The following is a 115,205-nucleotide window of genomic DNA, read 5'->3' on the forward strand; positions in this document are numbered from 1 at the left end:
TGATAAACCAATTAGGGCAATATTGTGCATGATCAAAAGGTCTGTCGGCACAGAGGCATACAAGGAGCAATAAAAAATCGTCAGTACACAGTGTGACAGGAGCCATTTGGTGCAAATTAGGAACAAATTAAAATGACAATGCGCAGTATTAGACATAAGTAGTAAGAACCAGCATAATTGTGTGAATAAATTATGCAAATTAGATTTTTGAGCAGCCAATAAAAATGATTTGCCTGCAGTTAATATTAGGCCACGATTACGATGCGCAGCATCATACGTTGACAGACATGTTAACAATTTACTTTTCAAGACAGTTGCTGATATTTTTGAAATGTGTACATCAATTATAACATATGTTCACACCTTTAAATTTGAAAGTCAGAATCAAACTGCAAAAAATTAATTATATGTACTATTAAGAACACGTTTTAGTAGGGTTTTTATAATGGAAGTGGCTAGCGTACGGGCCCGTGCGGCTAGCCAAAATTTTTAGCCGTACGTGAGTCACGCTGTATTGGCTAGCCGTACGGCACTTTTCAAAATTTTATGGAAGTCGAAAATGCATATGTTATTTTATGACTTTAAGCGAGGATTTTAACCAAGAAACAGCATTAATTGTCTTTGGATGTTAACTTTTTAGAGATTAATCGCCTTGATCGCTATATATATCGATCTTTGTCATCGCAAGATGTCGAGAAAAAATAGCCTTTGCTTGCATTTACACCAATTGAAATAGTTTACAAATTTTTTGATAATAATCCTATTTTGTTTCATTAAGTTTAATTTTCGACACCTTTTATATGGAAAAAGACCAACAACAACAAACACTGAAAATGATTGTTGTTGGGCTCTTGATAATTCGCGACAATTACCGACGGTACTTGTATCAAGGAAAGTTTGCATTTTCCGTGAAAGGCATTCTAAAATTCTATTGTCAGTCCCTGGATAGGTTTTAATTAAGGCTAATTAATTGATTGACTGTGCTTTTATGTTCGATATTTATCTACTGTTTTGAAAAATTATATAATTATTTTTGCATTTTCACCGTTTTTTTCCATTCAATGTTCTTTTTATTTATTTATTCCACTCCGATCATTTTTTTATTCGATTCATGTGCTTAAAATTAACAAAAAAGATTTAATAATTCATACATATTAAACAACAAATGATAAGCATGAAAATCAACCAATTTTATAACGTTCGACTTCCATATAATTTTGAAAATTGCCGTACGGCTAGACAATACCAGTGCGTCCTGGCTAGTCGTTCGTGACTCACGTACGGCTAGAACTTTTGGCTAGCCGTACGTTTCTTTTTAATTTATTTTTTATTATTATTATTTTTTTTTTTTTTGATATTGTTACGTATTTTGAACCATAAAAAATCTACTCTACACCTCCTGTGAAAATTAAATTGTCAGATCAATACTTTATTATATTAATATTTCCTTACGATTCAACTAGATTTATCATGAATCTAAAAGATGTGGGGAAATTGACATCACGCGCACCTGTTTTTATACGGCCAATACACAAACATGGCCGCGCTTACCGATTTGTAGAAATCGGTGATTTTAGCGATTTAAATTTTGTTATCATTCGTTTAATATTATTATTTGGCGGCAGAAAATTTGCAGACTTATTATTTATAGTATTCTTTTTTTCTGAAATCAAGTTTTTATTTCAACCTTGTCTTTCCCTTTAAGTATGTTGCAGTAACACCCCACAAGACTGAGAGTATTTTTGTATGAGTCTTTGAGTGTCATTTGAGTCCAATCCACAATTGGTATGTATAATTGTACAAGTCATACTATTTTTTTTTTTACTATTTTATAAGTTTACTATATTCATTTAATAGGCCACTGGATTGAATTATTTAATATTGAATAATAATGCAGAAAACTGTACTTGGTATAATCGTTCATTAATTTAGAATGAATTAATTGATGTAATGGTTTAATGACTGTTATATTGGCTATTTGGTGTGAGATGTATGTTATAATCATGCTATGACTTAGATTGTATATATTGTGTTGTGTTTATGATCTCAGTATGTACATGTATTTAGTATTGCTATATTTGTTTGTTTCAGGGCTTAATATCTTCTTGATACTGATTATGTATTGATTGGTGCTTAAACAAGTGCTCTCGATGTGAAGTTGTGTTGTGACTTTAACCTTTTGGGTTAAATCTACTTGAAGCTTTATATTAATGTATAGTAATATACTGAGATCATACACTGAATGGACATTTCAATTAAAAGTATTGAACGAACTCAGCCTAGTTTGATAATTTATCCCTTTAACATTTTTAAGGGCATTTTTTAACAAAGGAAAACACGTGCTTTTTTTTTGGAGAAAAATTTTGCCTCCATTTAAAAAAAAACCCATGAGTGTATAAATTCCCTGAAAGACGTCTTTAAAAAGAGAAAAAGACCTGATGCCAAATTTTAAATAAATCTAAAAACTTTTTAAATAAAAAATTTTTTTGAAAAATTAAATTATAAAATAAGGTTTAATGTTATATTAGAAGGAATCATTGTCAAAGGAAAGGAAGCAACCTTTTTTGCTGACAATGCATTAATTTTATCTGTCGGGTAAAAATTTTTGTTTATTAAACTCCTTGATTTCATTACAAATCGTACATATGTATCAGGTTTAAAACTTAATATGAATAAACCTACAATATTAAGAGTGATGCCTTACATAGACGCGAATATATTATTTAGTGAAGACCAGCAATTTAAATTAAATGGATATTTAAATCTGATGAGCAATTCCATTTGACATCTAAATCTGCTTAAACATTAGGAATGAACGTTTTAATTGACGTTAACAAAATATAGACATCAATTAACAACCTAAAATGTTTCACAATTTATTTAAAACATTTGAAACATAGAACAATTACATAATAAGAAATCACATAAAAAAATTGTTTTTAACTACCAAAGATTTTATATCCCTTTAAAGTTGGTAGTACAAGTTTGGTGATACATTAAAGAAAATTACAAAAGATATGTATAACTCAATTTTGAAAACAAAAGTTTGAATGCAATACCTCAAAGGGTTAAAAGAGAGTGGTGATACCAAAAATAAAATAAACCGTAATTCTAAGTTGAAACAGGGAAATGATATTGTCAAAATCTTTGTCATAGTTATCGTCCTCTTGCCTAGACATGGAAATAATTGTGACTAACGCAAGAACCATAACTAACAATACAAAGGCTAAAAATACCCGAGCCTGCAACATTTTTAAGTCTTTTGTTTTCGGCGTTCTTTAGGGATTCTATTTTTTTTCATTCCATTTTTAAGGTAGCTCGCTACTTTCCGACCGAAATATGACAACATCTCAGATCTCGATGATTTTTGGTATACAGACATGTAGATATGTAGGCTTTACTTCTGCAGTATTATTTTATAAATAAACAGCGTTACTATGACGTAAAAGCGCCCTCTATCGGTGGCGGCGAAATTGCGTCTTTTTTATCAATAAACCGGTCTGTTCTTATCAATTTTCATCCGATTTCATTCATTTTAATTTTATAATGTTCAGTAAATGTATGTCTTTGTAATGATGTCTTTCTTTAACATTTACTTAATAGTCTGCGATTTAACGTCATTTTTCTCTACGTTCTGACGTCCATATTGGATGCAAATATCGCGCGATATCGCTATAAAGATTGTGTAATAAAAAAAATTCAACACGGTGAATTTTGCTATAATTTTCCGAGCGTGTAGTGAGATAGTGAAGGAAAATATATATGCAATAAAAATATAGGATCAACGCGTAAGATATTTTGCTATTATTGTTTTAAACTAGAATAAAGGGTGAGTGAAACGTAATGATTTGGTGACGTTAATAGATGTTCAAAGAATAATACCAAAATAACAATTGTCTTACGTCAAACATTACGATAGTAAGTATAAACAACACAAGGACTTGATGAAATGTATATTTTTTAAATTGTTGATTATTTTCTCATTGAAAGCATGCCATAGATGAGCACATTTACAATGTTTAATCAGACAATCCCTTTTTAAATACTTTCCTAATTTGCAGGACACAGTCTAAAACATCTTTTAATTCTAATTTTATAATGTGATGTTGTTAAAGTGTTACATTATTATATGAATCAACTAGTTTCAGCGCAAAGAAATAAGATTCACATATTGCTGTATGAATGAAGTAAGAATATTAGGTCGCTTCGCTTATACCCGTAGAATATTTATTTTTATTTACGTTACATTCAGCCTTTAAACACTTTCATAAAATCACATAAAGGCAGACAAGCCTCGGTGTCAAAACACATCGTAAAATATACAATTAAAATAGATATGCATCAAATGTCCCGATATAAGTGATAAATAAAATTCAGAAATAATATTCAAAGTTAAAGGGACTCCACTGAGGCTTTTTGACATGATGGAACTGAAGACATTTTTTCCAGATAAATGAACCATTTGATGTAGATTTAGACCAATAATCTTTGTGCAAAATTTCAGAGCATTCACGCACTTTGTTTTTCCAGAATAATTATTCAAAAAGAAAAGCGTTTAAACGCTTTTCACCCAAATCGGGCTAACAAAAGCATAAAAATATGATTTTCAATTTATTTCAAAGTATATTTCTTAACTATCTTCGCATATATTTCTGTTTAAAGTGCCCCAGCTCATTTATGTAAGAAATTCAAATGTTATGTGTTTGGCTTTTCAACCTCAGTGGAGTCCCTTTAAGAATATTGAAAAAAAAATGTACAAGAAACAAAAACCTTTATTTTATTTTTATTTTTGCTTACCATTTTTAAGCCTGTGCAATACATAGATTATATAATTATAATCTAATTAAAATGTCATGATATTTAGAAAATGAGCACTTATGTGACAAACTATAAAAGTTTTTGGAAGCAAAATCATAATGAATAAAAAATATATAAGCATATTCGCAACTGCAGACTCAAATGTGAAACACCCAATATAACCATTACTCAACTCGGATTCATTACCGCTTTTTCATTACAGTATAACATAGCGGCCCTCAAAATATTATTTTTTTCTAAAGAGTTCCACTACATTTTACCTCTATAGAGCAACCACTCAAGGCAACAAAAGGCATTTCTCTGTAAAGGTTATACTGTATATTTTAATTAAATACAAAATATAATTATTAAATAACTTGTGCAACTTTTGTTACCACTGAATACGAATATTAAGTTGACGTTATCTTGTTCATTTTTTAATACAATGCAGTTTGCTTTAAAACAAAATTAAAAAAATAAAAAAACAAGAAAAAAAACAACAACCTCAAAACACACACCAAAAACACGTGTTTATGATGTTAACAATAAAGTTGACTTCTCCCTTATTGAGGGAGATCATAATCAGGGTTTTAACTTTGAATATTTTTCTGTTGCCACGTTGTAATCGGTGAAGTGGTCTTACGCTGAATTCGGAAGGCATGGATTCGAGACACGATTGCGTATTGTACTAATAGATTATCCTTTAGAATTGTTTACTGTGTATGAAATGTTTCAAGGTCCACCTCGGACTCCTGTCATTCATTTTCAAAGAGAAATTGATACTGTGAGAAACACTAGTTTCGTTAAATTCCCTCCGCTATAATTGAAATACTGTTGAAAGCGGCGTTAAACCTAATATTAAGAAAATAAGAAGATATAAAACATAAAATGCATAGTTCATTATTTTCATAGGCTCTACATAGCACTGCATTATGTGCAGACAAAAAAACGAGCTTCTCCCACATCCATAATCACACAAATTGAGAATCCTATATAATCCCCTTCAATACAAGGGAATCTGTATTTAATATGCAAAATTCTCCGCTTCTGAACATACAAAATAAATCAACAGATCTTTCACCTCTAATCGAGAAATGATCGCGGCTTCAGGTCGCCTCAAAGATGCGCTAGTAAACGCATACCGCGAGTCAGCTATTTTAAAAAAATAAGAATATCTGTAATTATGTGAAATACGTGAGAAATTAAAGCCATAGCATGAGAGCGTGATTCCTGCTTTAAATCTGAGTCTCACGCTTAGTGCAGGGTATTTAGCTGCGAGAGAAAATAGAATAACTCATGGCTGTTAATAAATAAATTTTTATACGTGTAGAAAATTTTGAATTAAATGTCTGCTAGATTTTATAATATAATAAAGACGTACAAATCGTTGCTACTTCCAGTTGATCATATATTTTTGAAACGTAAATTTGATTCATTTCCTACCAGAGACATAGATGTTATCTATGTCTCTGTTCCTACTAACTGATATATACAATTCAAAATTGTTACATATGATAACATGGAAGTTAATGTTGTACCGAGATACACATAACATGATGACATTGCGACTGCACCAGCCTTTTCATTATTTTCCTGTCATTCTTTGCAAAATTTACGTTTTTATAATTTCCACTTAGGTGGCCTTTAATCATATCTTTCAATATTCTGAATTGTCTTTCAGTCCTCGAGGTATTTATAACCATTCGTTGCAGTTTTTCAGAGATTGATACCAACTTTTACAGACAGTGATTTGTTGTACATGTATATAATTAAAGATATTCATCGAAATACAGGCATCTGGCAGGACTTTTAAAAAAACATTTTTACGGAACATGTCTATATACTATTGTTGTTGATGGTTTTCACACATTTTTATTCCTGTCAGTATGATATTTATCAAAAAGGTAGTGAAAATTTCCTTGAGAAAAATATTTGACGTCACCAAAATCATTACGTTTTACTCACCCTTTATTTTATATTCAAATAGTAATAGCAAAATATCTTACGCGTTGACCCTATATTTTTATTGCATAAATATTTTCTTTTATGACTTCACTACATGTAAAAAAAATTATAGCAAAATTCACCGTGTTGATTTTTTATTATTTCACAATAATTATTGCGATATCGCGCGATATTGGCATCAAATATGGACATCAGAACGTGAGGGAAAATAAAGTAGAATCGCAGAGTATTAAGCAAATGTTCAAGAAAGATATCGTTACAAAGACATACATTTACTGAACATTATAAAATTAAAATGAAGGAAATCGGACGAAAATTGATAAGAACAGACCGGTTTATTGATAAAAAGACGCAATTTCGCCGCCACCGATAGAGGGCGCTTTGACGTCATAGTAACGCTGTTTATTTATAAAATAATACTGCAGAAGTAAAGCTTACATACATACTAGTTTTTGACCGGATATCACCCATATTCGAATTTGACCTAGAAATCACCAAAACAACCTACCTGATCAATTTCCAAGATATTTGGATCAAAACTGCAGCCACAAGTGCGTTAACAAGCTTTTTCTATTTTAAGCTCCTGTGACCTAGTCTTTGACCGGTCATAATCCATATTCGAACTTGACCTAGATATAATCAAAACAACCTTTCTGATCAATTTCCAGAATATTTTAATCAAAGCTGCAGCATCTAGAGCGTTAACAAGCTTTTTCTATTTTTAGCTTCTGTGACCTAGTTTTTGACCGGAAATGGCCCATATTCATACCTGGCCTGTATTTCATACAGATAAATATTCTGACAAAATTTGATTATGATCCAGTAAAAACTGTGACTGCTAGAGTGTTAGCATCCCAATTGTTGACGACGTACTACGCACGACGACGCACGCCGGACATAGTCCCATCACTATACCTAACCTTGACCACTTGCATTTATTTAAAAACATGGTTGAATAACATTCTATGAAAGGTCACATTAAATCATAAATTTAATTAAGATTTAATAAAACCAAAACTGTCATTGGAAACAGAAAAATGCTCGCAACCCTAGCAAAACTTTTTGGGTGTTCTGAACTTCTAACTATCATAACAATATATAACAAAAACCTTACGTTTTTTGTCCAACATGCTTTTGTAAAGAAATATGTTGGGTCCATGCCATAATGCCGATTTTTATCAATACTCATGATGGAATTGATAAAGCTGGATTTTCCTGCTCCATGTGGACCTAGAATCAACAAATTGATATGCTTTTCTTCGTCTTCTTCCATTACTTCTTTTTTCAAAGTCTGTGAGGTTAAATTCAAAACAGTTACAATTTTTACTTTTGATTTGTGAATCATTAATTAGTGTTCATCAATAGAAGCAATATGTTTTGAGTTTTATTTGACTATTCTTTATTTTAAATTATTTTTACTTAAATACTCTGAAGGGTGTCTTGTATTTCAATGACGTGAGATTTATTTCACATTACATGTTTCTCAACAAGACTTATTAAATTACAAGACATGAAATAGGGAACTATCGACAAATTATAACAGAGTCGAAATACGTTTCTATATATTTGTTTTTCAAACATATGTTCCACTTAAAATAACTAATTCAAACTTGGTTAAGTATTATACTTTTTAAGTTCATGGAAATACTGTCAATATATTCAAACATTGTCATAGTTTACCGATTGTTTTGTTTTCATATGTGTTGACATATCTTTTTAACAATGTCCCTCGTTGTTACGCCTTCATCGATGCATAACATATAATTATACATTTCGCAGAAGCCCACATTTTTACGCTTCATTCTAATTATCTAAGCTTTTGGTATTGAAGTTTCCCACTAGAAGAGTTAAATGGCATTTTCTTTGTAAGTCAACATAAACTAATTGTCATCGGAGCGGACAAGAACGGACGGACGACGTATTTATCATTGACATTTATTTTGCTAACTTATTGTCAAAGTTATAATTAGATTGGATTCCTTTTTGAAGTTTTATTAAAATGTGTAGCTTACCGATTTCGTTTATAGATTTTGCGTGACACGCTAGCATGAATAAAAATATGTATACGATTTCAGATTCAATAAAATATTTTTAAATTTCTGTTTGTTTCGAAATTATCTCTGTATATTTCAAAAGTGAACGTATTAACTCACTTGATTGTGTTCTCTTGTGCATTTGTTAGATAAAAAACCTATTGCTTACACAGATTTAAATGAAAAACCAATATATGCATACAATTGTGTTCCCCAGTAATAGATATGTCAGTAATGCATGTTATTTACAAAAGACAACTGAATAAAAAGTTCAAATGTATGGCTTAAACTAGATATTTTCTAAAATAGTTTCATCCACTATAGTCTGCCCAACCACATTTGAATATTCTTTTTTTATTAAATATGATAATTGTAAAATCATCTAAATTAATATCATGTTAATCCTGATGTCAAAATCTCTAAACATGTTTTTCAGTATTTTTTTAAGATAAAGACAGTGATATGGTCAAAATGTTAAAATTTATTTAATTTTACCCATGAAATATGGTGCTATATCAGTCAAATATATTTCATATTTGTAAAAAATAAATATGGAAAATAAATATGAAAGTGGGCGTCAAAAAAAAAACACAACAATAAAGATCAACAAGGTAAAGGCAACGTTCACAGAACGTAGCCCCCAACACACCCAAGTAGGGATACCCAGACAGAAGACACCTAAAAAACCCTGGAGTAGACATAAGGGATAAGGGCTTTAAGGGTGAAACGGGAGGAGGTAAAGAAATGGGGGATGAGAAAATATCAACCGTATACGACAATCCAACAAGGCAGACATCACAGAACATGTAAAATTCAAATCAAGTAACAATAAAAACATGAAAAACACGTGAAGGAACACAGAGGGGTACCGCCTTGGAACGGTCAGAGGTGGTTAAACCACTGGGGAGTTTAAACCGGTTTTAGGCGCGCCAAACCTCACTCTAAGCCCCAATATGTTCCTGAATGTCACGAAAGTGTAAATAAAATTAATTCCCTCCAAGTGAAATTCTAACAATGGTCATTGTTACATTAGACGAAATAAATAAAACACATTAAAGATTGTGTAAATATGTAGAAAAAGGTACAGCCTAATGACCATTACCAAAGTACTCGCTACCTTAAAGGAAGGCAGAGAAATAAGAAAAACACCTACAAGGGCCCGACGAAGCAAGACAGAAGACCAACATTAAGACAATTCAGTCCCAAAGGGCTTTAAGAACTTTTAAAACTCATTTTATTTAAGGTAGAACACCTCCAATGGGCACTATAAGGAACTGTAGAATTGACAACATAGGTCAGTTATTGCCTTAAATGTCACCTGTATGCAAAATTAAAACAAAATTTATCGTGTGGTTTATGAGTTATGGACATTTTTCTGAACTACAACTTGGCCATTAGAAGGGCTTTTTTCAGAAATGAGGAAACTCTAAATAATCTATGATATCATCAATATGAAAAAATGTTTTCCTATCGCTAATAATAATGACATTTAGGTAACAAATTAAACAAGCAAAATGATTGTTTTTAAAGAAAATGTTTTTAATATGTATAAATAAGTAACCCTGCCCATCCACTTTTAACACTTATTTGACCATTTCCCTATGTAAAAAGCTTTATTTAAAACATCACTAACATTTTCCACAATGAGGGGCTGTTTTCAAAGTTTGCCTAAATTTTCTTAAATGTACATTGGTTGGTCTTGCAAAATATAAAATACTTTTACCGTGTAGTTTTTATTTTATTAAACTTTGAAAATATCTGGTATCATATTTGCTATTAAATTTGGTATTATTTAGTAAATAAAATACCTACAATAATTATATAATTAAAATGAAACACTTTTTTCTTCCATTAGGGATCTGATAGATTAATAAAAAATGTAAAAAAAAAGTTGCTCCTTTTGGGGTTTGAACCCACGCTCCTCAGTTTCAATACACTTTACAGTAATTCTAGCCTATTTGAATACTCTTCAAAGTGGAGATAGTGCATTAGGGGTATACTACCTTAAAGGGACTTTTTTAGCCATTTTATTTTAAAAATCTGATAAATAAAAAACAACTTTTTTTGAATTTTGTTGTTTTGAAAAACTATCTAGAATGATAGAGAATGGTCTAACTAATAAAAAAATCCGAACACCAATATCTTTAACTCAGTCATTTACGCTGTACAGACGTTTTAAGAGTGCAAAACAAGACGAATCTATAAATAATGAATATATTACTGCGCGCGGTACAACTGCAGTTGCGTAGCAAGCAAGGGGATTCGTAACTATTTTTAAATTAAATAAAAATGTTATTCTTTCGTTTTTCGTGAAGTATGGTATATATTTTCACTCAAAATAATAAAATGCCACGATCCGACTCGAGAAAATATGTGGCATTTTATTTATTTCTTACAAAATATATTCCATATTTCACTCAAACGAAGAAATATCCTCTTAATATTTTGTCCCGCTGACTAAAGTTGTAACCCGACGTGACGTCCATTTTCAAATGGCGGCGCCCATATTGGCGTCATTTAGGGTTTGTCTCACGATTAACGTTAAGTGTTCGAGGTAATTATAAACCTTTAATTATTCTTATTTAATTACTGATCAATATCTAAATGTTATCATTAATTTAAAATGAAAAATGAGAACAAAGTTTGTGTAAAAAGGCAATTTTACTATCAAACCATTGTTAAAAATGATCGCAAATTAAAACCATTTGAAGTAAACAATCAGTTATATTGATATGTGAAAATATACCAAAAATATATAACTAAAAATTTCAGTTTCGCTTCACAAATATCGTAAATAATAATTGTTACATGATAAAAAAAATATTGTGGACATATAAAAATAAGACATTTGTAATTGATATTTTTTTTAAATCGGTACGGAATTATGAAATTTATTGTCTTTATTGTCTTGTTACATGCATTTCTAATTTTTGATCGGAAAAAAATGCCTCATTAAGTTGTTTTCTTTGAAGTGGTTGTTGATTCTTTACAATAACAGTTACATTGCAATTTCTGACATCAAAAGCGAATCAAACCAAGCCATTATTTTGATTAGAGCAAATTTAAACATATCTGTCGGAACACATGTGTGGATAATTTATGCAAGTTGATACCTCTTCCATTTTGAACGAGCCAGACATACAAATGTCAATATAAATATTATTGGCAATCAAAAACAAAAATCTGGGACTACTGTGTCTTTTTTATAAATCTTGCTTACAAATTGAGACATGTGTACGGAAAATGTTTAACCGGTTACTGAATAGTTAAGTGAATGACCGAGTTGTTCAAAACTTTTGTCAAATATTCAACATTGACATTATTGTCAAATTAACAAAAAATTGTAAAATTTCTATGTTCAATTTTGTTGTTAAGGCGTCCTTTTGTTCAAACAAATTTGTTAAATAATTTTGTTAAAAAGTCAGTTGTTCAGTTCAGTTTATTTTTGTTAATAACATCTGATCTCAGATCTAGTTTTTACAAAGATTAAACAACAGAAATAAATCATTCCTGGACGTTAATTAATTATTGTTAGTGGTTACAATAAAATTGAAAATGGCTGGTTTGTTTGTTATTCTACTAACTAGCAATGTAGAAAAGAATATAAAGAAAATACAGCTTACTTAAATAGTTTTACGCCTCGGGAATGCTGGGAATAATATCGACATTTATCAGATGGTTTTTCATTTTCTTTGTGATTTTTTGAGTGACAGATTCACAAACTAAACACTCATGCTCTTAGTGTCAGAGAGAAAGTGTTCATTGCAGTGAGGTACTATGCTACCGGTTCCTGTATGTAAACTGTTGGGGATACACTAGGAAGAGACATATCTACAGTGTCCTGAATGATTGGTTGGTAACAATGTATTTGCATAGTGGTTTAAGGTATGACAACATGTATTTGATTAGGCAAAAAAAAACGTTGTTTCTTTTTTAAGATTATGCTAATGCTTCAGAAAACTTGCACATTTTTACGCCTATGTATGATACATAGCATATTCTTGCAGAGCAAATCAAAATGCTGTATTTCATAGTTGTCAGAAACTATAGTTATGTTGTACAGTAAATTCAGTAAAAAAACTTACTTTCAATCATTGTGCTTTAATCTCATTAGAAATTCATTAAAAAAGATTTTAAATACTTTAAGTAAATTCATAAGTGTCAATTCTAAATGGTCAGGATCAGACCATAACAGTTTTAACTTCAAATCACAAGGACACACACATTATTTTAATTGAGGACCATATGACGCTTGGAATTGTACTAACGTGTCACATTGAAGGTATCATGAAAACCGCAATATGAACATGTTTGCATGAACATGGGTATTTAACCATATTCCTTTTTAAATGTTGTATTCCATTTAAGCCGGTGCTAAGGGAAGTGTACGTTAAATTGGACTCTCCAGTTCAGGCAATGAACAACCTCAACGAAACCGAGCCTGCAACATTTTAAATTTTGCCTTGATGGGCCTTAGGGATTTTGTTTCCTTTTTTGGAGGTTCTTACTCCTTGGAGATAGTGGGTATGGAGTTCAATAAGAAACGTATTGGATATGGAGTTCAATAACAAACGTATTGTTATTACTTTCTTGAATTATTCTATCAATCTGTTATATTTACATTTCACCTGTCCTGTAAAAATAATCGATTTCAGTTATGCTTGTATGAAATATGTGATGGCACATTACAAAAATGCAGACACACCCTGTAAGTAAGTTCGCTTCGAAACCAGAGTTGCATTAGAAATGATCAATGTTGTTATATCTTTTTAGTCGTTCGGGATCATTGATGTCAGCACTTAAAATTGTTGGGAATTGACTTTCGCTCAAGCCGGTGATTGAGGACTTGAGGGATCTTGTACTTATTCATTATTCCTCATGTGCAGTCTCAGTCAAACCGAGTCTGCAATTTTTATGTAAGTTTGTTGTAATTAATGTTTCCGAAGGATCACTTTGTTTCCAGATTTTCATACTGAATGTTCGTGTATTCAAGCAGACTTTTATTTTTACTAAAATTATGCTGATAAAAAGTACAGGATTTTTATGCCTCAAATGCGTTTTATTGTTATTTATTGTTATTTATTGTTTAAATGCTAATAAACTCAAGATGAACTCATCGAAAACAGAATTCATAACATTTGGAAGTTCTCAACAACTCGAAAAGTGTCACCTAAAATCCATTTGTATTAACGGAGATAAGATCAACTGCAATGTTAAACTATCTTAGAATAAAACGCATTAGAAAATACCTCACCAAAGAAGCAGCTGAAATACTAGTTATAGCACTCGTAATGTCACACTTGGATTATTGCAATGTCATTCTTTATGGTGTATCCGATTTTGAATTGAAAACAATGTAACGTATTTAAAACATGTGCGCAAAGTTAGTTCTGCAACGAAAGAAATTTGACAGTTCAAGGCAAGCATTGTTCGACATTCACTGGCTGCCCATCAAATCTAGAATCGAATATAAAATTTTGACTTTTGTAAACTATTGTTCAATCGGTCATGCTCCAAAGTACCTGTCTGAACTCCTAACTAAACCAGTACCAAATACCCGACTACGTTCAGCTAAAACCTCTGAGAACTGCTACGTTATTCCATTCAATAAAAGAAAAACATTTAGTGACAGAGGTTTCGGAACTATTGGTCCAAAATTGTGGAATCCGCTGCCATTAGAGTTGAAACAATCTAAGAATATTGATGTATTTAAGAGAAATCTTAAAACACATTTTTTCAGAAAGTTTAAATCACACTATTTTAAAATCTGAAATGAGATAAACATGAGTAACGTATAACTGATGACTGACAGTGTGATGAATGTGCAATGTAAATGAATGTTTTATTCTTTTTAATCTATTTGTAATCAAGTAACATGTATGTTAATAATCTTATCTCATGCTACATGTATATCAATCAGTTTTATCATTTTATGGTCTCTGCCATTTTTTAGAAATATGTTAATTGGAATTGTATGTAAAGGCTTTTATTTCATTTGATGTTGATCCACATATTTTTATGCATTCACAGTTTTATTCTCGTTGTTTATATGTACTGCACAACGCCGTTGAATATTGTTTAATAGCAACAGGCGTTTAATTAATTAAAAAGTTTCAAGTTTCAAGTTTGATTTTCTGTACATGATGTAACCCTTTTACCTTGTTGTTTAATAGTGAACGAAACGTTTGGTAATTTAACGCTTTGTTAGCTAAAGAAAGTTTTATCATTGCTTTGAACAACCAAAATTTTAAAATTTCGATAGCTCACGAACATGTTAAAATTAAAAATCGTGTATTGATAGTCTCTGATATAATAAAAATTACCTCTATGTCCCAGGTTGAAGATTGCCGCCATGGTTGTGGATATATCCAACTCCACAAATAATTTAAAAGTCGGGACATATTCAATATCGCCTTTTCGTAGATATAGTTGTTTGGCACTGAAAAAAGTGTACAACATATATTTGACATTAAGGATAATACAATACTCTACAGATTATGTATGTTTATTATATCTTTGAAATTGTATTATTTAGGTTTTATATCTAGTGTCACACGGTGGGAATAGATGTGCAGTCTGACCGGGGCACGAACCAGGGATACTGAACTGCGGCTCTACCAACTGAGCGTTCCGGCAGCTAACAAACTAATGTTTTGAACGTTTGTTTTCGTTTCTTTATTTAAACTGTATTCAATCACAAACGCATGCATTTATATTGCATGTTGTGTTTTACACTTGAAATTTGCAGTTCAATTATTAGATATATCAATTTTTTCTGAAATTTAAATTGAATTTATTTCTAATCCCTTAAAAATGTAACTAAATTCGACAGAATTTATTTTCAAAAGAAAATATTGGGGGAAAACAGTTGGAAAAAATCAAGTTTGTGTAAATATTAAGCGGATTTTTCCAGTTAAAATAAATGACAAAAAAGTAAAAGATTAAAATATATATCAAGCATATGTTGATGTTTTTCTCTACAATGTTGGAAAAAAGAAAACCAATCGGAAAATATGTAATGAAGGAAATAAACGAAATGGAATTTCACTTTTTCGGTCGGTCGACAATTTTGTTAAAATTAATAATTTTGAGACGCGTAAATATAGCGTAAATTTGAGTCAAGTATTGTTAATTTACTCTTCATCTATCATGTGAAATAATTTCTTAATGTTAAGGACACTTTTAAATGCTAGTGAAGTTTGCCACCATCCTGGTGGTGCAAAGATTTTCCGGTGGTTGTAACTAACGTCTCGTAGATGATTTTGATCCATATCGCCATTTACTTTTCACGATTCATTTGATCTCAGTTTTTCAATTAGATCAAAAGATCAGCCGGAAAAGCAAACAATAAAAATACTAAGTCTTGATATTCTTCTTATTCAACAACATAAAAACAAAATACAATGATAGAATTACTGTAATTTACAGGCATAAGGAATATTACTGTTTGTTAAAATTATACGTCCGTGTGTAAGGTCGATTGCAATTTTAACTCCACTTCCTGGGAAAAGGAAGAACTGGCGCCGAAAGAAAAAGAGTTATGGTCGTAACCCGAGTAGCGATCAAATAAATACAGAATCAGTAGGTTAAGACTATGACCTCGTAAACACAAGGCCACTGACTTTAGCGCTATTCAATTTTCAAACTTAAATGTTTTTGAATCAATTATCACGACGAATGATAAGCAAATTAACAGCACTGGTATTATTTAATAAGTTAATTGATTTGCGGTGCCAAAGAACACATATTATCTGCTGTTAAAGGGTAGATCTCTAAGACTGAAGTGTAAATAAAAGTATTAAATGAATAAAATATGGGATGTAATAAATGTGATACAAAGGGCATTGATACAATTATTGCAACATTGCCCATTTTCTCACGTTTCGTTGTCTATTGTGAATCAAAATCGACCTTAGCAAAAACATTATTTAACATTTTCAGTTGTAAAAAGGCTATATGTTTTTCAATTAAATGTACCAAAAACGTTAACGTGCACCATGTGCGTTCAAAACAAACCAGCAACACATTAATCATATTTTAGGTCAACATAATGAAACGTGTTTTTAATCTGTAATAAATGAAGTTGGATATCTCCTATACAGCCTTAAATAAATTGTGATAACTACATTTCATGAAATTGCATGTAAATACACAGGGTTTGCATCTTGGTTACCTAGGTGTTGTAACATTAAGTAAAAAATGTGTCATTTCAATAGATACGACCACCTCAGACCACGAATTTCTTTGATTCGGAGTTTTTTCAAATGATTTTCAAACACAGTGTTTGTCAAAACTAGGTTTTGTCGCTTCTTTTTTCGAGAGAAAATTTAATTTCATTACTACATATTACTTTTCTAAAATTTCTATATAAGAATGCAGGTAAGTATGTAAAGAAGCATGTTATGTCAGGAATGTCACGAGCAACCGAAATTGTGATCTCATGTTAAAACTAAGATACGAATATTTGCATGTCTTTGTATTACAAAAAATTTACGATTTTTTAATTTTGATTATATCTTAACTTCAATTTTCTTGACCAAACACATCAAAACTCATCAGCGTACTCAATAACAAATCAAATTAAATGATTGTACATATTACACAATAATTCAAAATGGTTAACATTTGGAAGCAGTAATATAAAGGAAGACAGAATCATTAAACCTATGTTTTGTGGATTTGCATTCTACCTGCAAAGTAGCTTGTTTGTTATGAACAGCACTCTCTCGCGGAAGAATCTGGCGAAACATCCTAAACTTAGATAAAAAAAGAGTTTGGGGAAAAATTATGTTTACTCGCTTTTGGAGACAGTAAAACATGCCACGTTTTTATTATTTAACAATTTGAACAGACGTGAATGCCTGTTGTAATGAAGGAGAGTAAACGTTTAGTACTTATATTTCCTTACGACAAGAATTTAGAGTTTTAACACACTTTTTTTAAATGATCTATGATATCATTTAAGCTTTAGAATTTTAGCAGACAATGGCCTGCATTTCATTAAATTCATCGTCAGATTAAAATGTATCGTTATTGTAAACGGATAATAGACCAAGGTATTGATTTTGATACTTTAAAGATAACATACACACTGGTTTATTATTCATTAACAATATATATACAAGTGTGTATGTGCATGGTCTGCTAAGTATTCATAGAGAACCAAGAATGATTTAAAAACTATTTCTAAAAGTTGAATAGTACCAACTACAGCTTCTTTTTAAAAAAAACATCATTTTAAGATTTTTCTACGTTATTTATGTTTTGAATATTTCTTAATCTTTATAAGTTACATCTCTGTGTTATTATGGACAGCAGATACGTTGAAATGTAAGACAAATAATGTTTGGCCAATTTTTGCAAAAAATCATCGAAAAAAGGCCACTGCAAAGACAGTACAATTTACGCCCAAACTTGTTTGAATAATAAGACAAAATCTTTTAATAAGTGTAGAGACCCAATTAGAACCTTGAAGAGATTTTTACTCTAAACGCATGATTCATAAAACTTTTATAGACGTCTACTAGACAATGCTATATGTTAAACATAGAGGGCAGAGTTTCTATTCACAAAAATATGGGGTCCTTTACCTTAATCAAGTTAAAGCTAGTGACTCAAAGGGCAGGGCCAATTTTTACCTTTATCAAAAAAGGTCAGGCCTGCCGTCTGCACATTGTTTCATTATGGTTAACATTTCAACCAAGAAATTTAGTTTTATTTCCTTCCATCGGTTCAGAAACTACAGATTGGACACTAAAGAAATCCCCGGGGCGGTGCCAATTTTGATCTCAGGAATCCCACACAAGTGTTATGCACTGGTAATATTCCGACGTATTTCTATCGGTTTTAAAGATACAGAGCGGACTCGAACTTTTGAAATTGATATAATTAAAAAAAGACTAAGTGCTATCTGCCGATTGTCTCTTACGGGTTAACAAGTCGGCCATTTTTTTCCGGGAGTATACCAATGTTACAAACAAAAGATTAACCATAAACATGTATGACATATGGAGCTAATATGAAGTTCTGTTCATATGTATGACTTCAATAAATGCAAATAAAACGTAATAGCAACTGAAATCATAATTAAATAACGTGACCTTATTCGAAATCCCCAAAGTAAACGGATTTATGCTAGATGATATTTTATCTAAGTAGGAACATAAACTGACAATCAATTACAAAATTATGATCAATTCAAACAAAACGCAAAACTTTTACCACAACGGTCAATGTTATTTAAAGGTATATACAGTCAAAATATCAACAAAAATATCAAAATGATATTATAAACTCGAATCACGCTAAAATGACATTTTTTGTAAAATCCCAGCATGAATTTCTTCATTAAATTCTATATATTTTGGGTTTAAAATGTAAATATATCTACATTTCATGAACGAAGTTTAGAAGCCAGCAGAATCACAAACAAGTAAAACAAGTTTTGTGACTTGAACAAACCCTGGAACTTCCAATAACAGATATTGTGGATATTGTATTATTGTAATAAGTCTAAGTCATTCATTTGACATGCTCTTTAACGTTTCTAAAGTTCAATGTGACAACTAATGTGAAATCTTAACGCTCTAAGGCATAAGTGACATTTTTGGCTGCAAATATGTGAGATAAAATGATTTTTATAAACCTCTAATATTTTGTTATAATTCTTATAAATACAATACAAATCAAAAAAATTGTCATCACTGCATAGAATAAATAAAATTATATCTTACTTACTTTAAAACTTGAATGATATTTCGAAAATATTTTAACACAACAACTATAACTGTGTACCTCACTAAACGCTAAAACAATGTGGCGTTGTAATCACGTGAAAGATATTTAATTTTGATATCTGTCTTTACAACAATATAATTTAATCATTTGTCGCAAAAGATCTGAGACTATTGCGTGACAGACATTGCTTATACTTTGTAGACTTAAAATGTTTTTGTAAAAAAACGATTTAATTAAACAAGAGAGCAAAGATGGCCCTAGATCGCTCACCTGACCCATCGACCTCGGCAGTTTCTTAGGCACCTTGACCAAGTTTGATGGCAATTTGGTCAAAAATGTATCCTCTAGAATGTTAACAAGGTTTTTACATATTTGGGCTATATGACCTAGTTTTTGACCTCAGGTGACTCATATTCGAACTTGACCTATCAATCATCAAAACAAACTCTTGCATTTCCAGGATATTTGGATAACAACAGTAGCCACTAGAGTGTAAACATCATGTTTCTATTTTGAGATGACCCATGTTCAACTCATTCGAGCAATTACCTAAACAAGCATCCTGGCAACGTTTGATGATAATTGAGGGAAAAATGTAACCACAAGAGTGTTAACGAACAAATGTTGACAGACGACGGACGACAGACAACGAACGACGGATATTCAACGATCCAAAAAGCTCATTCGTGATAGAGTGTAACAAAAATGTAGAAAGATAAGTGAAGGATACAATTTTATATTATCATAAAGTATCCATGAGTGATTGACAAAGATATGACCAGACACAGCAATTAATGTACTTTTGATATTAAAGTTTAACCGTCACCTATTACACTTTCGACATGGCATTTGCGTTTGATAAGTATGGTAATGAGCATGAAGATCAACAAAGAAAGACACTCATAGGACGCAACCTTCACAATCCATGCTCACAAGCAGGATACGAATTAAAAATGGGGAGAGGGCAAAAGGGCAGTAAAAGGAGGAAAAGGATATGTAATAAGTAAAATTATATGAACTAAAAGTGCGGGCCGATATAGGAATTTTTGAGGTGACGGGTTGTACGGAAAACTTGGGGACAGTTCACAAAATAGGATAAATGTGGGTTGGTAAATAAATTCTTACCGTTAATGATAAAACAACATAATACAAGAGACATGGCAATGACATTGTAGATGAAAACATTTTACGAACCTTTTCTGCAGTTAAAATAGAAATACAAGGAAGATGCAATGTAACTATGTGCTATGTGCGATGTAAATCATTAACAAGATTTGTTTTTTTAAAACATGTAAGCCCGTATCGGCAGCAAATTAGTAATGTAGCAAGGTTATTGTTTAACTTATTGACTTTTGACCTAGTGACCGAAAATCAATAGGGGTTATATACTGACCAAGACCAATGAAAATGTGATGTTTGAAGTTAAAGGGTCCATGAGTTGTTGAGATATTGATCAGGAACAATTTTATCTATTCGGTCAATCTGAGTTTGACCTCTGACTCCCTGACCCTAAAGATCCCTTGGCCATCTTCGGACCAAAATCAATACATGTGTAAAGTCGTAAAAATGGTAAATGGTGGTTGTAGAATGAAGAAGCCAGATAATGGTCCTTTGTCATGTCCGCAAGAGTGTTATGATATCATGCTGCATTGTTTGGATCTAATTCCTAAAAAAGACATACATTCTTCAGTATTGTTTTGCTAAACAATTATGCCAATCAAGATACAAATACAACAGCTGGAAAAAAGATAATGTTCTGTACAAGGATGAAACCGAGACAGACAAAGAAAGTAAAAATGCGTGCGTGTACATGTTAAATACTAAAACTACATAAATTTATCCCCTGTTACTTTCAGCTAGAAAAGACAAATTATATTTATGATCTAGTCAGACTTTTTTATTATAAAAAGTAAATGTGATTTTATGTGTCTGCATTAATGGTTGACAAGGCAAGATGATATACACGTTAATCGGTGAATTTACACAACTATTTCATTGTATGTGACAGGTCTATTTGTAACGGATAAACCTATTGAAACTAAGAAACTTAGTTATGAGGTTTTTCTTTTGTACGTGTACAGGTCTGGTCTTGCCAGACAAACCCAGTTCTTATAAAACACGATACCTTCGTGCAGACAAAGAAAACGTTGAATGTAATAAGAAAAATACAGACAAATAAATAAATATTAATGAATTATGTGAATAATTTTTGCCAAATATTCCTTTTAATGAAAAATAAACAGAGGACGAGTATTGAAAAGTTTTAGCTAGATGTGCGGATAAAAACATCAATAGGTGAAAAATCAACAGAGGTTCTCTTTTTTGATTAATTTGAAGATAATATCTAAACATTTTTGAAATTCATACAAATTGTTCTTAAACATGATTGTGAATTATATAACTATGAGATTAAATATTTTCATAGACGATATAAACAAAAGGTTTACGATTATGCTGCTATTTTTTTTACTTAATATGGCAGATAATTGTATTTATAAAGAGGATATTTAATAAGTGTAGGTATACTATTAACTTTATTGGTTTAGGTTTAATACTTACTTTATTGAACGAGTTGAATAAACGTATAATGCTGTTTATTTCAACTCGTTTGGAATCTACACGAATATAATAATTTATTTAAACATACTCAAAATAAGAACGATAACATCTAAAAAGGGTCATTTTTTTATTCACACTATAGTGTAACGCTATCATTAGCGCGCTTTTACGCTATGTTTGTATATAACGCCAATGACGTCACGTCAATGTGTTATTCACCTAGTGTTATTTCGTGTTTATTCAGTTGCGCCGTGACTTATTTGATTAATATAGATGAAATATGTTCGATTAAATATGTTCTATGTTTATGTTTATGTATATCATGCACATATTTTTTAGCGAAAAGGTGATTACATGTGTTATTTAACACAATTTGTGACTTGAATTTTAAAATTGTATATAGTAAGCTGGAATACGATATCAAATCATATTCAATGAGACACTAGTCAATAATTGTTTAATTACATGAATAGGCTATAAGAATGAAAAGAACCTCATACATGTACAACTTTTGCCTGTTTCGTAGAAGCGCGGGAAAAAAGTCGCATGTGGAAGGCGTGCAACAACTACCGGAGCGCTGCGCATACGAAAAAAGTAATTAAAAGTAATACTCATCATTGCGGAGTAACTTTAAAAATGATTACATGTATATTTTAATCAAAGAACAATACGCAACAATAATATTTCAAGCACGTGTAATTAACAGTCTATGATATTTGGGCATCGAATATTAGTCTCAATCAATTTTTAAACTGAGAAAATCCAATTTAGCCAGTGAATATGATACTGCACCCAGTTAATATGATTCGACAAAAAGTTCTCTTGACAACTGTTTGGACCAATGCGATTGCAGCTATATTAAGATCATATAATAAACTTTTTGATGGTTAAGTTCTTTCTAATCAAATATAGTATAATAGTTTTATGATCAAATAAATTTAGGAGGACTGTCACACAAAGTATGATATTCTTTTAAAGTTTGTTTATCACGAATATGTCATGTTGTATAAGATTCGCTTAATTTATTTCAGAATTTTTAGAGCAATAGCTCAACAGTAGAGTCTTGCTATGGCCTCGAAAATATTGGTGCTATGAATTATATTTGGTATTTTCATATATCTGAAAGAATAAAGGCAGTTATTGTGTTGCCTGCTACTCAAATAAATATATTTGTATGTGACGTTGTCTGATTCCTTTTAAATGCTTCACCTATAGTCGTTTATAGGGCAAACGCCTATGTCTATTGGAGATCATTTGCTGCCTTTTTAAGAAATGTCCCAGAAATATCGTATTTTTATGATCACCACAGTATCAAAGATTGTTTGTTTTACATTCCACTTACACATTAGAGGTCATATAACGGCCCTCAAACTATACTGCTGTTTGAGAAGGTAGCCCAACAAAGGTGTACATTGTGCCAGGCACGAGTGGGCACCTGAATAAAACCACTTGTGTTCCGTAAATAAACACATTTGCAAATGAAATCTGCTATGATTTGGAATATATTGTGTAATGTTAAATTGAATTTGCAGTTCATATTTCTTTCTTTTTCACTGGTGGAACTGCTTATGGACAGTGATGCATATAATGTTGTTACTAATACCAAATAGTTTAAAATAACACAATTAATTTCCGGTACAAATTTTCTTCATTGTTAATAAAATGCGGATCCTAATATTTCAGTAGATAACAATACTATTCACACCAAAATCTATGATAAGAGAGATGATTTTGGTAAAGTCAATTATCCTTATTTAGATGAAGATGTATCTTATGTAACATTAGACAGGGTATATGTATCTCAATTAAATCCGCTAGAGCATGTAGCCAAGTATATGATTCTAATGACGGAATATTTTCATTACTAGCAAACTTCTGAGACAGGGTTCGCTGTCATAAATTAAGGAAATATTTTTACTACATATTATAACCGTAATTTCGATTTAATTTCAATATTTTTAAAAGCTGTTTGAAAACTCTTCTACGACTAAGGATTAGCAAGCATTTATTCTATGGAGATGTGGTTTATTAACTTTGTAACATATTGGGTCATGGTAACTTTTCTGCTGTCTTTATTACAAGTATTAAACGTTTAATTAAAAACTATTTAAAGACATACAACATCCTAAGTCTTCAACACTTTTACCATGTTTACAGTTGACACTTTGCTTTTCTCTTTTGATTGCATATGACGACTCCATGGTGGACAGTTCTTAAATCCCCTTGGGACAGAATTGTTTTAATTTCCGTCTTCTGTCTTGCTTCGTCCTGAGTTGTTAGAATTTCGCTTGGCGAGGAGTTATTTTCACTGTTTTGTTTAAAAGGCACATATTGAGACTCAGAGTGATGTTTGCACCATTAACCGGTTTTAAGTCCTAAGCAGTGCGTATGCAGCTAACCGTTCAAAGGCGGCGTCCCTCTGTGTTCCTCGGATGTATGTCTTGTTTATGTTACTAACAAATGTGGTGACAAGTGAGAAACCTTTATCTAACAATATTATCCGTCAATCGCAACAATGGAAAATGGGTTGTCTTATAATAGAAACGATTACCATTTGGAAATGAAAAAATGATTCCATTGCTATATTTACCTCATGTATAAAGAATTTCGAAATAAAAACCTTTCTTTTCTTTTACAAGGATTTTTATATATAAAAATATAAAAAAATTATATTAATATCAATAAAAAAGAACACTTATGTATACTTTAAACAAATGTGAATTCTGTCATTTTAAATGAGACTAAAGATGAAGAAAGATTGATTTATATATTTATATCTTTATTTTTACTTTCTTACAAAAAAACACATCAGTATTGAATAGATAAATATAGAATCCCTAAAGAAAGCCCAACACAGCAAAATTGAAAATGTTGCAGGCTCGGTTTGATTGAGCCTGTTCATGGACGGTACTGGAAAGTGCAAGTTACCGTCCACGCCCCCTAGCACCGGCTTAAGCAGAATTCAACATTTAAACGTGAAATAGTAAAATTTTGAATTTAGAAACATCCGCAGATGTGTTCATACGGCGGTTATCATGGAACCTTCAAACCATTTGAATACATTGATTTACGTTTTACAAAACACAACACGTTAATAGTTCGATCCTTTGTCCTGATATTGATTTATTACATTAATATGAAATCCCATTATCAAAAAGTAAACACTTTTTTCATTGAGATAAAGAATTAAACTTTTAACGTAGCATATCAGTTTGTGACGTGCCAAACATAATCTGAATAATGAAACTGTTATTCGTATTTTTTAAGCTGTTTAATGAATCAAAAATGGGGAAAAAAGAGTGTGTTACTTTAAAGTGTATTGTTCTTGGGATTTTAAAATTTGTTTGCCTTTACAAAGGTGAGTACGAAATCTATTTCAAGGGCTATTGTTAATATTTAAATGCTAAGCTCAAGTCGATATTTACTGCTTCTTAAAGACAAATTTATAGATAAATCCTGTCAAAAAACGCGAAAGTCGATCATCATATAGGCGCTTAATAATATAACATAAAAGTTACCTAGTTGTCTTGAACAGGCTAAAAACAGCAGATCAATAACAACTACAGCTACAGTATATAACAAAGTATTTAATTTATATTAAAGACAAAGAGTATCTTCATTTGTTAATGTGTCGTCAAATGTGAATTGTAAATCTCAAGTCAATATTATAATAATCTTACATGAGCTAGGTATTCCTGTCTGTAAACAACAGTCGGTGTTTGATCCATTTTCTTGCATTAAACAAATAAATGATATTACGAAAGGAAATCACGTAACTAATATTTTGATTTAGTATTTTTGTTCTCATAGTAGGATATAAATTTACAATTTCATTCATAACGGCAAATTGACGCCTGGTGAGAACGCAATTCATTCATAAAAGGCGCGTGGGTGGGAATGACGTCATTTAAAACACACGATTGTCTTACATGGGGGGTGTTAGTCAGGTTTTTCTAGCACTAATGTTAACAGTAGATAATCCCCTCTGATATGCAAGAAAAAATATGATCTATGCGAAACGAAATCTGCAAGAAAGAGTTTCAATATAATCAAAAATATTAAAAAACAATTCCATGTAAAAAAACAGTTAAACAAGTTTCATTCATAAAGGACAGAAACAGTGTATTATTATTAATTCATTCATACATGTAGATATACTTTCATTTATTATCACTCATTTAAAAAAATTATTTCACATACAGAGGCGTCTAGACGTAGGACATAAGGAGGCATTATATAGTTTACTTAAACCGTATGTCTTTGTTAAGTTTGGTTTGTAGTCGAAGGAAAGGAATGTCTATATATTACAAGTTTCACAAACTACCACAAAATAAAGTGGATAACGGAATGTCGACACGAGATTGGCCTGTCCTATCCTTAGGAGAGAAACGGGAATAAGGATTTCTACACCGTTTAACAATCCCGGTGGTAAATTATTTTATAATTTACTTACCCGAATATATAAGCTAATATAAGAAACTGTCCTTTAATGCGTTATCATCTGCGGTTATTTCAAAGTTCATAAAGTCATATTTAAAAGTCGAATTCTGCTTAAGCGGTGCTATGGGGCGTGGACGGCAGTTTACACTTTACAGTACCGTTCATGGATGGATAGGCGCAATCAAACAAACCATGCAACATTATCAGTTTTGCCGTTTTAGGCTTTCTTTATGTATTCCTATTTTCTTTATTCGGTTTATTTGTTATTCAAAGATGTTGTCCTGAAAGAGGAGCGGAATTTACATATAAATTTATTTAATAAGTTTGATCATTTGATAATCTTTTTTTTAGGTCTAAATTTGTCAAAGGGGCATTTAGTGTTTAAAGGGATAAGCGTTGTCGTAGAAATCATAAGTTTGTGTTGTCTGTCTGGTGAAAACCGAAGCAAAGAGATAAATGGAGCTGCAGACTTTAATGGAACTTTTAGCTGTAAGAATACACCTGTTTCCTTTATTTCAAGTTTATGAAATAGGGTATATAACAAATTAAAAACATTAGGAGAAGTGAGTTAATGAGTGAAACAAAAGAAGAGAAATAAAGAAATATTACTGTTCAACAGCTTTTGCTGATCACTGAAATCACTCCAATTTTAAAACAAATGCACTCCTTTATCGTAAAGACAGACATGTTTTGTCACTAATTTATCAAGTCGAACGGTGCATGTGTGACTGAATGTAGTAGCCCCGTCTGATTAGGCCGACGAGACATCGGTAAAATTCTAAGTGATGACTTGGTTAACGTTTCTTCATACAATCAAATAGTTACCGCTTTTTTATAACAGTGTCGTTTTTTATAATTCGATAGAGAAAATATAGACAAACCCACACATTTGGTTGTTTTTAACTAAAATATACAAAATTACAAAAAGATGAATATTTGTCAATCAATGCGAATGGGTACACAAAGTAAATTATTTTTTATTAGTGAACATGTCAACAATTACGAACCTAGGTCTCTGTCTGTTGGTCGCTTCCATTAGGGCCTTAAATTGTTTAAATTTCACTCGATAAACACTCGCATATAAATAATGTTTATTGATAATTAAGATACGCTAATTGAAGCTCTTAATTATATGTCAGTTTTAATGTTCAACTTATATTTCAGTTGTTTTTAACGCTATAGCAACAATGAATTCGCACTACAATGATTTGAAAGACATTAAGGATATGTGTACCATCTGCTTTGTTGTTGAAGCTGTCTTGGTACGTTTTTTTCTCCTGTTTGCATGTTTGCAGATTTATGATACATTTAAGATATGATTTAATACATTTGATATGATATGATATGATATGATGATCATATGATATGATGATTTACAAATGATATGAAACATTTATGATGATATGATACATTTATGCCCTCTTTTTATGATGTCCCTTTTTCAACTATCTAGCACTGGGAAACGTGAAGCGCGCTGTCCTCGGATATGTCTTGCTTTTTATCTTGTTGGTAGAACTATCAGCATAGCATGCCATTGATAAAAAAATAATTAACGTTCATATAATAATATATTGCTCGTACATATTTGTTAAAATAATCAAAGTAAATGACAGGCAGAACATACAGTATTGTACAAAATAAATTATAATTCAGTTTGAAACTGTAAAAGATTTTGTAGATAAACATGTACCATTACAGATCTTCATGATGTTTTGCTGCTGCTCCGAAGAAGAAAAAAGACACAAATCAACCGCATTAAAAGAAACGGCATGAACATATCATGACAACCGTCAAAAATTGTTATCAACTTTATTTCTCATAAACTTAACATATTTGTTATCTTGTTACATCTTTTGAAACAGAAAACTCGTTTTCTTTGTTTTCTTTATGAATAAACATTTTTGCTACTTTTTTCTATTGGAAATGTTTATAGTGAATGAGTATTTTGTATGGAAGTAAAACACTCATCCCTACTTTCTTCAGTTGATTAACATCTAAAACGTCTAAATCTATTATCAAAGCATTATCAAATAAATGACATATCTGAAAAAGTGGATTTCTGAGGCATAATATGCCTTTAAATTGCTTTTTGGCATTTACTGCCTTTCTTTTGGATGTATGAAACATAAGTGAAGATATTTTTACCTTCTCTTTTTGAAATTAAGATTAACATGCTTAATTAACATACAATATGAAAGACTTATATTAAATTGTAGCATATATTTTTTAATTACTTGTATTCAAATAGGATTCAAATAAGGCTACAAATCACTTGAAAATATGTGAAATCGACCAGACCAGACTTACATGTCTACGTCCCCGCGAGGGATTTGACATTTATAGAAGATATGTATAAATGAAAAAAGCCATTTAATGCTTTGCCGAATGCGAAAGCTAGTTGATTATAAAGTGTATAGAAACATAGAAAGTGAAAATGCTTATTGAAATTTCTCTAATGTAAATAAAGGGTGAAGAAATATAACTGTAGTTCGATAATTTTGTGTTGTTGTTGTTTTTGTTATTCTTGTTGTTGATGATATTGTTGTTGTTGTTGTTAATGTTTTTGTTGTTTTTAATTATATTAGTAGGACCCCGTTCGAATGAACAAGACACCTTAACAAGTATCCTTAATTTATGTGCACTAAGACACTTTTATGTCAACAACAATAATAAAAAAACACATCAACAGATGCAAAACTGTCACAGACATTAAATATATTTTCGTTTGCGCAAACCTCTCAGCAAAAATTAAGTTTTACTTGTGACATAAAAAGAAAAAAAGTTTAATCATACTAAGCTCAAGTTATCAAATACATACATGATAAACAATCTGATGAAGTGCAACGCGGCAAATACATTGAATTAGCTCGAATTCGCTATACATTTTTTATCTGTTCCATCAATATTGACAAATAGGGGTGTCGACAATTGTTATATAAAAGCATACTAGGTTTCGCCTTAATCTTTATCAACCTTAACAATTACACCTTTTTTATCGCTCCAGCGAAATAGCGTAGTAATTGAGTGCTGCTTTCGTGTGTGTTTAGACCCTGGTTCAATTCCTGGAAATGGCACTTTTTCTTTTCTTATATGTTTTTCTTTTTTTTCTACGAACTGGATTTTAGTTCCTCGTGAGTTTATTTCACACAATACTATTTGAGAACATCTAGCATTACACACATTCGCCTTTAACAGGTTAAGTTAGAGGAAACACAGTCGTGATTAGAGTGATAAATGAGGAATGGAAGAAATTTAAATATATAAATATACAAATGAGCCGAAATTGTTAAAAAATGTAGCAAGTTGAATTAAGAGTTTTAAATCATTTTAAATTGACAGAACTACATGTATTCAATTTGATCAATGACTGTGAAAATCAAATGAGCCGCGTCACGACACAACCAACATAGTGCGTTTGCGACCAGCTTGGATCAAGACAAGCCTGCGTATCCGCGCAGTCTGATCAGGATCCATGCTGTTCTCTATCAGCTTCTCCACTTGTTATAGGATTTGTAAGCGAACAGTACGGATCCTGATCAGACTGCGCGGATGCGCAGGCTTGTCTGGATTCATGCTGGTCGCAAACCAATTATGTTGGTTGTGTCGTGACGCGGCTCAAATACAATCAGTTTTACTAAACCGATTTAACTGTAAATTGTACAAAATATAATGACAGATTTATAAAAGAAAATATGAAAATGTTTTATGACTGTAAAAACAATTGAGACACTGACAAAATATTGCACAGTTGCGGATTTAAACTCGAAAAACTATTTTCCTAACCTAAATTCTTCATAATCCGAACATTCTAACTACTACGCCACTTTTATTCCTCTATACTGCAATTAAATGCAAAATGTAATAACTGAATAACTTGCACGACCCATTATATCATAAAGGTACGATCGATTAATGTAAACTTTATCGTGTTCGAAGTATGTAACATCTATCAATTGATTGAGATATTGGTAAAAATATTGACTGTCAATATCAAACGCTTTGTAAACAATGGTACTGCATAGCTAGGTCAGATAAAATGCCTTTTTTGCAAGAAAAGCGTGCGTAACTGTAATACATTTGCACTTGACATAGCATTTAATAATTAAAAGCGGAAATGGTATATGAACTTTCATATGTTTTATATGTATCATTTTTATAAAGTGATGTGTACATTTAAATTGTAAAATTTTCGACTTTAATAGAACTGACTTGTTTTGATTTCATATAGTAACTCATTAAAAACATTCGCATAAATAGTGAATTTTACTACAGCAACGACAATTTGCATGCAGTTAACTGTAAGTTCCTATCTTTTTTATTATTATAAACAACGCATATCACGGGATTCTTTACTCAATTTAAACGCCCGTTTGAAAAACGGGACGTATTATGGGAATGCCAATTTTGTCCGGAAGATATCTCCTATACGCAGTGAGGATTTTAATGGTCATTCATAGAAAGCCTTAGCACTATAAAGCGGTGTCGCTCATATGAACAAGGTCAAAGATAAAGCAACAATGGAAAATGCTTGTCCAGGGCAAAATTACTACATGCATACATTGTAGGTAGATATCAATATAACTTGATATTATTGTTCACAATTTTGAGGCGGGATGTCGCGTGCGAAATTCAGCCACATACGATCAAGGTCAAGGTCAAACATAAACTTCAAAGTTTTGAAAAAATAAAACAATATGAAGATTTGTTACAAAAACATTAAGTTATCATTTATTGGTGGATTTCAACATAAACGATCATGGTTATGCCATATGTAATTCGTAGGTCAATATATGCAACGTCAAAGTTACCTAAGATGATGATTATGTTTGGAGCATATCTTCTACATGCATGGATGAATTCTTTTTTTATGGAAGTTTTATTTAGTTTAGTTTTTTTCTATTTACCACTCATTTATTTCGGGATTGTATCACAAATGGGCATTTGTGTCTCTTTGGCTGTAACTAATTAGGTTCAATTTATGCAAGGTTAAGGTCACTAAATATAATTTAAATCCAAATGTTGTCTGGAGCATATCTCCTATATGCGTCGAAGATTTTTTGTAATACTTTATAGAAATGTGTATCACTATGAGATGTGTTCCTCCACACATGATCAAGGTCTATAGGTCAAAGGACAAGGTACACTTGAAATAAATTGGAAAGAACGGGTCTAGAGCAAACCTACATTCATAGGGGAATTTGCATATAAATTTGCACAACTGATAACAATGTTAAGGCGGAGTGTCGCGCACAAGTCATGTTCCTGTGACCAGTGTCAAGGTCACACATAGAGATCAAAATTCAGTGGTCAGTGAATATACTAGTACCTCTTTATCGAAACGAAATAAGGAGTTACCATAACATGTGATAATGAAGTGTTATCATACCAGTATGACATTGTAGTAATCTTATAGAAGTCTTTGATCTTTGGACAGTTTAATTTAAATAAATGATCGCGCATCATGCGAGCTATGCGCTGATACCTAGCACCAGCTCTGACTATAAATAACACATAGGTTTGTGAGTGATAGTTAAATATAATCCCGAGGAAATTATTTTTACCCGATGCGTTAGCTTCTGATGATTGGAAACTATTTCCTAGCTTTTTTATTTTGATTTGTCCAACTTCCTATCTAACTGATCCGATACTAATGCCAGTCTTTGGGTATATTTTAACCCCTATCTAAAGTTTAAAGTTTGGTATGCTTATCAATACAATATGTGTGGTTTTGATCCCAAAACAATGATAAGTGTGCTTTTTCTTTAGCATCGAATCTTTATTTCTATTTACCTTCCCTGATTTTTAAACTTGTACATTTGTATAAGAACTACCTTTCTACATACCTCTCTCGAGTCATTTAATTGTACTTCATTTTAACTTCAACCATTTATAGATATATTTTCATATCCGTAAGAAGATGATTCTTCTTTAAATGTGGATTAAGTTTTACATTATTTTAGAGTTTTATACGTCTTATTCTGCTAACAGCTCGATTATTCCTGGCTCTTTTGCCAAATTCAAAGTGCGACATACCGATAGTGTTTGCTTAGATCTTTTATCACATAGACGACAAGTATGTTCCTTTGATAATTCGGGGCGATGTCATAAGTTTCCATAGACTGTAAATAACTAACTATACAATCCTGTTATGATCATAAAAGGTGAACTTTTTTAAAAAAATTATGGAAACCAATAAAGCAATGCTGAGTTTGGGTTTAGTATTTAAGGACAGTTTTTGGTGACAAAGTTTCGGCGTTTTAAGTATTTAGATAGTTCTGCTGAGGTTACATGGAATACTTTTATTACGAAAAATGCTCATAAGTAAAACTATTACTTTTTTGTCCGAAGAAAAACCCTTACATCTTTGCGCAAAAATGTTGTAATTGATATAAACGTCCACACTCTATATCATTGAATGTAAGTGAATTGATAATTTTCATACAGTAGTTGATGATTAAGCTAGACATGAACAAAAATAAAGATAAGTTAATACGGCAGTATTCTTGTAAGACACGTAGTGAATAACAAATAAAGATGTAATTTGACAAAAAAAGAATGTTCGTGCTTGATAATTTCAAAATGATATAAGTGTAATATTATTATAATACTGTTGGCATGAGAGTCGACAAACACATTTCGTAAAAATGTTTTTATTTCCTTTTATAACCGAGCAAGACAATAACACGATAACATGAGCAATGCATATTTATATATGTAATATGGTAATAAGTATATATAAGACTGGGAAAATCATTCTCCTGCTAGGGAAATCTCTGAAAGCAATTCCATCGATTGCAATGTAAGTACAATTTCTGGGCAAAAATATACAAAATAAGGTTTTTGTCGTGTTTTAAACATCAAATATGTCAACATGACCCGTTTTGTAAACCAATTAGTTTAGGAAATATAATATATTCACATTAGAATAACAAGCACTTCTTGTTGATTCTTGTTTTCTTATTTTACATTTCATATATTTTGTATATCACTAAAATTGTCATGCACATGTATTGTTTTGAAACTGGCAAATCACAAAAAAGCTCTCAAATCAATTTTTAAATGAATGCAAGCAATGGACCTTTCCGGTGTTTACAGTTTTATGTAAATTAGCTAACTTGTTATCCAATCGCTACACTGACATAATACATAGTCACTGGTTGACCTGGTTTGCACAAAAAATAACGTGGTTATGTTTGTGATACTGTTTGTGAGCAGTTGACCTAGCAATGAATGGAAAAGGTGTGGCTAAATGTTCCGCTACGAAAAAAACGGAAAGGTCCATATAATCAATCCCTAAATATACTCAATTACAACACACAATGAAATTTAAATGTATTTGACTATGTACATGTACGTCAATGTAACCTGTGGCTGGCAAAAATCCCAGGTCATTAACAATTTTTGTAGAGGCCCACAAGGTAATGCTGCATGCAAAATATTAAAGTTCTCGGCATTGAAATTTCATACAATTAGATTTAAACGAATTTATAAATATAAAAGTATTTGAAAACTAGTGAACCCCTGGGCAGGCTAAATATTGACCCAAGGGGCATGATTAAAAATTATAGCTATTATAGTTCGTTAACACTCTAGTGGTCATTTTATTGTTTCAATTGTCATTAGACTATGTTAGGAGATTTGTCCAAGTTATTGTTCGGACGAGTTCATCTGTCATCTTGGATGAAAAACTACATCTAAGGAATTGAAAATTGAAAAGTCTTGTTATCACTCTAGTTGCTATTGTTTTAGTCCAAAAAACCTGAACATTGTGTCAGAAATGTTGTTTTGATTTTTTCTAGCACTAGCTTGAAAATGTGTTATCTGGGGTCATCTGTTCCAATTCAAATACCCTGGAAATTAGGCAAAACATTTGTTTAGATTCTCGCTCACGTTTCAGTATGGATCACCTAGAGTCAAACTAGGTCACATCGCCAAAATATGGAAAAAAACGTGTTCATACTCTAAAGGCTACTGTTTGATTCAAAATACCCTAGTAATTGGTTGGAAAAGTTGTTTTGATTATTTAACAACATATGTGTAGTAATTAGATAACACTACTGGTATGTATTTAGTTAACAGCTGTCAAAAGGCTGACAAAATTAGCCTTTTCGAAATTCAACTAGGAATATGGATACCTCCAATTGAGAAGACACTTTTAAACCATACAACCAAATTACCTAGAAAACACCTAGAATCTCGTCCTGACCGGCTTTTGTTTGGGGGGATCAAAGCAAAAAATTAAAGCAATACATATTGTAACTTTAAGTTTAGGGCGTTTGAATGCTGCATTCATGGAATTAAAAGACTTTGTATGCGTGTTAACATTAGTGTTGGATTTCTCATTTTTGATTCAAAACAAAAACATTTAACAGTCTTTGATCGAGATATTTTTTTTCTCCTTTTAAAGTTTAAATCGTATATCGAGTCATATTTGAAACATTATAATTTTATTTATTTTTCTATAGATAACCTTCAACTTTTTCTTGACCTATCTTTTATGCATTGTTTTCATTATAATTGCAATTTTTGTTATTTACATCATCACCAACATGCAAATGAAAGACAAAATCTTAGCATTTCTTCCGTACAATATAATTTAAAAGATTCTTATCTATTATACAAAAATAAAATAAAATAAAAATGAAATTGTATATCTTTTCTGTTTACAAATCTGGCTAAACATAAAAGAAATTCGGTGTAAGTTTTTTGTTTTTGTTTTTTTATTGTTTGGTTTACATTGACACGCACGCATTTTTAGTATCTTTCTCTGTTTTGGTTTTTATTTTTGATCTGTCACTGGTCTTTGTTTCTGTTTCAGAAAGATGCGGTTTTGTAGCATACTTGTTTAGTGAAACTATAATGTTTAAGAATGTGGGTCTTTTTGTAGGAATTTTGTCCCAGCAATGCAACATGATGTCATATAATTCTCGTGGACAAAGAATATGTCCATCATCTGGCATTTTCATCCTATACCCTTCTATAACTTTACTTTCTGTTTCGTCATTGCTCATACCTGAAAAAATGATACCGCATACCTGTGTCAAAAATATGTATGTTTTTGTTATAATATCAAATTGTGAATTTAGAGTTATCTGCAAAGTTTGTTTTTGCTAAATATTAGAATCCTTTAAAAGTAACATCCACTTTACCCGGATAATGCTGCAAATAATGCTTTATTATTTTATTGTCTCTGTTTTTGGCGATTTTTGTAATTTAGTACTCTGAGGTTAAAAGGAAACATTGCTTATCTTGTTGAATTGTTTCACTTAAATTTTTTTAGACAAATGACTAAAGTTGCAATATGATCTTAACAGCAAAGTTGGGATTGATGAACAAGACGATCAGTGTGAGAAATCATGTTGTTAAGTTTTCCTTTTAGCAACACTGAGAATATGTTGCAATATTTACTGATTACAGAAGTTAATTCCTGAAGCACAATCAACTAAAGCCATTAATCAACAAAAGAAAAACATATACAAACAACGGATAAACCAAGAGCGGGAAACAAAATTATTATTACTTGGAGCAATACTGACTTAGCTTCTTGCATATACCACTGTCCTCAATGAACATCTTGCTACAATTTCAAATTTTGTATAGGATATCGACCGAGTACGAGGTCTTTCTGATGTGTTTCATGAAATTCGTGACGAGGTCTTTCCTAAACAGAAAGATCGATGTACGAGGCCGATATCCAACTTACACACCGTCAAACTATTGGCTTGAGCAATGGCTGATCCGAAACATTTCATGTAATGCATATAAAGATAATTTTTTAACACAGCGCATAAACAGGTAAGCTTTTATCAATGTTCTGCTTTTATATAGTATATATTTTGCATTTAACTTTGTTTTTCAAAATAATAATAAAAAGGCTAAATGTGTAATTTGTCAATAAATAAGTAAATGGGTCTGTAATTGAATTTATGTAAAAGAATGAATAATTATGTTGAAAGTATTTCGTATCAGACATTTCAAATTCTAGGACATTTGCTCCCCCCGAACAGTTGCCCTCTCGGACGTTGCCCCCTGTTTTTTGCTTGTAACTTGTCAGAGGTCATCTCGTGTATATATTTTATGTACTTTATTTATGGATGCTTATTTTTAAAATTTCACAAATTTGCGCGAGATTTTTTGTTAATTGAACCAAAATGGAATTTCGACAATAGGCAATGAATTTTAATTTTTGTAACAAACAATTCAACAATTAAATTTTTTTAACATTTTTAATGGCAAATGTCCAACCCTTCCAAAGATATGAGTAGGGCAAATGTCCGTCATTGCAAAAAGGGAGAAAACTTCCGAGGGGGGAGGCAACTGTCTGAGGGGAAAATGTCCGGATACCAAGCAGACCACGAAAGACTTACATAATTATGTATATTGTTGCATGTGTAGTAATGTGTAAGATACATGATCCGAAATTATAGTTTATATAGCAGATTATAAAGTGTTCTAGAATTAAAATGATAAAAATAAATTTTTAAACTAAATCACTTATAACTTTATATTAACATTTCTTTTTCAATATTTCTTTTAATAATATTATAATTTTAAATAATGGGAGATGCGTTCATTGTAGACCAATCCACTTTGAGTACTTGTATCTGCATGTCACTATAAGCAAGGTTTGGATTATATCTTTAACGTTCTTTGAACTCGAAGGTTTTCAGGGGAAATCAGTTTTGATTTTTCGCGGGTTGAATAGAAAGGTAGGATAAAGCCTAACTAAAAGAGGGGGTGGGGACGGGTTAACGGGGATTTAACAATCTAATTGATCCTGATGGTGGTTATGTAACCAGGGACTTTGCTATGAACTGTAGGTAGCTGCGGTTTCCTAGGCAAAGAGTATATCAAATGGACGTTATTTGAATCACAAATGAAACGGACATATTTTTGTTATATTTTTTCGATATGGGGGTTTGGTACTATGAATTTTTTTATGGATAAGATGATTTAGAATCGTGATATGTATGCGGTGATAACTGTTAAAGTTTCATAGAAATGAACTTAAAGCACCCATTTTTGTTATATTGTGAAATTAATGACAGAAGAAGCGCTTAGATTACTATTACTTTGAAAAATGACGCGATTAGAAAAAACTTTGATATGCTATCCATTTATTTCATTCAAAGATTTAATATAGAGATGTTGGAATAATTATAAACATTATCTTGTTTAAAAGAATGTATCCAGATTTTGTCAGACAGGAATATTATGACAATCATTTATTTACATTTTATTTTTAATTTTTGATTGCATTTCATGTTTTCTTTGTCTACGCATAGGCAGGTCTATTTTTTCACGTGTTTTTCATGACCGGGTCTGTCTGACTAGAACAGACCTGTGCACGTGCAAAAGATAGACCTCATAACGGAATTTCTTTTGTTAAAACAGGTCTATCCTAAAAATATAGACCTGTCACAAACAATAGAGGAGGTGTGTAACTTTAGAAAACCTTTATTCGTTTCATTTTCAATTATGCTTTAAAAGATCGACTTACAAAACAATCATTGCAAACCTGGGTAAGGTAGCTTTCCAAAAGTAATCATCTCATAAAGTAACACACCAAAGGCCCACACATCTGATTGAGTTGTGAATTTACGTTCATTAAACACTTCCGGTGCAGTCCACTTAATTGCAAGCCTTTCTTTGTCTGTTATATACGATACATTTCATGTTTTAATTAATAGATATCATTATAGCAATAATAAAAACGTTTGCAACAATACATATTACCATTCACACAATAGAAAATAGATAATATAACCAGAGAAAAATTAATAAAATGATCACCGTCTGACCTTATTAAAATAAAAATATTTAACCTACCAAGTGAAACATAACAATCGTTCTGAAGCCTTTTTGCCATTCCAAATCCGGCAATTTTGAGCTTATTTACTTGCCCGACAAGTATATGTCCTGTCCTAAGATCTCTATGGACAATTTGTTCATTGCACAAATAATCCATACCTTTTGAAATCTAGGGAAGTGAAAACGAAACATTATGTTCCAAAAATTGTTTCCTTGTAAACATAAATAAATATGTAAAAGAAAGCTAAGCTTTGCCAAAAAAAGGCAATGCTGACACATAAATGCACATATAAGATATTTTTTCTTAAGTATATTTGTTGTAACTTGTTGTAACAAGGTAACTTGTATAGAGCGATTGTGTATTGTTGGAGCGATTGTGGTACATTGCTTTAAGTTTTTTATTTGTTAACTTTATTATTATAATTATTGTTGTGTTTAATTGAATACAATAATTATTATGATGATAATAATAGTCTTAATAATGAACAAGTTTAATAGTAATAATGAGAGAACTTCATACGATAACAATAAACGGTGATCGACCTGAATTGCCATATCAAGAAGTTGATCGTGTTTTATGGTCTTTCCCATATCTTTTCTGAGATAATCACTGAGGGTACCTATTGTTATCATGTCAAAAACCATCAAGAATGGTTTCTCTTTTGTGATCACGGCTAGCAAATTTATAATTTTATCGTGTTTTAATCGCTTCAATATATCTATCTCTGTTAAGAAGTGTTTAATCTCCAACTGACTGGATTGTTTTATTGTCACTCCTCGGTTTCTCCATTCACCTGCAAATAAAATACATGTACAAATGTGCTTTACATATTCCTTACCAAATCATTCCTAAGCACAGGTCAATTTCTATTTAGATATAGTATAAGTGTAAATTATTCCCGATGTTTTGTAAATCATTTAGATTGCGAAATTATACTTATCGTATGCACTGGCCATGAGAGAGGGACCAGATATTAAATTTTAAAAAAAGCTTTGACTAATGCCTACCTGATAAGGAAGGTAATTCCAATACAAACAAGGCTTACGCAACTTGAAATTTGACATGACATAAGTGCAACGTTGTTCTGTTTGTGTCACTATTATAGTCAGTAATAAAATATGATAATAGAATATCAAAGTATGTACATTTTCTTTTTCACCTATTATGATACTCATTTTCTACAAATTACAACAACTAATGATGCTAAGAAATACATAAATCCATATATGTAAATAAGCCAAAACAAAAACTTTCATCGACTTTATGTTTCAAAATATCCTTTACATGATTCGCGGCAAATGGTATTCCATGATACAATAAAGGGAGACAAATCGAATACACGCATTTGTCGAAGGGAGGCTACGCATTAGTTTTCCTTACATACTCGTAAGTTCTCTTCTAGCTGTATTTAATCTGTAAGTCTCTGATCAGTTTAATTATTTTTGCAGTCCATTTTGCCCGACTAATTATTTTGATATCTTTCCTACTAGAACTTAAACTACGTCTGTAAATAGATTTTTGAATTTTCACAATGTTACGGTCATGTATTTATAGGTTTTGAATTCATGTAACAAGGCTTGCGCAGCAATGAAATACACATGTACATGCATAACCCACTGCGTACTACAAAATTATAAGTAAATGCCTGTAGAAGATAGAAATGTAAAAAATAAATTATCGAAGTTTATTTTGTTTTGTCTTTTATACTGCCTTCCCATCGGTTGAGGAGTAAACTTTCTTCCCGTTCTGCGAATGACATACTGCGAATCACCAAAGGGGAAACCAATATATGACTTTATTTAATTTTACCCATAAAATATGGTGCTATATCACTCAAATGTATTTCATACTTTTTAAAAATAGATTTGAAATATAAATATTAAAGTGGGCGGAGTCAAAACTCATATTTATGTTAAAGACTTCTTTCGCCATTTTGTTTAAAAAATCTGATAAATACAAAAAACGTTTTGTTGAATTTTGTTTTGAAAACTTTGTAGAATGATAGAAAATGGTCTAACTAAGAAAATAAATCCGAACACCAATATCTTTAATTCAGTCATAAACGCTGTACAGACGTTTAAACAGTTGTTTACGTGACGTCACAATGTAGCGCTAACTATCGCATGCAAAACAAGACAATACTGCGCGCTGTACAGTTGCAGTTGCTTAGCAAGCAAAGTGGTTCGTAAACTTTTTACTTTGATAATGAAATTAAATAAAAAATGTATTTTTTCCAATTTCTTGAAATATGGTATAAATTTTCACTCAACATGATAAAATGCCATATATTTTCACTCGCAATCCCGGCTCCTTAAAATATGTGGCATTTTATCATGTTTCGTGAAAATATTTTCCATATTTCACTCAAACGTAAAAATATCATCTTATTACATTATAGAAATTGGAAGGATTTTTTTTTCTTTTTTTGGGTTCCTAATTTATTTTTAGCTGTAAATTGAAAGGATTTATTGATATAAATCGGGTCCCTTGACAAAGAAAAATTATAAACACAAATAGCAAGTTATCATGATTAATATAGTCTGGTATTATATAAAAGTGTCCGCGGTAAAAAATTCTAAAGATTTATATTTCTTGCCGTTTATGAATCTGCTTTATGTATTTGTTCTATCATAGCAAATATCTCTAAGCTTGTACTTACAAAGCAAAGATCTCTAAGGTACGTTTCCTTGCATTAATTGCTAACTGACATTTATATTTATTACTAACGCGATAACGTAAATAAAAAGAATGTGTATGTAATTTCAAGTAAGACTCATTCTTTGAAAATATTGACGCAATTACAATAAGTATAAGATGGATTGAAAGAAGACAGAAATAAAAGCATATAAAAGCATATAAGTTTCAGATATCTTAATATATATTGAAGAAAGGCTTTGAAACGTACCCGTGCTTATGTTTGGACCCACATTTTGACGGATTGTCACCAATTTTGCTTGTGATTCTAGATCTCTGAAAGGCACGTCAGGAATCGTTTTGGCAACTTGTTCTCCTAGTCTGCAGCACAAGCCATTAATCAAATGATCTAAAATTAGATTGGTTATTTTAAAGTTCGTGTGTATGAAAAGTAACTACCATGTACTGCACGTATACTTTTTAAGAAATACGTTCGTTTTAGGTGATATATTAAAAGTCCATAATTATTAAGTATAATAAGTTTTGCTGTAATTTAAAAAAAACGAATGACAAATGTTAAATTAAACGTTATGGTCTCCGTGCAGGGTTGATTCCTATAAAATAGGAATTCAGTTAAAAGTAACTTAAACAATACATTCTGCTTATCACCATTTCAATAAAGTATATCAAAACATAACTACTACAGAATCAGCAAAATCTTAAAATGGATAGAGGAAGGCATGCGGAAGGCATTTGCCTCTTCTCGTGAACATAAGTGTATGCGTAAAAATCAAAATGATTATTCAGTTATATAATATCCACAAATCCTGACCAAATATATATATTACAACGTATATATACGCTATATGATCGCCCATACTCAAAGAAACGACCAAGGCAAAGACCCTTACCTTGATAGTATTGAATCAGAGCAGTCATATCGGCAAACAGACGATCTTCTTCTGAAAGACGAAATCTCCCGTCGTTTGACCAATATATTCTGTAATGTTGGATTTTAACTGTATTTTCTCCCATCTCTGACTCTCTAACGGATAAAGCCAGTGACATTTTATCTAAAATAGAATAAATTTATCGGGATAAACTTGTGCTTTTGCAAAACTAAGGCCTGGAAAGTCCATGACTACTTCACTTATAAATAATCTTTAATTAACTTTGGTGTCGAAGGTGTTCAGTCTTAAAATCGTGCATTTTTATCATGTCAATTTTATAAAATAAAATGTTTTATTTTGTAAATTATGAATAAGAATGCGACAGCTGTGAATTTCTATGTCGCTATTGCTCCCTTTCGAAGAAATAAAAAAGCTTTAAAGGATAATTTATATAACAACCTGGATGTAATGTTATTATTTTTTAACTTATTATTTACCGGATGCGGTTCTTATGATAAAAGCTCCTAGTCCAAAATGAGGTGCCGACAGCTGACTTACTGTTTCTCTTTTGTTCAAGTCATGCCACCAACTAGTAAATTAAAAAAGACATAACATTTAGAAATATTTTTTTCTTTTTTATGTCCGGCAATTTATCTGTGATGTTTTAGTTAGAGTGCCCCCATAAAAGTCGCTCGGTTTCATTATGATATAATTAATGCTTCTAATATAATTTAGCTGTTAATTCAAAATTTCTTCTTGAAAATCAAACACAATAAATTGATATTGAGATTTTACTGTTTGTAATTTATATTTTGATAATTATTAGATTTTGTGGTCGTCTTAAAGATTTATATTGATTCTACGACGTCATTATTTTAATCCAAACACAACATTAAGAGAAGTTTTCTTATCATTAAAGAATTAAATTCCGTTTTGAAAGGCTGTTTGCGACCACGTTATAACCATCGTATATGGACAGAAATTGTGCAGTTCTGATAGCAGGTTTAATTAAGTGTTGATATGAGACAGATTTGATGCCGACCTATTTTCAAAATCAAATTGATGCAAACAGTTAATGGTACGCCTCTGAACCTAGATGTTAACTTTCCCTTTAATCAAATACTTCCTACTTTATCTCTATAAAATGATTATCACATTTCAACAAATTGCCGGTTTATATTCTAATTCTACAGTACACTCTAAAATCTTAAAGAAGACATCATTCAATGGTTTAAGTACTGATAAATAGAGATATACCTTTTGCAAGATTTAATTTAGTAGATGGTCCTAAATATACAAAAGGATCGACTCAGACATTTTGTTTTGCAGATGATTTACAATGTGAATAGTATTTTATTCCTCAAAAAGTTCTTCAAAAGGATGACCTCTATCACAGAATACAATTAAAATTCAAAATGACTTTGTGAATCAGACGTATTGTAACCATCAGAAAATATTTTATGATTAGGTTTTTGTGTTTACAAAGGGCAGTAAGATTTTTAGGCATAATTATCTTTTTACTATCTTAAGTGAAACAAAAAGCATTTACGAATAACTTAATGCAGATTATTTAAAACACAGAATTGTTATCTCATCTCTTTTTCAAATATATTAAAATAAAAAAAATTAATAATGATTCTTATCTCTTTTAAAATCAATGTCACTTACTCTTTTAAGTAATATTTTTTGAAATCGGTAACAACATAATTTCTCGGTATGAACCCTTTCTCTCCTGATCTCTGGTGTGTTGCTTTCATCCATATATTGCTGTCTCTTAAATGAGAATGAGATATGCAGATTAATGCGGACCAAGGTACGTATAAATGAGAAACATTTCTTGATATGATGTATTACTTAGCCTATATGACTTTATATTCATCTTTTATGTTTTATGTTGAATGTTACGCTCCTATAGCACAAAATTTATTTGTTGAACATTCGACCGATGCACAATAAAGTAGATATATAGATTTTAACAGAATTTTTTGTTTGAAGAATAAAATTAACAAGCACACAATCGAATTATCAATAAAAGTAAATGCTTGTATATATTTCTTTCAGTTTATAAAATTAAAAATGCAAATACTTAAGATTCCGCCTAAAAGTAATGAAAACGTCTTCGGCTTTGAAAGATATTTCATTATCTAATCTTGCATTGAAGTCATACAAGGCTGTCACAAGAATAGTCATGTTCATATCAGCTGAAATAATTAATATACAGTTCTGGTCAGACTTTTTCAATTAGATTGAAGAGATATGCATAGATGATAATCGATATTGTAAACAATTAACGTCATTTTGTCAACAAAATGTGACACAAAGTAAGAATGTTTTATCGTATCGTATCCTTAAAGTGTCAGTTTTGTGAATGCCCAGTTTGTTTTTGCTTTTTTATCAAGCTACAGTTTTAGTAAATGATGTAGCATAGGCAATTATTTAACTATGAAATAATTATCAACAACAAAAAAACTGTCAATTATAGTAGATTTAAATTTTTCCCACGAATTATTTCTTTCAGAACAAACTTTGGGAAAACCCCAATTTGGGGCTTTATTTTCAGCCCCGGATTCATTTTAATATAAAAACAAAAAAAATCAAAAATTTTAGCTTTTAAAATCCGGGGGTTAAAAGGGGAACTAGTAAAATATGTTCTTTTTAATTTTAAAACAGGAATAAAATTTAAAAAAAATTTTAAATTTTATTTAGTTTATTGCACAATAAGGAAAACAAACCCCAAAAGAACTCCAAAAAAAAATTAAAAATTTTTAAAGGCTGGGTTTGATTACCCTTTCAAGGCTCTCAATACAACTAATAAACGATGTAAATTTGTGACATATTTTTTAACATTTTGTTGTCTGCTTCAAAATTTGAATGTCCTTGCTACTAGTCGACAACGCCTTCTTTGAAGACAAACCTTCTTACAGACATAAATTTACTATGAATAGTGAAAGATGCTTTTCTGTCAGATAGCACGAGTTTGGAAAAAATAAATAGTATGCAGCAAATCTCTTTGTCTTCTCCGGTCCTAGATCAGAAATATAAAACATTTGTTATAGAATTTTCCTTAAACATTTCTGACATTCCTCACTTTTTTATCCCATGAATATTATTATTATTATCTAAGGACACACCAATACTGATTGTTGTTGCTGTGCTGCTGCTGCTGCTGCTGCTGCTGCTGCTGCTGCTGCTGCTGCTGCTGCTGCTGCTGCTGCTGCTGCTGCTGCTGCTGCTGCTTTAACAGTCCCTTGTGGTAAAAGAATTGGCACCACATTTATCCCCTGCGTGACAGGCGACTAAATATGTTCGAATAAATGTAGTCTTTGCTTCTCTTAGCTATGACAGGGGACTGCAATGTCGCTCAAATATATTTAACGGAAGTTAAAAATGTTTTGTGATAACGATTTTCAGTTTCATATAGAAGCTCATTTAGTATGAGGAGAAATCAATTCTTATGTATTTTCCGTATGTAAAGTTAACTGGTTTATAATATGATCATAATGCCTCAAAAACCCATATTTTAAATTATTTTGAAATGTCAAATAATACTTTCCTAATGGATCAAGAACATGTTAGCTGTTTGACAACTGAAGAAAGAAGCATTGAATGTACAGTAATGCGTCATGAATGTAGCAAAATTTAACCAAAGTTTTGACCGCAAAACAAAACACTTATTCATTATAGATAGACTAAATACCAACATGGCAGAAAAGCAAATGAGAGTTTCTCTATGTGACTAATAATTATTTTTCTTGAAGTATGTAACACTTACAAAAATTAAATTTTTTTGTGAAATAAAAAGAAGAATATGTAAAACAAAGTAAAACTGCTTTTATTTGCAAAGATTTGTTCGGAGTTTATGCATTGATGTACAATCCACTTACGTATTTATGTACACATTATTATAAACTTTATGAATATGCAAAAGAAATAAATTGAAATTTTGAAATTTAGTTAAATTGAACATTAATAGCCATATAATACTAGAGAGTATGAAAACTAAACATAATCTACTACCGATAGTACCAGTAAAGTTTGGGATTATTTTATTTGAATATGAGTTTCCAGGTTGATGATCGTTTTTGGTAGCCTCATCATTTTGGACAATACCATTGTCATTTTTAACTCTTATGTTAATGTAATGTAAATAATTATTGTGTTAGTCTATGCTGCTTAAAAACCAGATAAGTAGATATTTCAATGATTTATAACTAACACAGTCATTTAGAGTGGGTGCTTGTGTAAGTTTATGCTGCTTAAAAACTGGAGAAGTAAATAGTTCAATAATTTGAAAATCAGTCAATTGTCACAAGAGATACACATCGTTCTTTATCGTTTTCTCTTGTTCTGTTTGGTGTGTAACTATCCCACGTCTAAGTGTGATGATTTCGTTTCAAAAATTACGATATTTTTTCAATTGCAAATCTAGATAATTGCACCTGTGAAAAAGCCTGCACATTCGGGTTTCTTTTTTTTGTTAATGGGCTTTTAAATATAATAAGACCCGAAAATAATTCCTTTATGTAAAATGCTGTTTCCCCATCAATAACTCTACACGTGGTATTGTTTATATATGATATAGTTACAGAGTTACTAGATATGTGTATTGTTTTTCTGACAGGAAGTTTTACTGCTTTACAAGATATCTGAAATTTTATGTCTCAAATAAAATACTTCTGTGAAGTTTTTCGGATACTTATCAATTTAATATCCATTCGGGTTTATTATAACCCTTTTGTCTCATTCTTACCTTTTTCATCAGAAACATTCTCCTCCTGGCCCATTTTAAGTAAATATTTTAAAAAATCAGATGTGTCTGCAATTTAAAGTAAATATTATTTTCAATATATTGATACAATGTACTATTTTCTCAGATAAACGTTAAGATAAACATGAGCAAACATCTAACAATTGTAACACAGCTTACTCAAATATAATGATTAATGACATGTTATCACACTAAAAAGCCCAACATGACAAAATTGAAAATGTTGCAGACTCGGCTTGATTAAGCCTATTTAAGAATGGTGCTGTCAAGTGCAAACAACCGTCTACGCCATCTAGCACCGGCTAAAGTTGTATTCAACATTTAACATGAATTGGTAAGATTTGGAATTTAGAAACATCCGCAGATGTTTACATATGGCGGTAATCATATAACCTTCAATGTGACACGTAATAACCATTCCATGAAAAGCGGCATATGGTCCCCAAGTAAATAAATGCGTTTGCCCTAAACGGGAAAACGACGGGGGCAACTATATCAAATTGAATTTTAAAAGGGGATCAGAACTTAAGAATCCTGCATATCACAGATAATACGTCGAAAGACACACTTAAAAATCACGCAACATATCCTAAGGGTGTATCAACAGTTTTCAAGTGAGGAAAACTGGAACCACCTAACAAGAAAAAATCCAAATGGAAAGAACTTAAATACCCACAGCACAACAATAATGACGTGCTGAACTGTAGATAAGGATCGGAAATAATATATCCCTGATTGAATGAACGAGGCGACTTTTGACAGAATCCACCCGGCACAAACAACGCTGATGATGTGATAAAATAAAAAATAAGAACCATAAGTAAGCTCAACACGATTCAATCAAAAGGTGAATGCATGATATTGTAACGAATGAATAAAAAGATTAATTGAACCCAGTACACAAATAACCACCGTCATGGAGAGCGGGTGATTATGTAAGTTTATGCTGCTTAAAAACTAAAGAAGAAGATCTTTCATTAATTTTAAAATCAACCATTCGTCACAAGATATAGACACCATTCTTTATCGTTTTTTCATGTTCTGTTTGGTGTGCCAATTTCCCGCGTCTAAGTATGATGATTTCGTATAAAAGTTATGATATTTATTCAATTGCAAATCTAGATGATTGCACTTGTAAATTGATAGTCTGCGCTTTCGGCTTTCTTTCTTTGTAAAATAGGACTCGAAAATAATTCCTTTACGTAAACTGGTGTTCTCTATCAAAATACTCTACACGTGGTATTATTTACATATCATATCCTTACAATTATACAAGATATGTGTATTGTTTTTCAGGCAGGAAGTTTCACTGCTTTACAAACTATCTGAAATTTTATGTCTCAAATAAATTACTACTGTGAAGTTAATCGAGATGAATATTGATTTCATATTCATTCGCGTTCGTTCTTACCCTTTTGTCTCATTCTTACCTTCTTCATCAGATGCATTCTCCTCCTGGACCAATTTAAGGAAATATTTAGAAAAACCAGATGCGTCTGTAATTTAAAGTAAATATTATTTTGCAATATATTGCTAACACAGCTTAATCAAAATAATGATAATGGCATGATATCACTAAAGAGCCTTTCAAACAATTGAAAATATAAGTAAATTCTTTAATAATATCCAATTAACAAATATTCAATCAAATATTGTTTAAAGATATAATTCATCAATGTGAATAAAATAACGACCGGAACAAGCGAGAAGTATGCAATAAAAGACATAATATACACATTATCTTGTAGGGGCCCGGGCAAGTTACAACATTTGGTTTACACTATACCAAAACTTAAAAGAAATTGATCAAATCGGATACAAATGATTGAATCAAAAAGTGAGTCAAGTAAAAAATGGATAAATAAAAGATTGATTCTGAACCCAATACATATATATAAAGAAACTCAGTTATGGAAACGGTTGCTTATGTCAGTTTAGCTGCTTAAAATCTTGAGAAGTAGATATTTCAATAATTTGAAAATCAACCACTTGTCAAAAGAGGTACACATCGTTCTTTATCGTTTTCTCATGCTCTGTTTGGTGTGTAAATTTCCCACGTCTAGGTGTAATAATTTCCTATAAAAAGTAACGATATTTTTTCAATTGCAAATCTAGATGATTGCGTTTGTGAAGTGAGAGTCTGCCCTCTCGGGTTTCTTTCTTTGTTGATGGGCGTTTAAGTAAAAAAAGACCCGAAAATAATTCCTTTATGTAAACTGCTGTTCCCCCATCAAAATATTCTACACGTGATATTATTTACATTTCATATCCTTACAATGTTACCAGATATGTGTATTGTTTTTCAGGCTGGAAGTTTCACTGCTTTACAAATTATCTGAAATTTTATGTCACAAATAAAATACTACTGTGAAGTTTATCGGGACGAACATTGATTTCATATCCATTCACATTTGTTCTAACCCTTTTGTCTCATTCTTACCTTCTTCATCAGAAACATTCTCCTCCTGGCCCATGTTAAGACAATATTTAGAATAACCAGATGCGTCTGTAATTTAAAGTAAATATTATTTTGCAATATATTGCTACACTGTTCTATTTTCTCAGGTAAACGTAAAGATAAACATTAGCAAAAAATAGAACAATTGTAACACCGCTTAACCAAAAATAATGATAAATGACATGATATCACTAATTAGCATTTCAAACAATTGAAAATATAAGTAAATTCCTTAATAATATCCATTTAACAAATATTCAATCAAATATTATTTCAAGACATAATTCACAGATTTTAATAAAATATCGACCGGATAGTGAAGAAAGCGGGTGCTTGTGTTCGTTTATGCTGCTTAAGAACTTGAGAAGAAGATATTTCAATATTTTGAAAATCAACCATTCGTCACAAGAGATACACATCATTCTTTATCGTTTTTCTTATGTTCTGTTCGGTAAGAAACTGTCCAATGACAGATTGTAATGATTTCCTATAAAAAAAGTTAAGATATTTCTCCTATTGCAAATCTAGATGAATGCACTTGTGATGTGACAGTCTGTCCGTTCGGGTTTCTTCGGATAACAAGATAATTATTTTTAATATGACATGACAAATTGTGTGCATATGACGTCATGAACTTTTATAACTACATCAACCAATGGTTAAGGAGTTATTCTTCTTTTAGGTAGTTTACCCCTTATACATCACCTCCGCTATAAAGAATAATCAAATAGTCTAGAATTACTGCATTGAAACTGAGGGGCGCGGGTTCAAACCACAGAACGGGCAACTTCTATTTTTTTATATTTTCTTTAAACATTATCCATGTATCTCTCAGATCCCTTATGGAAAGAAAAAAGTGCTTGACTTTGATTTTATAATTATTGTAGGTATTTATTGGCTAAAGTATGCCAAATTTAATAGCAAATATGGTAACTTATATTTTCAAAGTTTAATAAAATAAAAGCCTCATGGTAAAAGTATTATCATATTTTACAAGATCAACCAATATACTATTAGGAAAATTTAGGCAAACTTTGAAAACAGCCCCGAATTGTGGTAAATTTTAGGGATACTTTGAATAAGGCCTAGGGAAATAGGGAAAATACGGGAATAGTCAAAATAGTGTTAAAAGTGGGTTGGGTAGGGCAACTTTTTATACATATGAACAACATATTGTGTAGAAACAACAGTTTTGCTCGTGTGATTTGTTACCTGAATGCTTGCTATTACAATGATGAATAGGAAAACTTCTTTCAAAATGACGATATCATAAATTATTCAGAGTTGCTTCAATTCTAACTAGAACTCCGCGAGTCGGATGTGTCGCCTTGTGAACAATATAGTTTAGGAGAAATGGCCAGGACAAAAATGAAATACGAAAACTAACAAAGGGCAATAACTCAAAAAATAATAAGTGCAGAGCAGCAGTTTCTATGCACTGCACTTCTTATCAATAAGATCTATCATTCTATGAAGTTTCAAGTCCATATAGAATTGGCCTGGACAAAAATAAAGTATGAAAATATATAAAGGGTAAAAACTCAAAAAAAAAGAAATGCAGAGTACCGGTTCTTGTACACTGCAATTATTTTGAATGAGATCTATTATCCTATGAAGTTTCATGTGTATAGCTTTCATACTTGAGGAAAAATGACCTGGACAAAAATAAAGTATGAAAATTAACAAAGGGCATTAACTCAAAAAATAAGAAATGCAGAGTACTGGTTCTTGGGCACTGCACTTCTTCTTAATGAGATCTATCATCCTTTGAAGTTTCAAGTCCATAGCTTTTATACTTTTGGAGAAATGGCCTGGACAAAACTAAAGTATGAAAATTAACAAAGGGCAATAACTCAAAAAATAAGAAATGCAGAGTACTTGTTCTTGTGCACTGCACTTTTTCTTAATGAGATCTATCATCCTATGAAGTTTCAAGTCCATAGCTTTTATACATTAGTAGAAATGGCCCGGACAAAAATAAAGTATGGAAATTAACAAAGGAAAATAACTCAAAAATTAGGAAGTGCAGAGTACCGATTCTTGTGCACTGCACTTCTTCTTAATGAGATCTATCATTGTATGAAAATTGAAGTCCATAGCTTTTATAGTTGAAGAGAAATGGCCCGGACAAAATTAAAGTATGAAAATTTACAAAGGGCAATAACTCAAAAATTAAGAAGTGCAGAGTACCGGTCCTTTTGCACTGCACTTTGTGTTATTGAAAGAAGCATGCATACCAAGTTTGAAGTCAATCCAATTTAAAGTGACTGAGTAATGCTCCGGACAAGCTTTAGGGGACGTCGACAACGACGCCGAGGCCGCCGCCGCCGACAAAAGTAATCCCTATATGTCACCTTTTCAAGGCGACACAAAAAGTGCTCTTCTAATAGCAAATTTTTATTTCCAAGATAAATGTCCATAACTCATAAAATACAGTAAAGTGTGTCTAAATGTTCCATACAGGTGTCGTTTATTCCATATAACTGTCCTATGTTGTCGATTTTACCGTTCCTTTAAATGCTCATTAGGGGTGTCTTACGTCAATGGAGATAGTAAATAGCATTATATTGTTAATGACCATTGACGTTGACACATTATTTTACAGTCAAGTCTTTTCCCAGACATTTCTGTTCAATATTAAAACAAAAGGTAACATATTAAACGTACCTTTGCTATCCTGTGCGACACCTTCACTATTACAGTCGGAATCCTCCTCATCATAATCCTCAGAGTGTTGCTCCTTATCCGGTTGTACTTTTTCTTGACCAATACTCTTGCAAAGATCTTCAATTTTGTCAATTTTTAATTCTCCGTTGTCTCTCACAATCACTTTGTACATGGACTCGTCTGCGAATATAACATTCTCTTCCATATGAACACTCTCGACATTATTCAAAATATACAAGTGTTGCAACTTTCCACCAGCTTCTATAAACCAACGGTTCTGTATGTTTTTCAAGTTGAATGTTTCGATGGATTTCTTTGCAAATTGTTCATCCATCACGTATGCTTAGGCAAATGTAGGTTATTCAAGATTGTAAAAGCCCCAGGCCTGCTAAATAAAAGCAGAATTGATACATGTACTTGTTTTGAAGTTTTATCTTACAATTTTGTTTATTATGTAAACACCTTCTAGAAATACAATTTCGATAGTTGAAACATTGACTGAAGAATATTGTATATAAAAAGTAATCTTTTAAGTACGTGTTTGTATGTGTCAAAATAAGTGTTCATGTATACATCCTAGTTAAACTACTAATTTTCAGTAAAGAGTTAAATGAATAAAACATATTAAATAAACGATAGTCAAAAAATGTACGACGTTTTTAAAAAAGTTTTAATATGCTCATTATCCATTTCATTTATAATCTACACGGAACTAGATAGCTGTAATTTTTATATTTCTTCACGGACTGTGACATTAGTCTGAACCAACCAATGTAAATAAACTCTAAAGTATTTTTTTATATTTATTATAAATCTGGAAAGTTATTTGATTTATATATTATATATATATATATATATATATATATTATATATATATATATATATATATTATATATATATATATATATATCAATCAAATAACTTTGAAAATAAAGATTTTGTGTTGCTATTTTGTAAGCCAAACAGACACTGCTATTGCAAAATGGCCTTTTTATCTTTACTGTTGATTTAAAAAATAATGAAATACAGGAGGGTTTACTATGTCATTTATAGAAGGGAAGTGCATATAATGTTTGTTTAGTAAAATATCTTCCTAAACATCAATAAATGATAATGTATGATATGCAGTTATGATGATCTGTGATGTGAGCCCATGGAAAAGTCTAAATGTTAGCTAGGCCGACACAGAAACTGTCATAAACAATAAATAATTATGTCACATTTTCAAGCTCCTTATCTTTGCCGAAATATCCATGTACTTTCATTGATCGGGAGAGGAGGTCACACAATAGAGTTATATAAGCACAATGTAAATCTTTATTTAGATTTTTTTGGGTTGGCCCCGACCAAGGGTATCATTGTAAAAACTGAAAAAAAAACTTGTATTGAAAATCCAAAAGCGCTTGAACTTAGATATTTGACAAGAAACATCTTCTAGTGGATGTATATCAAGGTTGTTCATACAAATGCCCTTGGGTAAAAATTGACCGCGCCCCAGGGGTCATTGATTTTCATGATATATTTTTTGTAAAATCAAAAAAAAAAATCTTCTTGTATAAATCCAACAGTGCTAAAGCTTATGTGTTTAGCACGAAACATCTTCTGGTGGATGTCTACCAAGTTTGCTCAAATAAAAGTCTTGAAGTCAAAATTTGCCCCATCCCGGGGTTCATTAATTTTCCTTATATGTTTATTGTAAAATGCAATAAAATCTTCTTGTAAAAAACTGAAAGCTCTAGCGCTTAGACGTTAAGCGTGAAATATCTTCTAGCGGCTGTCTACCAAGTATGTTTAAATTAAATCCCTGGGGTCAAAATTAGCCAAGCCCCAGGGGTCAGTGATCTTCTTTATATATATAGTAAAAAAGAAATAAAAATCATTAAAAACAATAGATCTGTTTTAGTGGGGGTTTACCAAGTTTGTACAAATAAAAATCCTGGCATCAAAATGAGCTTAAGGCCAATCATTTAACATCGACTATATACATATATGCATTACAGTGCATTTATTCTGGCTTAATTATCTCCCTTTGATAAGATAAAGTAAAGTTTTCTATTCATACCAAGAAATTCAATAAGCTTTATTATTATTATTATTATTATTATTATTATTATTATTATTATTATTATTATTATTATTATTGAGTTTATTGTTAATTTAGATATGAAGAAAATATTTATGTAATAAAAATAAATTTATTTATCTTCCCTATCACAATCATCTTTAAAAATTACTGCAGTATATATATATAATAAGAAAGTCTTATTGTAAGTAATGATGCACTTCAATTACATAGGATATTACACACAGTATAAACGAGCATATGGCTGCTGTTGTAAATACTACAATTTATTATGGTGAATGCAGGAATACATATATTGACTATATTAATTGCTGATAAGCCAAAACTATCTGAAAGTTGTAATTATCCTTTTATAATTTAGATTGTGTTTCTTCAGTAATTTCAATTTCAACTACAGTTATGTCCAATATAAAAACCCTGCAACACAATTTTTTTATGGTTCTATAAAAAAGCTGATGCTCATATGACCTCTACAGTGGACCTCTACATTTTTTTCCAATTAATAGTACTCAGGTCAAAATTTGCCCTGCCCGTGGAACATAGATTTTACATTTATGTATATAGTAAAAGCCCTTAATCTACAGAAGGTGAAGCTTAGTTTCCATAGCATCAAGTGACTTCATAGCAGCCTTGGACTAAATAATACTGAAAAAATTCCATAGCAACCAGTGACTTCCATAGCAAACATTATCTAGTCTACCATTAAATTCCATGACAGGCACTGACTTCCAAAGAAACCATTCATTTTGAACAGCAACCAGTGACTTATTTTGTAATTATTACCCCTCACTTTTTTCGTAATGCTAATTTCCCATAGGCCTCTGGGAGTTATTTTTACTGTTAATGCAAGTGTACCACGTGACTAAGAATTTTGTAATGTTACATAGGTAACAGTATTTTTTAACAGTATAAAATCTGGTCACGTGGTCTTTTTTCTGAATAAAATGATATAAAATGGCCGCCTTTTTTTTCTCGATTCATTCTTATTTTCAACGTTAAACCCCGATAGGACATCAATTTCGTCTCTGGAGTAACTATGACACTCATAAAATTTAGTGAAACGTTACAGATATGGTGGACAGACATAGGATATCATCGTTATTTTGTCAAAACCATGCTTAGAATATTCTGGAAACAGAAGGATCAGATTTCACAGAGCAAAACCGTGTAAATGGGTTAGTGTTTTGTTTTCTAAATAAAACCTAGCTTATTGTATGTGTATGATTTGTAGATATCATCACTTGCTTAAAGAATAAAAGAAAAAGAAAAATTCTCAAGTAGGCCTTAAGTACACTTAAATCTTAAAAGGTAAGGACAGTTTAGTTATTGTTACTCTTGGTTTATTTTTGTTATAGTTAGATTTAGGTGACAATTTCAGATCATCACAGTATATTTGTTCGGGGTAATAAAATAAATAACACATGGGTTTGTGAGTAACAGTAAAAATATCATCCCTCGTAAAAATACTGTTACCCATGTGTTATTTATATACTGCTGTAACATGTAAACTATTTTAGATACAAATATGAACTTTGTGATTAAGATTAAGAATCTGTATTTGCATTTGTTTATAGTTTACAATATTTTTGTTCCATGTCATTGGGAGTATTAATATTCAGCTGAGCGATATTTAGGCCATCATGGCCCTCTTGTTTTGTGTAGCATTCTTTTAGACTTCAGTCCCGAATGCCCTAAACGATTGGTTTCTAATTAAAGAAGGTTAAATGTATCTACGTCGCATTGCACTATTTTAAGATAAAAGTGTTAAATCTATATCACACAGAATCGAGGAAAATGTGAAAATGTCGTTTTTATATTGATTGACACGTAATCGAGTTTCAATAAACCTAAAGTGTCATATAATTATAAGGAATTAAATTAAAAAGGAAATTAAACAAATTATATTGTGAAATGTTAATAACTTCGAGCAAATGTAAACACATGCAAATATGAGGACTAACTCTTTATATTAAAAGGCTGTAAAATATTATATTGTGTACACAAAAAATGCATCCGGTTATAAAAGATTCTATCTAATTAAGTAATATTTTGGTTTGGAGTGATATATATGGAGTTATTATATACTTATATATGAAATATTGAGAAATATTGATGGAATGAAATACGTTGTTTATTTTCCATATTTTCACTGTAAAAAATGTTATGTTTCACTGCAGTGAAACATATTTTCCGTAAGTTCACTGATATCTTCTTTCTTCAACATTCTTCTGAATTCAGCCAATATACAAACGTAAAGTGAAAATCTTTCAAATTGTAATGTCAAAAAAGAAAATTCAATTTTTTCCATAAATACAGGATTTATTTTCATCTTGTGGTGTAAAATTTATCATATTTCACTCGTGGCTACCGCCACTCATTAAATATTTATTTTCATACATTTCGATGAAAATACATCCTGTGTTTGTAGAAAAAACCTAAAATATCCTCTATACATTACCTGCCATGTTGGCGTGGATGATATTTTATCTTGGCAGGTAATATATCCACATATATCACTCCAAAACAAAAATAATAATTTTATTACCCTTCCCCTGCCGTAAAATATGGATGAATAATTATAATTTATATCTAACCACTTCATACAAATCAAAAGAGGATACTTGTTTTGTTTTAGGTGACTATGCTTTATAACTTACTTCGAGAAGTGAGACAATTTCAATACTAAGAGCGCTTAGCACGAGTTAAAATGTACTTGATATATGCAAATTTACACAAAAATATATAATAATAAGAGCAATTTTTGACTGTTTTTTTTTTTAAAAAGATGACGTCAGCAGACATTTTCACTCTTATTATTCTTAAGTTTTTGTCTTAAGATAATCGTAAGTCCACTCTTAAGTCATTTTTACAATGCCACTCAAAAGTTAAAATTATATCATTAGATAAATTATTCATTAAGTGTTACGATAAAAACGTCTGAAGCAACGTTTATTTGATATTTATGCGCATGCTCTATATTTGTTTCCTGTTTTGAAGAGCTTGATATATAAATTAAACATTAAATCATATTATTCTTAACAATTTGGAATTACAATACGCCAATTGACAGTCTCTATATGAAGTAATAGCCAGGGAAATAGTAAAATCGATATCTATTATGCTAGAACAATGCAAAGTTAGCCGTTTTTAAACCGCTAGTGTGGGGCTATTTAATGTCTGATTTTATAATTTATCACACCAATGAAACGCTTGTGTTTTAAACTTTGTCTCAGTATATATTTTAATGCATTGTTTGACACTAAAGGTATTTAGATTTACGGTTATTCCTACAACAATTAAGGCCATTTTACATATTATTAAGTTTTATACAGTGATATAAGCAACTCGCAATTCTACTGATAAGGATAGCCTTTTGTCTGCTAGTTCGGAAACTGTCAAACGATGGATTAGAAGAAACAAATGGTTGAAACTATTAGATTTTAGTGAAATCGAACACATGGCATGGTACAAAACTATAGATTTCAAAAATTCTAGGACAGAGTTAACAGTCCAATACTCTCCATCATAACGTCATCACATCATGAATTAAATTTGTGTTATTATCAACATAACGTTTCCATAAACATGAATTTATCCTTCCATTTATTTGTTGTTCTTTTGAGATACCAAAACGTGTTTTTTAGCATGAATGCGCTCGTGTCCTGATAAATATTTCATGAACAGGAAGGCTAGAAACTTGGGGTCGGTCTCATTTGGAAGCTTATTACAAACGTGAAATACCCGGTAGTAATAAATGTTTTTTATTGTCAGGACAATTGTTTTTAATGCCAGGGAAATGAACCCCTTGCTTGTAGGCTCGAATCTGGACTTTCCTACCATCCCTTAACTTATAATATATATTTTTTGTTCTGGTGTTTGACACATTGAAGATGAACACAGGGTTTTTCATCAATATGATCAAATTTAGTTTTCCTTCTCATATCCAATACTTGTGCCTGTGTCAGAAATGAGACCGCGCCAAAAGAATCAAAATTTGGGAAAGTAGCCTGGCTTCGATTACAAACTCAGGTAACGAATGTCAACAAAAATACCCACAATTATGTTTACAGAAATAAATAAAAAATGAGATATCATTTTCTGTACACATTCAAGAGTCATCATATTTCCAAGACATATATAAACATATCATACAATTTTTAAAGTTATTATGACAGCATTTCCTTACACCAGCGCACAAGGCGTTTCCTTATTTCATGAACAATTTGAAAGAGTATTAAAAAGTAAAATATTGTGAACTTTACATAGAAAATGTTTCACACATTGTAAGAGGCACTAACAACCAATGTAAATGAAAACGGATATAATTTTTGTATCTCAAATCATTTTACTTTTCATAAATCTCCGTACAATTTTCTTAAGTTTTATTTTCTTGAAATATGTTGAGTCATCTTGAGGCATGTAGCATTAATCCGCGAGTCTCGATTCACGAAATAATATTTTTATAAATAATTAGTGTACGATATTACTGCACAATGTGCAAATTACCTTCTTTGTTCACTTCACAAAAAATTACTTTTAAATGCATGTCTCGAATCATTATGAAAGTTAACATCGATCTTAAAGTATACTTCTTTAACAATATCATTATTTTAATGATGTTACGTGAAGATAATTATGAAATTATGTCTTATGATTTCTTTCTCACAATATTCTATTTTATGGCGGTCATTCAACACGTATATACATGTAGTTTCAGTTCTACGTTTTACTGAAATTAGCCAATTTAGAATCGGTCAATTTTCATTCAGTATTTACCTGATTTTAATCCGTTTCCCACTTCTTTCAACAACTTAAGATCCCATATACCCAGAGTCACCTGTGACCAAAACTTGCATTTTCAATCAACGACTTTAACAGCAATTATGAAACAAGACAAAAATATTTCGGTTTATTTGTTTTTTCTTAACTTTATATAAAGCAGGACGATATTCCAACAACTTCAAGCGTCTAACTCACAAACCCATTCATCAGATCAATTGCTTCTTGATGTTATCCTCTTATTTTGAGTGTCCGTTATGTTAAACAATGGTATTCACGTGATGTGATATCTTCCCTATTCTTTTATATGAAAGTGTTTATTCTGATTTATATATATCAGCCACGACATGTTACTATTGAAAACGAGAAATACTTGGAAAATATCTTGACTAAGAATACAAACAATAAATGTTATTAGTGTTTAATTCTTTAAAGTAAGTAAGCCCTGAAAGTGTTTCCTGTTGCGAGAACAATAAATGAAGTGTTTGTCCGTAATGAATCAAGACGTAAATTCATACGCAATTATAAGGAAAGAGTGCAAAATGAAAAAAGTTCTTTTGTATTTTTTTTCCGGAATAAGATCAATATGATATATATGCAAGAAAAAGAATCAAACACCGACTGTCGTAACAGCCCGGAATATCTAGCTCTCGGGAAGTTGTTAAGCAAAAACTTGGTAGAGCCTTGTTACCGCGTTAACAGCTTTCATCGAGCTGGATATTCCGGTTTGTACCGGTTGATTCGAGTTAAATCCTTATAATCAAAGAAAACAACGCCAAATATTGCCAAAATAAAATACACACTTCAAATCTTAACATTAAGCAACATGTTGAAAACAGTAGCTTAGTGGGCGTTGGATAAGGGTAGCAAGTTCGATTCTTTAGTTTTTTAACATATTTTATATATTTTCTCTCTTTTTGGTTATCATTTTAAAATATCATAATGATAAAGATAACAACAACATTAAATATATATATTAGGATTAACATTAAAAGTTTTAATCAAATCGTCCATCGCAATAGTATATAAATCGTTATATAGCCAAATTTATTGTACAAGTTTTTTTTAACAGTAAAATTCAAACTGTGTGTAATTCAGACATGAAATATGATGAAATGGTTTTAATATGTCTGTCTGAGGGTGTTATCAAAATAGAATGAATAGTCAAAAAAAGAATGGGCCAACTAACGAACCAATCCTACATGACCATGTTGCATTACTCGTATCTATATAGAAATAAAGAGATATTGCAATGTATTATGTTCTTTGAATATACTACGAACGCCGATGTTTTAATATGGTAAGAGTGGCGGCGTGGCCAAGTGGTTAACGCGTCGGACTAGGAATCTAAGGATTGCTGACCGCGCTTGTTCAAACCCTGTCAGGGGCAAGTCGTTGTTTCCTTGAGCAAGAAACTTTACATTTATTGCTTAGTACTGGTTGGTTCCAGGAACGAATTCAAAAGTGTTTCAATAAGCTTATAGCTCTCAACACTATCGAAGTAAAATAAATTTGTATAAACTAAAATCAGATTTTACGTCGATTAAAAGCTTAATGACTTATGTCAAAAAATGATATATCAAAAAAATTATTTCCTGAAAGAAATGCACATTGCTGATTAAGAAGCACGCGCCATATCTGACATTAAGAAATACTGGCGTTAAAACTGACGTAACGTTTCTAAAATTACGTCATTTAACCACGATGTTTGAAATGTCATGTCATAGTTCATTTTACATTGTTTCAGTAGAAAATGAAATATTAGTTTAATTATTTTACTGGGAAATGATCATAATTTAATTGACCTTTGAGGAATTGAAAGTGAACGCGGACGATATGAAAAACAATGTTAATAATTTGGGGCACTGGGTGCTGTTTCGAGACACGCTTAGCCCAGTGGAATTTTACTTTTATTCTTTACTTAAATTTTGTGATAATGTATGTATACTTTTGCTTCTGTTACATTTTATTAACTGTTTTTAACACTGATAAGAAGTTAAGCTCACCCTGTTTAGCTTTATCAACCATAAAAGTGTTCTTGAGCTTGACCCTTAATATATAAGTTCCTCATTTTACTTTTAAATGAAAACATTTTGCATGCAATTTTTTGCACTGCACCATTGATTCAAATGGAGAAGGTAGCAGTTAATGCCCGTTGCTATATAACTAAAATGAAAGGCGTTGTTAAACAGATGACAAGATATAAAATATTTCATTAGAGATAAGTCAAAGTATTGTTTAATATGTGCTGCAAAACACATAAAGAAATAAATAACGAGTTCGTCTGCCCTCGAACCAACAAGTGCTACGACTTCTACATCACCAGGCAATCTGAATTAAATAATGAATCAATAATGGTTTTCCACTTTCGGTTTTGTATCATGTTAATTAGCACTTTTTATATTCATATGTGCATCGTTAACATTCAACTTTTAAAATAGTGGGCGGTTTGGGTAGTTTTATATTTTTATCGTAAACATTTGTCATTATCAATCGGTCAATCACCATATTAATAGTGAATCTCTGAAAATATATTTCTTATTCAAGTCAACTTGATAGCAACTAAAATTAAGCAAAATGTCACTCGAATATAAAATATGCGGCAAATCTTTACAGAGGTTTAAACGTATGCTCAGTGTATATAATCAATGGATGTAAAACCGGTCAGGTGTTAACAAACGTTATAAACAATCAATTTCAATTTATTTCAAGACAACAACAAAAATGAAGATATAATAAAATGAAACAAAATTATGAATATTCACAATAATGATTATTATAGTAGTGTTCCTAAGTTGTTAATCGAAATACTTTTTACCATCTGTGTTCAAAGTCACTTTCAGACATTATTTCTTTAATAAAATAATTATATACATGTACTATGATTACATTTCATATTAAGAATATTGATAATTGCTACACAGTATCTTTGTAAATATAAGATAGACATGTTTACTTTAACACAAATAAGATATGTTATGTTTAAAATTCTACACACGATAGTTGGTTACAATATGAATATAAGTGTCATGAAAATAAAAGCTGGCGGTTTTTTGTATTTGTTGTTGTTTTTGGGGTTGTTGTTTTGTTTTTTAAAAACAACTTACTCAGACCTTTTAAAGGGAGCACAACCTCCCATACACAGTTCATTCTTTTGTTTAGATAGTTGGTAATAATTTCATACATTTCAATAATTTCTGTGATCACAATACTTTACTCAAGGATAAGCATATCTTTAATATAGCAATAAAATATGAATCTCGAAAACATCAGTATTTTAAATGTTTAAATTATAATATAACAAATGTATATGTTTTCCAATATTCAGATGTTTCATGGTCCATTCGTTGTTCATGCAGTCTGCTTTAATTTTGATGGCGTTTGGTTTGCTTTGTCTAAGTTACAAAGGCAACAGCAGATCAAAAGGGCAACCTTTAAATTTTTCATCGCAATGTCACAAAACACATCCTTTATCAAATATTTGTATTTATTGTTTTTTATGCCTTTATTGTGACTATTCGAAAAAAAGCTGTTAATCATTTGAAAAAAAAACTTTCATAGCGCCTTTGAAAATTACGATGTCTTTGCAATACGACACAACTAGAGCTATCACTAAGGTCATACTCCCATCATCCAGAATAAAATAGGTTCTCCAATAACAATACTAAGCTAAGTCTCTTCATTAACTTGCTACTTGATTACTCTGTTATCGCAGCAAACAATTTTTTCTATTTTAGTAGAAGTGATATAAACCTTTGAGGTCAAAAACAATCCCAAGCAATGTCTCCACATAAACTTGCTATATACAAAGTGTGATGGTTAACTCTATCATGCGGAGACCTTTTTCTGTTTTGTAACAGATACCTTGATATTTACACCATGGGTTCAGAACAAATCACCCAAGTTGGGTCTTAATATAAACATGCTATATTCCAAGTTTGATTACAATATCTCTTTCCTAACTCTTGTTATTGTCTCGAACCATTTTTTTTATTTTTAGTAACTGTGAATTGTACCTTAACAAGGGAGACTCAAAAGCAATTCCGAGGGGGCTTCACATATGCTTGCTTTTCATCATGTTTCTTTATCATATCTCACTCCTACATCTAGTTATTGTTTGGAAACCATTTTTTGGCTTTTTTCAGTGCCATTTACCCTCTTCCCAGGGAAACCAAAAACAATCCCAACCAGGATCTTAATATAAGTTTGGTATAACCTCATTTAATTAAAATATAGCCACATAAGGTTGTTATTTACCAAGTTTGATTTCAAACTCATTTCTAAATCTTGTTACCAACCTACCGACATGTCTTCTATATACTCTCTTAAATTTGTGTGTGAGGGTGTAATGAAATGCTTTTTTTATTCAGGTTTAAAAAGGAACATTTTAAGGTTAAAGATTAACTCGGAAACCATTACAGAAATATATACTTAAACGCACTGAAACATAAACATCCCTGAATGATGTACACATTTTCTTAAATGAGTACAAAATGTGCAGAAAGCAAGAGAAATGTTAACTTAAACATGCCATACCAAGAAAACTTCTATCACTAAACAAAGGGAGCACATCATTTTGATTTCTTCTATCTCTTTGTAATATGTAATAGATGTTGCTATTGCCTTCGTCACAACTGTAAAAGAAGAAACGGTTTTAATGTCAGAAAAACATTTCTTCTTTTCGGCTTTTTACTAAGAAATAATGGAAACAGTCACACACCAAAGTAAATCATGATTGTGACTAAAGTGTCATATCATTGAACCAACGTTGTAATACTTATATGTAAGCATTATTGTATCGTACAAACCTTAAGACAATTAAAATTATAAAGTGGTTTGTAAATTAAAAGGTGACAAAAACACATGAGATCTTACCTCCAGGCAAAGTTAAAGTAACTGCCTCAGGTCCTTCGTGTGGCGGTTTCATTCCTCCATCTTTATTATCATTGCATGAAAACACCAAAGAGTTTATTTCAAGTGCAAAAGTAACGAACGTTACCCAAAAATGAAGGTCCGAATGATTATACCCTGCAAATGTATACAGCGTTATATTATATATAGCCATTTATATTAAACATGTAATAAAATTAATGTTTACGGTACAACCTACAGTAAATCACTTAATTATGAGCATTTGATTTATTTATTTTCTCAACTTTAACAAGAAACTGATAACTTCTGTACATAGCAGATCAGAGGAACAGTGCGAATGATCAAAGAAACCGAAAGAGACCTGCACTGTCCGGGAATCCAACCCGGGTCTCCTGACACACAATCAAACACTCTACCTATTGAGCTAACGGTTTATCTTTTAGTTATATGTATTGTAGGATGTCTTTGTTTTAAAATCATTTAAAACTTCTAAACATTGTACTTAGATATTACATAAATCATACGTATGACAGTCAATATAGATCAAATACCACCTTTGTACAAACAAACACTTTTAAGTATCCCAACAATGATACACTTGATAATCACGCACTTTTTAATTTCCTTAGTTTCCATTATTTTAGTACAATTTAGAATATTAGAATATAAATAACAGTTTGGTTTCAAATATCTGGTATAGAGTGTTATCAGTTAATCTTGAAGTATTTATGCCAAAAGTTCAAAACCTTTAAAACAGAATCAATTCATGTTATCAGATGTCTCTATACCGGTATTGAAATTATTATCAACTTAATTAGTAAATTAGGACTGATTGATTTCAAGTGTTAAATAGCAGTAATGTGTGAATGCATGAATGCACAAGATATTTTAACGCAGCTTGCTTTGAGGTGTATAAAGGTGAAGCATAATGCGTTATCAAACTGCCGTCTATTTATAACTGATTTTGTGAAAACATTAAAATAGAGAAAAAAGGAATCCCTAAAGAAAGTCTAAAACGGCTGAAAACTTTGATTGCGCTTTTCGTGAAAGGTATTGTCAAGTGCAAACTGCCCTCCACGCCCTCTATCACCAGTTTTAACACTTAAGATTTAAACGTCATCTGCCGAAATTTTCACACAAAAAATCGCGCAAATTTGTATCGTAAGACAACTCTTACAATAAATCTCTTTTTCACAAAATATCATAAGAAAACCTTAAGTGCAAAATATGTTGTAACTTTACGATAGGTGGTCCACATTCGTAAGTGTATTTTTTTCTTAAGAGTAAAATATAACTCATGATATATTTAAACAAGCCAAAAACCAAACAAAAAAATGGAAGGACAAATATCTATTCAAACAGTATGTTATAGAATATGCAAACTGACTGCTCCAGTCCTGTATTGAGCTAAATCTGAATTTCTGAAATACAATGTTGTGGGTTCGATATCTCTGCACATACTTTCGGCAACCTTTTTTATTTATTTATTTATTTATACCTTAGCGATAACGTAGCAGTCTTGTTTTGTGAATTACTTAGAACCATATAGATTTAGATCTTATTATTTTCAATCATCATTTTAAATAGAATCTAGATCCAGATATATAAGTTTGAATGATAGTAATTTTAAATTGTTACTGATAACATGAATTTTGTTCAATACATATTTCAAGTTCTCATTACTTGATTTTAAAACTGGAAATAAATATAATGCATATTAAAGCTGGGTAACTGACAAAAAAGTCAGAAGCAAAACTGATAATGTGATGATATCAAATTTCTCAAAATGACAATAATTATTGCAGACAACTGTTTATTAGTGACTATTTTAAAACAATGAAGCATTTTTTTATTACTAGATCCAACAAATCTCCCTACGATTTAGTTTTACTACCTTTTCAAAGCAGTATTTTTCACGTTCATGTATTAGAAAATCTTTTCTTTTTACTGCGCTATAGGTAGACTTATCTTATTTTCTAAATTATGTTGAAAAATTTCAGTTATGATTGTCTTTCTTTATCTGAAATAATTTTGGTCTGATGCAGATCGAGTTGGTTGCTTCAAATATGACAAATTTCATGGTTGTTTGTTGTCATTGAACGTAGTATATGATGACGTCTGTGTATATTTGTGTTTAATGAAGGACAAAGGGAAGTTTAAGCGTTCCGTAGCAAATTAGTACTAATGAATGGAAATTGAAAAGTGTATTTGGTTTACGATGATCTTTTTATGTTTTATAATAAAGAAGTGCTTTACCATCACAAAATGAACGGTATCGTCAGTTTTGAACGGAATAATAAGTGTTAATAAGGACAACAGTATGTAATCATTCTGCTGTGCTAAAATATTACAGAACAAAATATGAACAACGTATAAAATTCTTAACTCATTACTTCATGAGCATTTTTTGAAAAATGGCGGTTTTCAGTGAAAAGTCTCCCGTTACAAGTTCAAATTGCTATAAAACTATAAAAACTGCTTCAATACTAATCAAAATTAGCACAAATGTTATCTGGACAATTGCATTTGTAACAACATACTCAGGCTTAAATTTCCTGTTACCATGGCAACGAGGGGACATCTCAAAATTGCCAAAAATCACTATTTTGCATTGATTTTTTCCATCAAAATTGATTTCAAAGTGCTGCAACTTCTCAATGGATTGAGATAGAGTCAGATGCTTTCCAGCGTTGGTTACACGTTACATTTTGATCGATCTGGGGCCATTTTTAGCCTCTCACAAGTCCAAAATTTTCTTGGCAAAAGTGTTTCTGGTATCGAGTGAAAATTTAATTTCATTACTACATATTATTTTTCTAAAATTTCTATATAAGAAAACGCAGGTCAGAATGTCAAGACGCATGTAATGTCAGGAATGTTACGAGCAACCGAAATTGTGATCTCATGTTAAATATTAGAATATTTGCAAGTCTTTGTATAACAATTTTCTTAACACACACAACAAACTCAACAGCGTATTCAATTAACAAATTAAATTACATGTATATATTACACAATAATGCAAAAAGGTTAACATTTGGAAGCAGCAATATAAAGAGAGACAGAATCATTAAACCCATGTATGTGGATTTGCATTCTATCTGCAAAGTAGCTTGTTTGTCATGAACAGCACTCTCTCTCGGGAAACATAGAAAGTGAAAATGCTTATGCTTATATATATATATATGTATAAAGGGTGAAGAACTTTAACTGTAGTTCGATAATTTTTTGTGGTTGTTGTTTTGTTGTTGTTGTTGATGTTGGTATTGTTGTTGTTGTTGTTGTTAATGTTTTTGTTGTTTTTAATTATTATTTATTAGTGTCCTTCATTTATGTGCACTAAGACACTTTTATGTCAACAACAATAATAACAAACACATCAACAGATGCAAAACTGTCACAGACATTAAATCTATTTTCGTTTGCAAAAATGAAAAATGCAAACCCCTCAGCAAAAATTAAGTTTTACTTATGACAAAAAAAACAGTTTAATCATACAAAGCTCAAGTTATTAAATACATTCATGATTAACAATCTGATAAAGTGCAACGCGGCAAATACATTGAACTAGCTCGAATTTGCTATTCATTTTATTATCTGTTCCATCAATATTGACAAAAAGGGGTGTCGATAATTCTTATATAAAAGCATACTAGGTTTCGCCTTAATCTTTATCAACCTTAACAATTACACCTTTTTTATCGCTCCAGCGAAATAGCGTAGTAATTGAGTGCTGCTTTCGTGTGTGTTTAGACCCTGGTTCAATTCCTGGAAATGGCACTTTTTCTTTTCTTATATGTTTTTTCTTTTTTTTCTACGAACTGGATTTTAGTTCCTCGTGAGTTTATTTCACACAATACTATTTGAGAACATCTAGCATTACACACATTCGCCTTTAACAGGTTAAGTTAGAGGAAACACAGTCGTTATTAGAGTGATAAATGAGGAATGGAAGAAATTTAAATACATAAATATACAAATGAGCCGAAATTGTTAAAAAATGTAGCAAGTTGAATTCAGAGTTTTAAATCATTTTATATTGACAGTACTACATGTATTCAATTTGTTCAATGACTGTGAAATGAGCCGCGTCACGACAAAACAAACATAGTGCGTTTGCGACCAGCATGAATCCATACCAGCCTGCGCATCCGTGCAGTCTGATCAGGATCCATACTGTTCGCTATAAGCTTCTCTACTTGTTAAAGGGTTTGTTACGTATGGATTCATGCTGGTCGCAAACCCATTATGTTGCTTTTGTCGTGACGCGGCTCAAATACAATCAGTTTTACTAAACCGTTATAAATTTAACTTTAAATTGTACAAACTATTAAATGACAGGATTTATAAAAGAAAATATGAAAATGTTTTATGACTGTAAAAACGATTGAGAAACACACTCAAAATATTGCACAGTTGCAGATTTAAACTCGAAAAACTATTTTCCTAACGTAAATTCTTCATAATCTGAACATACTAACTACTACGCCACTTTCATTCCTCTATATTGCAATAAAATGCAAAATGAAATAACTTGCACGACCAATTATATCATAATGGTACGATCGATTAATGTAAGCGTGATCGTGTTCGAAGTATGTAACATCTATCAATTGATTGAGAGATTGGTAAAAATATTGACTGTAAATACCAAACGCTTTGTAAACAATGGTACTGCATAGCTAGGTCAGATAAAATGCCTTATTGCAAGAAAAGCGTGCGTAACTGTAACACATTCGCACTTGACAAAGCATTAATAATTAAAAGCGGAAATGGTATATGAACTTTCAAATGTTTTATATGTATCATTTTTATAAGTGATGTGTAAATTTAAATTGTAAAATTTTCGACTTTAATAGAACTGACTTGTTTTGATTTCGTATAGTAACTCATTAAAAAACATTCGCATGAATTGTGGATTTTACTACAGCAACGACAATTTGCATGCAGTTAACTGTAAGTTCCTATTTTTTTATTATTATAAACAACGCATATGATGGGATTCCTTACTCAATTTAAACGCCCGTTTAAAAACGTGACGTATTATGGGAACGCCGATTTTTTCCGGAAGATATCTCCTATACGCATTGAGGATTTTTAATGGTCATTCATAGAAAGGCTTAGCACTATAAAGCGGTGTCGCTCATATGAACAAGGTCAAAGATAAAAAAAATCAATGAAAAATGCTTGTCCAGGGCATAATTTCTACATGCATAGGTAGATATCAATATAACTTTATATAAATGTTCCCAATTGTGAGGCGGGATGTCGCGTGCGAAATTCAGCTCCCTGCGACCAAGGTCAATGTCAAACATAAACTTCAAAGTTTTGAAAGATGAAAAATATGAAGATGTGTATAGAAACCATTAAGTTTTCATTTATTTGTGGATTACAACACAAATGGTCATTATCATGAATATGGTTATGGCACGTGTAATTCGAAGGTCAATATAAGCAACGTTAAAGTTACCTAAGATGATGATTATGTTTGGAGAATATCTCCATGCATGGATGAATTTTTTTTTTAAGTCTATGGAAATTTTATTTAGTTTAGTTTTTTTTCTTCTATTTACTCCTCATTTATTTCGGGATTGTACCACAAATGGGCATTTTCGTCTCTTTGGCTGTCACTTATTAGATTCAATTTATGCAAGGTTAAGGTCACTAAATATAATTTAAATCAAAATTTTGTCTAGAGCATATCGCCTATATGCGTCGAAGATTTTTTGTAATACTTTATAGAAATGTGTATCACTATGAGATGTGTTGCTCCACACATTATCAAGGTCCCTAGGTCAAAGAACAATGTACACTTGAAATAACTTGGAAAGAACGTGTCTAGAGCAAACCTACATTCAAAAGGGAATTTGCATATAAATTTGCACAACTGTTAACAATGTTAAGGCGGAGTGTCGCGCACAAGTCATGTCCCAGTGACCAGTGTCAAGGTCACACATAGAGGTCAAAATTCAGTGGTCAGTGAATATACTAGTACTTCTGTATCGAAACGAAATAAGGAGTTACCATAGCATGTTGATATTGAAGTATTATCATACCAGTATGACATTGTAGTAATCTTATAGAAGTCTTTGATCTTTGGACAGTTTAATTTAAATAAATGATCGCGCATCATGCGAGCTATGCGCTGATACCTAGCACCAGCTCTGTTTATAAATAACACATAGGTTTGTGAGTGATAGTAAAATATAATCCCGAGGAAAATATTTTTACCCGATGCGTTAGCTTCTGATGATTGGAAACTATTTCCTAGCTTTTTTATTTTGATTTGTCCAACTTCCTATCTAACTGATCCAATACTAATGCCAGTCTTTGGGAACCATTTAACCTATCTAAAATTTAAAGTTTGGTATGCTTATCAATACAATATGTGTGGTTTTGATCTCAAAAAAATGATAAGTGTGCTTTTTCTTTAGTAACGAATCTTTATTTCTATTTACCTTCCCTGGTGTTTAAACTTGTACTTTTGTATAAGAACTACCTTTCTACATACCTTTCTCGAGTCATTTAATGTACTACATGTTAACTTCAACCATTTATAGATATATTTTCATATATTTAAGAAGATTATTCTTTTTTAAATGTGGATTTAGTTTTACTTTAATTTAGAGTTTTATACGTCTTATTGTGCTAACAGCTCGATTATTCCTGGCTTTTTTGCCAAATTCAAAGTGCGACATACCGATAGTGTTTGCTTAGATATGTTGCTTTCGCACGATATCTTTTATCACATAGACGACACGTATGTTCCTTTGATAATTCGGGGCGATGTCTTAAGTTTCCATCGACTGTAAATAACAAACTATACGGTCCTGTTATGATCATAAAAGATGAATTCGATTTTCATACGTTTTAAAGATTTTTTATGGAAACAAATAAAGCAATGCTGAGGTTGGATTTAGTATTTAAGGACAGTCTTTGGTGACAAATTTTCGGCGTTTTAATTATTTAGAAAGTTCTGCTGAAGTTACATGGAATACTCATATAACGAAAAATGCTCATAAGTAAAACTATTACATTTTTGTCCGAAGAAAAACCCTGACATCTTTGCGCAAAAATGTTGTAATTGATATAAACGTCAGCACTCTATATCATTGAATGTAAGTGAATTGATAATTTTCATACAGTAGTTGATGATTAAGCTAGACATGAAAAAAATAAAGAAAAGTTTATACGACGGTATTCTTGTAAGACACGTAGTGAATAACAAATCAAGATGTAATTTGAAAAAAAATGTTCGTGCTTGATAATTTTAAGAATACATAAGTATAATATTATTGTTACTCTGTTGGCATGAAAGTCGACAAACACATTTCGAAAAAAAAAATTATTATTTCTTTTTATTACCGAGCAAGACAATAACACGATAACATGAGCAATGCATATTTATAAGTATATATATGAAAATCATTTTCCTGCTAGGAAGATCTCTGAAAGCAATTCCATCGATTACACTGTATGTACAATTTCTGGGCAAAAAATACAAATAATAAGTTTTTTGTCGTGTTTTCAAACATCAAATATGTCAACATGACCCGTTTTGTAAACCAATTTGTTTAGGAAATATTCACATTAGAATGACAAGCACTGCTTGCTGATTCTTGTTTTCTTATTTAACATTTCATATATTCTGTATAAAACTGAAAATGTCATGCACATGTATTGTTTTGAAACTGGCAAATCACAAAAAACAGCTCTCAAAACAGTTTTTAAATAAATGCAAACAATATAATCAATCCCTAAATATACTCAATTACAATACACAATGATATTAAATGTATTTAACTATGTACATGTATGTCATCTTGGATGAAAAACTAGATCTAAGGAAATGAAAATTGAAAAATCTTGTTATCACTCTAGTGGCTATTGTTTACGTCCAAATATCCTGAAAATTGTGTCAGAAAGGTTGTTGAGATTTTTCTAGCGCTAGCTTGAAAATGTCTTATCTGGGGTTAATTGTTCCTGTTTAAATACCCAGGAAATTAGACAAAACATTTGTTAATAATCTCGCTCACGTTTAATTATGGATCACTTAGAGTCAAAAACTAGGTCACATCGCCAAAATATGGAAAAAACGTGTTCATACTCTAGAGGCTACTGTTTCAGTCAAAAAGCCCTGGAAACTGGTTGGAAACGTTGTTTTGATTATTTAATAACGTATGGGTAATAATTAGATAACACTTCTGGTATGTATTTTGTTAATAGCTGTCAAAAAACGGACAAAATAAGCCTTTAGGAAATTCAACTAGGATTATTGATTCCTTCAGTTGAGAAGACAATTTTAAGCCATACAACCAAATTACCAAGAAAGCATCAAGAATCTTGTCCTGAACGGCTTTTGTTTGGGGGGATCAGAGCGAAAAATTAAAGCAATACATATTGTTACTTTAAGGTAAGGGCATTTAAATGAAGCATTCACGGAATTATGAAACTTTGTATGCGTGATATCATTTGTGTTGGATTTCTCATTTTTGATTCAAAACAAAAACATTAAACGTCTTTCTTTCTACTTTTATGGTTTAAATCGGATATCAAACATTTTTTTTTCTATAGATATCCTCCAACTTTACATTTACATCATCATCAACATATAAATGAACTAAAAATGTGTCCATAGGACACGGATGCCCCCACACGCCACTGTTCTGTCAATCTTATGACTCTAGGTCAAATATATTTTTTGGACTACATGTGTCACAAGTTGAAAACTAAAAATCAACAAAGGGCCATAATTCTTTTAAATTTGGTCGAAACAAAAATTCCTTCCTTTACTGCCATTTACACATTAAGGTTGTTCATACCTGGAAGTTTAAGCAAAATCTGCCATCTGGTTTAAGAGGAGTTGCATTCACAAAATTTCTACCTAGTATATAGTGAAAAAATCAACAAAGGGCCATAATTTTTTTTAATTTGGTCGCAGCAAAAATTCCTTCCTTTACTGCCATCTACACATTAAGGTTGTTCATCCCTGGAAGTTAAAGCAAAATCTGCCATCCGGTTTAAGCGCGGAGTTGCGTTCACAAGATTTCGGGACGTGCGGACAGACGGACGGACGGACGGACGGACAGACAGACGGACGGACGGACGGACGGACAGACGTACGGACGGACGGACAAGTGCAATGCTATATGCTCCCACTTTGTGGGGGCATAAAAACAAAATCTTAGCATTTCTTCCGTACAATATCATTTAAAAGATAAAAAAGTATCCTCGTCTTTTTAATTTATCTATTAAACAATACTTAAAAAAAGAGATTGTATATCTTTACTGCTTACAAAACTGGCTAAACATGAAAGAAATTCGGTCTATGTGTTATGCTTTTTTACATGCACACGCACGCATTTTTAGTATCTTTCTCTGTTTTAGGCTTTACTTTTGCTCTGTCTCTGGTCTTTGTTTCTGTTTCAGAAAGATGCGGTTTTTTATCTGGACTAGCATAATTGTTGAGCAAAACTAAAATGTTTAAGAATGTGGGTCTTTTTGTAGGAACTTTGTCCCAGCAATGCAACATGATGTCATATAATTCTCGTGGACAAAGAATAGGTCCATCATCAGGCATTTTCATCCTATATCCTTTTATAACTTTATTTTTTGTTTCGTCATTGCTCATACCTGAAAAAATGATACCGCATACCTGTGTCAAAAATATGTATTTTTTTGTTATAATATGAAATTGTGAATTTAGAATTATCTGCACAATTTGTTTGTGCTAAATATTAGAAACCTTTAGAAGAAACATCCACTTTACCCGGATAATTCTGCAAAGATGGCTTTACAATTATATTATTTCTGTTTTTGGCGATTTTCGTAATTTAATACTCTGATATTTAGAGTAAACATTGCTTATCCCTGTCGTATTGTTTCAGCAAATATATTTTAGACAAATGACTAAAGTTGAAATGTGATCTTAACAGCAAAGTTGGGATTGATAAGGCAAATAATTATGGTGAGAAGTCATGTTGTTAGGTTTTCTTTTTCACAACACAGAGAATATATGTTACAATATTTACTGAAGTTAATTCCTGAAGCACAATCAACTAAAGCCATTAATCAAGAAAAGAAAAACATATACAAACAACGGATAAGCCAAGAGCGGGAAACAAAATTATTATTACTTGAAGCAATACAGACTCTAGTTTCTTGCATATACCCCTTTCCTCAATGAACATCTTGCGACTATTTCAACTTTTCTTTAAATAACCTTTATTTGTTTCATTTTCAATAATGCTTAAAAAGATCGACTTGCAAACCTGGGTAAGGTATCTTTCCAAAAGTAATCATCTCATAAAGTAACACACCAAAGGCCCACACATCTGAATGAGTTGTGAATTCACATTCATTAAACACTTCCGGTGCAGTCCACTTAATTGCAAGCAGTTCTGTGTCTGTAATATACGATACATTTCATGTTTTCATTAATAGATATCATTATAGCAGTAATAAAAACGTTTGGAACAATACATATTACCATTCACACAATAGGAAATAGATATTAATATAACCAGAGAAAAATGAGTAAAATGATGCAAGCGTATATACTTTAACATGATCACCGTCGGACCTTATTAAAATAGAAATATTGAACCTACCGTGTGAAACATAACAATCATTCTGAAGCCTTTTTGCCCTTCCAAATCCGGCAATTTTGAGCTTATTTCCATGCCCGACAAGTATATGTCCTGTCCTAAGATCTCTATGGACAATTTGTTTATTGCACAAATAATCCATACCTTTTGAAATCTAGGGAAGTAAGAACGAAAGATTATGTTCCAAAAATGGTTTTCCTTGTAAACATAAATAAATATGTAAAAGAAAGCTAAGCTTTGCCAAAAAAAGGCAAGGCTGACACATAAATGCACATATTAGATATTATTTCTTTAGTATATTTGTTGTAACTTGTTGAAACATGGTAACTTGTATTCTGAGATGATGTCATTTTGGAGTGATTGTGGAACATTGCTTTAAGTTTTTTTATTTATTTACTTTATTATTATAATTACTGTTGTGTAAAATTGAATACAATAATTATTATGATGATAATAATAGTCTTAATAATGAACAAGTTTAATAGTAATAATGAGAGAACTTCATATCATAACAATTAAAGTTGATCGACCTGAATTGCCATATCAAGAAGTTGATCGTGTTGTATGGTCTTTCCCATATCTTTTCTGAGATAATCAGTGAGTGTACCTATTGTTATCATGTCAAAAACCATCAGGAACGGTTTCTCTTTTGTGATCACGGCTAGCAAATTTATAATTTTATCATGCTTTAATCGCTTCAATATATCTATCTCTGTCAAGAAGTCTTTAATCTCCAACTGACTATATTGTTTAATTGTAACACCTCGGTTTCTCCATACACCTGCGAATAAAATACATGTACAAATGTTGCTGAAATGCATAAATTGAGGAATTTCGCGCAAGAAAATGCGCTTTTACAGATTCCTTACCAAATCATTCCTAAACACAGGTCAATGTCTATTTAGATTAAGTATAGCTGTAAATTATTCCCGATGTTTTGTCAATCATTTAAATTGCGAAATTATACTTATCGTATGCACTGGCCATGAGAGAAGGACCAGATATTAAATTTTAAAAAAAGCTTTGACTAATGCCTACCTGGTAAGGAAAGTAATTCCAATACAAACAAGGCTAACACAACTTAAATTTGACATGACATAAGTGCAACATTGTTCTGTTTGTGTCACTATTACAGTCAGTAATAAAACATGATAATGGAATAGAAAATCAAAGTATGTACATTTTCTTTTTCACCTATTATGATACCCATTTTCTACAAATTACAACAACTAATGATTCTAAGAAATACATTAATCTATTTGTGTAAATAAGCCAAAACAAAAACTTTCATCGACTTTATTTTTCAAAATATCCTTGACATGTTTCGCGGCAAATGGTATACCATGATACAATAAAGGGAGATAAATCAAATACACGCATATGGCGAAGGGAGGCTACACATTAGTTTTCCTTACATACTCGTAAGTTCTCTTCTAGCTGTATTTAATCTGTAAGTCTCTGATCAGTATTATTATTTTTGCAGTCCATTTGCCGGACTAATTATTTTGATATCTTTTCTACTAGAACTTATACTACGTTCCGAATTTATTTTTAGCTGTAAATTGAAGGGATTTATTGATAAAAATCGGGTCCATTGACAAAATAATTATAAACAGAAATAGCAAGTTATCATGATTAAGATAGTCTGGTATTATATAAAAGTGTCCGCGGTAAAAAATTCTAAAGATTTATATTTCTTGCCGTTTATGAATCTGCTTTATGTACTATCATAGCAAATATCTCTAAGCTTGTGCTAACAAAGCAAAGATCTCTAAGGTACGTTTCCATGTATTAATTGCTAACTGGCATTTATATCTATTACTAAGCGGTAACGTAAATAATAAGAATTTGTATGTAATTTCAAGTAAGACTCATTCTTATATAAATATTGAAGCAATATTATTATAATTATTATAATATGGATTGAAAGAAGACAGAAATAAAAGCATATAAGTTTCAGATATCTTAAGATACATTTAAGAAAGGCTTTGAAACGTACCCGTGCTTAAATTTGGACCCACATTTTGACGGATTGCCACCAATTTTGCGTGTGATTCTAGATCTCTGAAAGGCACGTCGGGAATCGTTTTGGCAATTTGTTCTCCTAGGCACAAGCCATTAATCGAATTATCTAAAATTAGATTGGTTATTTTAAAGTTCGTGTGTATGAAAAGTAACTATCATGTACAGCACGTATACTTTTTAAGAAATACGTTCGTTTCGGGTGATATATTTGAAGTCCATACTTATGAAGTATAATTATTTTTCCTGTAATTTAAAAAAAAAAGAATGACAAATGTTAAGTTCAATGTTATGGTCTCCGTGCTGGGTTGATTTCTATAAAATAAGACTTCAGTTAAAAGTAACTTAAACAATACATTCAGCTTATCACCATTTCAATATCGTATATCAAAACATAACTACTACAGAATCTGCAAAATCTTAAAATGGATAGAGGAAGGCATATGGAAGGCATTTGTCTCTTCTCGTGAACATAACTGTATGCGTAAAAATCAAAACGATTATTCAGTTATATAATATCCACAAATCTTGACCAAATATATATATTACAACGTATATATATACGCTATATGATCGCCCATATTCAAAGAAACGACCAAGGCAAAGACCTTACCTTGATAGTATTTAATCAGCGCAGTCATATCGGCAAACAGACGATCTTCTGTTGAAAGACGAAATCTCCCGTCGTTTGACCAAAATATTCTGTAATGTTTGATTTTAACTGTATTTTCTCCCATCTCTGACTCTCTAATGGATAATGCCAGTGACATTTTATCTAAAATAGAATAAATATATCGAGATAAACTTGTGTTTTTGTAAACCTAAGGCCTGGAAAGTCCATGACTACTTCACTATTCTTTTTTTTATTAACTTCGGTGTCGAAGGTGTTCAGTCTTAGAATCGTGCATTTTTATCATGTCAATTTTATATTAAAAAAAATGTTTTATTTTGTAAATGAAGAATAGGAATGCGACAGCTGTGAATTTCTATGTCGCTTTTGCTCCCTTCCGAAGAAATAAAAAAGCTTAATTTATATAACAACATGGATGTAATGTTATTATTCTTTAACTTATTATTTACCGGATGCGGTTCTTATGATAAAAGCTCCTGGTCCAAAATGAGGTGTCGACAGCTGACTAACTGTTTCTTTTTTGTTCAAGTCATGCCACCAACTAGTAAATTAAAAAAGACATAACATTTAGATTTTTTTTTTCTTTTTTATGTAGGCAATTTATCTGTAACTGAGATATTTTAGTTAGAGTGCCCCCATAAAAGTCGTTCGGTTTCATTATGATGTAATTGATGCTTCTAATATAAATTTGCTGTTAATTCAAGATTTCTTCTTGAAAATCAAACACACTACAATTGATATTGAGATTTTACTGTTTGTAATTTACATTTTGATAATAATTAGTTTTTGTGGTCGTCTTAAAAAATTAATTGATCCTTCGACGTCATAATTTTAATCCAAACACAAAATTAAGGTTAATATTTCGAGAAGCTTTCTTATCATTTAAGAATTATTTTTTTTGTTTTGAAAGGCTGTTTGCGACCACGTAATAACCATCATATACGGATAGAAATTGTGCACTTCTAATAGCAGGTTTAATAAAGTGTTGATATGAGACAGATTTGATGCCGACCTATTTTCAAGGATGCCAAAATCAAATTGATGCGAACAGTACATGGTACTCCTCTGAACCTAGATGTTAACTTTCCCTTTAATCAAATACTTCCTATTTTATCTCTATAAAATGATTATCACATTTCAACAAATAGCCGGTACATATTCTAATTATACACATTAAAATCTTAAGGTAGACATAATTCAATGGTTTTATTACTGATAAATAGAGATATACCTTTTGAAAGATTTAATTTAGTAGATGATCCTAAATATACAAAAGGATCGACTCGGACATTTTGTTTTGCAGATGATTTACAATGTGAATAGTAGAGTTCTTCAAAAGGATGACTTCCATCACAGAATACAATTAAAATTCAAAATGACTTTGTGAATCAGACGTATTGTAACCATCAGAAAAATATCTTATGATAAGGTTTATGTGTTTACAAAGACGAGTAAGATTTTGAGGCACAATGATCTTTTTACTATCTTCCTCCTAAGTGAAACAAAAAGCATATACGAATAACTAAATGCAGATCATTTAAACACGGAATTGGTTTTCCCGTCTTTTTTCAAATGTTTTTAAGAACATTCAAAGATAAATTATTTTTTGATGTTTTAATTCGCGAATACATTACCAAGTTAAAAGGCCAGCTTTAGTTCATATTACACAATGTAAGGAACCTGTTTATATCTTCAGTCGTAGTAGTCGATATTCAAATCAAAAACAAATTAATTAATAATTCTTATCTGTTTCAAGATCAGTGTCACTTACTCTTTTAAGTAATATTTTTTGAAATCTGTAACAACATAATTTCTCGGTATGAACCCTTTCTCTCCTGATCTCTGGTGTGTTGCTTTTATCCATGTATTGTTGTCACTTAAATGAGGACGAGATATGCAGATTAAAATGGACCACGGTACGTATAAATGAAAAACGTTTCTTTATATAATGTATTAATTAGCCTTTATGAGTTTCAATTCAACTTTTATGCTTTATGACATATGCTACGCTCCCTTAGCACAAAATTAATCAGTGGAACATTCGATTGATGCACAGTACAGTAGAAATATGAATTGTTAACAGAAATATTTTGTTTGAAAAGTATAATAAACGAGCGCAAAATGGAATTATCAATATATATATATATATATATATATATATATATATATATATATATATATATATATATATATATATTTCTTCTAATCATTTCAGTTTATAAAATTAAAAAATGCAAATACTTAAGACTCCGCCTTAAAGTAACGAAAACGTCTCCGGCTTTGAAAGATATTTCATCATTTAATCTTGCATTAAAGTCATACAAAGCTGTCACAAGAATAGTAATGTTCATATCAGCTGAAATGATCAATATACAGTTATGGTCAGGGTAATTTTTCAATCAGATCGAAGAGATATGAATAGATGATAATCGATATTGTAAACAATTAATGTCATTTTGTCAACAAAATGAATTAGAAAGTAAAAATGTTTTATCGTATCCTTAAAGTGTCAATAATGTATATGCCAAGTTTTTTTTATCAGGATACAGTTTTAGTACATGATGTAGCAGAGGCAATTATTTTAATATCAAATAATTATCAACAATAAAAAAAATTTTACAGAAAGAAGCATTTATTTTCGCCACAGGAACTTACTTTCTCCTTCAGGAACAAACTCTTCGGAGCCCATTTCAAGCTGTATCTCAGTCCCGGATTTGTCTTGAATAAAGAAACAAAGAAAATCAAACAAGTTATGCTTTCAAATACCGGGGTACATTATCAAATGGCCACATAGTAAAATAATAATTACTTTTTAGTTAAATACAGACAGAAAAACTTAAGCAAAATATTGATTTATTCTTGTATTATTACATCACAATAAGGGAAAAAAGAATCCAATGAGAACGTCCAAAGCAACAAAATTGTGCAGGCAAAGTAACTTTTTAATAAAGGTGTCGATTTCATCGATTTACCAAGTCTTTTTGCAATAAACGTGTCACTGATTCAGTTTCTTTATACTTCAAAAACTCCGAGATACTAATTTTTTGCTATAAATATATGGAACCTGTTAGAAATATCATATTATTTAATTACAACAAAGTGGTCTCTGACTTAGATATTCCGTCTAATACTCAAACCAATTGAGACTGCAATGTATCTAAATTCTGTAAATCAGATGTTGGCCATATAAACACTGGTAATGTTGATATAATTGCAGACAAAATAATTCGTAAATTATTCTTGAAAGGACATAAATACAGAATTCCTTCTGAGATTGATGTTAATGCTTGTCGTAGTCAGATTGCTGAATCTATAGAGGATTTTTCGGTCAAATGGTGTCGCCGTGAAAATGCGGATAGTAATGCTCTAGTTACATGGAAACGTAACATGTTTAAAATAATTGATTCACTTATTAATTTTTATCGTGGACATAAACATCTTCTGCCACCTTAACCAAGACTTACTTTAAGACATCTGAAAAAGGATATTCTAGATTTTTATTCAAAATTTGTTTTGGTGCCAGCAGACTAGGTGGCTAAAATATTATGATTGTTTAAAGAATCAACATTACATTAACGTTTTGCTTAAGGAACTAAATAGTACTAATGCGTATTCTAAAACTTCTGCCTCCGAAAAAGAAATTGTCAACAATCATATCACTAATATTTCCAATCTTAAAATCCAAATTAATGAAAAAGAACTCAAACTTCCTGAGTCCTAAATTACATAAAGAAACCTTACAAAGCCAGTTTCATTGCGTACTCAACATCTTGCACTACAGGTAAATTTCCTATTCTATTGAAGTCTTGTTTGACTGTCATTAAAACCATTAAATTATGCAATTAAATATTGTGATAAAGTATATGAAAACACAAGACAAACATATCTTTTGGTCTATAAAAAAAATTCTGGTGAAATATTGGATAGATTTAAAAGTAAGAACTATCAAGCTTCAGCTGTCAGAACATACGATTTTTCTACACTTAATACAACTTTGCCAAATAAATTAATTAATGATAAACTAATTTCCCTTATTCAGTAAACTTTTGCACGGAAAAGGTTACCTTTCTAGCAAGAAATTCTAACAAAGCTATTTTTACTAACGGTATTGTTAAACATTATATTTTGTGGACCTGTGACGAAGTTTGTAGAGCACTCTCTTTTCTTAGAGACAACATTTATGTCAGGTTTGGTAATACCATATTTAACAGATCATAGGAATTCCTGTGGGTACTAATTGTGCACCCCTGGTCGTCGATTTGTTGGGGGCTTTTTGCACTGCTATGAAAGAGACTTTATGTTGAGTCTCTCTGAAGATAAACAACAAGATGTTATAGCCGCATTTGATAATACCTACAGATACCTTGATGATATTTTTAATTGAGATCATCCTTATTTTGATCAAATGATGCCTGACATTTATCCCCATGAACTACAATTAAATGAAATGAACTCTTGAAATTTTAGTACATCATTTTTGGATCTTCATATTACTATCAACAACAATTCTATTCGCGAGAAAACCGAAGATAAAAAGACGATTTTAGCTTTTGTATAGTTAATTATCCACATTTAGATGGAGACGTATCCCATTTGATATCTTACGGAGTATATGTTTCTCAGTTAGTCGGATTTGCTAGAGCTTGTAGCAACGTTAAGGATTTCAACGAGCCGAATATTTTGATTACCAGCAAGCTTCTTTAACAGGGCTACTACTATCATAAATTACGGAAATATTTTACAAAATTTTACAATCGTAATTATACCCCCACAGATGAAGTTTTTTTTTTGGGGGGGGGGGGTTATAAAGGAGTCAGCTTGTCGGTCGGTCGGTCGGTCGGTCCACACCATGGTTTCCGGACGATAACTAGAGTTTGGAATGACGTATTGTAATCAAACTTCGTAGATAGCAACCTTATGTGGAAACTCCGGTTTGTATTGCATTTGGACCCCCTGTGGTCAATGTCAATGTCACCGTTACTAAAAATAGAACAATGGTTTTACGGACAATAACTAGTGCTATGAATGAGATATTGTTATCAAACTTGGCGTAAAGCCAGCTTATATGAAGACCTGGATTGGTATTGTATTTGGGCCCCCTGGGGTCAAGGTCACCGTTACTAAAATAGAAAAATGGTTTCCGGAAAATTACTAGAGTAAGGAATGAGATATTGTAATCGAATTTGGTGTATATGAAGCTTATATGAAGACCTGGGTTGGTATTGCATTTGGACCCCCTAGGGTCAAGGTCACCGTTACAGTGTTAGTAAAAATAGAAAAATAGTTTCTGGACAATATCTAGAGTTAAGAATGAGATATTGCTTTCATACTTGGTGTATAGTAAGATTATATAAAGACCCCGGCGAGTATTTATTTTGGACCTCCTGGGGTCAAGATCAAGGTCACTGTTATAAAAAAAAAAAGACAAATGGTTTCTAAACAATAACTGGAGTTTGTATCATAGTTCGGAGACCTTTCTGTTGAAAATGTGTCAGGGTTAAATCGTATACATATACATGCACAGTGCGTTAACTGGAGTGCAGGTATTAGTTACCCGCACTCCAGAGCATGCCCATTGATTGGCTCATTTTTGCTGGGGTTTACATATTGTGACAGCAAAGAAAGGGAAAGCGACAGAAATATCATATTCAGATGTTCGTTCATTGGTTCATTTTTGCCGGGGTTTCATATTGTGACAACAGGGAACGTGTTTTTATGTTTGACTATGATACAAAAGAGAAAGAACACCAAAACACTCGGTAATCTGATTAATACTCGGGGGCTACGCCCCCTCGTACAAATCAGATAACCTCGTGTTTCGGTGCTCTTTCTATTACTAGGAATGAGATATCGTAATCAAACCTTTTGTATAGCAAGCTTATTTGGAGACCCAACATACGGTTACAATCAATTGAAATATTTCTTTGTACACAGTTGATAGTTTGTGTTCAATTTTTTTTTTCAGAATACTTATTTTCAAGATGTCAAAGTTGCTTGTGGGGGTATTAATCACCTTCAAAATAGGTCTAGTTTTGGTTAATTTTAACGTGCAATAGTGATTTAAAAACTCTTCTGCGACGAAGGATTGGCCAGTCTGGTTTTTATGGCGATGTGATTTACAAAATAGAGAAAATAAGAACCCCAATAGAAAGCCAAACGCGGCCAAAATTGAAACTTCGTAAAGTTTTTGGTCATGGTAATTTTTCTGCTGTTTTTACTAAAATCATTAATCGTTTTATTAAAAGTGTTTATGACCCTACTATTTTAAGACATACTGCATGTTTAGTGTCCAACCCTTGTACAGTTGGACATTACGCTTTCTTCTTTTGATTACATCTGATAGACCAATTGGAAAACTCTATGATGGACGGTTCTTAAAGCCCTTTGGGACTTAATTGTCTTAATGTTCGTCTTCTATCTTGCTTCGTCGTGCCCTTGTAGGTAATTTTCTTGTTGCTCTGTCTTCCTTTTGAACATTAGAACTTTTGTTATGGTCATTGGGTTTACTTTTATATGTTTCTATATGATCATTTGTGTGTTATACTTATTTAACTTTTATAACCATAACAACTGTTAGAATTTCACTTGGCGGGATTCATTTTATTTACACTGTCTCGTTTATAGAAACACGATGGGGCTAAGAGTAAGGTTTTGTGCACCATTTGCCAGTTAGACCTCCACAGCAGTAATAGTGCTGCTTGCCGTTCCAAGGCGGCGCCCCCCTGCGTTCTTCAGATATATGTCTATGTTGTTTCATACTGTTTTTGCGACACTTTTGCTTGTGCCCCTTGTTGTTTTCTCGTCTACTGTAGGTATCTTGCCCTTTCCCCTAGTTTTATTTCTTTAATTTACCACCCCCTCCCTTTCTTTCCTTGGTCTACTGTCCCCTTTCCCTGTGCCCTTTGACTTTGTAGACCTATTATTCAATCATTTATTTGTTTGTTTTCTTTGAATTTGTTATCAGTTACAAATTACTTTCTATTATTCAATCCTCTATTTGTTTTCTGAAAATTCCTTATCGGTTGCAGATTGTTTATCGTTTTAGTGATTAACCTGTCCTTGCTCTGCCTTGTGCCCTGTCCTGGTTTTGTTTGGGATACGCATGGGTTCCTTGTCGCTGGTTCTTGTTGCTGGGTCGTGTGGGGTTTGCGTTTATTGAACGCTGCCTTTCCTTGTTGATCTTGTTTATCATATTTAATTGGTATGATTGAGCCTGTTAAGTAACTTAGAAATTGGCTCTTTATACAACTTTTAAACGACGTTCATTTGTGACATAAAGACATGTTTCAAGTTTTTTGTTTTCAGCTACAAAAATTGAATGTCCTTTTTTCTGATCGACAAAGCCTTATTTGAAGACAAGTCTTCTAACAGACATAAAGTTACTATGAAAAGTGAGAGGTGCTTCTCTGTCAGATAACACGAGTTTGGAAAATATAAATAATATGCAGCAACTCACTTTGTCTTCTCCGGTCCTAGATCAGAAATATTTAACATTTGTTATAGAATTTTCCTTAAACTTTACTGAACATTCATCACTTTTATTATCCGATGAATTTTATTATTATCTTAGGACACAACAATACTGATTATTGTTGCTGTGCTGCTGAATAGGATGCCATTTAATAAGTTCGAATAAATGGTTTCTTTTCATCTCCTTGCTTCGACAGGGGACTGAAATATAACCTCAATATATTTAACTGAAGTCAAAAATAGAAGGTAGCAAAATATAACCAAAATAGTACGTTGACCGCCATACAAAACACTTATTCACTATAAATAGACAAAATGCCAACATGCCAGAAAATCAAAAGAGAGTTCCTCTATGTGACAAATGAATATTTTTTCCGGAATTCTTGAATTGTGTAACAATTATAGGAATTAAGCATGTTTTGAGCAATAACAAGAAGTATCTTCAAAAACATGATACTGGGACAAATTTAAACTGCTTTTATTTGCATAGGTTACTTCGGAGTTTTTTGCATAGAATTTCGTAACACTGCAAGTATGTTTCTAAAAAACAGTCGTGTTTTGTAAATGTGCAATTCACTTACGTATTCATGTACACATTATTATATACTTTATAAGATGGCAAGAAATTAATGGAAATTTTGAAATTTGTATAAATTGAACATGTCAATAACCATATAATACTAGAGAGTTTTGAAACTTAACATGAGCTACTACTGATACTACCACTAAAGTTCGGGATTTGGTGTCTTTCAATGTACACATGAGTGTCCGTATTCATATACACATTATTTTATACTATATGAATATGCAAAAGAAAAAAAATGAAATTTTGAAATTTATATAAATTGAACATCAATAATCATATTACTACAAGAAAACTTAACATAATCTTCGTCTGAAAGTACCAGTAAAGTTCAGGATTATTTTATTTGCATATGCGTTTTCAGGTTGGTAAGCGTTATTGGTAGCCTCATTATTTTGTACAATACCATTGTAATTTATTACTTTTATGTTAATGGTATGTTTATAATTCTGATGTTTAATAAACTATTCACTAGTTTACTAAAATATAATTACATATGGCATCATATCTTTAAAGAGCATTTCAAACAATTGAAAATATAAGTTTACGCCCTTATGATATTCAATTAACAACTATTCAAATATTGTTAAAGGGTATAATGCATACATGTGAATGAAAATAAACACCAGAACAAGCGAGAATAAATGACATATAGGGATTATCTTGTAAGGACTGGAGCAAGTTACAACATTTGGTTTTCACTATAATATCAAAACTTGAAAGAAATTGATTAAATCAGATAAAAATGATTGCATCAAAAGGTGAATCGAGAAACGAATTGAGGTCAAAAGATTGATTCTGGACCCAATTTACAATTTATCACAGTCATGCAGAGCGGGTGCTTGTGTAACAGTAGGATGAACGTTTCAGTTTACACAAAAACGCACGCTCTTGAAAATACGCACACACTTTACACGCTATACGAACGACCGTTACACGCACTTTACCAAACGAAATACGCAGACGCACGTAAAATGATAAACGCTAAACGAAATACGCTAAACGGTAAATAATAAATGATATTGTTAACAATTAACGTCATTGTGTCAGAAAGTAAATATGTTCTATCGTATCATTAAAGTGTGAATTTTGTCAATTTTGTGAATGCCAAGATGTTTCATATAGATACAGTTTTAGTAAATGATGTAGCAAAGCGATTATAACTATGAAATAATTATTAACAAGAAAATCCAACTGTTGCAGATAAAAGCATTTAATTTTTGCCTCGGGAACTTACTTTTTCTTTCAATATCTATCTCTTCGGATCCCATTTCCAGCTGTTGATCAGTGCCTGATGCGTCTTTAATATAGAAATAAAGAAATTTAAAAAAATGAGCTTTTAAATATCAGAGTATATCATAAAAGGGACACATAGTGAAGTAATGTTTACTTCTAAGTTAAAGGCAAGAAGAAAAACTTAAAAGCAAATCTTGATTGATTCTAGTATTATTGCATCACCACAATATGGGGGGAAGAATCCCTTAAGAACGTTCTAAACAACAAGCATGAAAATTTTGCAGGCTCGGTTTGATTGACCCTGCTCAAGTCCTTAGAAACGTTATGTTACTAATCCACAAAGCATTCTTTGAAGACAAACCTCTCTTTCTAACAGACATGAATTTACTATGAATAGTGAAAGGTGCTTCTCTGTCAGATAGCACTAGTTTGGAAAAAATAAATAATATGCAGCAAATCTCTTTGTCTTCTCCGGTTCTAGATCAGAATTTTAAAACATTAGTTATCGAATTTTCCTACAACATTACTGAACATTTCTCATTTTTATTATCCCATGAATATTATTATTATCTCAGGACACAACAATACTGACTGTGGTTACTGTGTTGCTTTAACAGCACCATGTTGTGGTGACAGAATTACATCCCTATTCTATTCATGAATGGGATGCCACTTTGCTTCGACAGGGGTTAACTGAAGTCAGAAATAAAATGTAGCAAATATAGTCAAAAAAGTGCTTTGACAGCCATACAAAACACTTATTCACTATAAATAGACTAAATACCAACAAGCCAGAAAAGCAAAAGAGTGTTCCTCTATGTGACAAATGATTATTGTTCTGAAATTATGTAACAATAACAAGATTTAGAAATGTTTTGAGAAATAACAAGTGTCTTAAAAATATGATACTCGGACAAAGTAAAACTGCTTTTATTTGCATAGGTTAGTTGTGAGTTTTTTTTGTTTTTGTTGTTTTTTTGCATAGAATTTCGTACCACTGCAAGATATTTTTCTGGAAAAATAGAAAACAGTTGTGTTTTTTAAATGTACAATTTTGAAATTTATATAAATTGAACACATCAGTAACCATATAATACTAGTGTGTATGAAAACTAAGCATGATTTACTACTGAGTGTACCATTAAAGTTCGGGATTTTTTTTATTTGCTGTCTTTCAGTGTGCACATGATTTTCCAGGTTTGGTGAGCGTTATTGTAGCCTCATTATTTTGGACAATACCATGGCCATTTATAGCTCTTATGTTAATGTTAATGTTAATACTTCTTATGTTTTATAAACTATTCACTAGAAAATAAATGACATCTTAAAAGCAGCATACACCTATTTCAAGGGTATTTGTTGACCAGTCAACACTGTTTCCCCAAGGTATCAGGGATGACATATTTAACTGTTTCCAGAGACCATAGGCAGAGGGCAACAGTTCCAAATGTCAAGCCTGATATCAAGGGATAACAGATTACGGTTCCATAAACATTCATAGAATAACTGTTTTGCTACTTTATACTTTGAAATTAACTATAATATATATTTTAACAACAAAATTATAACATTTTTACAAGAGAATCCTACAGACGTTTGATTTTCTAACAATCACTACCGTACACTAATTTTAGCGACGTTCAAGAACCGAATTACCAAATATGAAGTTTATTGGGATAAGTACTGATTTATCCACTTTTTAAATATCATTTCAATTCAATGATTACGCGTTTGTTTATATTTTTGTCTCATTCTTACCTTTTTCAGGTACAAAATCCTCCTGGCCTATCTCAGGTATATCTTCAGAGTAATCTGATGCGTCTGTAATTTAAGGTTAACATAATTTTGCAATATATTGCTACAAAGTACTATTTTCTCCCAAAACCTTAAATATAAACATAAGCAAACATCTATCAATTGTAACACAGCTTAATTAAATATAATAATATATGGCATGATATCACTAAAGGGCATTTCAAACAATTGAAAATATCATTAATTTCCTTACAACATTAAATTAGCAATTATTTAATAAAATACTGCTTAGGTTACAATGCAAACATGTGAATAACATAACGACCAGAATAAACGAGAATTATGCAATAAATGGTGTATCAAGAAGTTAAGATATATTTTAATTGCAATTCTAGATGATTTCACTTGTGAAGTGAAGTCTGCCTTTTCGTGTTTCTTTCTTAATTAATGTGCTTTTAAGTATAATAAGACCCGAACATAATTCCTTTATGTAACATGCTGGTTCCCTATCAAAATACTATACACGTGGTATGTATTGTTTTTCAGGCAAGAAGTTTCGCTGCTTTACAAAATAACTGAAATTTTCTGTCTCAAATAATATACGACTGTGAAGTTTATCGAGATGAATGTTGATTTCATATCCATTCGCGTTTGTTTTAGCCCTTTTGACTCATTCTTACCATTTTCATCAGATACATTCTCCTTCTGGCCGATTTTGAGAAAATATTTAGAATAATCAGATGCGTCTGTAATGTAAAGTTAACATTATCTTTCAATATATTTCGACAATGTAATATTTTCTCAGATAAACGTAAAGATAAACATGAGCAAACATCTAACAATTGTAACACAACTTACTCAAACATAATGATAAATAACATGATATCACTATAGAGCCTTTCAAACAATTGAAAAATATAAGTTACTTTCTTAAGAATATCCTATTAACAAATATTCAATCAAATATTTTTCAAGATAAAGTTCATACATGTGAATAAAATAACGACAGGAACAAGAGGGAATTGTTCAAAAATGACATAATTATCAGATTTTCTTGTAAGGAAACGATCAAGTTACCAAATTTGGTTTACACTTTATCAAAACCTTAAAGTCAGAATGATTGAATCAGATAAAATTGATTTAATCAATAAATGAATGCATGGTGCTTTGATTCTGAAATAGAGAAAATAAGAATCCCTAAACAAAGCCCAACACGACAAAATTGAAAATGTTGCAGGCTCGGTTTGATTAAGCCTGTTTAAGAATGGTACTTTCAAGTGTTAACAACCGTCCACGCACTCTAGCACCGGCTTAAACTGCATTCATATTAAAAATTTGGAATTTTGAAACATCTGCAGATGTGCTCAAATGGCGGTTATCATGGAACCTTAATTGTGACACGTTTGAACCTTTCCATTAAAAGCGGCATATGGTCCTTAACAAAGCCCAACACGAAAAAAAATTGAAAATGTTGCGGGGTCGGCTTGTTGAAGCCTATTAAGAATGGTACTATCAAGTGTAAACGACAGTACCAGCTTAAGTTGCATTCATCATTTAACATGAACTGGTAAGATTTGGAAATTAGAAACATCCGCAAATGTGTACATATGGCGGTTACCATGTAACCTTCAATGTTAGTGACAGGCAAGAAACATTCCATGAAAAGCGGCATATGGTCTAAAGTGAATAAATGCGTTTGCCCTAAACGGGAAAACAATGGGCGGAACTCTATATAATTGAATTTTAAAAGGGGATCATAGGTTAAAAATCCTACATATCACAGATAATACGTCAAAAGACACATTCAAAAATCACGCAGCATATCCTTAGGGTAAATCAACAGTTTTCAAGTGAGCAAAACTGGAACCACCCAACAAGAAAATAGCCAAATGGAAAGAACTAAAATACCAAAAGCACAACAACAATGACGTGCTGAACTATAGATAAGAATTGGAAATATAGCATCCCTGATTGAATGTACGAAGCGACTTTTTACAGAATCCACCTGGCACAAACAACTCTGAAGATGCGATCAATTAGAGATGATAACACCTATAAGTAACCTCAACACGATTCGATTAAAAGGTACCTGCATGATGCTGTACCAAATGGATAAAAAAGGTTGATTGAACCCAGAATACAAATAACCACCGGCATGGAGAGCGGGTGATTGTGTTAGTTTGTGCTGCTTAAAATCTGAAGAAGGAGATCTTTCAATAAATTTAAAATCAAGCATTCGTCACAAAAGATACACACCATTCTTTATGGTTTTCTCATGTTCTGTTTGGTGTGTCAATTTCCCGCGTCTAGGAGTAATGATTTCGTATGAAAATATGATATTTATTCAATGATTGCACTTGTGAAGTGATAGTCTGCGCTTTCGGTTTTCTTTGTTTGTAAAATAGGACCCGAAAATAATTCCTTTATGTAAACTGCTGTTCCCCATCAAAATACTTTACACGTGGTATTATTTAAATATTATGTACTTACAATATTACCAGATATGTGTATTGTTTTTCAAGCAGGAAGTTTCACTGCTTTACAAAAATTATCTTAATTTGTTTTGTTTCAAATTATCAACTTCTGTGAAGTTAATCGAAATGAATATTGATTTCATATTCATTCGCGTTCGTTCTAACTTTTGTGTCTCATTCTTACCTTCTTCATCAGATGTATTCTCCTCTTGGAACATTTTAAGAAAATGTTTAGAAAAACCAGATGCATCTGTAATGTAAAGTAAATATTATTTTGCAATATATTGCTAACACAGCTTAATCAAATATAGTGATAATGACATGATATAACTAACCGTTCGTCACAAGAGATACACATTGTTATTTGTTGTTTTTCTTGTTATGTTTCGTGTGTAACTTTCCCACGTCTAAGTGTTATTATTTATTATCATAAAGTTAAGATATGTTTTCCATTGTAAATCTAGATTATTCTACTTATGAAGTGAAGTCTGCCTTTTCCGGTGTCTTTCTTTATTAATGGGCTTTTAAGTATAATAAGACCCGAAAATAAATCCTTTATGTAAAATGCTGTTTCCCATCACAATACTCTACACGTGGAATTGTTTATACGTGATATAGATACAGTGTTACAAGATATGTGTATTGTTTTTTCAGGCAGGAAGTTTCACTGCTTTACAAGATATCTGAAGTTTTATGTCTCAAATAAAATACTACTGCGAAGTTGTTAATCGAAGTGAATATTTATTTTATACTAATTCTAATTTGTTCTAACACTGCTGTCTCGTTCTTACCTTCTACATCAGATACAATCTCCTCCTGGCCCATTTTAAGGACATAGTCAGAATAAACAGATTCGTCTGTAATTTAAAGTAAATATTACTTTTTAATATATTGCTCTAATGTACGATTTTCTCAGACAAACATTAAGATAAACATGAGCAAACATCTGACAACTGTATCATAGCTTAATAAATTATTATGATAAACGACATGATATCACGAAATAGCCTTTCAAACAATTGAAAATATAAGTAAATTCCTTAATTACAATGTATATCCAATTAACAAATATTCAATCAAATATTGTTTCAAGATATACTCGTAATTCATAGATGTGAATAAAATAACGACCGGAACAAGCGAGACATATGCAATAAATGCCATATACAGATTATCTTGTAGGGGGGGCCGAGCAAGTTACAACATTTGGTTAACATTATATCAAAACTAAAAAACAAATTGATAAAATCAGTTCAAAATGATTAAATCAAAAAGTGAATCGAGTAACAAATGGATAAAAAAGTGACATTCTGAAGTAAATATATAAATTATATAGTCATGGAGAGTGGGTGCTTGTGTAAGTTTATGCTGCTTAAAAACTGGAGAATTTAATATTTCAATAGTTTGAAAATCAGTCAATTGTCACTAGGAATACACATCGTTCTTTATCGTTTTCTCGTGTTCTGTTTGGCGTGTAACTTTCCCACGTCTTAGTGTGATGATTTCGTTTCAAATGTTAAGATATTTTTTAATTGCAAATCTAAATGATTGCACATGTAAAATGAAAGTCTGCACTTTCGATTTCTTTTTGTTATTGGGCTTTTCAGTAAAATAAGTGCCGAAAATAATTCCTGTATGTAATCTTATTTTTCCCATCAATAACTCTACACGTGGTATTGTTTATATATGATATAGTTACAGTGTTACTATATATGTGTATTGTTTCCATGCAGAAAGTTTCACTACTTTACAAGATATCTGAAATTATAAGTCTCAAATAAAATACTACTGTGAAGTTTCTCGTGATACTTATTAATTTCATAATTTGGGTTATTCTAACCATTTTGTTTCTTTCTTACCTTCTTCATCAGAATCATTTTCCTCCTGGTCCATTTTAAGAAAATATTTTAATAAATCAGGTGCGTCTGTAATTTAAAATAATATCATTTTCAATACTAGTATATTGCTTCAATGTACTATTTTATCAGATAAGCGTTAAAATAAAAAAAGAGCAAACATCTAACAATTGTAACACAGTTTACATAAATTTAATGATAAATGACATGAAAACAATAAAAATATAAGTAAATTTCTAAATAATATCCAATTAACAAATATACATTCAAATAGTGTTTAAAGATATTATTCATACATGTAAATACAGTATAGACCGGAACAAGCGGGAATGATTCAATAAATGAAATAATCATACAGATTATCTTGAAGGTCCAGATCAAGATACGATCGGTTTACACTTTATCAAAATCTTAAAGTCAGAATGAATGAATCAGATGAATTCCATTAAATCAATTAGTGAATGGATGATGCTTTGATTCTGAAATAGAGAAAATAAGAATCCCTAAACAAAGCCCAACACGACAAAATTAAAAATAATGCAGGCTCGGCTTGATTTAGCCTGTTCTCAAGTGCAAACGACCGTCCATGCCCTCTAGTACCGGCTTAAGTTGTATTTAACATTATCATGAATAAATTGGTAAGATTTGGAATTTAGAAACATCCGCAGATGTGTACATATTGCGGTTATCATGTCACTGTCAATGTGACACGTAAGAACCATTCCATGAAAAGCGGGCGGCATATGGTCCCTAAGTACATAAATACGTTTGCCCTAATCGGGAAAACAATGGGCGGAACTATATGGATTGAATTTTAAAAGGGGATCAGAGGTTAAAAATCCTGCATATCAAAGATAATACGTCAAAAGACACAGGTAAACATATCCTAAAGGTGAATTAATAGTTTTTAAGTGAGGAATACCGGAAAACCCCAACAAGAAAATAGCCAAATGGAATGAACTAAAATACCAAAAGCACAACAATAATAACGTGCCGAACTATAGATAAGGATTGGAAATATAACATCCCTGATTGAATGTACGAGGCGAATTTTTACAGAATCCACCTGGCACAAACAACGCTGATTAAATAGAGAAAATAAGACCTATAAGTAACCTCAACACGATTCAATTAAAAGGTGCCTGCATGATGCTATACCAAATGGATAAAAAAGGTTGATTGAACCCAGTATACAAATAACCACCGTCATGGAGAGGGTGATTGTGTTAGTTTGTGCTGCTTAAAAACTGAAGAAGATCTTTCAATAATTTTAAAATCAACATTCGTCACAAAAGATACACACCATTCTTTATCGTTTTCTCATGTTCTGTATGGTGTGTCAATTTCCCGCGTCTAAGAGTAATGATTTCGTGTAAAGAATATGATATTTATTCAATTACAATTCTAGATGATTGCACTTGTGAAGGGATAGTTTGCGCTTTCGGTTTTCCTTCTTTGTAAAATAGGACCCGAAAATAATTCCTTTATGTAAACTGCTTTTCCCCATCAAAATACTTTACACGTGCTATTATTTAAATATCGTGTACTTACAATGTTACCTGATATGATTATTGTTTTACAAGCAGGAAGTTTCACTGCTTTACAAATTATCTTAAATTTTATGTTTCAAATAATTTACTACTGTGAAGTTAATCGAGATGAATATTGATTTCATATTAATTCGCGTTCGTTTTAACCCTTTTGTCTTATTCTTACCTTCTTCATCAGATATATTCTCCTCTTGGACCATTTTAAGAAAATGTTTAGAAAAACCAGATGCATCTGTGATGTAAAGTAAATATTATTTTGCAATATATTGCTACAATGTAAAATTTTCTCAGATAAACGTTAAGATAAGCATGAGAAATCATCTTACAATTGTATCACAGCTTAATCAAAATAATGATAATGACATGATATCTCTAAAGAACCTTTCAAACAATTGAAAATATCAGGAAATTCTTTAAAAATATCAAATCAACAAATATTCAATCAAATATTGTTTCAAGATATACTCGTTATTCATAGATGTGAATAAAATAACGACCAGAACAAGCGGGAATTATGCAATAATTGCCATAAAGAGATTATGTTGTAGGGACTCGAGCAAGTTACAACGTTTGGTTTACACTTTATCAAAACTTAAAAGAATTTGATTAAATCAGATAAAAAATAATAGAATCAAAATGTAAATCGAGTAATGAATGGATGAAAAAAAAGATAAATTCTGAACCCAATATATAAATTAACACAGTCATTTAGAGCGGGTGCTTCTGTAAGTTTATGCTGCTTAAAAAATGGAGAAGAGGATATTTCAGTAATTTGAAAACACAAGAGATACACATTGTTATTTGTTGTTTTTCTTGTTATATTTTGTGTGTAACTTTCCCACGTCTAAGTGTAATTATTTCGTATCATAAAGTTAAGATATGTTTTCAAATGTAAATCTAGATTATTCTACTTGTGAAGTGAAGTATACCATTTCGGGTTGCTTTCTTTATTAATGGGCTTTTAAATATAATAAGACCCGAAAATAATTCCTTTATGTAAAATGCTGTTTCCCATCAAAATACTCTACACATGGTTTGTTTATATATGATATAGGTACAGTGTTACAAGATATGTGTATTGTTTTTTAGGCAGGAAGTTTCACTGCTTTACAAGATATTTGAAATTTAATAAAATACTATTTTAAGTTAATCGAGATGAATATTGATTTCATATCCATTTGTATTTGTTCTAACCCTTTTGCCTTATTCTTACCTTTTTCTTCAGATGCATTCGCTCCCTGGCCTATTTTGAGAAAATATTCAGAATAATCAGACGCTTCTGTAATTTGAAGTAAATATGATTTTTCAATATATTGCTACAATGAAATATTAAGAGGATATTTTTTCGCTTGAGTGAAATATGGAATATATTTTCACGAAACATGATAAAATGCCACATATTTTCACGAACCGGGACGGCGAGTGAAAATATTTGGCATTTTATCATGTTGAGTAAAAATATATACCATATTTCACGAAAAACGAAAAAAATAACCTTTTTATTTACGTAAACAACTCTTTAAACGTCTGTACATCGTTAGTGACTGAATTAAAGATATTCGTGTTCGGATTAACTTTCTTACTTAGAACCTTTTCTTTCATTCTAGATAGTTTTCAAAACAAGTTTCAGCAAAAGTTGTTTTGTATTTATCAGATTTTTCAAACAAATGGCGAAAGAAGTCCCTTCAAATAAATATAAGTTTTGACTCCGCCAACTTTCATATTTATATTTCATATTTATTTTTAAAAAATATGAAATATATTTGACTGATATAGCACCACTGAATGGTTAAAATTAACGTTTATATGAAAACGTTAAGATAAACATGAGCAAACATCTAACAATTGTAACAACATTAATGGAATTAAATTATAATTGGCATGATATCACTTTAGAGCCTTTCAAACAATTGAAAATATAATGAAAACTTCATGAAAACTGCTGTTTCCAATCAATACTCTTCACGTGGCATTGTTTACATATGATTTAGCTAGTTTTACCAGATATGTGTATTGTTTTTCAGGCAAGATGTCTGAAATTTTATGTCTCAAAAAATACTACTTACTGTGAAGTTTATCGAGATGAATGTTGATTTCATATCCTTTCGCATTTGGACCTTCTTCATCAGAAACATTCTCCTCCTGGCCCATTTTGAGAAAATATTTAGAATAATCAGATGCGTCTGTAATTTAAGGAAAATATTATTTCCAAAATATTGCTACAATGTTTTATTTTCTCAGATAAACGTTAAGATAAACATTAGCAAACATCTAACAATTGTATCACAGCTTAAACAAGTATGATGATAAATGACATGATATCACACTAAAGATCCTTTCAAGCAATTGAAAATATTAGTAAATTCTTTAATAATATCCTATTTACAAATATTCAATCAAATATTGTTTCAAGATATACTCGTAATTCATAGATGTGAATAAGGAACAAGCGAGAAGTATGCAATTAATGCCATATATAGATTTTCGTGTAGGGGCACGAGTAAGTTACAATATTTGGTTTAAATTACATCAAAACTTAAAGGAAATTAATTAAATCAGTTAAAAATGATTGAAATTAAAAGTGAACGAATAACGAATGGATAAAAAAGTTACATTCTGAACAAAATATATAAATTAACACAGTCATTGAAAGTAGATGCTTGTGAAAATTTATGCTGCTTAAAAACAGGAGAAGTAAATATTACAATAATTTGAAAATCAGTCAATTGTCACAAGAGATACATATTGTTTTTATCGTTTTCTCGTGTTCTGTTTGGTGTGTAACTATCCCACGTCTAAGTGTTATGAGTTTGTTTCAAAAGTTAAGATATTTTTTCAATTGCAAATCTAGATGATTGCACCTGTGAAATGAAAGCCTGTACTTTCGGGTGTCTTTCTTTGTAAATAGGCGTTTAAGTATAATAAAACTCAAAAATAATTCCTTTATATAAACTGCTGTTTCCCATCAATAACTCTACACGTTGTGTTGTTTACATATGATAAAGCTACAGTATTACTAGATATGGGTATTGTTTTTCAGGCCGGAAGTTTTATTGCTTTACAAGATATATGAAATTTTATGTCCCAAATAAAATACTACTGTGAAGTTAATCGAGATGAAAGTTGTTAATTTCATATCCATTTGGGTTTATTCTTTCCCTTTTGTCTCATTCTTACCTTCTTCATCAGAAACATACTCCTCCAGGCCCATTTTAAGAAATTTTCTCAAAAAGTCAGACTGGTCTGTAATTTAAAGTAAATATTTTTTTCAATACACTGCTACTATGTACTATTTTCTCAGATAAACGTTAAGATAAACATTAGCAAACAATCTAAAAATTGTAACACAGCTTAAACAAGTATAATTATAAATGACATGATATCAAAAAAGAGCCTTTCAAACAATTAAAATGTAACTAAATATTTTAATAATATCCAATTAACAAATATATAATCAAATATTGTTTCAAGATATTATTCATAAATTTAAATAAAGTTTTTTGTTTAGACCGGATCAATCAGGAATGATTCAATAAATGACATAATTATACGGATTATCTTGTAGGGGCCCGATCTAGGTACAAACTTTGGTTTACACATTACAAAACTTTAAAGTCAGAATGATTGAATTAGAGAAAATTGATTGAATCTATAAGTGAATGCATGATGCTTTAATTCTGAAAAAGAGAAACTAAGAATCCCTTAACAAATCCCAACACGACAAAATTGAAAACGTTGCAGGCTCGGCTTGTTTAGCCTGTTAAGAATGGTACTATCAAGTGTAAACGACCTCCACATCCTCTAGCACGGGCCTCTAGCACCGGCTTAAGCTGTATCCAACATTTAACATGAACTGGTAAGATTTGAAATTTAGAAACATCTGCAGATGTGTACTTATGGCGGTTATCATGTGACATTCAACGTGACACGTAAGAACCGTTCCATGAAAAGCGGTATATGGTCCCCAAGTAAATAAATGCGTTTGCCCTAAACGGGAAAGCAATGGGCGAAACTACATAATATGGAATTTTAAAAGGGGATCAGAGGATAAAAATCCTACATATCACAGATGATACGTCAAAAGACACATTCAAAAAGCACGTAACATATTTCTAAGGGTGAATCAACTGTTTTCAAGTGCGGAATACTGGAATCACCCAACAACATAATAGCCGAACGGAATGAACTAAAATACAAAAAGCACAACAATAATGACGTGCTGAACTATAGATAAGGATTGGAAATATAACATCCCTGATTGAATGTACGAGGCGATTTTTACAGCCTTCACATGGCACAAAAAACGCTGATAATGCTATTAAATAGAGAAACTAAGAACTATAAGAAATATCAACAGGATTCAATCAAAAGTTGAATGCATGATGCTGTAACGAATGGATAAAAATAAGATTGATTGAACCAAATATACAAATAACCCCCGTCATGGAGAGTGGTTGATTGTGTCAGTTAATGCTGCTTAAAACTTGAAGAAGAAGATCTTTCAATAATTTTAAAATCAACAATTCGTCACAAGAGATACACACCATTCTTTATCGTTTTGTCATGTTCTGTTTTGTGTGTCAATCTTCTGCGTTTAAGTGTAGTGATTTCGTATAAAAAGTTATGATATTTATTCAATTGCAAATCTAGATGATTGCACTTGTGACGTGGTAGTCTGCGATTTTGGGCATCTTTCTTTGGTTTTTAAGTATAATAAGACCCGAAAATATTACCGTTAGGCAAACTGCTGTTCCCCATCAGAATTTTCTTCCAGTGGTATTGTTTACATATCACATCCTTACAATGTTACCAGATATTTGTATTGTTTTTCAGGCAGGAAGTTTCACTGCTTTACAAATTATCTTAAATTTTATGTCTCAAATAAAATATTACTGTGAAGTTAATCGAGATGAAAGTTGATTTCATATCCATTCGCGTTCGTTCTAACCCTTTTGTCTCATTCTTACCTTCTTCAGGAAATACATTCTTCTGTCCCGTTTTAAGAAAATATTTAGAAAAACCAGATGCGTCTGTAATTTAAAGCAAATATTATTTTGCAATATATTGATACAATGTTCTATTTTCTCAGATAAACGATAAGCATGAGCAAGTATTTAACAATAGTAACAAAGCTCAAATAAATATAATGATAAATGACATGATATCAATAAAGAGCCTTTCAAACAAAATATAAGTAAATTTCTTAATAATATCCAATTAACAAATAGTCAATCGAATATTGTTTCAAAAAATAATTCATAAATGTGAATAAAATAACGACCTGAACAAGCGGGAAGTATGCAATAAAAAAAATATAATATACACATTATCTTGTAGGGACCAGAGCAAGTTTCAACATTTGGTTTACACTATATCAAAACTTTAAAAAAGAAATTGATTGAATAAGTTTAAAATATGGAATCAAAAAGTGAATCGAGTTACAAAAGGATTAAAAAAGATTGATTCTGAACCCAACATATAAATTACTGGTCTCAAATAAAATACTACTGTACAGTTTATCGGGATGAATATTGATTTTATATCCATTCATGTTTGTTCTTTAGTTACCATTTTGTCTCATTCTTACCTTCATTATCAGATACATTCTCCTCCTGGCCCATTTTAAGAAAATATTTAGAAAAATCAGATGCGTCTGTAATTTAAAGTAAATATTATTTTGCAAAATATTGCTACAATTTACTATTTTTCCAGATAAACGTAAAGATAAACATGAGCAAACAATCTAACAATTGTAACACAGCTTACCAAAATATATTGATAAATGACATGATATCACTAATTAGCCTTTAAAAAATTGAAAATATAAGAAAATTCCATAATTATATCCAATTAACAAATATTCAGTCAAATATTGTTTAAGATATAATTCACAGATTTGAATAAAATAACGACCGAAACAAGGGAAAAGAGCGGGTGCTTGTGTACGTTTATGCTGATTTAAAACTGGAGAAGTAGATATTTCAATATTTTGAAAATTAACCATTCGTCATAAGAGATACACATCATTCTTTATCGTTTTTATGTTCTGTTTGGTATGTAACTGTCCAAAGACTTAGTGTAATGATTTCGTATAAAAAGTTAAGATAAACCTCTAATTGCAAATCTAGATGAATGCACTTGTGATGTGACAGTCTGCCCTTTGGGATTTCCCCGGAAAACAAGATAATTTTGTGCATATGACGTCATGAACTTTGATAACTACATCAACCGGCCAATGTTTATGCAGTTATTCTTACTTTAGGTAATATATCCCTAATGCATCACCTCCGCTATCAAGAATAATCAAATAGTTTAGAATTACTGCATTGAAACTGAGAGGCGCGGGTAAAAACCACAGAACGTCCAACTTTTATATTTTTTTTCTTTGAACATCATTTAAGTATCTCTAAGTTCCCTTATGAAAAGAAAAAAGTGTTTGACTTTGAATTTATAATTATTGTAGGTATTTATTGGCTAAAATATGCCGAATTTAATAGCAAATATGGTACCTTATATTTTCAAAGTCTAATAAAATAAAAGACTCATGGTAAAAGTATTAGATCAAGCATTATACTGTTAGAAATTTAGGCAAACTTTGAAAACAGCCCGCATTGTGGTAAATTCTATAGATACTTTGAATAAGGCCTAGGGAAATAGGGAAAATGGGAAAATGGTCAAAATAGTGTTTAAAGTGGATAGGGTAGGGCAACATTTTTATATATGTACATACGAACAACATATTGTGTAGAACCAATCATTTTGCTCATGTGATTTGTTACCTGAATGCTTGCTATTAGTTCTTTCTTTACAATGATGAATAGGAAAACTTATTTCATAATGACTATATTATTAAATATTCAGAGTTTCCTCAATTCTAAAAAGTGCTTTCCTAGTAGCAATTTTTTATTTCCCAGATAAATGTCCATAGCTCATGAAATACAGTAAATTGTGTCTAAACTTTTCATAAAGATGTCATAAAATTCATATAACTGTCCTATGTTGTCGATTTTACAGTTCCTTATAGCGCTCATTAGGGGTGCCTTACGTCAATGGAGAACGTAAACACTATGCATTATATTGTTGATGACCATTGAAGTTGACACATTATTGCTCACTCAAGTCTTTTCCCGGACGTTTTTATTCAAATCAATTATTATTGAAACAAAAGGTAACATATTTAACGTACCTTCACTATCACAGTCAGAATCATACCCCTCATTATCCGCAGAGTGTTTTTCCTTATCCGGTTGTTCTTTTTTTTCACCAATACTCGTGCAAAGATCTTCAATTTTGTCAATTTTTAATTCACCGTTGTCTTTCACGATCACTTGGTACATGGACTCGTCTGCGAATATAACATTTTCGTCCATATGAACACTGTCGACATTATTCAAAATACCCAAATGGTGCATCTTTCCGCCAGCTTCTATAAACCAATGGTTCTGTATCTTTTTCAAATTGAATGTTTCGATTGATTTCTTTGCACATTGTTCATCCATCACGTATGCTTATGCAAATGTAAGTTTTCCAAGACTGTAAAAGCCCAAGGCCTGATAAATAAAATCAGAAGAGATACGTGTTCTTGTTCTTGAATTTTTATCTTATGATTTTGTCTATTATGTAAGCAGATTCTAGAAATACAATTTCGACAGTTTAAACATTGACTGAAGAATATTTTATATAAAAGGAATATTTTAAGTACGTATTTGTATGTGCCAAAATAAGTGTTCATGTATACAACCTAGTTAAACTAATTTTTTCAGTAAAGTGTTAAATGAATAAAACATAGAAAGTTAACGATCGTCAAACATTGTAATTGAAAAAAATGACATTTGCGAACCTGTAACATGCATTTTATCTATTTTATTTATAACATACACGGAGCTAGATAGCTGTAGTTTTTGATATTTCTTCACGGACATTAATCTAAACCAACCAATGTAAATTAACTCTACAGTAATTTTTTATATTCATTATAAATCTGGGAAGTTATTTGATTTTCATATATATATAAAACATTTAACTTTAATGAAAATAAAGATTTTGTGTTGCTAACTTGTAAGCCAAACAGACACTGCCATTATTGCCATATGACCTTTGTATCTTTACTGTTTAAGTGAAATATAAAATATAATGATGTATGACAGAAGGGTTTATTATGTACTTTATGTAAGGGAAGTGCATATAATGTTTGTTTGGTAAAATATTTTCCTTATCTTAGATAAATAATAATGTATAATATACAGTTATTGTATGATGATCAATGATGTGATCCTGTGGAAATGTCTTAATGTCAGCTAGGCCGACACAGAAACTACCATATAAACAAGATAAATGTCACATTTTCAAGCTCCTTATCTTTCCCGAAATATTCATGCACTATCATTGCTCGGGAGAGGAGGTCACACTATAGAGTTAAATAAGCACAATACAAATCTTTATTTAGTTTTTTTTGGCTTGGCCCCGCCGCAGGGTTTTTGGCTTGGCCCCGCCGCAGGGTGTCATAGTAAAAAGTAAAACAAAACTTCTAGTGAAAATCCAAAAACGCTTGAGCTAAGATATTTGACATGAAACATCTTCTAGTGGATGTATATCAAGGTTGTTGATAGAAATGACTTAGGTAAAAAGTTGACCGCGCCCCAGGGGTCATTGATTTTCATATCTTCATATATCTTTTGTGAAATCAAAAAAAAAATCAACAGTGCTAGAGCTTACATATTTGGTATGAAACATCTTCTAATTTGAGAAAACTTGGAAAACATCCACTAGAAGATGTTTCATACCAACTATAAAAGTGCATTTATTCTGGCTTAATTATCTCCCTTTGATAAGATAAAGTCAAGTTTTGCATTCATACCAAGAAAATTAATAAGCTTTATTATTATTATTATTATTATTATTATTATTATTATTATTACTATTATTATTATTATTATTATTATTATTATTATTATTATTATTATTATTATTATTATTATTATTATGCAGGAATACACATCTTGACTGCATTGATAGCTGAAAAGCCCAAGCTATATGTACCCAAGTTGTAATTATCCTTTTATAATTACATTATGTTACTTCTGTAAATGCAATTTAAACTGCAGTTAAGTCCAATGTTAAGATTCGGTAACACGATTTTAACGTAATAAGAGCAATGTTTGACTGTTTATAAAAAGATGACGTGAGCAGATATTTTCACTCTTATCATTCTTATGATCTATCTAGTTTTTTACTTACGATAATCGTACGTCAAATCTTAAGTCATTTTAACAATACCACTCTCACGTTAAAATTTTATCATTAGATAAATTATTCACTTTTAAAATAAATCTTAAGAAAAGAAACATTCATAGTAACGTATATTTCATATTGTTGCGCATGTACTATATTTTTTCCGGTTTTGAAGAGCTTGATATATGAATGAAACACAATCATCTTATCCTACAACAATTTAGAATTACAATACGCCCATTGACAGTCTATATATTAACTACGTAAATTACCGAGGTATATCGAGAGAGAAAATATGAGTTGTTTACCTTATTTTCGAGTAAAATCAATATCTTTTATGCTAAAACAATGCAAATGTAGCCGTTATTAAACCGATTTTAAAATATATCACATCAATTAAAAGCTTGTGATCTTAGCTTCGTCTCAGTTTATATTTCAACACATTGTTTGACTCTAAAGCTATTTAAATTTATGGTTACACCTACCACAAGTCAAACCATTTTATATACGTTTTATACAGTGTGATAAGCAACTCGCATTCTACTGATAAGGATAGCCTTATTGCTAGTTCGGAAACTGTCAATCGCTGTATAAAAAAACACGAATTACTGAAACTGTGAGATTTTCTATCTTGAAAATAAAACATTATGGGATAAAAGTGATTCAGTAACAAAGTCTACTACGTTAATGCCAAGGTATTTATGAATAAAAAGAGTTCAGATTGTAAATGCTGGCAATGAAATCGAACACAAGACATTATATATTTCAAAAATTCTAGGCAACCAGTCCACAGACAGACTTAACAGTAGTACACTCTCCATCATAACGTATTCACATCATGACGTCACAATATTTGTGTAAAAAAATCAAATTTAATTTGTTTTATTTTCAACATAACGTTTCTAAATATTTATCCTTCCATATTTTTGTTCTGTTTAGATAAAAGATACGTGATTTTTAGCACTATTGCACTCGTGTCCTGATAGATATTTCATGAACCGGAAGGGATAAAGACTTGGAGTCGGTCTCATTTGGAAGCTTATTAAAAGTCGTGAAATAGTGATAATTGTTTTTTAATTGTCTGAACAACTGCTTTTACGTCCCGGAAAATGGACCCCTTGCTCGTAGGCTAGAATGCGGCCTTCTTTTAACTTATAGTATATTTTTTATTATTTGGTTTGTGACACAATGAGGATGAATACAGGGTCATATTTTTGTTCTTCTCAGGTACAAAACTCCAAAGAATCAAATTTGGGAAAGTAGCCAGGCTTCCATTACATACTCAGGTAATGAATGTGCAAAAAAATACCTACAATTATGTTTGCAGGAATAAATTTAAAATGAGATAACATAATACAGTAGGGGCTATTTTACGTGGATTGTAAGTGACGTTTGCAACGCATTAAATTGCTTCCTTTGTTCATTTCAAAATATTTTACCCTTAGATACATTTTCCTTATTGTTATAAAAATAAACATGGATCTTGAGGCATACTGCTTTAACGAGATATTAACATTATGTTTAATGATAATTTTCAAAGAAATAATGGCATTGCATTTAATGATTTTTTTCTCTCAATATTATATTTAATGGGGGTCATCCAACACGTAGCTGGAATTTTACTTTTACTGAAATTAGCCAATTTAGTCAGAATCACTCATTTTTATTCAGTATTACCGCATTATAATCCATTTCCCACTTCTTTCAACATTTTAGGATGTCATATACTCAGAGCTACCTGGTATTTTCAATAAACGAGTTTAACTGCAATAATTGTCATAAAACAAGACAAAATTATTTCATTTTACTGTTACCTTTAATTTTATATAAAGTAGGACGGGCTTTACAAACATCCACTTAATTGTCTCATAATTATATACTGTTATTATTTAGTTCCCGTTAAATAAAACAATGATACCAACGTGATGTAATATCTTCCTTATTCTATTTGCATTAATGTGTTCATTCTGCATATCAGCCCCTACATGATACTATATATATGGATAAAGAGAAATACTTGGAAAACATCTTGACACTGGAAATAAAATAACAATCGAAAGAATAGATAAAATAATTGTTTAATTACTTGTATCATAGTTTGGAGACCTTTCTGTTGAAAATGTGTTAGAGTTAAATAGAGGTGCAACGATACGTTCCGATGCATCGAAAACCAAAAATGATATGGGCAAAGTATGATAAAAGCATTCGATGAAAAAGATCTTTAGGATGTTGGTACAACGGGTACCATTATAAAGATAGAAATCAACTATTTGACAATGCTTGTTTTCCTGTTTTATATTAGCAGTTATTTCTGCTACATCAGGCACTAAATGATCTTACTTTTATCCCAACTTTAGGATGAGTAGTAAGCTGTACAAATGTGCACATTGTGTACAAACTGAGACTGCACATTCCAAATGTACGCACACAGTAAGAAATATGAATGCGACAATTGTGACACGAAATATTCATTGAGCTTTCGGTGTACTTGTTGTCTATTTAAAATGTCTTTATTTTAGCGATTGTGCAAATATGTGGCTGAAAAGACACAACGAGAAGGAAGTTAACCAATATATTTATTGTACATCAAATTGAAAGAAAGGAATAATAGCATACGGTTTTTAAGGCTTTTACTTTAAACCTCATCAAACATATTTCCATGACAATGTTTATTTTGAGAAATTCGATATGACTTTTGAGTTTCGTCGTATCTTAAAAAACAATATCGTATATGTTACATTATGGATTTTTTATATTAGGTGCCCGGCACATTAACTACATTTCAAACACAATTGTAACAACTTCAACAATGTAAACTTGTTACAATTGTGTTTGAAATGTAGTTGTAGCGTTTAAATGGACTGTTTCGTCATGAAGCAGATTATTTTCCCTCCAGTTTTCATCTAACCAGCGACTTAGATGACATACAAATTCGTTTCAAGTACATGTAAGGTTTAGAATTCAAATAAAATCGAAATCAGATCAAAACATTAGTAATTAAAGAAAATAGAAGATATTTGTTCTGGGAGACAGCTCTATCGTGAAGGAGGGAGTCATGTCGTCACAGCATACTTATCATCTATATTCGTATAGATTCAATGATTAGTGAAGTATTCAACCTGCGCTCATTCCATATTTAGTTGATGCATTAATCACTTTTGTTACGTTACATTAAGAACTAAAACAATGACTGTGTTTGCCATAAAATAAATAAAGTTAAAATAACTTAAATATATAAGGCCAATTACAATTAGAAATTATATATATATATATATATATATATATATATATATATATATATATATATATGAAAGAAAGAAAGTCATGAGCGTGAAATTATACATAGAAAAATCGCACGAAAAATCGGCACGCCGCAGCCGGGATCGAACCACGGGTCTCTGGATTGCCGGTCCAGTATGTAACCACTACACCACAGCGGCCGTTGCTTTTATATATATATATATTTATTTATTTATTTATTTATTTATTTATTATTTATTTATTATATATTATATATAGAAAGTTCTACAATTTATTATGGTGAATGCTGGAATACACATATTGACCATATTAATTGCTGATAAGCCAAAACTTTTCCATTTATGTATATAGTAAAAGCTCTTAATCTACAGAAGGTGAAGCTTAGTTTTCATAGCATCAAGTGACTTCATAGCAGCCTTAGACTAAATATAACTGTAAAATTCCATAGCAACCAGTGACTTCCATAGCAAATATTATCTATTCTACCATTAAATTCCATGGCAGGCACTGACCTCAGTTGTTACATGTGAACTATTTTAGATACAAATATGAACTTTGTGTTTAAGATAAAGAATCTATATCTGCTTTTGTTTATAGTTTACAATATTTTTGTTCCATGTCATTGGGAGTATCAATATTCAAATGAGCGATATTTAGGCCATCATGGCCCTCTCGTTTTGTGTAGCATTATTTAAGACTAAAGTCCTAAATGCCCTAAACGATTGGTTTCTAATTAAAGAAGGTTAAATGTATCTACGTCGCATTGCACGGTTTAAAGGGAAAAGTGTTAAATCAATATCACACAGAATCGAGGAAAATGTCATGTTATATTGATTGACACGTGACCGAGTTTCAATAAACCTAAAGTGTCATATCGACGCTCTAGTAATATAGGGACGTAAGTGGTACTTACGGACTTATATGACTGATGCAGTTTCAGTATCTACAAATGGTCTGGCATAATTTGGTCTAGTCCCCAGCCCCCTAGACATAATATTTAAGCCAGATAACATCAATAAGTAAAGGTCGTATGTGCATTTTTTGATTTGAAGCATAATCATATAAGGTCGTAACTGTAGTCTTACATTACAATAAGGCCCTATCTGGCAGATACGTCCTTTTAATATTGAGGCAGTTTGTTTAATGTTACTGTGAACATGGGGCGTAAATGCTAGATGCGACCTTTTTATAGAACGTATATAGAAACTTAAAATATAAATGAACTTATAACATGCAGTACGCATGAAATGAATTTTGGCCGGCAAAAGGTCTTGACATCCTCGAAAACGGAAATTGGAGAGACACAGTACAGTAAACAATATGAGTATATTTGATAGGTAACAAATTTTCAGCACCATTATAGGTCAAAACCATGGCATCTACTCAAGCTAGGTATTCAGGGTAATTCAAACCCATTTAGTCCTCTCTTACAATCACGGTGGGTGCAATTCTGATGTATCAACCTTAAAGGCGACCCTTCAGTGAAAAGGCGCCTTATTTATAAGATTACAGTTAAAAACTTATTACACTGAATGAACAACAGAGAAATATTTTATTTACTTAAATGTACTTGTATTCTTACCATTCAGGGGTTGCCAATCACAATTACCTAGACAGAGGACATTCCCTGAATGACAGTTGGGGGCTCTGTCCATAACCTTAGTTCAAAGTAACTGTTATAGAAGTATCTAATTATTTTGCTTTATCAAATTCTATGAATTTAACGTAATAAAAACAACAATATTAAGACTATCTTGGTTTCAATTAAATCGGATTTATGCGCAGTTCATTATTGTTTTAACTAATCATTTGTTTAGATCCAAAAGGGGCAATTAATATATATTTTTAAGCAAAGACAAATATTTCGAAGAGTCTAATGTATTTTCAATCATATAATTATCATTATAAACCTCAAAGTTAGTATTTTTATTGCTGGTTTATCAACATAAGTCGACAATGAATTTAAAATCACATTCCCCAATTTTAATTTCTGAATATATATATCTGACAATTGCAGCAATAAAGAAATGTAATGAGGGATTTTTAAAAATGCTGTTACCATGTAAACCTCAAAATTAGCTTACAGTCAAGTTGAAAATGAGTATGCCATGGTAAGTTACTACATTGTATTTATTGAGCACTTTTTACATGGCTAAAACAAAGACAAAATGTTGAAAAGAACAGTATGGCCACAATTACTAGTATTGAGTGTCTTAATTAAAACTCATTTGAGTTGAAAAAATAGAACATGATATGTTATTCCTTATTGCGTATACTCTCATGTTCTAAAGTTCAAATGTTGTAAATTCAACATTTAAGATAAAATATAGATTTCTGATCAGACCCTTTTCACTACCAATCATCTGTTGAATCAGTCTGACTTAACTTAAGTTCAGATATACTTAGGTAATTTCTTGCAATTCGATCTGATTGCCTCCGTATTTGTTTCGCCTTCACTGTGATTCCGTTTTCCCGCGAAATCTACTTTAGCAATGAAATCAAATAGTCATTTAAAAAACATAAAGTCATAAAATAAAATGTTGACTTTTGATATAGATAAAATTGTTCGATGAAATATACTGGAAATGAAAGACTCAATTTCTAATAGGCAAGATTGCCACTTTAACTTGCAAGAAACCTGAGGCCTTAACAACCACCAGTCAATCACTAAACAACTAAGGTCGCATATTTTGATAGTACAAATGATGAATTATATGAATTTTGAAGCACATTATTTGAAACATTATCCAAACTTTGGTTGTATTGTGTAATTACGACCTTGTGTTACTTAAATGGCCAATTTCAAAAGGCCGTATGTGGTACTTACGGCCTATTGTTCTCTCATGCTTCGAAAATAATAAAAGGTCGAAACTGCAAAATCAATTAAAATCAGGAAAATAACAATAGATAAACTACACTTTTGACTTGAAAACATACCACAAGGAAATGTTTTATCATACAAAAACACTTCATTACACTTCATAAATAAAGAATAAATTGGGACAGTTTTTTTTTTTTCAGTTTCCCGAAAATCACGAAAATGCACTTACAACCTTTAAATACTAGAGCGTCGATATAATTATAAGGAATTAAATCAAAAAGAAAATTAAACAAATTCTATGGTGTAATGTTAATAACTTCGAGCAAATATAAACACATGCAAATATGAGGACTAACTCTTTACATTAAAAGGCTGTAAACACAAACATATACATCCTGTTATGAAAGATTCTAACGTATTAACTAATATTTTGGTTTGGAGTGATATATTTGGAGTTATTATATACTTATATATGAAATATTGAGAAAAATTAATGGAATGAAATGCGTTGTTTCATTTTCCATATTTTTACTGTAAAAAATTATGTTTCACTGCAGTGAAACATATTTTCCGTATGTTCACTGATATCTTCTTTTTACTACTTTCTTCTGAATTCAGCCAATATACAAAAGTAAAGTGAAAATCTTTCAAATTGTAATGTCAAAAAAGAAAATTCATTTTTTTCCATAAATACATAATGAATTAAATTTGTGTTATTTTCAACTTAACTTTTCCATCAACATGAATTTATCCTTCCATTTATTTGTTGTTCATTTGAGATAAAAATACGTGACTTTTAGCATGAATGCGCTCGTGTCCTGATAAATATTTCATGAACAGGAAGGCTAGAAACTTTAGGTCGGTCTCATTTAGAAGCTTATTACAAATGTGAAATAGTGATAAATATTTTTTATTTTATCTGGACAATTGTTTTTACGGCCAGGGAAATGAACCCCTTGCTTGTAGGCTCGAATCTAGACTTTCCTGCCTTTTCTTTACTAATTGTATATATATTCCTTATGTTCTGGTGTTTGACACATTGAACAGAAGGTTTTTCATCTATCTGGTCATATTTTTCCTTCTCATATCCAATACTCGTGCCTGTGCCAGAAATGAGACCGCGCCAAAAGAATCAAAATTTGGGAAAGTAGCCTGGCTTCGATTACATACTCAGGTAATGAATGTAAACAAAAATACCCACAAATACGTTTACAGACATAAATAAAAAATGAGATATCATTTTCTGTACACATTCAAGAGTCATCTTATTTCCAAGACACATATCACATACCATACAAGTTAAAGTTATTATGACAGCATTTCCTTACACCATCGCACAAGGCGTTTGCTTATTTAATTTCATGAAAAATTTGAAAGAATATTAAAAACAAAAATATTGTGAAATTTACATATAAAATGTTTTACACATTGTAAAAGGCACTAACAACCAATGTAAATGAACATGAATACCATTTTTGTATCTCAAATCATTTCACTTTTAATAAATCTCCGTACAATTTTTTAGTTTGATTTCCTTGAAATATTTTTGTTCATCTGGAGGCATGCAGTATTAATCCGAGAGTTTCGATTCACGAAATAATACTTTTATAAATAATTAGTGTACGATATTACTGCGCAATGTGCAAATAACCTTCTTTGTTCACTTCACAAACATTTACTTTTAAATGCATGTTCCGAATCATTATGACTTGAAGCATACCACTTTAACAATATCATTATTTTTAATGATGTTTTGTGAAGATAATTATGAAATTATGTCTTATGATCTCTTTCTCGCAATATTCTATTTAATGGCGGTCATTCAACACGTACATACATGTAGTTTCAATTTTACTTTTTACTGAAGTTAGCCCATTTAGAATCGTTCAATTTTCATTTAGTATTTACCTGATTTTAATCCGTTTCCAACTTCCTTCAACAACGTAAGATCCCATATACTCAGAGTCACCATGTGACCAAAACTGGCATTTTTCAATCAACGACTTTAACAGCAATTATAAAACAAGACAAAAACATTTCGGTTTATTTGTTTTTTCTTAACTTTATATAAAGCAGGACGATATTCCAACAACATCAAGCGTCTAACTCACACACTCATTATTCAGATCAATTGCATCTTGATGGTTTCCTCTTATTTTGAGTGTCCGTTATGTTAAACAATAATATTCACGTGATGTGATATCTTCCCTACTCTTTTATATGAAAGTGTTTATTCTAATTTATATATATCAGCCACGACATATTATTATGGAAAAAGAAAAATACTTGGAAAATATATTGACTAAGAATACAAACAATAAATGTTTTTATTGTTTAATTCTTTAACGTAAGTAAGCCCTGAAAGTGTTTCCTGTTGCAAGAACAAAAAAACAAGTGTTTGTCCGTAATGAATCAATACGTAAATTCATACGCAATTATAAGAAAAGAATGCAAAATGAAAATAGTTCTTTTGTAATTTCTTTCCGGAATAAGATCAATATGATATATATGCAAGAAAGAGAATCAAACACCGACTGTCGTAACATCACGGAATATATAGCTCTCGGGAAACTGATAAGCAAAAACTCGTTACCGGCGTTAACAGTTTCTCTCGAGCAAGATATTCCGTTTGTACCGGTTGCCTCGTGTTAGACCTTTACAATCAAAGATAACAACGTCAATTATTGCCAAAATAAAATATACACTTCAAATCTTAACATTAATCAACATTTTTATGTTTGAAACAGTAGCTTAGTGGGCGTTGGATAAGGGTAGCACGTTCAATTCTTTCAACACTATCGAAGTAAAATAAATTTGTATAAACTAAAATCAGATTTTACGTCGATTAAAAGCTTAATGGCTTACGTCAAAAAAATGATATATCAAAAAAATTATTTCCTGAAAGAAATGCACATTGCTGATTAAGAAGCACGCGCCATATCTGACATTAAGAAATACTGGCGTTAAAACTGACGTAACGTTTCTAAAATTACGTCATTTAACCACGATGTTTGAAATGTCATGTCATAGTTCATTTTACATTGTTTCAGTAGAAAATGAAATATTAGTTTAATTATTTTACTGGGAAATGATCATAATTTAATTGACCTTTGAGGAATTGAAAGTGAACGCGGACGATATGAAAAAAATGTTAATAATTTGGGGCACTGGGTGCTGTTTCGAGACACGCTTAGCCAAGTGGAATTTTACTTTTATTCTTTACTTAAATTTTGTGATAATGTATGTATACGTTTGCTTCTGTTACATTTTATTAACTGTTTTTAACACTGATAAGAAGTTAAGCTCACCCTGTTTAGCTTTATCAACCATAAAAGTGTTCTTGAGCTTGACCCTTAATATATAAGTTCCTCATTTTACTTTTAAATGGAAACATTTTGCATGCAATTTTTTGCACTGCAACATTGATTCAAATAGAGAAGGTAGCAGTTAATGCCCGTTGCTATATAACTAAAATGAAAGGCGTTGTTAAACAGAAGACAGGATATAAAATATTTCATTAGAGATAAGTCAAAGTATTGTTTTATATGTGCTGCAAAACACATAAAGAAATAAATAACGAGTTCGTCTGCCCTCGAACCAACAAGTGCTACGACTTCTACATCACCAGGCAATCTGAATTAAATAATAAATCAATAATGGTTTTCCACTTTCGGTTTGGTATCATGTTAATTAGCACTTTTTATATTCATTTGTGCATCGTTAACATTCAACTTTAAAAATAGTGGGCGGTTTGGGTAGTTCTATATTTTTATCGTAAACATTTGTCATTATCAATCGGTCAATCACCATAATAATAGTGAATCTCTGAAAATATATTACTTATTCAAGTCAACTTGATAGCAACTAAAATAAAGCATAATGTCACTCGAATATAAAATATGCGGCAAATCTTTACAGAGGTTTAAACGTATGCTCAGTGTATATAATCAATGGATGTAAAACCGGTCAGGTGTTAACAAACGTTATAAACAATCAATTTCAATTTATTTCAAGACAACAACAAAAAAGAAGAATAAAATGAAACAAAATTATGAATATTCACAATAATGATTATTATAGTAGTATTCCTAAGTTGTTAATCGAAATACTTTTTACCATCTGTGTTCAAAGTCACTTTCAGACATTATTTCTTTAATAAAATAATTATATACATGTACTATGATTACATTTCATATTAAGAATATTGATAATTGCTACACAGTATCTTTGTAAATATAAGATAGACATGTTTACTTTAACACAAATAAGATATGTTATGTTTAAAATTCTACACACGATAGTTGGTTACAATATGAATATAAGTGTCATGAAAATAAAAGCTGGCGTTTTTTTGTATTTGTTGTTGTTTTTGGGGTTGTTGTTTTGTTTTTTAAAAACAACTTACTCAGACCTTTTAAAGGGAGCACAGCCTCCCATACACAGTTCATTCTTTTGTTTAGATAGTTGGTAATAATTTCATGCATTTCAATAATTTCTGTGATCACAATACTTTACTCAAGGATAAGCATATCTTTAATATAGCAATAAAAATGAATCTCGAAAACATCAGTATTTTAAATGTTTAAATTATAATATAACATATGTATGTGTTTTCCAATATTTAGATGTTCATGGTCCATTCGTTGTTCATGCAGTCTGCTTCAATTTTGATGGCGTTTGATTTGCTTTGTCTAAGTTACAAAGGCAACAGCAGGTCAAAAGTGCAACCTTGAAACATGTAAATATATTTTTTATCGCAATGTCACAAACACATCCTTTGTCAAATATTTGTATTTATTGTTTTTTATGCCTTTATTGTGACTATTCGAAAAAAAGCTGTTAATCATTTGAAAAAAAAACTTTCATAGCGCCTTTGAAAATTACGATGTCTTTGCAATACGACACAACTAGAGCTATCACTAAGGTCATACTCCCATCATCCAGAATAAAATAGGTTCTCCAATAACAATACTAAGCTAAGTCTCTTCATTAACTTGCTACTTGATTACTCTGTTTATCGTCAGCAAACAATCTTTTCCATTTAAGTAGAAGTGATATTAACCTTTGAGGTCAAAAACAATCCCAAGCAATGTCTCCACATAAACTTGCTATATACAAAGTGTGATGGTTAACTCTATCATGCGGAGACCTTTTTCTATTTTGTAACAGATACCTTGATATTTACACCATGGGTTCAGAACAAATCACCCAAGTTTGGTCTTAATATAAACATGCTATATTCCAAGTTTGATTACAATATCTCTTTCCTAACTCTTGTTATTGTCTCGAACCAATTTTTTTATTGTTAGTAACTGTGAATTGTACCTTAACAAGGGAGACTCAAAAGCAATTCCGAGGGGGCTTCACATATTTGTTGGCTTTTTTCAGTGCCATTTACCCTCTTCAAGGGAAACCGAAAACAATCCCAACCAGGATCTTAATATAAGTTTGCTATAACCTCATTTAATTAAAATATATCCACATAAGGTTGCTATTTACTAAGTTTGATTTCAAACTCATTTCTAAATCTTGTTACCATCCTACCGACATGTCTTCTATATACTCTCTTAAATTTGTGTGTGAGGGTGTAATGAAATGCTTTTTTTATTCAGGTTTAAAAAGGAACATTTTAAGGTTAAAGATTAACTCGGAAACCATTACAGAAATACATACTTAAACGCACTGAAACATAAACATCCCTAAATGATGTACACATTTTCTTAAATGAGTACAAAATGTGCAGAAAGCAAGAAAAATGTTAACTTAAACATGCCATACCAAGAAAACTTCTATCACTAAACAAAGGGAGCACATCATTTTGATTTCTTCTATCTCTTTGTAATATGTAATAGATGTTGCTATAGCCTTCGTCACAACTGTAAAAGAAGAAACGGTTTTAATGTTAGTAAAACATTTCTTCTTTTCGGCTTTTTACTAAGAAATAATAGAAACAGTCACACACCAACGTAAATCATGATTGTGACTAAAGTGTCATATCATTGAACCAACGTTGTAATACTTATATGTAAGCATTATTGTATCGTACAAACCTTAAGACAATTAAAAATATAAAGCGGTTTGTAAATTAAAAGGTGACAAAAACACATGAGATCTTACCTCCAGGCAAAGTTAAAGTAACTGCCACAGGTCCTTCGTTGTGGCGGTTTTCATTCCTCCATCTTTATTATCAATTGCATGAAAACACCAAAATTTA

At 31.1% G+C, this 115,205-nt stretch overlaps 4 protein-coding genes and 1 long non-coding RNA gene across 5 annotated transcripts; 1 reads left to right on the top strand and 4 right to left on the bottom strand.

Annotated features, from left to right (window-relative positions):
• Window positions 1-7,877: 7,877 nt before the first annotated feature.
• LOC132734788 (uncharacterized) lies at window positions 7,878-19,615 on the bottom strand. The gene is made up of 3 exons (XR_009626370.1): window positions 19,533-19,615; window positions 15,119-15,234; window positions 7,878-8,053 (listed from the first exon to the last, which is right to left on the bottom strand). It is a non-coding gene; the product is annotated as an uncharacterized LOC132734788 (long non-coding RNA).
• A 5,688-nt stretch (window positions 19,616-25,303) lies between these two features.
• Window positions 25,304-28,403, top strand: LOC132734791 (uncharacterized). The gene is made up of 4 exons (XM_060721641.1): window positions 25,304-25,449; window positions 26,883-27,020; window positions 27,696-27,793; window positions 28,230-28,403. The coding sequence occupies exons 1-4, from the start codon at window positions 25,332-25,334 to the stop codon at window positions 28,302-28,304; spliced, it is 429 nt and encodes a 142-aa protein (XP_060577624.1). The 5' UTR covers window positions 25,304-25,331; the 3' UTR covers window positions 28,305-28,403.
• Window positions 28,404-33,171: 4,768 nt separating this feature from the next.
• LOC132734787 (tyrosine-protein kinase HCK-like) lies at window positions 33,172-111,085 on the bottom strand. The gene is made up of 23 exons (XM_060721638.1): window positions 110,900-111,085; window positions 100,865-101,228; window positions 98,646-98,708; window positions 96,856-96,921; window positions 95,745-95,861; window positions 94,892-94,957; window positions 93,845-93,910; window positions 92,132-92,197; window positions 91,064-91,129; window positions 90,457-90,522; window positions 88,479-88,544; window positions 87,802-87,864; window positions 86,045-86,107; window positions 79,410-79,472; window positions 43,954-44,068; window positions 43,536-43,640; window positions 42,365-42,456; window positions 41,889-42,050; window positions 41,249-41,386; window positions 38,886-39,136; window positions 38,361-38,511; window positions 38,050-38,184; window positions 33,172-35,544 (listed from the first exon to the last, which is right to left on the bottom strand). Exons 2-23 carry the CDS (start codon window positions 101,175-101,177, stop codon window positions 35,264-35,266), a joined length of 2,574 nt encoding a protein of 857 aa, XP_060577621.1. The 5' UTR covers window positions 101,178-101,228; window positions 110,900-111,085; the 3' UTR covers window positions 33,172-35,263.
• On the bottom strand, window positions 49,781-58,807 carry LOC132734789 (uncharacterized). Its single transcript, XM_060721639.1, has 3 exons — window positions 58,620-58,807; window positions 51,761-52,148; window positions 49,781-49,803 (listed from the first exon to the last, which is right to left on the bottom strand). The coding sequence occupies exons 2-3, from the start codon at window positions 52,092-52,094 to the stop codon at window positions 49,781-49,783; spliced, it is 357 nt and encodes a 118-aa protein (XP_060577622.1). The 5' UTR covers window positions 52,095-52,148; window positions 58,620-58,807.
• Window positions 70,851-78,731, bottom strand: LOC132734790 (tyrosine-protein kinase SRK3-like). The gene is made up of 8 exons (XM_060721640.1): window positions 78,526-78,731; window positions 77,204-77,295; window positions 76,737-76,898; window positions 76,101-76,232; window positions 74,632-74,882; window positions 74,105-74,255; window positions 73,766-73,900; window positions 70,851-73,127 (listed from the first exon to the last, which is right to left on the bottom strand). The coding sequence occupies exons 3-8, from the start codon at window positions 76,891-76,893 to the stop codon at window positions 72,838-72,840; spliced, it is 1,116 nt and encodes a 371-aa protein (XP_060577623.1). The 5' UTR covers window positions 76,894-76,898; window positions 77,204-77,295; window positions 78,526-78,731; the 3' UTR covers window positions 70,851-72,837.
• Window positions 111,086-115,205: the final 4,120 nt, after the last annotated feature.

This window comes from Ruditapes philippinarum, unplaced genomic scaffold, assembly GCF_026571515.1.
Source record: "Ruditapes philippinarum isolate M1 unplaced genomic scaffold, ASM2657151v2 ctg5300_1_1_1_1, whole genome shotgun sequence".
NCBI lineage: Eukaryota > Metazoa > Mollusca > Bivalvia > Venerida > Veneridae > Ruditapes > Ruditapes philippinarum.

Bases quoted from the DNA above. Each gene is read 5' to 3' on its own strand.
- LOC132734787 (XM_060721638.1), bottom strand. From the start codon at position 101,177: ATGGATGAACAATGTGCAAAGAAATCAATCGAAACATTCAATTTGAAA. The intron at 91,130-92,131 runs GTAAGAAAGAAA...TTTAAATTACAG, and splicing joins AAATGATTCTGATGAAGAAG to ACGAATCTGTTTATTCTGAC. The intron at 38,512-38,885 runs GTCGATCACCGT...TCACTTCCCTAG, and splicing joins TTCTTGATATGGCAATTCAG to ATTTCAAAAGGTATGGATTA.
- LOC132734789 (XM_060721639.1), bottom strand. From the start codon at position 52,094: ATGGATGAACAATTTGCAAAGAAATCCATCGAAACATTCAACTTGAAA. The intron at 49,804-51,760 runs GTACGTTTAATA...TATTCTTTATAG, and splicing joins TGTCGCACAGGATAGCAAAG to CGGAGGTGATGTATAAGGGG.
- LOC132734790 (XM_060721640.1), bottom strand. From the start codon at position 76,893: ATGTCACTGGCATTATCCATTAGAGAGTCAGAGATGGGAGAAAATACA. The intron at 76,233-76,736 runs GTAAGGTCTTTG...ATCTAATTTTAG, and splicing joins GCTGATTAAATACTATCAAG to ATAATTCGATTAATGGCTTG. The intron at 73,901-74,104 runs GTAGGTTCAATA...CGTATATTACAG, and splicing joins TGATTGTTATGTTTCACACG to ACACAGAACTGCTTGCAATT.
- LOC132734791 (XM_060721641.1), top strand. From the start codon at position 25,332: ATGAAACTGTTATTCGTATTTTTTAAGCTGTTTAATGAATCAAAAATG. The intron at 27,021-27,695 runs GTAAGAATACAC...CTTATATTTCAG, and splicing joins CTTTAATGGAACTTTTAGCT to TTGTTTTTAACGCTATAGCA. The intron at 27,794-28,229 runs GTACGTTTTTTT...GTACCATTACAG, and splicing joins TTGTTGTTGAAGCTGTCTTG to ATCTTCATGATGTTTTGCTG.